Source organism: Chenopodium quinoa, unplaced genomic scaffold (genome assembly GCF_001683475.1).
Source record: "Chenopodium quinoa cultivar QQ74 unplaced genomic scaffold, ASM168347v1, whole genome shotgun sequence".
NCBI classification, from domain to species: domain Eukaryota; kingdom Viridiplantae; phylum Streptophyta; class Magnoliopsida; order Caryophyllales; family Amaranthaceae; genus Chenopodium; species Chenopodium quinoa.
In genome coordinates this window covers 3,615,671-3,737,566 of record NW_018742770.1, presented here as the reverse complement: position 1 = coordinate 3,737,566, position 121,896 = coordinate 3,615,671, and the positions used below count along the sequence as shown (strand labels likewise).

At 35.9% G+C, this 121,896-nt stretch overlaps 13 protein-coding genes and 2 long non-coding RNA genes across 19 annotated transcripts; 9 read left to right on the top strand and 6 right to left on the bottom strand.

Moving 5' to 3' along the window:
* Nucleotides 1–867: 867 nt before the first annotated feature.
* Nucleotides 868–7,505, bottom strand: LOC110724787 (bifunctional nuclease 1-like). The gene is made up of 11 exons (XM_021904252.1): nucleotides 7,123–7,505; nucleotides 6,055–6,365; nucleotides 5,274–5,444; nucleotides 5,131–5,180; nucleotides 4,967–5,023; nucleotides 4,793–4,858; nucleotides 4,610–4,684; nucleotides 3,633–3,751; nucleotides 2,033–2,124; nucleotides 1,426–1,481; nucleotides 868–1,293 (listed from the first exon to the last, which is right to left on the bottom strand). Exons 2-10 carry the CDS (start codon nucleotides 6,347–6,349, stop codon nucleotides 1,429–1,431), a joined length of 978 nt encoding a protein of 325 aa, XP_021759944.1. The 5' UTR covers nucleotides 6,350–6,365; nucleotides 7,123–7,505; the 3' UTR covers nucleotides 868–1,293; nucleotides 1,426–1,428.
* A 5,873-nt stretch (nucleotides 7,506–13,378) lies between these two features.
* On the bottom strand, nucleotides 13,379–29,403 carry LOC110724784 (transcription factor bHLH110-like). The gene is made up of 7 exons (XM_021904246.1): nucleotides 28,919–29,403; nucleotides 27,633–28,332; nucleotides 26,782–26,919; nucleotides 26,426–26,491; nucleotides 14,007–14,072; nucleotides 13,847–13,909; nucleotides 13,379–13,727 (listed from the first exon to the last, which is right to left on the bottom strand). Exons 1-7 carry the CDS (start codon nucleotides 29,095–29,097, stop codon nucleotides 13,554–13,556), a joined length of 1,386 nt encoding a protein of 461 aa, XP_021759938.1. The 5' UTR covers nucleotides 29,098–29,403; the 3' UTR covers nucleotides 13,379–13,553.
* Nucleotides 29,404–32,154: 2,751 nt separating this feature from the next.
* LOC110724783 (cyclin-T1-3-like) lies at nucleotides 32,155–38,895 on the bottom strand. Its single transcript, XM_021904245.1, has 7 exons — nucleotides 38,787–38,895; nucleotides 37,512–37,827; nucleotides 37,174–37,255; nucleotides 35,329–35,463; nucleotides 35,060–35,235; nucleotides 34,805–34,956; nucleotides 32,155–33,056 (listed from the first exon to the last, which is right to left on the bottom strand). The coding sequence occupies exons 2-7, from the start codon at nucleotides 37,721–37,723 to the stop codon at nucleotides 32,512–32,514; spliced, it is 1,302 nt and encodes a 433-aa protein (XP_021759937.1). The 5' UTR covers nucleotides 37,724–37,827; nucleotides 38,787–38,895; the 3' UTR covers nucleotides 32,155–32,511.
* A 616-nt stretch (nucleotides 38,896–39,511) lies between these two features.
* Nucleotides 39,512–43,651, top strand: LOC110724782. The gene is made up of 3 exons (XM_021904244.1): nucleotides 39,512–39,723; nucleotides 39,816–39,896; nucleotides 42,445–43,651. Exon 3 carries the CDS (start codon nucleotides 42,448–42,450, stop codon nucleotides 43,234–43,236), a length of 789 nt encoding a protein of 262 aa, XP_021759936.1. The 5' UTR covers nucleotides 39,512–39,723; nucleotides 39,816–39,896; nucleotides 42,445–42,447; the 3' UTR covers nucleotides 43,237–43,651.
* A 2,262-nt stretch (nucleotides 43,652–45,913) lies between these two features.
* LOC110724780 (fatty alcohol:caffeoyl-CoA acyltransferase-like) lies at nucleotides 45,914–51,621 on the bottom strand. Its single transcript, XM_021904243.1, has 2 exons — nucleotides 50,689–51,621; nucleotides 45,914–47,073 (listed from the first exon to the last, which is right to left on the bottom strand). Exons 1-2 carry the CDS (start codon nucleotides 51,157–51,159, stop codon nucleotides 46,135–46,137), a joined length of 1,410 nt encoding a protein of 469 aa, XP_021759935.1. The 5' UTR covers nucleotides 51,160–51,621; the 3' UTR covers nucleotides 45,914–46,134.
* Nucleotides 51,622–55,598: 3,977 nt separating this feature from the next.
* LOC110724779 lies at nucleotides 55,599–57,271 on the top strand. The gene is made up of 2 exons (XR_002512056.1): nucleotides 55,599–55,844; nucleotides 56,249–57,271. It is a non-coding gene; the product is annotated as an uncharacterized LOC110724779 (long non-coding RNA).
* Nucleotides 57,272–57,713: 442 nt separating this feature from the next.
* LOC110724778 lies at nucleotides 57,714–60,201 on the bottom strand. Its single transcript, XM_021904242.1, has 2 exons — nucleotides 59,090–60,201; nucleotides 57,714–59,011 (listed from the first exon to the last, which is right to left on the bottom strand). The coding sequence occupies exons 1-2, from the start codon at nucleotides 59,677–59,679 to the stop codon at nucleotides 58,978–58,980; spliced, it is 624 nt and encodes a 207-aa protein (XP_021759934.1). The 5' UTR covers nucleotides 59,680–60,201; the 3' UTR covers nucleotides 57,714–58,977.
* A 1,436-nt stretch (nucleotides 60,202–61,637) lies between these two features.
* Nucleotides 61,638–73,225, top strand: LOC110724777 (lectin-like). 5 transcript variants are annotated; one of them, XM_021904239.1, is made up of 4 exons: nucleotides 61,666–61,914; nucleotides 71,587–71,911; nucleotides 72,402–72,517; nucleotides 72,664–73,225. In XM_021904239.1, the coding sequence occupies exons 2-4, from the start codon at nucleotides 71,798–71,800 to the stop codon at nucleotides 73,028–73,030; spliced, it is 597 nt and encodes a 198-aa protein (XP_021759931.1). In that variant the 5' UTR covers nucleotides 61,666–61,914; nucleotides 71,587–71,797; the 3' UTR covers nucleotides 73,031–73,225. The 5 variants fall into 5 exon arrangements, with proteins under 5 accessions (XP_021759932.1, XP_021759931.1, XP_021759930.1 ...); XM_021904238.1 differs by lacking the exon at nucleotides 61,666–61,914 and adding an exon at nucleotides 68,947–71,140 and having other exon boundaries at nucleotides 71,235–71,911; XM_021904237.1 differs by lacking the exon at nucleotides 61,666–61,914 and adding an exon at nucleotides 68,947–71,342.
* A 1,082-nt stretch (nucleotides 73,226–74,307) lies between these two features.
* On the top strand, nucleotides 74,308–75,435 carry LOC110724514 (circumsporozoite protein-like). The gene is made up of 2 exons (XM_021903936.1): nucleotides 74,308–75,143; nucleotides 75,306–75,435. The coding sequence occupies exons 1-2, from the start codon at nucleotides 74,308–74,310 to the stop codon at nucleotides 75,433–75,435; spliced, it is 966 nt and encodes a 321-aa protein (XP_021759628.1).
* A 293-nt stretch (nucleotides 75,436–75,728) lies between these two features.
* LOC110724776 lies at nucleotides 75,729–77,115 on the top strand. Its single transcript, XM_021904234.1, has 3 exons — nucleotides 75,729–76,149; nucleotides 76,251–76,394; nucleotides 76,521–77,115. Exons 1-3 carry the CDS (start codon nucleotides 75,748–75,750, stop codon nucleotides 77,076–77,078), a joined length of 1,104 nt encoding a protein of 367 aa, XP_021759926.1. The 5' UTR covers nucleotides 75,729–75,747; the 3' UTR covers nucleotides 77,079–77,115.
* On the top strand, nucleotides 77,082–77,775 carry LOC110724513. Its single transcript, XM_021903935.1, has 2 exons — nucleotides 77,082–77,432; nucleotides 77,548–77,775. The coding sequence occupies exons 1-2, from the start codon at nucleotides 77,082–77,084 to the stop codon at nucleotides 77,773–77,775; spliced, it is 579 nt and encodes a 192-aa protein (XP_021759627.1).
* A 5,590-nt stretch (nucleotides 77,776–83,365) lies between these two features.
* On the bottom strand, nucleotides 83,366–84,426 carry LOC110724775. The gene is made up of 2 exons (XR_002512055.1): nucleotides 84,144–84,426; nucleotides 83,366–83,845 (listed from the first exon to the last, which is right to left on the bottom strand). It is a non-coding gene; the product is annotated as an uncharacterized LOC110724775 (long non-coding RNA).
* A 4,770-nt stretch (nucleotides 84,427–89,196) lies between these two features.
* On the top strand, nucleotides 89,197–90,381 carry LOC110724512. The gene has a single exon (XM_021903934.1). It carries the CDS (start codon nucleotides 89,197–89,199, stop codon nucleotides 90,379–90,381), a length of 1,185 nt encoding a protein of 394 aa, XP_021759626.1.
* A 1,128-nt stretch (nucleotides 90,382–91,509) lies between these two features.
* Nucleotides 91,510–95,883, top strand: LOC110724774 (mitogen-activated protein kinase homolog NTF3). Its single transcript, XM_021904233.1, has 3 exons — nucleotides 91,510–92,368; nucleotides 93,085–93,510; nucleotides 94,797–95,883. Exons 2-3 carry the CDS (start codon nucleotides 93,088–93,090, stop codon nucleotides 95,490–95,492), a joined length of 1,119 nt encoding a protein of 372 aa, XP_021759925.1. The 5' UTR covers nucleotides 91,510–92,368; nucleotides 93,085–93,087; the 3' UTR covers nucleotides 95,493–95,883.
* A 20,994-nt stretch (nucleotides 95,884–116,877) lies between these two features.
* LOC110724773 (bZIP transcription factor 11-like) lies at nucleotides 116,878–118,690 on the top strand. The gene has a single exon (XM_021904232.1). It carries the CDS (start codon nucleotides 117,596–117,598, stop codon nucleotides 118,172–118,174), a length of 579 nt encoding a protein of 192 aa, XP_021759924.1. The 5' UTR covers nucleotides 116,878–117,595; the 3' UTR covers nucleotides 118,175–118,690.
* Nucleotides 118,691–121,896: the final 3,206 nt, after the last annotated feature.

Sequence of the window (121,896 nt, the reverse complement as noted above, 5' to 3'; positions counted from 1 at the left end):
AATGACCATTAATCCATTTTGCCACTACAAATCCAACACCTACTATTTTTGATATTTTCATCAACATGACTTCAAAGGAGATTATTGAATTGATTTGGCACCATTAACTTTTAAAAAGAAACTAATTAATATCATTTCTTGTTAATTAGACATTTAATTATCATTTATACTCAAATTATTTGTCAAAAAAACAAAAGGGACAATGACTTTTCTTCTATTATTGAAGAAAGGGTCCATCAAAATATAAGAAAGAACAATGTGTGGATACTATAGAAAGATTCGAAGATTTAGCTATCTAAATGTACGGATTTATCTTGTTCTTTTTATGATGTCCTACTCAACTTCCTCCTGTCATGCATTGGCAAGAACTTGGTCAATCAACGAACTCCGCCGACAGTGTGACCATTCATAAAACTGCATTATTGTAGACCCTACAAAATAACACTTGGTCTAGTGGTAACTGATAAGGATTATATCTTACAACCTCAAAATTAATCTTCACTAGACACATTTGGAGTACGGATTCTCTTACCCCCGACCCTCCTAAGAGGCCTTGCACATTAAATCAGTAGTTGACGTATACAAGGTTCCAATCCGGTAACACGCCTTACATAAAATATACAACATCACGGATGCTTGTACAAGTAACTCTAGAAGAGAAGGATACGTGATGCTTGTTCAAGTAACTCTAGAAGAGAAGGATACGTAAAATAACTCTCTTATCTTGGACAAAATCCTCCCACCTAAAAGATCAGCAACAAGTTTTTCAAAGTTCCTTTCTTAAGATTATGGGCTTACTATTATTAAACATAACTAAAATTAGAAGCTTCCAAGTAGTACCAACTCCCAAGCAATACTACAAGTGTATGACAGCAATTTAAACAAATAGAAATATATAAGAGATCCAATTTTACATCATTTTAAGTTCTAGACAGCCTGAAAGCATATATTTCCAGTTTACCACCTGAGTGTCATATGGACTCATTTCCATAGCCGATGCAACATTCAACATTGCACATACATTGCTTCATGTTGTTCGTGTTTGAATTACAGCCTAAAGGTGAAGGATGTTACCAATACAACCTTGTAGCCTGAAGCATACTAAGAGTCACAGTAAGTTCCATTATCATGGGAGTAAAGGTTGTTCATCTTTAGCTACTATGCACAAATATGATTACAGCATTTATTAACACAGAGAACACTAAAAAGGGCATTTCGATCTGTTTGAGGAACCAGCATAATCTTCAGCTTCATATAATTATATACAATGTACAATGTTTGCTTTCTGCAACTCTGCATGAATTAGCACCAAACAAGTTATTGATGGAATTGACGCAAAAGAAGTTGCGGTTTTACATTTCTACCAAAGGAATTGACTTAGAAAAATAGTACCGATAAACTGTTGTAAAAGAGGTATTCATTTACCTGTCATGCCCAGTTTCTCTTAGCCCGAAGTTGGGTGAGTTTGTCCCTCCATTGAGCTGCCAGAACAGCACAATAACCATGAGAGAACCAAAAATAATAATTTCAGGTCTTCGAAGATGAATTGTATCAAGAAGGGTAAGCTTATTAATAACAAACAGAAGCCTATGCTAAATTTCCACAAGTATAACAGATAGTCTCAATCTCTCAGATGAGACTGAGACATGCTGTATGTCAACCCACAACATAATAAATCACTTTACAAGTACTTAGGAGTCAACTTAAGCGTTAGCTCATGAAAGTTGGTGAAAGCAAAGTCAATTTAAGAACTTAGGCATGTAAAAATTAGAGTTCTGAGATCTTGTAGCACCAACTCACCAAGGTATCAACAATAAACACATATGACATGTAAACACATTTAGCGTGTTATAAGGTTGTAAATTTTGTTAAAAAGCTGCCTGTACATTCTTATGTTACAAAACACAGGGTTAGCTACTTAGCTTCCACCTAAATTTACGTGCAGTTGAACATGTGGAGATAATTACAAACAAATGTACTAGCAGTGGAACTCTGATACACAAATAGATGGGAAAAAAGGTAATCATCATACCTGCTTCTTGATAACGCTCCTCACAAGCAGCATTAAGCATGTTGCGCAACAGGTTAAATTCTGTTGTCTCTATACATGGCTGACCATTAGGCCTGGATCAGGGCCCAGAAAAATTAATACACAGTTTGTGCTCCACAGAATAAATAGAAGTATAAAAAACCATATCCCACACTGATTAACACACCATTACATCAATATAAATTACGAAGTATACACCAAGAAAACCAAGATATTTAGTAGTGCTCTTCAACTAATGCCACTTCCTCGTGGTAGAGCAGATTTTGCAGAACAAACATGTGCTTGCTTAAGTGAACCTCAAAGCATAAAATAGATTTTTGATAAAAAAATTGTGCAATCTTATAAACTTGCTTGTAGAACCTGATATTCTCTATTCTTTCAATTTCATTTATTGGCACTTTTTTTTGATATCTTGCCCAAAATAAATTAAAAAATAAACACTAAACAGTAGAAGAAGTACATTTCACAAACACAAGTTTACTCTTTCATCTCATCTTAAGTAGGTATGAGGTACGATGATATTATGTCCTCCAATCCACCTCAAAAACATAATAATATGACTAATTTAAAGGGAATTTGGCTCTTTTTTATTAGTTTAAGGAACATGGTTCCCCCCAAATAAGGCTTTGTTCTTTTCACTCATTAATAAATAAATAAATAAAAGTTTTTTTTAAAAAAAAAAAAACAGTAGACATAAGGTGATGGTAGTGTATCAATTTTAATCAATACAAGTTTTTTCAGTTAAATCAGTTCGGGTACATTTCAGCAAGAATCATTAATTTCATACAAAGAAAACGATTTTAAAAATAAATAAACAGATTTAAACAGCAAAATTCAGTAGAAATAATTTAAGCTCGGTAAAATAAGGTGAAAGAGAAGTAGGGTCTAAGAGCCAATCAGGTGTTATTACTTTGATGGCTAATGTCTAAGCTGTTAAGCTCATTGCAACAGCTTCAAGAGCAGATGAACAAAAGTAAAATTTGCGCATGCAATGAAACTGGGACATGTAATTAACTGACTTAGGGGAGGGTATTATGGGTGATTTAGTATGTTAGTAGTCACAAGGGAAATTATGCAAGGAATCAAGACATGCCACATGGGCATAAAAGAAGACAAACCATCTAGAATCATCTTAGAAATTGTAAATAAATAGAGAGAGGGGATAAAGGAGAAGGTAGGCAGAAATTTGGTTTGAATCCTTGAGAGAGTTATGGCCTAAAGCCATTGTTAGAGAGTGATAGCCTCAAGCTATTTTGAGAGTGATAGCTTAAAGCTATTAACCCTATCATTTTGTAACCATTCCACCAATATCAATCAATAAATGCTTCCATCTTTATTAATTCTTCAAATATAATCAATTTACGAAAAATCAGATTGTATAGTTCACTCAAAGAATCAATCTTTTCCTTTCTATTTTCCTGTTATTTGTGTGAGTCAAGTTAGCAGATTATCTAGTTCATTACAGGACAATACAGTGTTTGTTTCCATAATATATCCAGTTCCTAAGCTCAATGAACTCCAGTCCATAGCCAAAGAGAAGGGCCCGGAACCTTGAGCCAGAATAATACAGAAAATAACCTACCGATCCAATTCCGTGAATGACATGACATCTGATGCAAGGCCCACATTTATCGTCTTTGGAGATTCAACTATCTTCATACCATCACTTTGAGCCAGGTTCCTGTTTACTTGTATAGGCACCTGTGTAGATACAGATAAGCTTCAGAGTAAAGCTTAAAAGCTATTTAGCTTATAAAGGCTTGACACACTATGTGATATTATCAGTTCATCGGATTTACTTGTACATAACACTACATATTCTTGTTTGAAGAGATCATTGTAGTGAAAAGTCAATAACTTTACATTAGTTGACTGACTTCTTTTAATATAAATTTCTTCCTTCTCAACTGAAAGCATGTTGTAGTAGATGATGTGTAAGGAGCAGTAGGTCAACTTCCTAGTGTTGATATATAGTAAGAGCTCAATACTAAAGAATAATACTCCATATTACTTGGCTCTTTTTATTAAACGTTCAAACCAACAGTTGGACCGTTGGGGAAGCATATACATCAACATCAACTTTGAGTAAATCCATTATAGTAGCATACGAGGAAACCAAATAAAAAACCAGGGTATCAGATCATAGGTGCATCAGACTGTTTTTTTGCCAGAAACAATGCAAATAATATTGTGCGTGTGTTGCTTAACTGAAACTATTTTACAGAAGGTCCAATAATGTGAAGACAAGTTGAGATAACAATACAATATATCATAGCATAAAAGATAGGCATAATACTGACATCAGTAAGCTAAAATCATGTAGATTCGAAATCTGAAGTTCTGAACTGATATACCAAGGATATCAGGCAACTAGCACTAAACCTAAGCAAAAGGTAACAAAAGAATACAGTAGTTGGCAAGATTCCAAAATCAGAATCTTCCAAATAGTGCTCAATAGTCAGTACAAAAGGGTAATGTTACTTTTTTATCCATGGCTAAACAAAAAGATAGCATCCCAAAGGCCCCAGAAGAGTGACTAAATTGGAAGAAAATGTATACCTTGCATCTTACAGCAATATTAATTGCATCTGAAGGTCGAAGGTCAAAACTGATACATTCATCTTCGTTATCAACCTATAGCAAATTAGCAATGACTTTCCACAATTAATTTATTGTTATTCACAAGAAAAGGTAAACACACTATAAATGTAAACATAATCATATACATAGTCATATACATGCCTTTGTGAGATATAACTGAGCAAAATATGCTTCATGGACTCTCTTAGTTACACGAACAAGTTTGACCTGCAAAAATGTATCTAAGCAAAATGCTTTGTGGGGTTTTAAAGATAGAATTTCACTTTCCACCAAATAACTCTAAACGGGGAGGGGATATTCATTTAACCCACTTACTACATATCCCATCTTCTCAATCATTTCCTTCATAATTTGATACATTGTTGGCCTAGCCTGCACATTTTCATCAGAGAATTTGTGATTAAACTTAAATAACCATACCTAGTGTAGCTGATTAACTTCACAACAAAACTGAGTTGCATTGAAGAATAGACACATACAATATGTACGTTACGGATAGCAGCCATGAGCAACACACTAGGCATCTCCACTGCAAGAACACATAATTTGGACAGTTATCAAATTGATTTAACAGAATTCAAAGAATGCAGAGATCTGTTAGCAAAGAGGTCTATGTACATACAAACAATTATTGGTAGAAGAAGATCCGTTCCATCTTCCATTTTAAGCACAATGGCCGGATGTGGTGCATAATCTGGAAGGTGGCCACCTTGAGGGCTGTTATGGACACATTTTAAGAACCTGCCATCTCTCATCTTAATTGTGAAACCATCTGAACCACTTTTCACCTCAACTACAATAAAGCAATACAAAAATACTGATTAATAGTATGCTCAAAATAATACGTGAAGAGATCTCAAACTAGAAACAGGCAGCACATTATTCACCAAAGCATCAATAAGGCAGGCATGCAGAATTGACTTTTTTATCTACTGTATTTACAGCTTCAAGTGCATCTGGAATACAACAAAGGTGAAAAATTAGATATGACAAAAGAATGCAAGTTAGCTCTCCATTTACATAGTTTACTAATATCCTAAGAAATTATGTTTATAACCCTTCTCCCACAATATTCCAACGGTCCAATGAATTGATAATGGTTACAAAAGAGACAGAAAGTAAGAGACTACTGGTTAATACTCAGTCATAAGAAAACAAGCTCGTGCATAGAGCTATGGCTGCACATTAAAAGACATTCAGCACAGTGATAGTCTCATACTATCCTTTGGCACTTTTCAAAGTTGAAAAGGCAAGATACATTGTAGTATCTATAAACCTAGGAAAACCAAACACAAATTAGCAAGCAAGAACACCAAATTATAAGATGAACTAATGAAGTTAATATAAAACCATTGCAATGCCAACATTCAATCTCATGAAATGGTAATGAAAGTACATCCTACCAGCTTCAATTACACTGGAGTTGACATAATCCTCATCATTTTCCTTTTCTGCTCTGTTACCACTTCCATTGGAAGACGAACTAAAAGTGCAATGAACTGTACCAAACCTCCGGATATTAATTGGGCGAGTAAGCATGCTCGCATTAGTAGATTGTTGGCGTACACTTTTATAGCCCCAAAATGCACTTCTGAACATGGCATCCTTCATCAAAGAGACACTAATTGGTGTTTGGTAAACACCGACCTGCTTAGCACGAATTGTAGGGCAAACGACTGGTCCGTGTAATGACCCCATCTCCTACTTCCAAATCCTAAGATCAACAACCGTCACAACAATTTTACTACATGAACAAGGTTATGATAACTTACAATTAACCAAAAAGTATTCATGACTAAACCAGTTAAACTATAATCAGAAATTTCACCAACACTTGACCATTTCCTACTCAACTTAAGCTAGCAAATAGCAGATAAAACATAGCTGAATCTTGATAACTACTTCATTGAACACAAAACAGATTTCCAACTTAGTACTATATCAAAGCTTTCCAGAAAAAAAATGTTCCTTCTTTTTACTATACTACTACAATTGAGTTTTCACACTTTTTATAGTGACATTCTTCTGGACCACAAATCTGATACACAATCTGTAACAAGGAAAAACAGCCAACAAAACAGAGAATTCTCATCACTTTTAACCCACAAAGGCAACAAGATACTTCATGCAATAAGCAATATTATTCAATCAATTACAACTTCCACGTAAATTAAAAGTCTCGGGGATGATACCCAAGACCTCGGATCAAATCCCGTCTACATCACTAACTTTTATAGCTCCCTACAATCCAAAGGTCCAAAGTAGAAACATAGTAACAAGAGAAGCTTAATCATCTATATCCCATCAAGCATAATTGATAATAGTGCAAATTTGGATATAAAAAACTTCAACTTTCTATTTATTTCCTAAATATTTTCTAATATTTACTTATTTTTAACTTGTTATTGCAAATCAGTCAATTAAATCAAATTACAAAATATGGATAAATCGTTCAGATTCCAGCATCAAACCTGTTAAAAAAGAGAAGCTTTGAAGGAATCTGGGAATTTTATGACGATCAAAGGGCGTGAGATTCTTCTATTAAAGACCTCAACGATCAATTTCCTGTAAAAAAAACAATAACCCAATTTCGAAAAATTCTAAAAAATGAAATGGGTGTTAGATCATAGTTTAGTAAGTGGTAAGAAATTGGGAAATTTTGATGGGACCATGAGAACAAAATTGAGGCTATAATTTGAAGAGAGAAATTAAAATCGAAAAAATAAATGGAATCAAAGTGGAGAAAGGTGGGGTTTTTAAAGAATGGACCGACGAAAATTAATCAAGCAAAGTAGATAAAATTGGATAAGAGATTCCTCGGCCCCCTTTTTTTTATTTTATTTTTTCTTGGGAAGATATTTTTTTATTTCCATATATAGTGGACATAAATGAAGAATTATCTGTGTTTTAAGTGTAATTTGCTCAATGACATTTGCATCCTCAATAATTGTTGACATTGGAATTGTAATTGTGTTGACTTGTAAATAACTCCAAAAAAAAATTCGTGAAAGTTGATGTCTGGTCGAGACTAATTATTTCTTAATAAAAAAATTAAATATGAGTTGTGTTGACTTAAGGTTTAGAGGATGTCTTTACAAAACTTGCTCTATTTATAATGAGAATGACTTGTTGTTACAATGTTATTGAAGAAATAAACTAAATTTTAAAAAAATGAATAATACTAATAACTGATCGAACGAATTACACTATCATCTTATGTTGTCTGTCTGGAAAGAAAAAACAAAGTTTTTTTTTCCTTGTCAAAAGTTTCATGCTTCTAAGAAATGAAACATACTTCTTGGTTGACAATAATAGTAAGGGCTTGTTCTCTTCAGCTTAATTTTAATTTAATTCAGCTCCAATCATTACATTCGCCTTTTCATATCTTTTCATTTTTTTAAGGGATCTTACCATTTTTTTTTTATTATTAATACTCGATCTTATTGTTTTTTCACATTTCAACATTATAATTGTGTATAAGATACTAGGACATACGTTAAGCTCAGCCCCTCTAAAAAAAAAAACTAGTTCTGCCCCCGACTAATATAGCTTTTTATGTATTAACAACGTGAGACAATAACAAGTCACATAATACCTTTTAGATATATGACCAACTCAATTTTGGAATGAAATAGCGCATAAACTACAAATAATGTTTTTTCCCTCAAAAAAAAACTACAAATAATGTTTTCTACATATTAAATACAAAATGTTTAAACCGATAAACAAAACTTTAGACCAAACCTTCGTTTCATTAATGAGTTGAGAACATTGGATTCAAAGTCATTAGTATGATAGTTTACGCAATCTTAAAAAAAATTATAAATTGTTATGAAATTTGTCAAAGTGATAATTTGCAAGGGTAAATAGGTCATTTATGAAATGCAAGTTGGTATAATAACTAATGAGTTTGGATAAACGTAAGCAGAGGAAGACAGAAATGGGGCCAGGTAAGAGGTAGAGAGGATAATCAGCATACAACATATTACGTCTTGCCACGTCTACTGTTCTTTCAGGCTACTTGGACTCCCTACTTTGGAGGATTTGGGCTCCTTTTTCGGTTGTGCTAATTTAATACTTGTTTTTTTAAGTGTTACAAACAACACATAATTTTAGGATATTTAATTGACTTAAATAAAATAAAAGGTAAGTGGGGTATTTAAAGTATTAAAAAATTGTAAAAGAAATATAGCGGGGTTAATAGTTTATTGAAAAATAATGAATGTGAAAGGAGAGGTAGTAATGAATTTGAATGGGGACCATGAAAGAATAGAGATACTTGTATAATATTTTAATGTAGTTTTTTGCCAAAAAAGAAAGTGTAACACTTAAAAAACATGGTCGGAAATGAAAAATGTAACACTTAAAAAAACACGGAGGGAGTAATTTAATCTAAACAACGTAAACTTCATCTGTTCTAGATAGAAGAATTAATAATTGGAAAAATTAAAAGAATAATCCTTATTTTCTCAAAACAGTCCCTTAAAATCTATATACCCGGTATATATTTTTTTAAAGATAATACCCGTTTTAAAAGGTGACTTACCACATGTCACCTTCTAATTGGTCCTATTTTTTTTTTTTAAAAAAAAAAAAAACAAATGGACCAACTCCCTCTCTTCCTATTCCCCTTGCATGGGCTACACCCTGATGAGGAACTAGAAATAGGGGAAAGTTAGGCATTTACAAATGCATAACAAGGGGTATTTATGTAATTATACATATGTATAAACGAATGCATATTCTGGTATCATTGGATGATCAAATGGTACCACTGAATATACAGTGATACTATATATGCACATAATGGTATTATATATGCATTTAGTTGTACAAAATTTATGCATAAATAGTACCACTGAGGATTCAATGGTACCATATAAACTTTCAATGGAACAATCAACAAGTGGTCCCTCATCACGTGATACAAATCCGACCAAAAAATAGGTGGGGTCCACCTACAGACCTCTCTCTTCCTATCTCTCTCCTCTTTTCTCGCTCTATCACGTGTTTTAATAATATTTTAATCAATGTTATGCATTTACAAATGCCTAACTTTCCCCCCTTTAAAATTCCTCACACCCTGATCCCCCACCTAAACCAGCCTGGTTCAGCATTGGCCGCCGCGCGCCACGTTATTACCACTCTCTCTAACAAAATTATTTTAGATCTGGTTGCTTGATGGTAAAGGCGTAAATGTACTGAGCTGATCAATAAAATACTCGGGTTCAAGCTTATTCATATTCGTTTATTTAATAAACGAATTAAGCTTGAACACGAACATAAATATGCCACAAATATGATCGTTCAACTAAGTTCATAAAACAACTTGTTTATTTATGTATACGAATTGCTCGTTTATTTATTTTCATGAATTTATTAATTTATTCACAATTGTTAATCTAATTTTTAAGTTTATAATTAAAATTTAGTTATTATGCTAATTTATTTTCAAATGTCAAAAATACAAATTCTCGTTTATTAGAAAAACTAATATAAATAAGGTAGTACTTGGCTCGGCTCGACTCATTTACACCCCTAATTGGTGGGTTTTTATATTATTGGAGTTGATTTTTGTGTGATAAGGGTTATTTAAGGAACTAAATAGGGTGGTTTGGGGATGAATAAAGTGATCTTTCGAGGTGGTGGGGTAGGGTTTTGGATAGGGTTCAGGTGGGTAGGGTGCGCGATCTTTTAGGTTGGTAGAAATGGTTTCGATTGGATGAGTCAGATGGTGAATTTCTGTTGAGTAGGGTGCACACTGATGAAGATGATTTTATTGGTGGGGGTTTAGGTTTTAGGGTGATTTCAAGGGTGGGGGTTTATGGTAGATTTGTATAACCACGTCATTGTTCTCTATAACATTGAGATAATATCGATCAACATTTTGTAAATCTAATTTGACGAGAATGTTGTAACACGTAAACATGTGATTATTGAATATCGTAATCCAAAACAACGCCTAACGTTGTCTACCATTCACACTAATTTGGTTAATGAATATTATAACGTATACGTCGGCAATATTTCAGAGTTATTCTCCATTATTGAACAGACCATAAAATTGACGAGCACTGTTGTAGCTTGCTCATATATATTGATAACTGTATAATACATTCAATAGTTGTGGTTTTTCGACTAAAACTCAATGCATTCAAATTGTTTCCCCTCATACAATATATTACACTTAATATGGGATTAATAAATCTTATTGAATATAAACAAAAGTTATTCCATTATGAATATGTCACCGAGACAATAAAGAAAATACAACTTTCACCTATTAATTAATCATTAATTTACTATATATCTTTCATAATTATTTTAGTGTATATTTCATTAACCAAAATTTGCTACTATTAGATTTGAGAACTTTGAAAAAAAATAAATTATTTTGTTTACTACAATAATACATTACCGATATTACTCTATTCTTCTTTTCATAATCTTGTTATTCAACGTATGTAGGAGTAAAATGTAGAATCATTTGTTGCAAACAAAAATTAGCAAAAAGGGGAAAATTGAATGTAGTTAGCTTCAAGCAAATGAACATCTTAAGAGCTTGCCAAAAGCTTTAAATTCTGTCACAATATTATAGACACATTGCTTGACCACTTCGTAATTATAATGCCTTTAGCCTCTTTAACATATGGCTACAACTAAGCCACCTTTTCTTTTATTTTTTCTTAAAGAAACTATGCCAAAATATCTTACTTTTTACTCTGTATTACAAGCACTCATGTAGTCATGTATACACAAGAACCTTCAGGTACTTTCTTTTTTCTTCTTCCAAATTACTTACTAGACAGTAGAGATTGATCGACGAGGCAGGATATGACTCATACGAGCCTTGACAATAGACCTGATCTTGGTACGGTTAATTAATTGGAAAAATGAAAAAGAAAAATCCAACCTTTACACTTTTTCCTTACAAAAATCCAAACTCCATTTTATTCGTGAAAAATCCAACCTCCATTTTATTCCTGAAATATCCAACCTTTATATCCCTCCTTCTCCAACAGGTCCATTTTACTTGTAACCTGAAACAGGTTAAAAAAGATTTTTTTTATTTTATTCTCTCATTTTCCTTTCTAACTCCTCTTCTTCCCCTCTCCTCTTAGTCTCTCACCTCAAACAGTGAAACCACCAACCCCACCTCCGCCACCACCACCACCACTCATCATCGTCATTTCACCTCTCCTCCCTTCTCTCACTCTCATTCTTCCTCTCTATCTCTCTCTCTCACCCTCGTCTCCATGGGGCTTGGCGAAGGGTTGGATGGGCAAGCTAGTGGTGGCCGTTCGGGAAAAGGGCTTTTTTTGGGCTGTGTTTCAGGTAGATCGGGAGGTTTTTAGGGGCTAGGTTTCAGGTGGGGAGGGTTTCGGGGTTAAAGGAATCGACGGGGGTTTGATTTGGGTGGCTGACGTGATGGAAAAGGGGAGGTGTAGTGAATGAAAAGGGTTTTTTTTTTTGAATTTTTTTGGCTGCTAGGTGGTTTGCGGGGTGTGCGTTTTTGTTGGTTGCTCGGTGGTGGAGTTGGTGACTGGGCGTGCGTGTTGGTTGATGGGTTGTGGAGTTGGTGGTTGTGCGTTTTTGTTGGTGGTTGGGTGTGTGTGTTGGTGGCAAGGGAAGGTGGTGGTGTGTGAGTTGGGTTTCGGTGGTTTTGCATTTTGGTGGTGTGTGCGTTGGTCCTGATGGGCGGTGGGCGCGAAGGGGAGGGAGGAGGAGAGGGAGTGGTGTGGCAGGGGAAGGTGGTGGTGGTGGAAAAGGGAATTTCTGATTTTTTTTTGTTTTTGTTTTTTTTTCTTTTAATTATTTTTGTTTTTTAATAATTAAAAAATAATTAACCTCTTAAATGCGGACACGTGGCATATAACTTAGAAAAAATGGTCATCAATCGGTAATGGACCTGTGGGAGAAAGAAGGGTATAAAGGTTGGATTTTTGAGGAATAAAATGAAGGTTGGATTTTTGTAAGGAAAAAGTGCAAAGGTTGGATTTTTGTTTTCCATTTTTCCTAATTTATTTGTAAAATTATACGAGTATTCAATAAGATCTAGCCTCCCTTAAATAATTGAACAATAATAATGTGTCTTGTGCTGGGATGGTGGGTATTAAACATCGGAACAACGTTGTTCGTGACACCCTTGTTGATATTTGTTTTCGGTCAGGGATTTCTGCTCGAAAGGAAGTTAGCGTTGGGTTGACTGGAGGGAATGACGGTGCTCTTCGACCATCAGATGTGATTCTTTACTCCTAGGATAGAGGCCTTGATGTATGTGTTGACTTGACGGGGTCTTCACCATTGACACAATCGGGGTTGTCTGACTTCGTTCCTTGTCGTGTTGTGTCTGCGGCGGCTCAGCGGAAGCGGGATAAATATGGGGTGCGTTGTAGGGCTATTGGCTATGATTTTCTTCCTTTCTCCTTTTCTTCGTTTGGGGAATTAGAGAAGGATGTTATTGCGTTGCTGAAGCGGGTTCAGGCATTCGCTAAGACTCGGGATATTGGTGTTTGTGCAGCTGCTCACATCTTCAATAGAATCGGGTTCGGTATAGCTAGAGGGGTGGGGGCCCAGATTGTATCTCGACTCCCCACCAATTTCTTGTAAACTGATTGACTTTGTAGTTTTTTTTTTACATTTTTATAATAATAATAATAATAATAATAATAATAATAATAAATATGTACTTTACATTGAGTTAAAGATTTGACACTAGTAACACATTAATTATATATTATGCCTTAGAAAAATAAAAAATGGATCAAACGTGGTCTATCTCGATATTATGAATTCATTCAAGATGACCAAGTTTGCTCCATTAATCATACAAATAACATATATATATAATTACTAAATACTCGTATATATTTTCTTTTTACACATTTTTTAAAAGTTATAATTAGAAGCCAGCAGGATTAAAATTAGGAGATGGCCAAATACCACCATTAATGGCAGCATCACTTGCTAAATTAATATAGGACATGCATGATTGAGGCACAAGACATAATCCTCGGCTTCTTAAGTCGTCTTTTAATATTGATTCATCACTCTCACAAAATTCATCTTCTTTAACCTGCAAGAATAACATTAATTCATCGTGAAATTTCAATTTATACGTATATTTTGTATATCCTATGAATTATATACGTAGTTACGTAGTCATGTATTAAATAAAACGTACATAGATCTTACCCTTTGAGTAGTATTGGAGCTTTTGTTGTGACATGATGACTTCATGTATGGAACACTTAGTGTCTGCATTAATAACAATGTTTTACCATATATTTAAGCCTTGTTTTCTTCACCTTAAAAATAATAAGTACACGTAGTATGTTTGTTACGTTGTTCGTACCTCAACTTGGTTTTGGAGGAATTTGATGTATCCAATCGCTTCCATCAACACTGAAGCTGTATCTGTCTGCCAACAACACACACGTACAAGTTTTCGTTAACACAATTTTGTCAATAAAATTTTACATTTCAAAGCTTCTTTGAACATTGTATTATTATATTATAAAGAAGTTTATTGCTAAATATCAACAAAATTTTAGCAGAAATTATTGCTAAATTTGAAAGATAAGTTTATTGACGGACATTATTATTATATAGCTACTCCGTACTAGTTAAAATTGAAAGATATAAATAAAGCTAGTTTTTTTTGTAAATTACATGTAACTTTCAATGAATGTACATATACATAAAGATGATACAGATTTTTGATAAGCTAGGTAGCTTTAATTTTGATAAGGTTGTTGAGTAACTTTAATTTTCTTTTTAACTAGCTTTAATAATTTTGAAAAGTTACTTTGTCAAACACAATATCAAATCAATAATTAAGGGTTCGTTTGGCATTGCTGTTGATTAGGGGATTTTTATCCACCAATCACCGTCTGACAAGTGGACCAACCAGGTTCCGCCACGTGTCCTTCACGAAGGCCAACAGGAGCTTGCCACGTGTCAGTCACAGATACGTCCTCCACGGACCACTTAAGACACGCCACGTGTCCACCCATGCCAAGTGGGACAACCGGCCATCAAGGCCCATTTCAGTCTAGAGGCCCGATCAGCCCTAGGTTTACCTTAAGCCTAGAGAGTTGCACGCTTCCCAAGGCTATAAATACTCGATTAATCCTCATTAATCAAAAAACAAAAAAACAACCGAATAATTAAGAGATCAAGCAGAGAAGAACAGACTTATTAACAACCGGCTAATCACGCTAACAACGCAGATTACCAACACTAAGCACTCTCACCTAGAGAGATCTCATTACTTTACTTTCTGTATTGATTACTCCTTAATCAGGTACTAACTTGACCGTTGGAGGCGGAGCTCTCAGGAGTCTCCGTTATTTTGCAGGTACAGACGTCCGGTTCCAGTCTCGGAATTGTAACTCTCCCGCAGGACATCAGAAAACCCCGAAACATTTGGCGCCGTCTGTGGGGAGAGTACTTCAGAGATGGCATCCAAGTCTGTACCGACTCCAGAAGAGAGGCGTCCCCTAGACGACCCTCAAGTTCAGTCGGACCATGATACCGAAAGTGAATTTGAAGTTGAAACTCATACAGCTCCAGACGGGACCCTAAGGGCCCGCCGTACCCGTCATACTGAAATAAGGGAACGGGAGTATCTTCAAACAGGAAGCGAGCCAGCAGGCGCACCGCTTGCTCGGCAACAGCCGACTGATGGGTCTGCTCCCATCACAAGGAACGAACTCATGACCTTCATGAGGGACTTCAAGGGAGAGATCCAAGAGTTGATCAACAAAAAACCGCCTGCTTCAGTCAAAGAGCAGTCGGCCAAGAAACCTTCCACTTCACTGAGGAGGAAGCCAGTTCAAGGGCGAGAGGCGACTCCCCATCCTAAATCCAAGAAGCGGGAACCGTCTGCTCTTGATTTCACAAAATTCCGTTACCCTACGGGAAATAGGAAACCGGTTCGTCATATTCAGGCGGACGGGTCAAAGCAAACGTTCACAGATGCTCGGCACCTGCTAGAGCAGAAGAAGAGTGACCGATTATCAGAGTCGGCTTCTACTTCAAATTTTCAGGACAGTTTGCGAAACGCCTCGATGAGGCCAACTCAGTCGTACCATGAGAGTCAGTCAGGCGGCACCTCCCGTCAGTCCGACTTTCATAGTGCCCAGGCGGTACCAAACTTACCATTTGTGCCGCAACAACAGTATTTTATGCAGCCACCTCCATTTGGTGGACCTGCAGCAAAAAACGTCCAACCTATGGACTGGCAGCTACGGCTGCTTAGACTTGGTGAACAGCCGTCGGCCTTCTCCAAGGAAATTACTGAAGCCGCTCAGCCGGCCAAAGTAAAAAATGTTTTAGTAGGCGCCTATGATGGCACTACTAACCCGGAAGACCATCTGATGGCATTCACCAACCTGATGTACCTTCAAGGGTTGGATGATCCCACTTGGTGCAAGTGTTTCCCAGCGACTCTCAAGGGAATTGCACAGCAATGGTTCGGCAACCTGCCGACTGGTTGTGTAAACAGCTTCAGGACGCTTGCTTACTTATTTGCCTCCAACTTCGCAATGAACATCCCTGCGAAGAAAACGACCCTTGATTTGGGAACAATTCAGCAGGGTGAAAAGGAGGGGCTTCGTTCCTACATCAGGCGGTTCAACCTGATGAGAATACAGATTCAAGGGTTACCGGATGAGGTAGCTTATACTGACTTTTTTAGAGGTCTCAAAGACGGGTCTACCTTCAAATTTGATTTAGTTCGAAAAAGGGTGGCGACTCTTCAAGAGGCCTTGATTGAAGCAGAAGCCTATATACAGGCGACTGATCTGTGTACGATGAAACAGTCGGACGGGAAGAGGTTCGACAATAGAGAGGGACGACAGAAACAGTCGTCCAACAAGGATGAAAAAAGAAAAGGGGTCTGGGCGGCTGATTCCTCTAAACAGCCGGCCCAGAAAAAGAAAAAAGAATTCAAACCATACTCCCCAAAATATGTGTTTAACAAGGATAACCAGTTTATCCTAAAAGAAATAAAGGGACGGCTCTCAATTGAGAAGCCGCTCCCCATGAAGGGTTCTGCGAGCAACCGGAACCAAGACAAAATCTGTGCTTATCATGATGACATTGGTCATCACACCAATGACTGCATCAGTCTCATGCGGTACCTAGACCGATTGGCTGATCAAGGTGATCTTGACACTTATGTCAAGAAATCTGCGGGAAACACTTCCTCAAAAAAGCAGTCGGCCAAAAAGAATCAGCAGGCCGACAGTTCTGATACAGATGATGCAGTCGTCTACACCATTGCAGGCGGCTTCTCAGGAGGCGGCCCCTCTATTAGGGGCAACAAAGATAATATAAGGCGGTTAGATGTAAATTCCGTTCACCAAGAACGACCGTCCAAATATACATTTCCTGAGATTGTCATCACTGAAGAGGATCTAGGAGGAATAAGGGGCCGCATGACGACCCTCTCGTTATTGAATGTAAAGTGGCCAACCAGAGAGTTGGTCGAATCCTCATAGATACCGGGAGCTCTTCAGATCTCATCAGCAGCAAATGTCTATCAAAACTGAAATATCAGACGGACTGCATACATCCGGCCTCCCACCCTTTAATAGGGTTTGGGGGAGGAGTCGTCCACCCACTGGGACGAGTAGATCTACCCATCCGCCTGGGCGAAAAAGGGGAAGGACGACACATGGTAGTCCGGTTCCTAGTGGTAGAGGAACTCTCTGCCTACAACATGATTCTGGGTCGACCAACCCTGAATAATTCCAAGGCTGTTATAATCCCGTCACTTATGCTGCTTAAGTTTGAAAGGGACAATGGAACAGTCGGCTCCCTTAGGGGAGATCAGAGGATGGCCCGAGAGTGCTATCTCTCGGATGTCAAGCCCACTGTTATGGCCACTGGGTCAAGTGGAGAAAAAACAGACCTTGACAATGTCAAGGAAAGTGCGCCTGTTCAAGAAACAGGCGACAAAAAGAGAAAGGCACTCCAGACTGAGTCCGCAAGAAAAGCAAGAAAATAGCAATCATTGGCAGAGGACCGGCCGGATGAGTTCCGCCCTCAGCCGGCTGGTGAGCATGCGGACCTGATATTAGACGACTCCCATCCTGACCGAACAGTCAAAGTAGGGACGGCTGCTCTAAGAAACCTTGGTGCCGACTTTCACAACTTGTTGAAAGAATACAAGGACATCTTTGCATTTGAAGTCCATGAAATGCCAGGCATTAGTCCTGATATGGCAGTACACAAACTCGCTGTGGATCCGAAAAAGAAGCCGGTACGGCAAAAGAAGCGGAACCATGGTGAAGAGAGAGGTCAGGCGGCAGCCGCCGAAGTCAAAAAATTACTTGATGCAGGGTTCATTCGGCAATGTTACTTCCCAGATTGGGTTGCAAATGTGGTACTTGTTAAAAAGCCGAATGGCACCTGGCGAATGTGTGTAGACTACACAGACTTGAACAAGGCGTGCCCCAAAGACAGTTACCCTCTGCCTAAAATTGATAACCTGGTCGACTCAACAGCCGGCCATGCCTTGATGAGTTTTATGGACGCCTATTCTGGTTTTCATCAAATTCCTTTGTGGAAGAAAGATCAGGAGAAGACGGCCTTCGTCACTGATCAGGGATTATACTGTTACACGGTCATGCCGTTTGGTCTTAAGAATGCTCCGGCTACCTTCCAACGAATGATAAACACAGTGTTCTTTGATCAGATTGGGAGAAACGTCGAGGCATACATTGATGATATGATTGTCAAGACTAAACTTCAGAAAGATCATCTGACGGACCTCCGAGAGACTTTCGCCACACTCAGGCGGCACCATGTCATGCTCAATCCCAAGAAATGTGTATTTGGAGTTGAGTCTGGGAAATTTCTCGGATTCCTTATCAACCAGAGAGGAATAGAGGCGAACCCCGAGAAGGTACAGGCGGTCATTGACATGCAGTCGCCTCGTACCGTTCGAGAGGTTCAGAAGTTAACAGGTTGTCTGGCGGCCTTGGGAAGATTACTAAGCCGATCAGGCGACAAATGCCTATACTTTTTCCAGGCAATTAAGAAGAAGGCAAGGTTTGAATGGGGGCCGGATGCTGAGGCCGCCTTCCAGAAATTAAAGGTTCACTTGCATTCCTTGCCGAGGCTGGTTAGCCCTTTGCCCAAAGAAAATCTCTACATGTACCTGGCCGTCTCTGATCATGCGTTAAGCGCGGTGCTCCTTGCTGAAAGGGACGGCTGTCAACTCCCGGTCTACTTTGTCAGTCACGTACTGAAAAATGCCGAGTTGAGGTATCCCCTAGTGGAGAAATTTGGTCTTGCACTCTTCATGGCTGTTAAAAAATTGAAGCCCTACTTTCTGGCACATGCAGTCGTCGTGTATACCGACCAACCGATCAAGCGGCCCCTTACCACCATGGAGTCCTCCGGACGAATGATCAAATGGGCCATAGAAATGCAGAGTCTCGAAGTTACTTTCGAGCCTAGAAAAGCAGTGAAGGGGCAAGCCTTTGCTGACTTTATCGTAGAGATGACTCGTCCTCCTGACTCTCAAGTTCCAGACCAAGTCTGGAAGGTATATGTGGACGGAAGCTCTACTTCAAACGGTTGTGGAGCAGGCGTCGTATGTCAATCTCCAGAGGGCGACAGGTTCGAGTATGCTCTACGCTTCAGTTTCCAGGCTTCAAACAATGAGGCAGAATATGAAGCTTTACTAGCCGGGATCCGCATGTGTAAGGCGGCAGGGGCAAGGAAAATAGACGCCTGTTCTGATTCACAACTGATAGTGAGTCAGTACAATGGCGAATACGAAGCAACACATCCGGCCATGATCAAGTATTTACAGGCGGTCCGACAAGCAGTCGGCTCCCTTGAGGATTTCCATCTGATCCAAGTGCCGAGATCAGAAAACAACCAGGCAGATGCACTTTCGAAATTAGCATCATCCGCCTCCTCCGATACTCCTCGGACTGTGTTTTGGGAAGTAATGGAGAAGAGAAGCATCGAGGAAAATCCTATTGGAATTCTAGACAGAAGCTCAACCTGGATGGATTCAATCAGGGCATATCTGACAAACGGTACACTGCCGGATGATCCTCAACAGGCGGCAGCACTGAAAAAACGAGCCTCCTGTTTTGAAATTATACAGGGAGAACTTCACAAGAGGGGGCACCTTCAACCCTTCTTAAAGTGTGTTACTCCTGAAAAGGGACGAGAGATACTAGATGATCTTCACTCTGGTTTCTGTGCTTCCCACATAGGTGGTAGGATGCTTGCTCAAAGGACAAGGCGGCGGGGTTACTTTTGGCCTACTTTGGAAGCAGATGAAAATGGAGATGGTGAAAAAATGTGACAAGTGCCAAAGGTTTGGCAAATTAATTCACCGTCCGGCTACTGACCTCACTACCATTCACAGCCCACTACCGTTTGCTAAGTGGGGCATGGACATTCTGGGGCCATATACGCCTGCTACAGGCGGCAGAAGGTACATACTTGTTGCCGTTGACTACTTCACTAAATGGGTAGAGGCGGAGGCTGTAAAGGGAATCAAGACGAAAGATGTAATTTCATTCATTTGGAAAAACGTCATCACTCGGTTCGGGGTTCCCATGTCTATGGTTTTTGATAATGGCCCCCAATTTGAGACGCCTGTTCTCAAAAGCTGGTTGGGAGACCAAGGAATTGCACATTACTTTGCATCTGTCGGCCGTCCACAAGCAAACGGCCAGGTAGAAGCCTTTAATAAAATCATCTCAGACGGTCTCAAGAAAAAGATTGAACGAGCAGGCGGCCTATGGGCAGATGAACTACCACATGTTCTTTGGGCCATTAGGACGACTGAAAAAGGGGCGACTGGAGAAACTCCCTTCCTCCTAACTTATGGTGCAGAAGCTGTTCTTCCAATAGAACACTACGAGCCGACTCTTCGAGTAATGCTATATGATGAAGAGGCAAACTGGGAAGCTATGCGCCTGGCATTAGACTCACTTCCTGAAAAAAGGGGCAATGCTGTTTTGCGCCATGAGATCTATCGCCTAAGAATGACTAGATCATACAACAAGAAAGTACACAGGCGTCCACTCAAAGTAGGGGACTTTGTACTTAGAAAAATGGAAGCAGTTGGTAGGGCCAATGAGTCTGGAAAACTAACTCCCAACTGGGAAGGACCCTACCGAATCTATGCGGAAGTCAGGGACGGTACCTACCGTCTGGAAACACCAGACGGACAACCGTTGCCTCGAACCTGGAATGTAGATAACCTTAAAAAATATTTCTTCTGAATGATGTAAAGTAAAGAGCTACTTAATAAAGTTTGCACTTACTATTCAATATTGTATTACGAGGGGCATGCCGTCTGTACCTTTACAGTCGGCTACTCTCCATTGAGTTTCACTATCTTTAGAGGGGCATGCCGTCTGTTCCTTTACAGTCGGCTACTCTCCATCGAGTATTTTACTCACAATACTTAGCTAAAAAGATAAGGGCCTGGCCGATCCTGTACCTAACAGGCGGCTACCCTTCTTTTACTTAGCACCTACGTTCACCAAGAACTTACCAAGGCCATCGGCCGAATGATCAGACCAGGCGCCAAGCCACCTGATCAAATCTACAAAACTAATACGACCTGTCCCAACATCATAGCAGGCGTCCGACGGCATCCCTCCGGATGAAATTCGTCGCAGAGAGCAGCTCCCTTTTGGGTGGAACATTGTTCTATAAACTAATTACACGGCACCTATACGACTGTCCCCAAGGGCAACCACGTAGCCGTTTTTGAGACAAGGATAACTCTATCACTAACCAAACCAGTGGTAGCAGTTGACATCTGAGTCAGATGACCGCCTGTATTACTTGGGATAAATGCAGGGGGTACCTATTGAGTTAATAGCCAACAAACATTGGCGAATCAAGGGGTCTAGCCGGCATACGCCGCCTGGTACCTCTACTTCTCAAACAAAAGTGACGGCGACTGAGTAACTCCAAAGTTAACTCATAGTCACTCCTTCAAATTTGGTATGGAACCTAAAAGGTTTGAGTCGTCCGCCCGTTTTAAACAAACAAGGGCACTCGAACCCCTATTCCTACTGGATAACCTATTGAGTTAATAGCCAGCAAACATTGGTGAATCAAGGGGTCTAGCCGGCCTACGCCGCCTGACACCTCTACTACTCAATCAAGATTGTGACAAAGACTAAGTAACTCCTATGTTAACTTAATAGTCACTCAAACTTAGTATGAAGCCTAAAAGGTATGAGTCGTCCACTTGTTTTTAATAAACAAAGGCTCTCAACCAATACTCTTGCTAGGTTAAAAAATAACGAGTTTAAAGCCAACATTGGCAATAAAGGGAAACAACCGGTACCCGCCGCTTGTTTTCCTACTTAAAATCCTTGGCTACTAGGTAATTCTATTTACTTGGTCAAATTGAATAAAGAGTTCGAATACCGATTGATTAAATGGCCGACTGATCATCTATCCTGGAAACAGACAACCAGTCGTCCAGGGGCATAGGCGGCATACTTACCTGTCTAAACGTTTGGCCATACACAACAGTCGGTCAAGTGAGCAAACTTCAAATACTTAGACAAATTTGAACAAAAACAAAATATTTGATTAAAATGAGCCGGCCATAAAAGACCAGCAGAATATTCAAAACCCCGGCCCCCTGGCCGGGTAATTACAAAGCAAACGGCACGCAGGCCGTGAAAAGAAAAAAATATACTTAAAGCTTAAGAAGGGGGCAGTTCAGTATCAGCAGCAGCCGCCTGGTCAGCACTCTTCTTGCTGGACTCGGCCTTAGCTGCATCATTTTTTGATGCCTTACCCCCAAGTGGCACAAGCGCCACAACCGGCTCTTCCTCCTCCAACGCAACGTCCATCGCCTCTTCTTCAGCAGCCGCCAGGATCTGTTGATTATATATTTCCGAACACTGGCGGTACGTTCTTTCCCATGAGGCAAAGTCGGCACTGGGGAACAGTCGTTCCCAGGTCATGCGTTGGATTTGGGCGGAGTCTTCCACCATCTCCCGGACGAGCTCTTGTTTCTCTTGCTCGGCCTTGTCCGAGAGCTCTTGGGTAAGACTCTTCTCCTGGTTCACCAGGCGTTCTTTTACGTTAGCCAAAGATTTCTCCATGGCTTCGTAAGAGTGCATTTTTTGGCGAAGGGGTTTCAGCTCGGTTTTAAGTTTGGTGACGGTCCCCTCCAGCTCGTCAACCTTCTTTTGGGCCGTCTCTAGCTGAGCCCGAACAGCGGCGGTCGCCTGCGCCTGATAATAAAGAAGATCAAGGGTCAGTACTTCATTTTGGGCAATTTGAAACATTGCCTTATCACAGCTGGAGGCGGCCATAGCCTTTGCGGCCTTTACCTCTTTGTTTTTCCGATCAATCGGCTTGCGAAGGCTGTTGACTCGGAGCAGGGCCTAAGTACAAAGAAAAACAGGCGTCAGTTTCCAATCAAAAGAGTTAACAGGCGTCCTGGAACTCAAAAGCTCAAAAAGGTGCTAAGTATACCTCAGCTAGGATCCCCGAAATTCCATCGAGGTCAAGGGTGCCGGCACCCTTGACCGCCTCCCTGTCAGATGGAGGAACTATTTTAACCATTGACTTGGCTACCTCAACCAAGTCAAGTCCCTGGGGGCCGGCTGCATTAAGCGAAAGGAAAAAACAAGTTAGACCTAATCAAGAAGGAAGCAAGGGTGAGTTTTTACAAGCAAGTGTCCATACATCTAGGCGGCCCCGCCTGGGTTTTTGAAGAAGTGGCCGGCTGCTTCTCAGCCGCCACTGTTTTCCTGGAAGACCCAGGAGAGCTTGCAACAGTCGTCCTCCGGGCCTTGGGGTCCGGCTGTTGCGAGGAAGAAGCCCTTGGAGTGCCAGACTGAAAACAAAAAGAGTTAGTATATGCATAATACAACTAAAAGGAGGAGTTTTCAAAGCTTACCAAGGGTGCCTCCTTGCTGGGGGAGTCGACATACGACTGCTTCATTAGTGAGACCCGCAGCATGGCCGCCGCAGTCTTAGATGCTGATATTTTACTCATGGCGTCGGCTGAAAGAAATAAACAGCAAAGTTAGTAAAAATTCCAAGTAAACAAGGCGTGAAAAAACAGAGTATTCGTCAGGCCGGCTACCTCTAGAGCACCGACTGCCGAGGCCACAGGCGGCCAAGAAGTACTCGTCATAGAGCCACTTGAAGCTCGGGACGCAATTTAGGGGTACTTGCTCTCGTACCCCTGAAGTAGAGTTCACCCTAGTCTCTACTTTGAAGAGTCCTTTGTCTAGGATCTCTTTTTTAGCCTTTGGGGGAACAGGCGGCATGCTGCGGCCGCCTGCGAGAAGAGGTGGATCCCTGTTCCACTTATTAAAACGTTTGTTCAGCTCCGTGTCTGAACTCTCGATAATAAGGAAGGTGTTCCGCCAATCCTTCCATTTGTTTGCCTTACCTCTCGTCATGAGGTAACCCCTATGGCTTGTCAATTGATACCAGCCGGTACCTCCCGACTTGGGGGTCCGGCTGAGATAGTTCATGTGGGCGAAAGCCTCAAAACTTGGCTCCACCCCGTTCAGTTCGCACCCGGCCACATAGCCGAGTACGTTTACCCAAGAGTTGGGGGCTAACTGCCATAACCCCAGATCATACCCATCTAAAATCCGCTGAACAGCCGGATGTAATGGGAAGCGCAGTCCAGCTTTGATGGCCGCCACATAGCAGCCAAAGCAGCCGTCACCATAGCTGGTACCAGCCGGCCAGACGACAGTATCTTCTGGATCCGGCACAAACAGTAAATACTCCGGGCCCATTTTGTGGTTAGCAATAAAGCTCGCCACGTTGTCTCGCATGGTTGCAATCCGGCCCCGGGGCACCCTGCAGTAGTAGGGGGCGTTTTCCTCTCTGTAAGAGGCGGACGGCTCTGCCCAATTATCCCCCTTCTCCACTGCATGAGAACTTCTCGCCTCTTGTAGGCGGCTATGTTTTTCTTCTGAGCCAGAAGAACTATGGTCAGAAGAGCTGGATTCGGACTCGTCCCCTGACGAGTCCGAAGAGGACGACTCCTCCCCTCTCCTAGAGGGGCCCGCCTCCTCTCCCTTAGAAGGATCAGAAGGAAAATTAGACATGTCCACGGTTAGATGAGAAGGGAACACCTTGGTCCCTCTCTCAGCACTGTCAGCTTGACAGTCGCCTCGTTCTACATCTGGCGCCTGGTCAGATGTTTCGCTAAGGAGCACCCTTTGGGAGGAGCCGTCTGAGTTTGATATCATAGCAGTCTTTTTTGTTCTGGCCATCACGTTCTGCATAGACACAGATTCAGTCGGACTTTGTATAAAGGGCAAAGATGGGTCCAGAAAAGGGCAGGCGGCACTCCTAGTCCTAGATTCAGCCGTCCCCGGTGACCGGCTGATCACTAACTTAGGGCGTGTCGTGTGCTTCCATGGTGCCATTTCAAAAAATAAAAAGAAAATTAAGAGTAAGAGAACTGAGTTACCTGAACGGGTGACGGTTGATGAAGTCCTGGAAGTTCGGGTCAGTCGGCTTGTCAGAACAGGCGGTAGGCAGAAAAAGTCCGAAAATGTCAGAGCAAGTTCAGGGGTCCGAATGTTCTCGCAAAAGTTCTCAAATGTGAAAATGACCGAAGTCAGCACTTCCTTTTATAGGCAAAATGAGAAGGCGAAGGGTCGCTTCCAAATTCAAATTTGGGCGGGAAAATCTCTCGGCCGTCTGCAAGGTGACACCTGTAACGGGCCGTCGCCTGTCACCGTGCGACACCTGTCACAGGCGACACGTGACCAGTCGCGTGCCGCCTGTGAGGGGCAAATGATTAGGGGATTTTTATCCACCAATCACCGTCTGACAAGTGGACCAACCAGGTTCCGCCACGTGTCCTTCACGAAGGCCAACAGGAGCTTGCCACGTGTCAGTCACAGATACGTCCTCCACGGACCACTTAAGACACGCCACGTGTCCACCCATGCCAAGTGGGACAACCGGCCATCAAGGCCCATTTCAGTCTAGAGGCCCGATCAGCCCTAGGTTTACCTTAAGCCTAGAGAGTTGCACGCTTCCCAAGGCTATAAATACTCGATTAATCCTCATTAATCAAAAAACAAAAAAACAACCGAATAATTAAGAGATCAAGCAGAGAAGAACAGACTTATTAACAACCGGCTAATCACGCTAACAACGCAGATTACCAACACTAAGCACTCTCACCTAGAGAGATCTCATTACTTTACTTTCTGTATTGATTACTCCTTAATCAGGTACTAACTTGACCGTTGGAGGCGGAGCTCTCAGGAGTCTCCGTTATTTTGCAGGTACAGACGTCCGGTTCCAGTCTCGGAATTGTAACTCTCCCGCAGGACATCAGAAAACCCCGAAACAGCTGTGGTTTTCTGTTTTTTGGTTTTTTGTTGTATAAAAGTATATGATATATGTCACATAATGAATGAAAAATTATTTAAACCTATTAGAATCATAACAAATATGAAAATTGACAATAGAAAAGTGGAAACACCTTTTTCTTGTTTCCTGTTTTTGGTTTTCAAAAAAACAGGAAACAGAAAACCAAAAATGATGCCAAACAAGTCCTAAGTTAATTACATTCTCATTTCGACTATAAATCAATCTTTCAAATAAGATAAAATGTCTTGCCAAATGTTACCTCCTCATCTAATTTATTCAAATATGTAGAAATACATTTTTGACTCGATAGAAATGATTTTGATTGATTTATTTTAATTGCAATAATAATGCAACACTATAATCGATTCATAATGTAAAGTACGGAGTATATACCTTGCCAAAGGGTGCCACTAGTTGTTGAAGTGCCGCGATTCTATCTCCTAACTTCTCTTTCCTTACCTGATTAATACACAAGCATGTATGTTACACGAGTACGTAGTTTAACATCGTACATAAGATACACCTTTATAAGAAAATGACCTAGTATAAATAATTCCGTGTATAAAATTCAGTCAAATACTAACATATGTAGTTATTCTTGGAATTTGTATAGTAAAGAGTTTAAAGATATCATAACAACAAAGTTCACGAATGCTTAACTGACTAAATTAAATTTAGAAAGCGACATATTATTTAGTAACCAAGAAAATACGAAGTGCTATGCTTAAGCTAACCTTGCTATAACCTACCTTAAAAGGAGGGCAAGAAGCGCGTGGTTCGAAGCGTGGTTTTTTAGATGACATTTGATGATGAGTTGATTGTTGCTCCATAATGTAGTTCTTTGAATTAGCTGGGATGACTCCATTATTATTGTTAAAAGATGAAAGCTTTAACCAAAAGAACTTAATCAATATCAATAGACTACCCACAAAAAGAAACAAGTAAACCACATAAACTTTGCAAGAAAGGAAAAAAAAGAAAAGAAATAGTCTTAAGGTTCTGAAAAGATAATTTTTTTAATATCATTTCAATGTATAAAGCTGAAGGTATCATTCATATTAAAAAAAAAAAAAAAGATAAAACAGCAGGACCATTCTTTTTCTCTTTCAATAATCTAAATTATTCAACTTTAATTTATAAAGAAGTGTAGCTTTTTCTATTTTATTACTCATACAAATTATTAGAGTAAATATTTATTGATTGATCCATCTCTTTAATTATATTCTTTTTTACATATTGTCCTAAATGTATAATTAATGTGTCATCATTATTAAAGTATACTTAGAACACTAATCCACGCTTGTCAAAGGTGAAGAATCATTAATTTTTAAAGTTAAACATACATGTGTTTTGTTTGACATTTTGACAATGCAAATATCATAACTTATAGTATCATATATATATATATATATATATATATATATATATATATATATATATTAGCTAAAAATAAAACAAAAATAACAAATAGAATTTTTTTTTTTTCGCGGTATTGAGGAGAAATTTGTTACTAAAAATAGAAAGACCGGAAAAACAAATAAAGACAGAAGAAGTATATGAATATAAACCAATTAGTTATACATAGGAAAAAGATACTCACATTATTATTAGGAAAGTTGCAAAGTTTGAGATCATTAGACTGTTGCATATCATGATCAACTTTGAACCGAGGACTACCTTCAAACAGCTCTAGGAGATTATTACTTGGAGAGGAATGATTGTTAAGAGTCTCTCCACTTAGAAATCGAGCAGTAGCGAATAGATCGAAACCATTTTGAGCATTATTAGCCATCTGAGGATCAATTGTGCTTGAACTTGAAGATATTGGTGAAGACATATTATTGTTGTTCATGTTCGAAATATTTACACTAGGAAAAATCTGGCTGAAAGTAGTACTAATGCTTTTATTAGTATTTTGATGAAATTGTTGTATATTTGGTTGAAATGTTGAAGGTTGATTATGAAGATTTCTATTATTAGAAAGCATATGGTTTTTGAAAGTAGGAGATAATGTGTTTTTGAGAAGAAGCATTTCACTTGGTGATGAAGTTGAGGAGCTTAACATGTCACTAAATTTCGCGAAAGTAGGATTATCATGGTGATCTGAGGAGGTTGATGGTGATTGTTCTTCCTTAATTTTGTCGGCGATAAGTTGATGATGATGTTCTTGGTGAGGAGTAGATTGATTAATGGCAATATGATCATTAGGCCAAGGAAAACCTACTTCTTGTATTAGGGAATTGTTAAGAGAAGTAGGAGCATCTTCACCACAAGTTGCATGGATATTGCCATTATTGTTCCTGCCAATTAAATTAACAAAAGTTTAAGCAAAATCACATAATTAATGAAAATGAATTTCTGTATAATTAAATTACAATTTATCCTTGAAATAAACTTGTGTTTTTGGTATGTATAGTTATGTGAAAATACAAAATAGTAACTATTCTTGAAATAAACTTTTGTTTTTGGTAAATTTTCTATGTATATAATTATGTGAAAATAAAAAAATAGTAACTATTCTAAATCTTTAAATTAGATCCATGCATAAAAAGATAATAGGAGATCCAAAAAGATCCAACAAAGAGGAAAGAGTGCCAAAAAATGATGAAAGACAATTATAAAACCCTAATTCTAGGAAAATGCATGTAAGATCTAAGCACAAACTAGCAAGAGAGGAACCCCATTGCACAAAGAGCTTATCTCATATGTTACAAATTTCAAATCAAAAGATTAAAAGTTCACATCCCACCTACTTTTGTATATTATTTCATAGAAATAAAATCAACAAAAAAAAAAAAAAAAAAAATCAATTTCTTTAGAAAAAAATGATATACATAAATTTATGCCAAAATAATTATAATATTTTTTTTAAAAAAATCAACTTACAAAAAGAAAGTGGGAGTTCTCCAAGCATGTTCATTTTCTGCAACACTAAAACATGGAGAAGGCAAAGAAGGTGGATTATTAGAAGAAGAATCTGCAATAAGTTGATGATCTTGAAGATGATGATGATGATGATTATGTTGTTGATGAAGATTTGAAGATTCCATGCTTATATCACACATTTAAGTAATAATATGTGCATAATATAATTAAGTAAAGATAAATATAATTATATATATAAAAAAATTGGGCTTTAAAATCCCAAGATTAAGAGTGTATTAATTTAATCTCCTCCCCATAATTCTGAACTCCCTCCAAACAACAAGAATAGTTTCAGGTGACAGCCACAAAAAACCCAAGTTTTTATGCATTATATTGCTTTTTTTTTAAAAAAACTTTTTTCTCATTTCTATAATATCCTCTTTTGTGTTTTCAACACCTCTTAAAGTACCCTTGAAAAGAAAGAAAGCTTAGGAGGAATAACTCTCTCCTAGAGGGGCCATTTAGGAATTTTGACAATATTTGATTAGTGTAAAGGATATGTACATTAACATTGATGTGGATGTTACCTTACTATGTTGGGAAAGTCTTTAGATTAAGGTTGTTAAGAAATCTATGTTCAAGACTAATATGTAAATGTATATATATGTCTTTAATTATCTAAGTACATATGAAAATTTTATTGGGCATTTGGTAGGTGGTGATCGAAAATTTATTTGGGATCATGCAAGCTCAAAATTCCATTTGAGCAAGGTTCAACTTGTTTATGAGGTTGTAGTTTTCATGAACAATTTGTAAATAGCTCGTTATTTATTAAATGAGTCGAGTTATGAACGAGTGAGATTTTCTTGTAACGAGTTGTGCATGCTAGTTACATAAGAGTCTAAGAATTTACTTGATGGATGAACAATTAAATTAACTTAATAACGGTGTATAGTCAATAACTTTATTAAACAAGCTTGTTCATGAGCATAAATAAACTAGTTGTTTATGAGCTTATATACATATTAATGTTCATGATCAACATTGTTTAGGAATTAAACGAGTTTTAAGAATTGTTCAAGCTTGGCTCATCTTTAAATTTAAAAAACTAACTAATGAAAGCATGCGCACTTGATCAATCTTAGGTATCCAAAGCAACAAAGAAAAAGTTTTTAAATTAAAGTAGAATGTCCCTTAATTAATTCCACACAACTTTTATCATTAGAATACAATTCATCTCTTTTGTTTTATGTTTTTCCAAAAATTTATTCAGGGTAGCTAGGTTGTCTAAACTCTAAAATACGAAGTAAAATGATAAAATATCCATTATTTTCGGCCAGAGAGAGTATCAAGTTTGCCGACCCATAGCTACTTGTTTGTTTCTATCAATCTCAAACTTTGTTTTATTCTTTGTTTAGGAGATCCATGGATCAATAATGTGTAAGAACTAAGAAGGGTAATTCTTTTTGGCAGACTGCAATAACAGGAAGATGATTACAAATTAGCTAGGTTATCATCATCATAATTGTCCTTCCCTTCAATCCCAAGGCTTTAATGCTAAGCTAATGATGGCTATTGGCAGCCTTGCCCTATTTAATATCCCTACTCTTTCACTCTTAACCCAGCATGTTTATAAGCTCTGATTACCTCTTAATTATGTATTATATCTAGCTACTTAAATTATTTATAAAATGTGCTTTTTGATGGATTAGATAATAATAATAATAATAACCATATCTTATGCTTGGTCGGTTATGAAAAAAATTATAGGAGTAATGAATATAGCTAGTAGCTCAATGGAGTTAACTATTAAATCCATCATGAGTATATAAGCTTAGGGTAATTATTGCTTGTCTAAGACTTGATTTGTTAGCAAGATTATTGTTACGTTATTTAAGACTATTTTAAAGCTAGGTGTGTAGTTACAACATGGATGACCATCATTTTTATGCATTATGTTTTTGTATGTTAGTAGGGTATTGAGTATTGACAATTTTATTCTCATTTTTTCTAAAGGTTATCAAATTGATCTGAAACCTTATTGCACATGTTAATCCGACTTAGATTAGTAGACTAGACACATTAAGAGGAACGGGTTAGTAGGGTAAAAAATTAATTACTCGTACCATTTACACCCTAAAAAACGTTCCTAGTGAGGATTGAAACTTTGCGTGACCAAAATCAAGGTTGGAAATTACAATCTTTTCACTAGACAGGTTAAAATTCTAAATTCACATACAAGTTAAATTTTTATCTAATTCTTTTGAATAGGAGGAAAAAGTACAGTTAATTAATGAGTTGATTAAGTAGTTAAGTAGTGAACTTAGTGAGATAAGACAGAAATAAAATCAGGGGACAAAAGTTGACATCAGAGTAGAAAATGGGAAAGAGAAACATGACAAGGGGGGTATGGGCAACTTTGGCTTTAAAATGCTCACCTTTTTGCTTTTACCCTTCATGGTTAGCCCCATTGTCCACCCATCCATCCAGTTGCAACTGTGCTGTATTTTACACATTTACATTTCAGTCTAGTAATTTATATGTGCAACCCAAAAAAATAAAAATAAAATAAAAGGTAATTTAAAAATGAGACTAACTAACATGTATGAGAATGACAACTATCGTATTTGATTAAAATCTTAAAAGGTGGTATTGTATTAAACACTTACAATCAAATTTTATCTATATTACGAGTACTTACATGTGTGTCTCTCTTTAAATGCAAGCATATTAATATTTTAAAAATAAAGACATAGAGACAGATATTCTGTTACAAGTACCTACATTAAGTCATCAATTGAGTCTCACAAACTCTCAAGATTCATTCCATGAAGTCTGCTTCCGACAGAAGTGTTTCAGGCGCATTTTCTTGTTTTTTGTTACTTTTTTTTTTTTTTTTTTTTGTTTTATTATTTTAATAATTTGATTGGGTTCTACTGTAACATTTGCCGTTAAAATATAAGAACTTGCGAAGTGTATTTCGTACTTGAGTTTCTGCTGGAATGGTGTATGCCCAGCCTACAGGAAAATATAAATAATGCGTATCAGTATTAGTCAATTTATCTAGGACTTAACTCACTTGGTAAGACTCTTGCCTTAAATTCTAGAGATACAAGGCTCGAATCTTACCAAATGATAATGGTGCTTGTAAGTGGGGAACTTGGGATCCCTTGGGCCCAAAAAACATTGCATGTTCACAAAGTCGGAACCAGAGAAATATTGGTGGAGAACAGAAGCCAAAAATCAAGACAGTTGTATGATGGAAAATGCTCTACCTCATATATATAGAAAGTTTTGCACTATTTATGATTACAAATGATCAAAATTTAATGCTAGCCTTGAAAGCAGGCATAAGTGCATAACCCATGGATAACTATTTACATCCATAATTGTTAGTATACATCAGTTCTACAAGCAAGGTTTCCCAGAATTCATGCAATACTCGTAACTGAGTAGATCGAGTTTACAAAGCTTGGCCAATTTGCTATTTCTGGATAAGGGTACTAAAACCACCCAAATGAAGCCTTAAAAATTTAATGAATTGATACCTGTAATATGAGAGGCTGAGAGCTGGACAGTTCGAATTCCCCCTCAGACAAAAATCAACTTCTACTTCACTCATGAAGCACCTTCTGTCTCTTGGAAGCGGCCACATACTCAAGTTCTACTCCTTTCTCCAGTTCACTCTCAATTAAGAGATCGCCATCCAGGTCGCTTTCTGTTACTGCCACAGCCTTATTTTTAGCACATTTCACACGCCGGGTTCGCTCAAATGCCCCTTTGAGGCGGTCCAAATCAATTTTTCCAAGAGCATCATCCCCACGAGCAGTTTTGGAACTTGTATCAACAGTCTCACAGTCAATGACACTACTAACTCCACTACAGTCACTTGACTGATGCTCTGATGCTATCTTCACCGGAAGATGGTTGCTTTCAACTATACCCTTCGAGCCATACTTGTATGTTTGAGGTTTCTGCTCTCGAGCCACAGGAGCAGCTTTCTCCTCAAGACCAGAGTCAACCGTTAATCTGCTCTGTGCACTCTGACTTGTGGAGTTTTCAGCTTTCAGAGTAGATGGCTTGATCACATCATTAGGCACTTGCGGTACTTTTTGTTTTTCATCGTGCTTAAAATACCGAAGCATTTGCTGTGTAACTTCTGAGAGAATGCAAAGCAACAAAACAGTACTCAAACTTCAATGAAGATGAATGAAACATAGAGAAGCTCCATTACTTTTGCATCTTATAGGGAGACAAGAACCTCCCATGACAACCTCTCCCCACAAAGCATTGCTTCCAATTTTTACTGCTAATCCAGAGTACCAAATTTATTTTGCATTGATACCATTTAGCAATTGTCATTACTACTTTGAAAGCATTTGTTTCTCAAACATAATAACTTCAGATTTATAATTAATTCTCATCAGATTCAAGCCAATAATAGTTTGAACATGGGCACTGAGACATCACCATTAGCTACAAAATAAATAAACACAAAACTTTTAGCATGTGCACGGAGACACCACCAAAGGATACAAATGAAATGAGAAAGTTAATACTGCTCTACAGGTTTGCCCGAGGAACTACTTCCTGCTCATTAGTTGTTTAATTGGAAGACCCTTTGGATAGAATGTACATACTTTAGTTGGTGAGGTAGCTATAGAAGAAAAAATGTACACACAGGGAAGACTTTTGGTTGACTTGGGAAGAATAGATTTGCAGTAGACAATGTTTCCAAATTCCAACCCAATTCCTTGTTTTGGTATGTTATTATAGAAAGCAGTGGGCCTTCACCCTAAAGACCATGTGGTGTTCATTGAAACCCAGGAGGGACAATATCGGTTCAATCAACAGAAAACCTCAGATCAACCAACGTTTCTAGTCTTCCTACTCCTAGCCACATACACCACCACCAATCCCAAAGAGAGGAGACTGCTAAGAAAAAACTACAGACCCAGGACAACCAAACCCACTACTGAGTCACTTAAACATCATCTCCAACCAAACTACCTCCAACAGCAAACACACCCCTTTTTCCCTACTCCGCCTGTTTCCTCTATCACTTAAAAACAAATTTGTTCTCTCTGTTTCACTATGCAACCTTATTTTTCCCCCTCTTGATAAAATAGTGGTCAGAAATTGAAGGGGGGCAGGATCTGAAGCGGTGGCTGCTACAAAAACGGAAATTTCCTAAGCATTTGGCAAGCCAGTCACAGTTCCGGTCAGCTCAATCACCTCCAAGCTCCCGGTAGATAGAAAAGGAGATCGCCCAATATTTTGCCTCAATTTGTTTCTTCGAGAAAGGATTAATCACCAAGGTCCATCAAAAGCCAAGCTTCAGGCCATCCATATACAAAGAAGGCAATATGTTGGCGGAAAGGGCTCCAAAGATGGTTGAGGGTCCAGAAGGGTTGGGTGAGGGAGGAGAAAAGATAGCAATAGGACTGTGGCAGGGAAGGGAACCACAGGAGAGAAAAAAGAGAATTTGGCTGGAAATTGTTGGAGGGGATAGAAAGATTAGGGAAGGGAAGAGCAAAGGGCCGCCGCTGTAAAATTAATTGGGACTTGGCCACTTGGCAGTGGCAAGAAAGAAAAGGGTAATATGGTTTTGACTAAGCAAATAAAAAGCTCAAGCGTTCATGTGATTTTTGCAATCTTCCTTTAATATCCTGCTCTCTCATTCTGTTACCAATTGCACATACCTTTCTCTCTCTAGCAATGAATTGACCATTAAAGAATCACAGAATAACACATATTTTCCCAATTTCTCAAGGTTCTCAGAAACAATTTTATCCGAAATTTTCAAAATTCAGGTGATGTATACCTTTCCCAAAGTTCCACTGGCTAATCACTGTTTCAACAGCAGGAAAAAAAAATAGAAATGATGACAAATAAATAATCACAAACCTTCTAGATGCTTAGGTGACACGTCAAACTGCAGCCACCAAGCCTTTCCATCAACCATTGGCAGTTTGAAATTAATAAGCTTGGCTGCAACTGACAAGGATCCAGCAGCAATGTAGTGTGGCTTATACTGCAAGCATAACGTTGTTCTAAGCCTACAAAGCACAGGAACAGATTATTTGAGCAACATTGAGATACAGATACAAACTTTAGCCCAATAGTAAACAAAGATGAGTAATCAAAAGGGGAAATCTTTACCATTCATTCACAAGATTCCAAGCTGCTTTTGCAACTTCATTGTTTGAGATCTTTAGCCTCTTTAAAGCACCAACAAGTGGGCTAAATGGGTGTTGAATTGCCATATCAAAGTCGATTGTCACTAGCAGAAGATTCTCAGCAACTAGAATTAGCTCCTTCTGCTTATAATAAACCTCCTACAAGATGAAAGCAAGACAGATTTCAAATTCAGCAACACCTAGAAAAATAACTATTGTAGTAAATTTATGGACACGAAAGGACCAACGTACCCGTCGTTTGATTCTCTCAGATGCAGAAGGATCCCATTTATAGACTAATTCATACGCCACCAAGACAACATCCCTCAACGGACGTAGGTTGTCCTCCACTTTGGAAGCAAGAAACATGCAAGCAGTTGCAACTGTCTGCATAATTTGTACCATCACATTTGTGAGGACAGATCACCCACTAGGAACAGTAGTGTGGCAAAAGTCATTTGAACACTACAATCTCCAACTGCATTTGACAGTCCCTACTCCCTATACAATTAAACTTTTCTATGCTTTGTGTTCAATTACCCTACTAGATATAACTTTCACATGATAAATGATCATTTTTGTAGAAATACAATTATTAGACCAAATTGAAAAGGAACAAAGTACATAGAGCAAACGATAAAGAAAGAAGCCCTATTTATGAGAAGAATTTAAAGAAAAAGAATATTTTTTCTTTGTATCATCTGCAGCTGCTTCAGCCTCAACTACTCAGCTACTTGTGATGTGTAGAAAGTTAATTTTCTTAATGAATGAAGATGGGTTCTTTAGGTCACTGATTGCTTTTTGCAACTTTGAACATCAAGTTATATGAACTACAGATATATTACACTTGTAGGTTGTAGATATATTTTCTATAACTGGAAAAAATTTTGGTTAGATTTTAAGGGATATTAAAATCTAAGAACAAGGTAATAAAAACGATGAATTTATGGGATGCGGGGTATTGATCCCCATACCTCTCGCATGATAAGCAAGCGCTCTACCAAATGAGCTACATCCCCTTATTTAAAAGAGAGGGGTTGGTAGAAACAATGAAAACAAATCCAGGAACTCTAAGTAAAAGAACCCTTTAGGCTTTTCCAAGATGAATATAGATACAACCTGACAATACACTTGAATAAAACTCATACTAAAAGTTTAAAAGCCAGTTCCAAAGAGATTCTAGATAATACTTTTTACAACATTTTTTTTAAATCACAAAAGGTTTCATATCTGCCACAATAACAGGTGCAAAGGGGGGGGGGGGCAAAAGCCAACAGTCGGGTTTAACTATCAAAATATCACAAGCGAGAACATTGACGTACCTTATTAGAAAACAATAAATTGTGGATATCATAAACGTGCCAACTTTTCCCTTACATAATCGATCGAATGAGACGCTACTAATATCTCTTTTAAATAAATTATAAACTATTGTTGTGCTCTTGTGGATTCATGATGTCTCAATATAAAAACAAATTAGACATATTTTTATCCAGCAGGGATGAAACACAAGCAGGAAGCAAAAATGCTGCTAGTAGCTTTTATAGATACTTCTAAAAGATACAAGTATATTGTTATCACGGTCTCCTTTTGAAATATATTTGAAGCATAGATCCTACAGAGACAACGCAATAAATAAGCACACAAGCTTGAAGGAAGAAGAGAGGAACACAGAGGATTCATGAGGTCTCTATATAAAAACAAATTAGACATATTTTTATCCAGCAAAGATGAAACACAAGCAGGAAGCAAAAATGCTGCTAGTAGCTTTTATAGATACTTCTAAAAGATACAAGTATATTGTAATCATGGTCTCCTTTTGAAATATTTGAAGCATAGATCCTATAGAGACAACGCAATAAATAAGCACACAAGCTTGAAAGAAGAAGAGAAGAACACAGAAGAGGGGGTATTAAAAAAGGCAGGGATGAGGTAGTATTTCTTGGTAAATTATCTTCCATCATTACTATCTACTATGCTAATGAATAAATACTTAGTATTACAATAAGACAAACAGGAACCCTTTGCAAATTTTAATATACAGCTGCATTTCCTGATATATATATACAGCAGGCCAAGTCAGGATTGCAACATTACCTGCCAATCATTCTTCGCATGAGATTGGCGCATAAAAAATCGATGGCAGAACATTGTTGCAGTTGCCGTAGTGACTGGGCTCCTGAAATGTATAATATCACACTTAATAAAAAAAAAAAGTACACATTATAGAACTAGCAGAATCTTCTAAAGCTTTCCCCTGATCTTAAATTTCTAATTGAAACCTGAATAAGAATATATACACCGAGTTTCAATTTGCCATTATCCCTGCCTTAATAAACATCATTGGTAGTTGAACATAACTATCCAAAAGATATCCCTTAATTAGGCAAGTAAACTTTATAAACTGTAATAATGTATGCAACAGATGCACTTACACTCGAAGCTTCATGCCAAGATCTTTAATAAATGAACAATATAATTTCCGCAGAGAAGATTCCCTAGCACGGTCAACCCTGTCCTTCCTAGACGGTGAACAGTTGTCTATTTCATCTTTGGTGAAGTACCAGCCACGTGTACCTGGATGAAGGTTACCAGTGAAATCTTTACAAGTGGCATTATTGCCATTCTGAGAAGCATTCGCTGGCATTTTCACAATTTCACTTAAAGAGGCTCTTCCCGCCACAAATCTATAGGAATGGCACCTCTAAAGTTACAGCTGAATTGATTAAGAGCTTTCCACTAACAAGATTGCTGCACAATTTTGAAAAAAATAAAATAAAAATTAATCAGAAGAAACTACATCAGCTACCACAGCTATAATATAACTTCAAGTATCAAGGGACCCTACAGACATATAATAACTTACTCAAACGGTTACTAAACCAACTGATCCCAGGATATCTATGCAAATCTAACTAAGTAACTACAGAGGTATGATTATGGAACCAGTAATTATAATTCGTCCGGCTTATCAGCATCTAGTTTATATGTAACAAAAACAACTGCAATAGAAATTAAACGGATTACAAACTACAGAGGTATAATGGAACCAGTATTCAAATTTTCTTCTTATTCTATATTAACTTTCCAAAATATCCCATCATTATCTAAAGAAATTCAACGGAAAGGCGGAAAGCTACATAAAACCAAACGAAACACAAAGATTTCCACAGATCTCTCAGACTTTACAATTTTATAGTTTCTTAGTATAACAGATTACAAACTATACTTTCCCACGCTTGATTTTCCTCATCAATTTACAGCAAACCAACTAAGACAAAACTTCCAAAGCAAACTTCACACCTTCGCATGATTTATATGTAACAAATAAAAAAGGATATTCAACCTCACAGCCAACATGAACCATTGAAACCCTAATTCGTCCTCCAGCCAGAAAAACGACAGAAATCAATTCGATGAAACCCTAATATACCCACTACCCAAAATTCGACAAAAATTCATCATGATTTATAATAATAACACAAAATTCAGCAACAATACATGATGAACACGAGAAAATTGAGCCAAAAATTAAAGAAACCTAGAAATCGACAACATAATCCAAAATATTGAAAAAAATTGCATCTTTAAATAAAAAAATTGGCACCACATATAATTCAAATGAATTACTTGACAATATAAATAAAATCAAACACATTAAAGTAAATTAAATAGACTAAACAAAAACAAATTGAGAGAGATAGAGAAACCTGAAGCAGCAGCAAGATGAAGGAGTTTGATTTAGGGGTTATTAACGGTATCTGTTAAACCAAACAAAAAGAAACATGTTGTGTTTTTGTGGGATTAAATAAAGATATTCCAGTTGACCAAGAAGACTTCACACGTTTTTCAGATTTGTTATTTTTTTTTAGGTCCATAACTTAGGTGATAATTATTTTACCTAGGTTTCCTTTTTCCGATTTTTCACTGTGTATCACAACAAAGTTTTATAAAATATACAAAATCGTCACGGTGTATCTTTATAAGGTATCCCATAAATGGAGGATGTTAGAATGATACACGAAATGTCATTATGTGATTAATATTATGAATCGGATTAGAATAGTGATGTATTCTTTGGAAGATCATAATCTTGATACTGATATGAGCTTTGATTTGATAAATCCATATTCTTTGGGATATTGGCATGTTTTCTCTCTGTTGGAAAGCAAATCAAGCAGCGGATTTGATGGTATATTATTTTAGAGATCTCAATTTTGATACTGATATCAATTTTGATTTAATAAATTCAGATTCTATTTTTATATTTTCTCACTGTTTTTTGGAAAGCAAATCAAGTCTCGGATTTAGATAAAAGGATCTCTCATGATCTCATCAACTCTGAACTATATCTACTGATCAACTCGTACAAAACTACAAACTACATCAATATTAGTATCCGTATCCGTATCCATATCCAAAACAATTGGCCTTGCCCGCCCGCCCGCCCGCCTGCCTCGCTGAAGAAAGATTAGAATTCTCAAATGTCTCAATCCATCATCCTTTTCCCACAAAACAACAATTGTCCTACTGGAGTCTAATTCTACCATTGTCTCATATTATCAATCTTGTCAAAATTTCCTCAATCTGAAAATCCCCAACAAACTTATTTGATCACAACAACAACCCAGAATTTTATAAATTCAGGTATAAATAATTAACACAATTTCTTATCACTTTACTTCTTAATCCCTAATTTTGAACCTTAAATTATCTATTCAATCGTCGTGTTAATTCAGGTAATGCTCAGTTATATGGTGTTTGTGGATCTGCTTCAAGCAATACAAATCATCTTCCGGGTGTGGAATTGACCATCTCAGGTACTAATTTCAAATCTTTCTTGAATACTTTAATTTAATTATTATTCAGAAACTGGAATTGGGGTATGATTTATTCTCGTTTTCATCGAATTTAATTACCAAGTTTTTGTGTTTAATTTACGCTTTCATGCACATTTTTTTTGTCAGTGTTTGACAATTGAAGAATTTTGTGAATTTGTCAAGAAAGAAAATTTGGTAATGCACTTTGTTTGTTGTATTGCATGGGTTGGTAATTATTTATGTGCAATTGCCAACACCACTGTTTTGGGAATTGAGTAGTTGATTGATGATTATAAATCCAAAAGGGGTTTAGGTTTATGCAATTTGGATTTGTACATTGCTTAAAGGAACTGTCTTTTTGTTCTTTGGGGAAAGGAGGGAGTAAGTCAAGTAAAGGTTGTATACAGCGTTGTCTGTAATCATAATGAACGAGAATTCGATTTTAATTAGATTGATAACGGAGGTATTGAGTGCAGGTGCGAGGCGAGTTGATGGATGCAGGGATAGAGGGGTAGAAAAGAGATTGATTGAAGATATTGCTTTGGGTTGGGGGGAAGTTAAGAGATGCAAGGTTGTAACTTGTAATATGTTTAATGGTAGGATTGGCGATGGACTCGTTTTCAGCTAGGTTTTGAGATCTTAACTTTTTGTGGAGTGTTAAAAACTGATGGAAAATTCAGACTATGGGCAGTGGCGGACCTAGGAATTTTCGTCCGGTGAGTCAAAATTGATAATAAAACATGTGATAAATTTTTTTTACCAAACAATCAAATAATAATACTAAAAATACAACCAAATATTCAAAAAGTATAAAATACAACCAAATGTTCAAATAAATTTATTTTTGGGTAGACTAGTGAGTGATATGACTCACCATGACATTAACTAGGTCCGCCAATGACTATGGGTATGTGTCTGTATATATTTTATGAACAAGTGAATCTTGGAAAGGTTTGAGTATTCGAGTTTGTTTATTGCTGTGTTTTGTACCCAAGTGACAGTATAGCCTTAATTACGGAGATGTTGGTAAGGTCATGGTTGTAATGCGTAGTTGGAAAAGATTTCTGATGTCCTTCACGTTCCCGAAGGCCTAAAGATCTCTGCAACATTATAATTGATTGTAGAACTTTGTAGTTTATGGGATGTGTATACACCTGTCAAACAGATTTGGGAACATGACATGTAGGCATGTAGCTAGTAAGGATGTGTTATCATGGTAATGCTATCCATGATTCGACAATGGATTATTTAGTAAAGACAAAGGATTTTACCATATAAGAAAGCTTGAACTCATTTCTGGTGTTATTTTTTGATTTATTTGGTGAAGAGTAAATGGACATGAATACAATTATAGCATACTTTCAGAAACCCATCTGAGTTTAGACACAGCTTTTCTGCAGAGGTTGGCCATTGTAGCGTGTGATTAAGTTTGTTGAAGTAAGCTATTTTAGTGCAGAACTAAATGCTTTGTTCTCACAGAGATCCAAACTACGGGGACTACCTTATCAATCACAAAATCTTTAAGTAATGGATACAGGAAGGGCTGGGCTGATATTTCTATCATCCAGTCTGTCTGCATACTCAAAAGACCATGCTTTAATTAGGCCTTCCCTTACCTTTTTATGGTTGACATACTTAAAAGACGTTGATTTATGGTTTACATTCTCTTCTTATGAGTTGCTGCTCTGACGTCCTTTGCTTTTTTGTGTTCAGTTCATTCTCGTTTCTAGATCATCTGTTGAAATCAAATCCAGAACTGGATAAAAATGCAATTTTGATGTGCAGCTCTCTTCTTTTTTTGATTAGTTAGGAATGAGGGTGCATACATCTTGACCTCACTGGAGATGACCTTTTGACCTTATAGCTGCATTGACATTCTAGACTGATGCTTTGGGAGAACATAAGAGACCTATATTGCCTCTAGAATTTTTGTAAATTGGAACTGGAACAGGTCTTCTCTTAGTTACTCCGGATTATTTTTTCTGCCTGCCTCATTGGTTATGATCCTTTTTTCTCATCCTCCAGACCTCCAATATTATTATGGACTTCTAATTTTCTAAAAGGCCAACTTGATTCTAATTGAATACTTAAATATGTGTTCGTTCAGCTGAAAATGCTATATCATTAGATTGGTATATATAAGGTTATAAATCTATACTATAGTATTAGATCCAAAGTTAGGAATGCCTTTTCTCAAGGTAGTGCTACTGATTTGTATTTAAGAAGAGAAGATTGTTTGTCTGTAGAAGGGTCAATCTCTTTGAGACCTTCAATTGATCAGTACCTGTCAGATAAGCTATGTGATATTTATGCCAGCTACTAATCGTAAGATTCGTAACTCATAGAAAGCCCAGGAGTCAGAAAAGATTTTGTACATTGCATAGGTTGTGAAACTTCTGACCTTTTATTCTCCGTATCTTTTCTACTAAATTTCTATCCATTGATTCTGGAAGTAAATATACATATACTATCAAACTTCACGTGTTCATTGTATTAGATTATCTTTGGAGGTGGCATATTGTTAACTTTCCAGTTTGTGTACTTGTAGTAAATGTGTGAACTCTCTCCTGCTGATGGCTTTGTTGAGATAAATGAGAACTTGGGAGATATGATTAAGTACGTGGCAAACGAACCTTCTGTAGGACTATACTACATCCAGCAGCATGCCCAGAAAGCAGTGCCTAACATAATCAGGCTCAAGAATAACATCTTGGAAAAGTCACATGAAGTGAGTTTACACACTGAAGATTTGGAGGATTCTGTAGCTATGACAAGGACGATGAAAAATTGTGGCTCCCCAGTTATTGATGCAATGATTCGAGATATTAAGACATCTCTGACCATAATGTCAACCAAACAGCCGGTTAGAGGTGTTATCCATCAACGCACTTCAAGTTATCAGGCTGGTGCAGCCAGTTCCTGGGGCTCAGCATGGGCCCGCTCTGCAATTAGTGACCAGAATGATGTTGTGAAGTCAGGAAGTTACTTTTCAAGCGTGTTCCAGTCTGCTAAGGAAAAGGCAGTTAACTTGAAGTGGGCACAAGGTACTCAACTCGATATAAAGGAGCCATTACCTTCTGGAAGCAATAGTTCCACTCAGGTGGAGGAAACTGATGATTTGCCTATATCTAGTCAGGTTAAAAATGAGGCAGTTGAAGGCGGCAATTTATCCGTAGATGGAAAATCTCAACTCGTATTGCCAGAAGCAATAGAATATGATGAGTTCAAGGCTGATAGGGAAGCTAGACTAGAAGAGTGGTTGGATGATTCAGGCAACATTCTTCAAAATGAGAGTGGTGAGGCTGACGGAAATGGGCCTCATCGGCTTGACAGTTTATGATGACGTCTCTGGTGACTTCATTACATCTTGATTATACTGACATATTGATCACAGTGATCTTTGAACTTGAAGGTAGATTTTTGTCTGCACCATCTGTTGTATCCATATGATACCTGTAACCTTCCTGACAATTGGCCTTATTTTTTCTTATTGTACAGTTTAGAATGTGCCGAGGCACAATTGTAACTATGTTGTAATAATAACTGAGGACGACATTTAGCTTAGCTGGTGCTCACCCCGACTTACATGGTTAAGTCACAGCCTCACTTCACCCTTCCCTTGGGTGGTCACTCACTTGGTTATCTAAACATAGGGTCATAGGATACCAAGTGTTAGCCGCTTCCCTGAAAAATAAAATGTATTTTGAGGTTGGAGTTTTCTTTCAATAAAAAAAATGGTTTGTTAGTTTATGAAACTGAACTATGAAGTTACAAAATTCGACGCATTGAAGCGTAGAAGTTATGGAAGAAAGCCAGTGAGATCCTTAGCACTTTCATTTTGCTCTGATGTTCATGTCAATGTCTTTATATGTCAATTAACAATCAAGTAGCTACTTTTATGTTTGACATTTTACCAAAAACCTTAACATGAATTAGAAAAACGTACTCATTGATTACAATCCTCGCTAGGCAGGTGATTAGAGGATTTGAATCCTCAACGCGCAAGGAAACCTCAGTCATTTAGACTCATAATCGAGAATCATTAGTATATCTATAAGGGTATATCGTGTATACAACCTACATGATGTCCAATCATGAAGTTGTGGATAATGAGAATCGACCCCAAATCTATCATCAATTCCACCGTGGCAGAGTAGTGAAGAATATGCTCCCTGAGTCATCCTTGGGCCAACTAAAGAATAATGTATATAGGTTCCTAGCCACTCCTTTAAATTTCTAGTGTCCGAACAACCAAGGTATATAAGGCACCAATCTTAGTCGTGAAGAGTGGAGCATATCTAGACTATCTCTATTTGCTTACTTTCCTAGCACAACGTGAGGTGGCTATCTCAATTAAAGATGGACATGGTCTATAACATGAACAATATCAGTCAAAAGTAGAGTAGAAAGTTATCATCTAGATGAAGGAATTCAAATTATGTTATTTCTTGTAGCTTCCAATGGCCATTAAAAAAATCATCTATTGATAAACTTATCTCTAGTTTGTTACTTCAATTCGTCCCTTGTCTCTTAACTTCCTTCCTATATAATCGCAACAATGTAACTAGCACACAAAGCAACACAAACTTTGACCACAGTGGTAAGAAAATGTGGTCAATTATAAGTTAGAAGAATGGTACCAGTATAAAAGTTAAACTGTTGTAAGTTTTCAAGAACGAGTAAAGTTGATGTCAGGCATGATAAACGTTACAAGGGCCCTACCGCCCTACACTGCTACACAACAAGGCCTCTGCAATGCGTCTTCAAAGCAAAGGCAAAGGAAAGGTACGGAAGAGTGCAATAATGAATTCCAATTTGGAGTTCCACCTTATATTGTATGCCCTACTCTTGAATAATTGCACGAATAATGTTTGATGTTTTCTTATAAAATCAGCTAAAAGGGGAAAATATACCAAAATAAATGGTACGTCACGACAGTGTCAATGATATTCTTGTTGAACACAAATCTTTTAAGATAAAAAGGAGGGAAAAAAGGATGGCATCTTAGTCACAAATTTATATTGCTGTGATCTTTGCTTAAATAATTAGGCTTTCTTATTATAACAATCTTGAATTTGAGATGATAAAATCCAAAGTTTAAGATTATGTGGGTCATATAAGGAAAACATGCATTTTGCTACATGGTAATGTCCTTAATTTAAAGGGAATGTTAATATGTTTTAAAAGGTGATAACTTTTGGACCTATGACATTCTTGCAAATATGCAATGATAATCTAAACTTGTGTTTTTTTTTGGTGCACATAATCTAAACTTGTTTGAATACGTTATATATAGTCGGGTTTATGATTGATAGTTTATTAACACAATACAATATGCTTACATTTGATTGTTTTGGCTAATTCTGTATATAATTGAAAAGATATTTATAGTGTTCAACTGTTTTAGATTGGTACAGTAGAATGGTAATTTTTATGTTAGTTTACATCTTTAAGAAGTGCAAAGAAGTTGCCTTGAACGTTAGGTCGAGAAAAGTCACTCTATACCTCCTAAGTTAGTGTATTAATTTGTAGCAAAATGTTATAAATGAGAGCGTGTTAAATCAGGCTTATAACCACAGTACATATACATGCTAATAGGTGTCAATTTAATTTTTTATATTTTACTAATATGAGCCTTATATAAGTTTTTTGTTATATTATATAAGGCTCATAGGTATAAACGACCCACTTGTTGGTAAGATCATACTGCACATTTACTCGATCTGTAATAGTAATAACTAGCTTATTGAAGTACTAGTCAAACATGTGTGACACCTATTAGCAACTTATATGTAGTATGTTACAAGACTTACAACATTGGGCAAAAAAGGACTGAAAATGACTAGATTTAAGTTCACCCTTTCTTCAGACCAAACAATATGGGGTGTCAAAGATGGAAAGTAAGAAAGACTAAAAGAGTACTTATTACCAAAGCTCCAAAGATTCGTCGGCAACACAATCCATCATAGGATTTCATATGAAAAAAAGTTATGGCAAATAGTTTGTGCAACTTAAACTTTTCAAATGGTTATATGATTTGTTGAAGAAAATGCTTTCAAGTACAAAACTCTACAACTAAATTGAGGATAACTTTACTAGCCATTCCACTCTTTAACTTATAAGGAGCAAAAGGGTAACCAAGGTGCTTCCACATACAATGCAACCTTAGCTTATATTACTCAGTTTATAAAAATAATTACATGTTAGGAGGAAAAGGTGGTGCAATACATGTACCATCTTAATATGTTAACATATCTCCATCGTTATTATGATAGCCATTCAACTCGATATTTCGGTCACATTCCAAAAATTGAGTCATGTAAAACTCAAACTTTTCAGCAGATTTTGGAGGCAACGATACGAGAACTCTCACAGATTCAGGATCTTTAGCTACGGGTAGAAATAAACAATAAATATCACTAGCTACTGGACCCATATGTAATGGTTTTCCTAACCCGAAATCCAAATCTTCTAAACCTAACTTAGACCATTGAGAAATTACCAATGTTGCTGATAGATCTGTTCTTACCTTTTTATCCTCCAACATATCTATCATAGATCTTATATAATCGTCATTTAAACACGACTTAGCTTGTTGGACCAACTTCACCCCATGGCATAAGTTGTTGGTGACCAAATCTTTTACCGTTGTCTCGGCACATCCAAGAACAAACCCATTCCCGTAATACCCTTGTGGTAACTCTGGTTTTACCCTTTTTCTAATGTTAACTGAGAAAAGAAGTTTAACATTAAGCAAATGTGACAAGTTTAATGATTTAACCCACGCTTGCCACGTGTGAGATGCAAGGGCTTCAAATGTGGTACATTTTTGTGATGGAGTAATTTTACTTTTTAATTTAAGAATTTGGGAGGGGTTGAATGTTATGGATGTAGCAACAAGGGGTTGAGACTGTAAATATTTGTTGAGGGCAAAATGGCCATTTTCTCCAATCTTAGGGGTAAAGTTAGTAAACACTGGATGAGTAAAGGTAACTTTTGATGGGGTCCTAGGTTTTAACACGTGTCGATAGTGGAATGGCTGGATTGGTGGATCAGAATTGGGATTGGAAGTGATGTGGGCCCAAGCATTGAGAAATTGTGATGTGCCAATGCCATCACATAGGCAATGATTGATTGCTGTGCACAGGATCATTCCACCACACCTGAGATTAGTTACCTGTATTAGAGAATAAGGTACGTGTGTATGTTAGCACAAAACTAGTTATTGACCGGAGCAAATTTTTATTCATTGCATATAATATGAGACACAAATATATAGCCGTATAAATAAATTAAAGTTAAACATTTTGAAAAGACTATTTAATTTGTTAAGTGGTAAAAATGAGATAACTACATGAGACAAGCTAAGATATCACTTCTTTATCGTGAATTTAAGACATACTATACTTCATAAAAGACTTAAATTTTTTTGTTAAATTATTAAGGTGAGTATCTTTTAGATATCAACTTTACTTTTACACTATTTATATATATACTTATATTAACTTATATAATTACTATAAATTTATAATATTGCCTAAATATTTGTAGATTAGTCTCAAGTATAATTTCAAATAATCATTTCTTATTATATTGAGGATGGAAAAAAAAAACACACAAATTCACCAACCAACAAGTAGTGAAAAGAACAATAGAGGAGCTAGTGACACTAAATCCAAATGAGTAAATTTTGCACATGAAATGTAGGGTCATCCATGGCTTTATTGTCATTTTCTTGAATAATTCCAAAGCAATAAAATTAACAAAATAAAATTGAAAGAGATATAGTGATATTCATACATTATTATTTTTTAGGATATGATATTTAAATCAAAAAGGATTTAGCAAAGGGTAAGAAAAGGGCAAAAGAAACAGAAAGCCATCCCATAAATTGCGAGCTCATCGGTCTTTCAAATGATTTTTTAGTTTTCCAATCAAAAAGTTAATCATTGTTCCCGTTCACATCACTTTGCTAATAATAAATTAAATGGATTATAGTACTTTTAACTACTTGTCAATGGAATAAATATATATTTTTTATTAAATTCTAATCATAAGATAATTCAAAAATTTTGTTCTTTGCCAATGAAGGATTTTACTTGTCTATAGTGATGATTGACATACATATGTGCTACGTCTTATGTCATAAATTAAAAAGGAAAAAAAAAAAAGAAAGAAAGAAAGAAAGAAAGAAAGAAAGAAAGAAAGAAAGATGAAGAATTCATATATTAGATTAATTAGATAGTGATCCATATAGATGTTGCTTTACATGTATGCTATGAATTATTTTGTAATAATATGCATGTATGCGTTTTAATTTGTTAATTTGCTAAAAATTGTTACCAATAAGTTCAGCTCAAGTAGTGGGGATAGTGTGGTAACGATTCACCTGTTTTATTTCAATTGCTTTTGTGTGTTTTCACTATTCTATTTAGATAACCTAATTGTCAATGTAATTCAATTTGCATTATTGACATACTATTATAAAAGTAGAAACTCTTAATCCATTCTTAAGTAGTTAGATTAGACTCGTTTTACAGTAAAACAATTAGTAGATAAATCCTCACAAAATGAACATCATATATATAAGTGAAGACAGAGATTAAGGATTCGACAAGGACATGTGACCTAGATTGATTTGTGGATAACTTAGGGCTTGTTTTCTTTAGCTTATTTACAGTTCAGTTCCTAATTTTATTCTCTCAAAAAATATTCAATTCAGTTCAATTCAATTAAGCTCAGCTCAGTTCAGTAAATGAGAACAGGCCCTTAGGGCAATTTTCCTTTCCAAACACCTATTACTAATCTTCTAATTAAGTAATTAAGATATCCGTGTCTAATTAAAAATAAATTATTTGTAGAATATAAGTTGCCAAAATAGAATTTCATAACATAATATTTTGTTTAATGTGAATATTATTATATGAGATTTTGAATGAAAACAACAATGTTTTGGAAAATCAATTCAAAAAATGGAATAATGCATGAGAAGAAAGCCCCAAACCATATTGAAATGTACTTTAGTATGTGACTTTATGATAAAGGTTTTGTGTACTTGTATGTTTTTGGCAAGAATATAAGCATGTGATGTTTTGGACATTTGAGAGTAACAAGGTGAGAAAATGGACATGCAACATATGAAGTTAACGAAATAGAGGAATAATCAATAATCATGTCAAAATAAAAGGTTGCTTTCAATAACGTATTATATGAAACTTAAGTCTAAGTATTATAAGCCTAGTTTCATTGGAGCATGTTTTTTTGTGTATGTTCTTTCACTCTTTGGTAAGTTTTTGGAGGAATGATACCTCCAAATTCATAAAAAAAAAAAAAAAACCTACCAATCTTTTTTGACGTTGTCATCATTCAAAATGAATTGAAAGCACATAAAAGCTCATTATTGTTTGGAATTTTGTTTATTGTGTAAAATATCTTAGATAAGAATAGTATGATTTGCTAGTTGTATAAGCGAAAACAAAATAAAAAAATAAAAAAATAAAAAAAAATTATATCCCATTATTCGTACTAATATATAGTAGAATCCGTACGTTTTTAAAAGAAAAAAAAAATATTTGTACTCAGCCAAACTATTAACCCTTGTTTGTAACTTAGAATTTGAAGTAAAAATGTTAAGGGCCTGTTCATATTTACTGAATTGAATTGATTGAAGCTGAATTGAGGTGAAATGAATATACTATGAGAGAATGAAATTGAGAGTTGAACTGAACTGAACTGAATTGAGCTAAAATTAAGCTGAAGTGAACATACTCAAAATTAATGATTGAGGGATTACGGAGTAGATTATGCAACGTACTACTAGTACTATAATTTTTGTTCAATTTAATTCAGGATATTGTAACAAATCTTTTAATTAACCAAATCTAGCTCAAATCCACTCCCATCGAAAAAAGAGAAAAGGAACTAATTCCCTAGCTAGAATAGTTGAATTTAGTAACCTTGGAATATATGTTAATTAGAATAGCTAATAACTTTACAGTTGAAAGCTTTTGCATCATTTATATTAGTGTGAAAGTTATCTGGAATCTTTATTTGTTACATATTATTCATAATGTACACTTTTACAATATCCGAAGTACTAATTTGTGTTATTTACTTATTTCTCAATAGAGTATGTAATACTGCGTTTATAGTTAAGATTAAACTTACATTATCATCATCCATATATTGATATATACTTGTATATTTTACTTAAAACATCGTCTAGTTTATCTAGTTAATGAGTTATAACTCCTTTCGCTTGTTAAATTATATTAGAAAATATTTTCACATTATTTCAAAAAATAGTTAACATTATAGAAATTATATTATTTTAGTTTAATTACCAGTTTTTTTTTGAAGGGAGTTTAATTACCAGTTAAAGGACAAATTAGTGGACTTATATCATTTTTTATCCGTTTTTTGTTTAGTAACGAGTATGCCCCCACTTCTACTTCCCTTTTTCTTACCTTTTATTTTTTGGCTTTTCAAAAATTGAAAATTAAAATTTTTAGCTTATAATTTTTTCCATTACTAATTTTACTATGTTGGAGATCAATTGTTGAATCACACCTATGGAGTTGTACGTACAGAAGATCAACACGACTACTATGTTCTTAAGTACTATTTATAGTATACAAACACGCTTATTTTGTTAACTTAGGTTATTTTATACTTGATCATTTAATTTGGATATATATATATATGTATATATATATCTGAGTATCTCAAGTATACCCGAAAATAACTAAGAATTTATAATATAAAAAATGGATAAACGAGTCGAGATGCAAACCTGAATAACAAGAGGAGGAACATCCAAGAAGCAAAGAGCATCAACTTTGTAAAGAAGTTTCCTCCAAGACTTATTAGGCTTACCACAAAACTCTAAAAACTCAATAACAGATAAATCTAAAAAAGCCTCAGCAAATAAAGCACCTTCACCATTACATTCAACTTCAAGTTTTTGATAATCACTACTTTCATGAGTAGTAGAACTAAGAGTAGTAGTAGCTCTCAACCTCCCGGCTAGAGGGTAATACTCGGTCAGAATCCTCGAAAGCGAAAGCTTCAAACTCTCAACACAAACACCCTTCTCGTACAAGTAAAGGTACTTAATGGAGAATCGAAGGAACTTTTGATCGTCGAGATTCGAGAGATAGAGAGAATGAGTTGGTGTAGAAAGATGTGGAGTGATTAATGAAGGACTGTTAGGGTGGTACTCACAATCTGGGATTTCTGAGGATTTTTTAGTGTCCGCTGTCATGTTTATTATTTTTTGAAGAGTTTTTTAGAGAGAGAAAGAGAGGGGATTGAAGGTTGGAGAAGAGATGGAAGGAAGGAGGGAATTTGTAGAGGAGGGAAAGAAAGAAAGAAATCTACGGTTAGATATGCATGTTATGTTATGTTATGTTCATATTATAGATAGTTAGTGACATTGTCATGTACGATGAGAGTCCACTACGTGACACTTGTAAGTAGGCGGGGATAGAGACTAGAGAGCACCTTGGGGGAGGGGTAGGGGATCGGATCCAACTTAATAATAATGCTCGGAAACTAGTGATTACTGAGGTAGCATTGATCTCGTGTATGGAGTGGATATGTACTTGAACTGATAGTACAAATCGGTTCAAATTATTTTTGAGTACTTGGACTTTTGTATCGAATATCTTATGTGATGTCCACTCTTGAAAAAGTAATAAACTACATCAATGTTATTAATATGATTATCACGTAATTTCAACTAAATTAACTACACAAACCTATTTTGGCTTAAACCTTAAACTACTATACTACTTTATAAATTGATTGCTTAATTAAATGCTGTGTGCAAATTAATTTATAAAATTTAACTTTAATTAACAAATTAAGATGGCAAGTTGGTATATTCACGTTGAGTAAATTTTTTGTGTGCAAAATGGAACAACTTAGGCACTCAAAATGAACATTTTCTTGAATTAAATCATGCTTTCTATTGCAGAAAAAAATAATGAAAGTTTTTTGTGTGTGTTTGGGGTACCTAATGATTTAACTTTGCTGTATATGTCTAGGGTGTACACTATTTAACTTTATCATACAATATATTAAGGCACCTAATTAACTAGTTTGGAGTGATTTTAAACCAGTTTTGTTTATCTTTGTGCAATAGAAATTAAATTTCAATGGGTAGCTTTTTAAAAAGCAATAATATAGCTATCTACTCTTAGGGTCGCCTGTTCTCTTCAGCTTAATTTTAGTTCAGTTTAGTTCGGTTCTTAATTTTCTTCTCTTATAAAATATTCAGTTCAGTTCAACTCCAATCGTTCACTTTAGCCTAATTCAGTAGATGAGAACAAACTCTTATATTGAGAGAAACTTCATTTTGTTATAAAATATAGATATGACTTTTATTTTATTAGGTACATCAAAGTGACTTTTAAACATTTTTTAAACTATACTGTAATTTTACACCCGCCTTATAATATTTATTACACGCTTAAGAGTTTATGAGTTTGTGAAGTTTATATAAAAACTACTTTTTTTTTTTTTTTTTTTTTTGAGGGAATATAAAAACTACTTAAACTAACATAGGAATGTGATGTGAAAGAGTAGTATGGTGGTCCAAATTGAAATGGGGTGGTCTTCTAATTCTTTATTTTGATGATGATAATCACTTTAATTACATGTTTTGATAATTACATATGCACTCTTGTAGATTATATTATCGTTAATTGTTGCTAATCCACGTGGGTTGATCATATTTTATAAATCCTCCAATACGTGGAAGCCTATAAATATAGTAAAAAAAAATAGGTTAATTTCTGACATGGACAGATCTTCTTAATAAACAACAAAATCTAATACCATATCATGCCAAAGTCACGCGATCGACCACTCTCATCTAATCATAAGCCACATTTGGTATTTAGAGTTTGTTGAATCATTATACTACTTGAGGGGGCTATAATTTTGCCCACCACATTCTAAGTTTTCTATTTGATCTTTCTTATCTTATCGGTTCGAATGGAACCACATTTGTAATGACTATTTTAAAAAAGAATACTTGTGGAAGTTCGCCAAGTGTTTAAACCTTTATTTCAGATGAGAGACTCAAGTTTGACTCTCACGCGCCTAACATGTCTTTTCTATATAGAGTATAATTTTTCTTTCAATAACCAAACATGTTACCTTGTAGACTCACGACTAGACATCGAAGGGATCTCATTGTATTATTTATTTAAACACAGTGGCGGATTTTAGGCCAAAAAGGTTAGGAGGGGTCAAGGTTTAATCCCTTAACCTTTGTTCAAAAATAACAATATAAAACCACTTTGCCACAACGTTTTACATGCAATAAATAGGCATCATATTACTTATACTGAACAACTCCAAAATGCTTAGGGGTGTTGGGCCCTAGCCAGCCCAAACAAAGGTCAGCCCCTACCCGTACACAAATTGAATGTATTGACTTTTAGGGAGCATGGTTGACAATTCCCGACTCGATCATAAGTTACTAGAGAAACTTGAATCCAACCTAAACCGAACTTGAATAACCCTTATAAATTTTACACTATTGTTGATGGTTTCTTAACACAATCTGAAATTGACTCAAGTCTAACTCTAATCTGACTCGTCCACTTGAATTGCCACCCCTACTATTAGAGAGGGATAAGACCACACTAAATATAGACAATAATTATATTTATAAAACCATCATTATTATTATTGATTAGCTTCATGGAACCATGATGATTTAGAAATGCATTCTTTCCTGAAATAGCAAAAACCGTGCTGGTAGCATAACAAATGCAGGAACAAATGAACAATAATATGATGTAACACCACTACGCGAATGTAATTCGGCTTCATTTTTTGTTTTTCTTTTTTCGGTTTTATTATGTTTTGTAATCAGTACAATTATGTGCACCGTACCATCTAACTGTGCAAATAACTCAGTACAGTGGTATGTTGACAACATTATCGTTGGGTCCTCTTGAATTTCAAGGCTTATAACTCAATCGTTGTCCAAATAAATCTATAATTTTCTCCATGTTAAATAAAATTATTCTAGTTAATTAAATACTCATGTATGTTACAAATATTTGTTTTTAATATCCTGTTCACATTTACAGAACTGAGCTAAATTGAATTGAAATGAACTGATTGAAGCTGAACTGAACTGAATAAAGCTGAAATAAATTTTTTATGAGAGAAGGAAATTAGGAGTTGAACTTAACTGAACTGATTGGAGCTGAATTGAACTGAAATTAAGTTAAAGTGAACAGGCCCTATTCAGAATATATTATGCGATTCCTCTCAATGCATAACACACATACAAGTATTACACTACAAAATTAAGTCAATATAGCATCAACTAAAATTTGTTGCTATTCATAAAAAATTCGTTGCCAACTCTATTTAGCAACGGGTTGGAAACAAAATTTTGTTGTTGCTAAAAGGCTTGTTGCCATGGGATTTTGGCTACCAGTTGCAAAGCAATTTTGTTGCAATATTGCATCCATTTTAATACGGTTTCCATGATGGTTGCTATTTTTGGTGCATTCGTTGCCAACTTTGGCAACAGATTACCATTGGTTGTTGCTAAAATTAGCAACAAATTATTAATATTAGTTCCTAAAATAACAACAAGTTATTAATGTTGGTTCCTAAAAATAACAACAAATTATTAAAGTTGGCTCATAAAAATAGCAACAAATCATAAATATTGGTTGGTAGGAATCGAACTTGTGACCTCAAAGTCACATGATGAATCTCTTACCAACTATACAAAGTACTATTTGCTTACTTCTATACATATAATTCATAATAAGTGAACGAAATATTAGAGACGAAATTGAAAAATTTGTCTCTAAATTAGGGACAAAATCAAAAATCCGTCTCTAAATTAGAGACGAAATTGAAATTCGTCATTATAGCAACAAATAATAAGAAGAGTGTCTTCAAATAATTTTATACATAATAGCAAAAACTGAACTACATACAACAAAATATAGCACAATTTGTTTCCAATGACAACAAATAAAAAAATACGTTATCATCTAGCAACCAAAGTTTAGACGACTTGTTTCTAATGTCAACAATTCAAAAATTCATTGCCTTTGTTTGTTTCTAAATCAATACAAATAAAAAAATTGTTGTCATAGTTTGTTACTACATGACAACAAGAGAAAAATATGATGCAATCTAGTAACAACTAGTAAGACAATTTATTTTAAATAGCAACAAATCAAAAATAATATGTAGCCATTAATTATTAAAAAACTAAAGCATAAAATGTCGCTTTTAATTAGGCAATGAAAAAAAATTATATTCGTTGCTATTTAGCAATTTTTAAAAATTGCCAAACTTAATTGCTAAAAAGCATTTATTTTTGTAGTGTTATGATATTCATATATACCGCAAACTAATTAATCTTATGAAAATCGCATAAAATCGATGTTATGCTATGCATATGGGATTCTAATAAGATGATAAATGAAACTTCACTATGCATTTTCTTTCCGCAAAGATATATCTCAATTTCAAATAAGAATATTAAAGGCATATTATTATGTCAAAGAAATATGATTATATTAAATTAAGAGGAGGCCCCATTAATCTCCACGATAAAGAATTTTTGTTAATCGAGTGGCAATGTTGTAAATAATAGCAAAAGTAAACCTCAATATTGTATAAAATACATCAACAGTATGCGCACATGGGGGGAAGTGGAAGATTATGTCAGAGAGCTGTGTTTAGAGACGTTATGCAACGACGTTTGTTCTTCTTTGACCATGGTTAGAAGGAGTGAGTTAGTTTGGTATTATTTTTTTTCTCTTCAATCCCTTAGCCTAAAACTGAATTCTCAGTTCTCAGTTCCTTTACCGATGTTCGTCGTTCTGTTGAAGCTTTAGCGATCCTGGTTGTCGCACATGTTGTAAAATCTCCATTAAGGATTCAATTTTTAGCAAGGTATGTCGATTAGTTTGTATTTCTTGCTTTGGATTTCGTTTTTATGTATTATTCTTTGAGTTTATCATCAATCACCGTGAAATGAGTAATTGTCTGTACTTTAGGGAATTGCAGATGCAATTGAGTACGGTGAATCTAGTTCTCTACGTTTTGTTTGAAGTATGATTGAATGTTGTGAATGTAGTTATCTTCATTTTCTTCTCCTTAATATTTCTTCTCTCTGAATTATAAAATGATTATATGGTTTTTCAGTCAAAAAATTAATGATGGAAATGGTCTTTGAATTGTGATTGATTGGTTATTATGTTATGTTATCCTTAGTTTTTAGGTGTGGTTATTCTCTATATTATGCTATTCTTAGTTTATAGGTGATGTTGTGCTGTAGTTTTATAATTAGCTCGTAGTGATTGAGGCAGGGGGATGGAAGATTTGGACAGGGGAAGTGGAGTTGAAGAATTGGAAGTCGTCATTGGTTCTAACTTCTAATCAATTAAGTGCTCATAATCAATTAATGCATGCTGAAATACTGAAAACTCCCGACAGAGTTAGGAATGTTGTTGTGGATGGTGTTGGAAGTTCTAATCATAGGACCCCATTACGCACTACAGAGATTGTTCATACCGTGTTTTGAGTGTTATTGAGCCTCCTGCGGTCGGGATGGTATTTAAGACTTGGAAGGATGTTGAAGCCTATTACAAGGAATATGCTGAACAAATGGGTTTTGGGGTTAGTAGGGTGCAAGGATCATTTTCAAATAAGAAAGACTGCATTGAAAGGGAGAGAAGGGGGACTACTTGGAGGTGTGAGTGTTGGGGTAGGCCGGACATGAGGGCTGTGAGAGAGGCTAAGAAGAGAGCAAAAGCAATGGGGGTGTGTGGTTCTGCGGGGGCTGTTGGTGGGATTTTGGCAGACCAACAATTGAAACAAGGCAAAAGGAAGTCTAAAAAGTGTGAGTGTGAAGCAAAGATCTATGCAAGTGTTAATGATGAAGGTGCGTGGGAATTGAAAACTGTGGTACTGGGAAACGGCCACCTTTTGCTTCTGTATTTATGTATTAATGATTGGATGTGTAATGGGTGACATTAGTTGCTGTGGTTTTTGAATGCCCCATTGGATTTAAGATGCATTATTAGCTTGTTAACAAGTTGTAATGGGTGACACTAGTTGTTGGTTTTTGAGTGCCCCATTGGATTTAAGATGCATTAGTACCTTGTTAACAACTTGTAATGGGTGACAGTAGTTGCTGGTTTTTAAGTGGCCCATTGGTTGGATTATGATGCATTAGCAGTATAGACACTTCCTAGATATTAGGGTAAGCGTATTCACCCCAGTAGTTGTGTTAGCGCTCTTTTGAATGAAATATTGTGGGCTTTGAAGTGAAGTTGTAGTTGCATTTTAACTTAATTTGGAAACTTAGTATTCTTCCCTGTTTATGAGTCTATATGGCAAATGTTATATTTAAATTCAATATTAAAAGAAGATAACGATAAAATAATGTTTTAACCGAAACATATGTGTAAATTCTAGCATTCTTAACAGAATATAATGACAAGCAGGGCAAAACCATTAACATACCGATTATGGTTACTGTATTTCAGTGTAAGATTAGCATTAACTAAGTAATATTAACATTATAAATCAATACTTCTAACATTACAAACAGAATATAACTTCAACAAAATATGGCATTGCATTAGCATTAACAAAACAGACGATTTTGTGAAAATGTAAACAGAAATCTTGTTATATTAAATTATTTCTGACTTGGGTGATCCAGGCTCAAGGATGTGCATGGGCGCCAAAAAAGGGTTTCATTTCCCGCCAAAGATGAATTTTAGGATACAAAGGGTTGCTATAAAGTGGACCTGATTCAGCAAGAACACATATCACACCATCTTTAACCCTATTCCCAAGAGCATTCAGTTATGGATGAATACGATCTACATATAAGGTCCTCTCTAATCAAACCATTGAAGAGGAAAACTAGCTACAACAACAACGATCAATACGACAAAAAATTAAAACCCACATTCATCGTACGACCATTACCAATAACGATAACACGAAAATTGCAGTTAAGCTACCGACCACCAAACCCGGTTGTCGGTAATTTTTCAGTTCACAAGGGGTTGTTGGGGTTATTGCGTAGTCCGTATTTGAGTTGGGATGACAAGGTTGCTGTGAAGATTGTAGAAGCTCGAGCTGTCGCAGGTTGGATATCTGAAGGACTGCACTGCAATAAAGATGTTGTTATCACAAAAGGAAACAAGGTTTGTCCTTCCTACATTCCAGATTTAGCACTTCTTCCATTGCCTTTGAAGATATTCGTGAGACATATGTTGAGGAAAGAAGGAGGGTTGGGAGGGATAAAAGTGCATCACATCGTCCCTAAATCAATCATGTCAATGATAGACCCTCCTTCAATACTCCCAGCTTGTCATGAAAGTTGTGTCCTTGATATAGGGGAAAACCGTATAACTATTAACAACTACTCACACGACTTGAAATTGTTTCAAACACACTGTGGCTATTCTTTGTTTGTTGTTACACATGAATCAGAATGGTGGTCGCGAATATCAAAATGTCATTCTATGTACGTACTGATTCAAGCACTGAAAAGGATTCAAGATACGTTGTGTGGAACTGCAGGAACATGGCACGTGATTCATTTCTGCCAATTATTTCCAAGCTCATTGAAATGAATATGTCGGACACTATATTCTTAACTGAAACGCGTGTCTCAGTTCACATGGCACGGGTTATATGCAGAGAACTAAATGCCTTTGGAATATACGGAGTACAGAGCATGGGGGTTGTGATCATTAATTTTTCAAATTCAATGAAGTTTTTGCATCAGAAGGATTCTCCGACACACGTACAGGGTTATTATTCAAAATCGTAATGCTCCATCCTGTCAACTTCGCGAAAAAACTCAATGATCGTTCGCCCAACAAATTCCGGATATTCATCAGCTGAAACAATGAAGAAGTCCATATTTAGTATTTACAAAACCAGGACAGGTCAAATAACACAATTTATACATGACGGGTGAATTTGTATCGTGCAGTGCAACGTGCTCTAAACAGATTTCTACATGACGGGTGAATTTGTATCGGTATCCAAAATCTCTCATTCATACCAGAAAAAACAGTAACCTCACAAACAGACTGCAACAAAACACAAAATTAGGATAGCTAAATCAATCATACTTGAACAACTACATGGAATACTAACTCAAAACTCACCAATCCATAACAGGTAAAGGGCAGTTGGAAGAACCAAGTTTAGGTGATATGAGTGCCTTTTCAGCTTTACGGTCATGGGGAGACTTATTACTTGTAGCACCCCTCCTCTTTTTCTTTAATTTGCAGTCATGAGGATTCTCAATAGCAAACCCAACCTCCGTTTGGTGTGTTGGTCCATTTGTGTCTCTAGCAGCCAGAGGATGTTGCTCACCATACACCACATCCAACATCTTTAATAAATATACATGGTTTTTGAAAGTATGTACCACTAAGAACATGGTGCATCCACCACAACCACTAGCAAACCCAGTACCGTAAAAACGACAAGCAAAATTCAGCACACTGTCCATGAGTTTGTTCAATAAAAGACCACACCAATCATATTTCGCACATTCACGAGCACACGTCAATGCAGGGACAAGATCAGCAGCTAGTCTTGGTGACTGAGTAGGACATAGGACCATTTGAAGAGCAACCATGAGGAAAAGCGTCTTAAATTCTTCTTCTTCATCAGCATCCCAATCACCCTCCAATCTATCCAACACAATAGAATTGATATGGATACCGCTGATGTCAATAAATAACCTCATAGACAGGGGTTTGGGAAATGGATGTTATTGAGGAAGACGAGTTAAATTAGTTAACCAGAGCCAGGGGGTGTAGACTGCAGTCAAAGGATGTTAACGTCTGGGATAACGATCCTTATCAATTATAACGTGCAATTACAAAAATGCCCTCTGACCCGACACCTTAAAATGACATATAGGCCCCCAGATAAACGATTCAAGTTTATCGAGGAGATAAACTTGAATTCCCTCTTAAATTAATACATCGTGACCAATAATAAGTCGAATGCTGTTCATCTCCAATAACGAATGTCAACGTCACTTTTACAGCCGCCTTTCCAATACAAGAGATGCATGGTTTAATTAAGATTATAATGTTCATGAAATATACAATGTCTTTAACATATACATAGGTATATAACACATCTTCCTGTCTAATTAGATTTCTTGATAACGAAGGTGGCATAAAATATACGTTTGTTTTACTCCCTTTGTATCTAGGGAAAATTTTCATTATTTCTTTCTATATGTATGTCCCTAGCAAAAGTTTCATTTCTCATTTGAGTGAATTAGAGCCTGTTCATATTTATTAAATTGAGCTGAACTGAACTGAACTAACTAAACTGAGCTGAAATAAATATTTTATGAGAGACAAAAATTAGGAGTTGAACTGGACTGTACAGAACTGATTGGAGCTGAACTGAACTGTATTGAACTGATTGGAGCTGAACTGAACTAAATTGAAATTAAGTTAATGTGAATGGACCATCAATCTATTTGAATTAATCTCTAAGTTTCTGTCACTACTTCTCCTTAGAAAAACAATAAATTCATTCCCAAGCTAGCCCTACTTTTATTTAGTTTCTATCAAATAGTTTCTAACCACAATACCTTTATAAAGAGAGAGTATTTATTTTCATACTTCAAATCAATAATTAATTAAGAGTTAGCTCAAATGCTTTGGGTGATGCAATTGGTATCATTCCCATATATATTTCTTATTTATGTTAAGTCAATATAGGAATAAGTTTGTTGGAATCCAATTCCTCAAGAAAAAATTTGAAAAGAAAATTTTATTGATGTGAAAGAAATTGATTTTTATATACTCGTATATTATTTTTAAAGCTAGAATAAGATAAGATCTATGCCTTTAATTTGATTATATAATAGAGTATATTTGTATGTTTAGTTGTTATGCAATCCAAAGTTGATGGAATATATTGGAAGTGGTATTAGCATGCTTATGTGCAAATATATTATTTAAGTTAGTTGAGTTGGTTAAGTGCAGTGCTATCACAATCAGATTTTGATTACCACATAATTGTGGAGATAAGCTGTTGAATACATAGTAGTCTTCACTTTTCAAGCATAACATAGCATAGCTCCATCTGCATACATCACAAAGTGTTAGTTTGAAACTTTGAATGCTCAGGGTGTACAAGGGTTTAGCGATTTAATTTCATATTTCTAATTTTGTTATCTTCGATTAATGGCTTTTAAGAGGTTTTTTGGTTAACTATTGGGTTTTATTTTTATTTTTTATGTGGTTTAAACTTTAAACAGTCATTAACATGTTTATTTATATTTTAATTGTTGAAAAGCTAGCTTTTAAGCCAAAATGAAAAAGCTAATGGGACAATATAGTTAAATGATTTTTTTTTTTAATTTTTTATTTTGAAACGATATTTAAGGGCATATTCTCATTGACTAAACTCAGCTGAACTGAACTAGACTGAATATTTTATAAGAAAAGGAAATTAAGAGATGAACTGAACTTAACTGAACTGAAATGAATTTCAACGTATGAGAACAGGTCTTAAGCCAAAATCATTTTTTTTCTTTTTGGCTTTTGGCTTGTACATTACTCCTTATTAATAACTCATAAAATAATTAATAACTAGATAAATCATTTTTTATAATTAATAATGATAGTTCACTATTCAAAATTAATAATCAAACCATTCAGAGTAGTTTATAATTAATCTCCTTAAATATCATTTTACCTTCTTACCGCCAATAACCAATATTTAATTTCACCAAACAAATTTCTAAACAGACAATGGTCCGACAGCTAGTACATTCAGCTAGTCGATATAACAATTAAGTTAAACAATCAGTTAAGGTCACAAGTTCGAGACCCACTATTTACATTTGCTTAGGACTTTAGGAGTAAGAGAATTCCATACTTCCTCCTCCGATGGTGGCGCACAATCAGCCTTTATGGAGGCTACATCATTAGCCACTCTCCAGATTTCTGAGGTTTGTTCTCTATCCATCTATTAATCTTTGTTATTACTTAGAAATTTGATGCTTCAACCTATTATCTCACAATATTTAATATCCAATGGAGGTAAAAGAAGTACCAACTTTTTACATGTATACCAACTGTTTGTGAAAATGCCACAGAGAAAATTTGACAAAGATTCATCCTTTAAGTTTAATTGCTCCATTACTGATGTATGTTCTATTTCTATCTATCTATTGGTGGAATGAAGATTCAAATCTTTTTACCCAGAAAATTATAGGTGAGATGAAGATTCAAATCTTAGAAACTAATTTAGATGAGAATATGAGATGAAGATTGAATAGTTATAGGTGAAAATGAGGTGATAAATTAGAGAGAAATATAGAATAGAATGGCTTTTTGTATTGCTTGATTCCAACTCCATCGACAAACATCGCTCATTAATCTCCTTTCAATTTCTTCCATTCCAACTCCATCGACAAGCATTGCTCCTTCTCTTTTAACTCCAATTCCTCGCTTTTCTCCTTCAATCGCTTCGATTCCAATTCCATCAACTAGCGTTGCTCCTTAACCTCCTTCTCTTTCAACTCTAACGCCTTGCTTTGTTCCCTCAATCTCTCCAATTCCGACTCCGTCGACAAGAATCGCTCCTTAACCTCCTCCTCTTTTAACTCCAACACCTCAATTTCCTCCCTCAATCGCTTCGATTCCTACTCCATCGACAAACATTGCTCCTTAAACTCCTTATCTTTCTCCTTAAACACTTCCCAACCCGCCTTGATTTCCTTCCGTTTCGACCCCAACACCCTCTTTGTCTCATTAATCTCCTTCTCCTTAACCAACAACACACTATACAACTCATCAATATCCTCCATCTCTTCCTTCTCCCTCACACTACACGCCTCTTCGCGTACGACCACCTCCCGCTCTCGTCTCTCGACAACAAGAGAGCCGATTTTTTTTTTATTTTTAAATATTGCGTCAAGCATAACGCTATTTAATGTCTTCATCTCCAAATATGTGTTATAGTGGAGGAAGTCCACTCACATACTCCCACAAAAAAAAAAAATTCTCCCAAAAAAAAAAATTCACATACACATATGATTAACGTGTACCAACCCAAAAAAAAAAAATAAATTTAAAGAGTATTAATATTGCATAGCGGAAGCAAAATTTTGAATCCCACCGGTGGGTTTAACTTTCTAACCCACCGGCAGGGGGGAAATTTTTGTGAGCGGTCCCAAGATTTAACCTGCTCTTGATACCATGATAAATTAGAGAGAAATATAGAATAGAATGGTTTTTTGTATTGCTTGATTCCAACTCCATCGACAAACTATCTTCGAGTTGCGAAGCTGTTAAATTACATCAAACAACGAACGATCTTCGAGTTGCGAAGTTGTTAATGCTGAAACTCGGCGAAACGTTTCAGGATTTCCATTTCCAATGCTTGCTCTTTCAGAACAATGGTGAACATTGCAGGCATCTTTCGTAAGGGTGAACAAATCGATCGAGGAGCGAGTCAAGGAGGTGGAGTCAAAGGAGAGAGAAAATCAGTTTATTCGAACATCGCTTCAGAATTTCAAAAAGGGGGTTGAAATTAGGGTTAAGAAATTGGAGTTCTATGAGATTTGGTTGAAAAGAAGAACCGAAGGAGTTGAATTGAGGGAGAAGCAGATTAAGGATTGGTATCAGTGCCAAGTTGGCTTGTGTTGTGATCTGGGCCAGTATTATGGACAACTCACATGTGAGGGGGAGTGTTGAGCCCATGAGAAACCCACATGTGAGTGAAATTGTTATCCCACATTGAAAGAATATAAAAGTGAAGAGAAATATTGGGATGTGTATCCCACATTGAAGAAAAGAGAAAGTCGTGTCCACTTTATAAGGCTAAGGGGCTACTCCCCTCATTGCCATATGGTTTTGAGGTGGAACCTCCTTGGTCGTATAAAGTGGACAGTTGTAACGGGTGTGGCCTAGTGTCACGGTCCGGGAGTTTGGACCCCGAAACGTGCGGCGCGCTCTAGCCTTTTGGCGGCAAGAACGCTAGCCTTGAGTGGAAGAGGGGCTTGTGAGCACAAAGCAACACAAGCGGGTAATAGAATCTCAAGAGCACTCACGTCTATCTGGGCGACGGAGTGCGGGTGGTCGGGGCTTGTGACGGCCGATACTTCAAAGCGGGCACAAGCGGGTCCGAACCACGAGTCCTTAGCGCATCAAGTTGGGTTGGAGGGGAGCTAATATGCAAGTAAGACACAATATCTATAAAGGTCTAACAACAAACAAGCATAAAAGCAAGGCAACACTTGGTAGAAGGCTTTAAGATTTCATTAATCATTCGCCCTCTAAAGAGCTTTAAATGACATACAAGAAGAATCCCTAGTGAACACTGACCTGACAGTAACACAATAATGGGACCTCAAGCTAAGAAAACATAACCTAAACTCTAGGAAAGCACTTAAATGGAATCTAATACATCAAAAGGAGTTGGATTCTAACATCCTCCCCCACTTAAGCTGTCGACGACCTCGTCGACTTACAAAAGTTACAATCAAAATTAGAAAACCCTAAACTATCTCAAGTTTCGGATGCGCCGTTGGTGCGGCTATCTTCTGGAATCTTATCTGACTCTTGAGCTGGATCTTCTTTGTTGACGAGGAGCTTGTCTCTGGAGTCGCTCGGCTCGAACATCTTGTTGAGAGCTTCATCTCTAAATTTCCTCCTGGGAGTGGAATCTGTTGAATTAAGGGGGACAGCTGCTTCCACCATCATCTGTTGGGGAGCTGTTTCCTTGAGACTGTGGTGGAGAGTTTCAAGTTGTGGCTGGTGCCTCTTGGGTGACCATTTTCTTTGTAATCCCTTGCACGCGCCCTGCGTTGTTTGCTCAACCACTGTTTTTCCTCCCTCTTGGGAGGTTCTTCTTTGGTGTCTCTGGGCTCGTCGCTCTTTGCTTCGAACCTTGTGACTGATTCTGGTTTTGGCGGGTGTGTATCTGGGATGTTGCCAACTCCACGGGCTTTATCTCCCGCTTCTCTGGGTTTCTGGTGCGAGCTTGTTTCTTCGATGTTGCCTTCTTCTCAGGCTCCATCACTCGCATTGCCGAAAGATATCGGACTTCTGGTTCTTCTTGAGGTGCTATCATTCTCATAGCACTCAGGCGTCGTATGGAACCCATCCTATATGTGGGCTCCTCATCGCTGCTAGTCTCTTTTGTGGCCTCCTGAACGGACATGGATGGCAATCTCTTTTGGATCTTGTCAAGTTCTTCTTTATGCTCGCAATCCCACCATTTGTGTGGACCTCGACAAAGTATGCAGTTTATTGCCCTTGTGTTTGCCGAGGATGCGCCGGCCCTCGAGTTTCCTGAGTTGTGGGAGGGGGTAGATGTTTGTCTCTGGGCATCACCTCCTCCACTTCTTCTATGATATGTATTAATGGTGTTGGACGATACTCGTGAGCCGTTCTCTGTACCCTTTGGAGAGCTTGGAGACGGACTGTTAGAGCGTGTTGACGTCCCACTTGAATCCTTCTCGGATTGACGACCCTTCCCGACTGAGTAGTCCATCAATCTCTCAGCAGCACACATAGCAGCAGCAAGGGTATCAATATTCTGCCTCAAAATCTCTCACTGCGCCCATTCCTTTAGCCCGTTGACAAAGTTGAACACACGATCTTTCTCATTCATGTCTGTGATGTCCAACATTATCGCCGAGTATTCCTTAACATAGTTGCGAAGAGAACCCTTCTGGCGGCACTCTTGCAACTTCATCCGTGCAACAAACGCTGTGTTGACGGGGTAGAATTGTTCTTTGAGTTCCTCTTTGAACTCCGCCCATGTATCAATCTTGATCCTTCCTGCTTCGATGTCTGCGTGCTTGGTGCGCCACCACAGCTTAGCATCTTCGGATAAGTACATGATGGCAGTATCCACCTTCTGATCGTCACTTAGTTGACATATTCGGAAGTACTGCTCCATGTCGAAGAGGAAGTTATCAACTTCTTTCGCATCTCTAGCGCCACTGTAGTCGCGAGGTTTGGGCGGCTTTATCTTCGCCGCACCAAGACCCACTGCGTCTCTGCCCACAGCGTGCGTTAAGGTAGCACATTTCTCAAGTGCTTCGTCGGCTTTTCCTTGAACAAATTGCAATTGTTCGCGGAGGGCATCTATGTCTGCCATCAATTTCACAATTTGCTCGGCTTGCTCGTGTACAATGACTTGGAGCTCGGTCCATTTGTCCGCCTTCTCCTCGAGCCAAGCGAGCCTTTCTTCTACGAATTTCATCTTCGTGTAGCCCTCCTTGGTGCCTACACGGGTTGCTTGCGACGAGGTTTGAGCCTCGGCTCTGATACCAACTGTCACGGTCCGGGAGTTTGGACCCCGAAACGTGCGGCGCGCTCTAGCCTTTTGGCGGCAAGAACGCTAGCCTTGAGCGGAAGAGGGGCTTGTGAGCACAAAGCAACACAAGCGGACAATAGAATCTCAGGAGCACTCACGTCTATCTGGGCGACGGAGTGCGGGTGGTCGGGGCTTGTGACGGCCGATACTTCAAAGCGGGCACAAGCGGGTCCGAACCACGAGTCCTTAGCGCATCAAGTTTGGTTGGAGGGGAGCTAATATGTAAGTAAGACACAATATCTATAAAGGTCTAACAACAAACAAGCATAAAAGCAAGGTAACACTTGGTAGAAGGCTTTAAGATTTCATTAATCATTCGCCCTCTAAAGAGCTTTAAATGACATACAAGAAGAATCCCTAGTGAACACTGATCTGACAGTAACACAATAATGAGACCTCAAGCTAAGAAAACATAACCTAAACTCTAGGAAAGCACTTAAATGGAATCTAATACATCAAAAGGAGTTGGATTCTAACACCTAGACCCGTTTATCATTCTGAACTTATTGAGGTCAAACTTGTTAAAAGTTAAGAGCTTGGAGATCTGAACCTCTCAAAATATTACAAGGTTTTTGCATTAGAAGTTTGCCTGCCATTGCAAGATTTTACACTGAGATGATCCAAATGGGGTTGAACTATATTGGCTAATTGGCTGTACTACATCGGTAAACTATTAGTTCAACTCTAACAAATGGAAATTAAGTAAAATCCCAATTCATTTCTCTTTTTCTAACAGTTCATATCAAAAAAAATCCCAATGGAGAAACCGTAATGAACTTGATATTAAGGTTGGGCTAATGCATGAAGCTCAAGACCGGTGACAATTTATCTGTGTAAATATTAAACCCTGAATGATGGATGAAGTAAGGGTTTTGTAGACCAATTGTTGAGATTTAGTAGTCCTATGTCATCGTAGGTCTCAAGTTTATGATAAATTTGATGAAACATTACACTTAATTGGCAGCCAAATTTTATATCTAGATAACATTTGTGTTCAATCAATGTGGAGCTACTCAGAGCGGCTACCCAAAGTGAGGGAACAGTCGTCTATGGTGATGAGTTTAGTGAAAATTGTTGGAACTTTATAAATTTTAATATGTTTTTATACAAATCTGCTCTTTTTCCTCTAAAAATGTAAGTTTTGGCTACTCAGACATTCTCTTCACATGTTGGAATCTTTCTAGTTGTAATTATGGCATGCTGTGAAGTAGTGTATCAAAGATCTAAGCAGACGAAGTTTGCTGTATTGATTTCTGCTATTGGAGCATTTGTTAAATAAAAAGAAGAAAAGTACAAGGGAGTATATTTTATCTACAATTAACAGTAATGGCAGTACAATACTTATTTTATGTCTTCTTATTTTATATCTAAATGAGCATAAATGAAACAAATTGACTGAATAGTTCTGCAGACAAAGTATGCAATGTGTCTCTTTAGAGCTCACCATTCCCTTGAGTTTCTATAATTAATTGGCACTTTGGCTTGTTTTATTTGCAGAAAATCTCTATTTGCCTGTAAAGCAAGTTAGACAACCTTTACTTGGACCAATAGATGGTTTTGGTTCATGATTCATAATAGAATCAAGTTCCAAATCTGCAACATGGCTGATCATTTGCCAATTCTTGTCACCTACTTCCTTGTTGCATTGTTGTGTGAGTAGAGAGCATCCTCGAATGCGTAAGTGCTGGAGGGAGATGGGAAGTCCGTCTTCTGGCAATGTTTCAAGTTTGGGGCAGTCCTCCAGGTATAGATCTTTAAGGGATGTGAGGCTTGCTAGATAGTTTCTTGTAGGAAAGGATTGCAGCTTGAAACAGTTTTCGATACTCAAGCATTCAAGTGATGTTGGAAGCCCTTCTTCTGAAAACACCACCAGCTTTTGACATCCTGAAACAGACAGAAACTCCAGGGAAGTGAGGTTTTGCAGTGAACTATCTTCACAAGACAGACAAACCAGATCCTGGCAGTTGTGGATGTACAAAGATTTCAGTTGAGGAAGATGTGGCAATTTTGGTAACGAGGCAAGGTTGGCTATATTAGAAATTATCAGCGAGTATAAGGAGCCTGTACTCTCTATTGCCTCTATTAAGCTTGAACCATTGCAGTTGTCTATTTCCAGACACTGAAGACGTTGGTTGAGCTGTGGGAGTGTCCTTAGTAAAGGGCACCCACTTATCTGCAGTTTCTGAGGAAAAAAGATTTGTGGCATGCCCTGCAGCCTTGGACAATTGACAATACTCAACTCGAGAAGTTTCATGAATGAAACTTGCTGTATATATTCATCTTGACCTCCATGATTCCTTATAAAGACAGGTACCTCTCTCCATTCTTCTAGCAAGGCATTGTTGCTGAGAAACAAAAACTCCACAGTTGGCATCACTGGTAGAGCCTTCAGAGCATCACAGTGCTTGATTTTCATGACCCTGAGGTTTGGGAAGATGCGTGGAAGCTCCCGCAACTGTGGACACTTACTAATCGTTACTCTCGTGAGAGAAGGATATAGTGTCTCTGGCCATTCAGCCAACTCTAGCATTCCTTTAATGAAAAGCTCCCCGAGGCGCGGCAATGGACCAAGAGAGAGAATTCTACAACTTGCACAATGATTTAAGGAGAGCTTGTATAAGTTCTCGAGCATTCCATTCCCCATCCAACTTGAAAGTCTGCTTCCTATGTACTGATGTATGTGGAGCTCTCGCAGACTTTGATAAGGTTCAAGATCTTCAAGGACAGTATCTTGCTCTGTTTGATCTTGTGAATTGGCAACCTCCTTGCTCCATTCAAGTATCAACTTAGTAATGCCTTCCTTTTGTTTGAGCTCTGCAGCCTTTGCATCTGTTGAATTTTCGAGTTTAGAAATGTGTAGTGTACCTTCTAGACTGTTCATGCTCTTTAACTCCTCAATTCCATATCCATTCTCACGACGAACATGGAAAGTATGCAAATTATGCAAATTAGCTATGCCTCCTATACCTGGGGGCAATGTGGAGCACTTATACCAAAACATCTCATCCAGCTCAAGATATCGGAGATTTCTAAGGTTCCCAAGGTCCTTTGGCAATTCCAGAAGCCAAAGACACCCTAGGAGCTTTAGTATTTGCAGATTGGAGAGATTGCAAATGGTGTTGGGTAGTAACCTGATCTCAGTTCTTGATAAGTCAAGATACCGCAGCAACTTCAGTTCCCCTATTGATTTTGGTAGATCAACTATGCTGCTTGAACTGAGATCTAAAACCCGCATGTACTTCAATGCATGGAACATCTTATCAAGGGTATGACCAAAATCTCTGGGGTAACTGATCGGTAGCAGTAAAGTGCGCAACTTCTTAGCTTTGAGAATCTCTTGTGCAGGCTTCTGAACATCTTTACAGTTAAGTGATACATGCCGCAGTGTCTGTTCTATAGAGCAAGGCTTGTTTTCTTCAACATGCTGACAGCAACTTGAGACAGATTTCGCTAAATCGTGAATTAGATCGTGCATCTTGAACTGTTCCTGACTGTCAATGTCTAAGATCTGAAAGAAGGATCTCGCTAGCAACTCGTTGAAATAATCACTTGCAGCTTCCTCCAGCTTGTTTTCTCCTCTCAGTTGGATGTAACCTTCAGCTATCCACAGTTTGACCAGATCATTTTTATCAAACATATGGCCTTTTGGGAATATGTAACAGTATGCAAAACACTGCTTGAGTTGAGAAGGGAGATGATCATAACTCAATTTCAGAGCTGGCAGAATGTTTGGAGCCCCATTTCCAAAGCTGTATTGCTCTGATTCCCAGATGCCATTTCGCAGGATTCTCTGCCATTGACTAACATCATTATTCCCACGCAAAAGGCCTGCCATTGCCTTCACTGCTAGAGGGAGAAAATTGCACCTGCGGATGATTTCTCTCCCTATCTCTTCCAAATCTGTTGAAAATGCCCCATTTGGTGGAAAGGCCCGTTTTACAAACAGGTCCCAGCAGCGTTCCTCTGGCAAATGTCCCAAGGTATGTAAATGAGTTGCGCCCATAATCCTTGCGACATTCCCATTTCTACTGGTAACCAAGACTTTACTTCCTTTTGGACATTGCTTGAGGAAATCATGAAGTGGTTCCCAGTCTAATTTCTCAACCCACACATCATCTAAAACAAGCAAGAAACGTTTTCCATCCAAGACTTCCAAGATATGAGACTTGATTGAGCTCTGAGGAACCATATCATGCCTCATCTCCGTGAGGATTTCAACCATCTCCCGAAGAATCCTATCCACACTTGAATCCACTGAGACATTAATCCACATAGCAACCTTGAAATGGCACGACTCATCTCGCTTTTTATAGACCCTCCCATCATTATAGGCTAGCTGAGCGAGGGTTGTTTTTCCTAGGCCTCCCATCCCAATGATGGGAAACACAGGGACACGCCCATTGTTGTCAGATTCTTCTTCTAAGAGCAACCATCTAACAACCTCATTTTTCTCCTCGTCCCTGCCAACTATGTCTGATGTGTCCCTTAGAAAATCCCTTTCGCGCAGGCCAATCCTAGTGGATTGATGTGTCCATTCTGTTCCACCATAGTCCTTGGGCCTGAAATGGAAGTTATTCTTTTCTTGGGAGATTGTGCCGATCCTTGCCGCAATCTTCTTGATCTTATTTGCAGCTTCTGATCGAGAAGAAATCCAGGCAAGTGGGGCAGGGTACCTCTGCTTTTCTCTCATAGCAACCTCAGCAGCATAAGTTTCCAGTATATCCTCTGCATCCAGAGCTGCATCTCTAAGCTTCGTCAGCCAATCAACTAGCTGCTCGGATTTTGAATCTGAACAGCAATGCTCTGCGTCCTTAAGCACCGCTGCAATGGAGCTTAAGTTGCTCGTTAGCTTTTCAATCTCGCCTTCAACTCCATAGAGTTTATCATACTTGTTCTTGCTGAAGGAAAATGCTAACTCTATGATTTTTGTGATTATAGGCTCTATTAGAGGTGAGACCAAGTCAGACATTGGACTGATGTTCTCTTTCTAATAGAGAATCAATTAAATATGGAACAAGAAAGTTTTGGAAACTGGAAATTATGGAGGTATAAATTCAGAGGAAGCATGAAATGATCTGATTTTGTTTGTGAGATGGTACTCGGATGTTAAACAACTACATATTTTATAGTGAAAAAGTTCGTAATTTAACAGAAGCTAGAAGTAACAAAGTGTAGTTTCAGAACAATTTCCATATGAGGTTATTAGTAAACGCGTCTTACTGTAATTGGTCAAAACAGAATGCTTAATCGCGTTGATCTGCTTACTTTTCTACAATGACTACCTCTGCAGCTTCTAATATACTACGTATGTAGTTCATGTTGGGATTAGGAGCGGAAGACTTTTGACAATTATACGATTCCAGAAGATGATTCAGAATTGGGTCGGAAATTCGAAAATCTATGAAAAGACATCTAAACTAATGGGGAAGAAATGCTTAATCGCGTTGATCAGCTGACTTTGCTACAATGACTAGTATGACTACCCCTGCAGCTTCTTATATATGTGGTTCAAAGACGGGGATGATCTCACAAGGCAAAAGCAAAAACTTTCATCAAAACTAATGGGGAAGAAATTATTGAAGACAGAGGAACTATTCCTCGAGCACAAGAGAAAGGTTAGGAAATCTCTAAAAGGAAAAGGATGAAATTCATAAAATGTTATGCTTCCTCTATTTCTCAATACATACTAGTCGACTATTAAGGAGTATATTAATAAAGTCAACTTGTATGTATAAATAAGCGGATGAAGTGTAATTTTTTTTTTTCAATATTCTTCTTTTTGTAGTATGTTTACTATGGTCCAACTGGTGATATATGTAATATATAGTCTAACCTCACTAAAATAATTAATAAATAGCTAATATTTGTCTTGCATATCATGTTCTTAGTGATAGGCTGATAGCCCACTTGATTTGTTGGAGCTTTACATGGTGAGGTGAGGGAGGTTTCAAATTTGTTTCCCCGCTTTGGTTTTTTTTTTTTTTTTTTTTTTTTTGTGTTAACTTTATCGTTTCTAGGCCCTCATAGATTTTTATTCCTGGCTTCGCCCCTTTATGTTACTGTGTCGTCTAACATACGGTTTCCTTTATGTTATGCTATATGCAGAAAAAATGGGTAGATACCAAGGATGGAAGCTATGGTTTTATGTTATATGCACGATTCCTGTTTATAACTTGGGGTCAAAGTTGGTATTGGTCTTGGAATAGCTTCAAAGACACTGAGTAAGTTCTCTATTATCTCATTTGCATACTTTCATGTTAAAGAGCTCAAATTACTACTGTATTATATTATTTGGAGAAGCTATTAATAATTCTAATTGGTTGCATCATAACTATTTACATTGGTAACTTTGTTGTCAATTCGACAGTGATGATAATATTGAAGTCGCGAAGCTGATCAGTGTGTGCTGGTTAGATGTGCGAGGTAAATTGGCTATGTCAGAGCTCTCACCAGGAGTAACTTATGAGGTTGTATACGTTGTTAAGCTGACAAAATCAGCATCTGGGTGGGAGCTTCCACTTATGCTGAGATTAAATGTACCAGGTAATGAAGTTAAGGTAAGGCAAGTCAGCTTGTTAATGAAACCAAAAGGAGAATGGTTTGAGCTGAATTTGGGCACTTTTCAAGCAAAAGCTGATGAATCTGAAGAGGTGTGTTTCGATATCTTTGAGCATGGCGGTCACTGGAAGTCCGGGCTCATCATCAAAGCTGCCATTATTCGACCCAAACACTAGCTTGTTTGCTTAATTGTGTGTTGTTCAGCTGTTTAGACAGTGATCAAATTGGAATTTTGTGTGAGTTAAGATTTGCAAAATATGTACATGGGTGTGTTAATTTATTTCAGAACATTCCAGTTTCCTAATTGATAACAACAGTAGGAAATATGAATTGAATTATAATAATGTAATGGTCTATTTAGTTTTAGTCTACCGACTGTCTTTGCTGATTAGGTAGTAATGTACTATAGTATTCAAGTACAACCTTTAATAACCATGCTAAAGCACATTACATTAGTACACAAAATGTCTTCTCCAATGAAATTATAAGTAAAGTTGTGAATTTTTGAAGGGTTTTTACATAAAGAATGATATTAACTACTTAAATACTACGGAGTACCAATAATTGTAAGCCATGTAAGAGGACAATGTAGCATATACAAGTAGGTAATTTTGATTTTATGTTGCACTTCCATTATTGTGTGATGGTCTCCACCAACAATCAAGAGGCCCAAAGTATGCAAATTACAAGCTTTTTTTATGGGGATTTTCATATTTACTACCAGCCAAAGCAGGGTATTTCATATTTGCTACCCCTTTAAAATTTTATTTTATGTTACTACCACTGAAACTGACTAACTGTCGAAATAACTGCCACTAAACGGATTATGGTAAAGAATCGTTAGTGGAGCCCACCCAATTAACTACCTCCATCTAACTCTTTCTCTCTCCCCGTAACTCTGTTCTCATTCTCTCTCTTCTTCCATTAATTTTTCTCAACCTCCATAATTGACCAAGGTGAAGTTTTTTTTCCCCCTTTTTTATTTTCGATTATTTCTTTCTCTCTCTTTCACTTGGTCAACTTGATTCTCTCTCTAACTTATCTTCAGATCTAGGGTTCTGTGTGCGTGGAAGAACTGGATTGAAGGAAGAGGTCCAACTGGAAGCAACGTCATCTTGTTTGCTGAAGTGGAAGCTTGAAGAATCTTCTGACATCAATTGACAGGTAAGAGCTCCTTTTCGTACTTGTAGTGGACCAACAAAGCATCAATGGTGGTGAATTAGCAATTAAATACTGTTATTGTGGGCAATTTAGACAACATTGTTGTTTTATTAAACCCTAAATTGTTGCGCTAACTTAAAATAATCAGTAATTGTGCAATTAATTAAACATGTTTGGGTATACAATCATTGTTTATGCTGTATTTGTTTTACATTGTCAGTTTGTGCTCTGTTATGGTTGAATTTAAAATTGATTTTTGTATGGTTTACTTGATTTAATTGTAGAGAAAAATATGGATGGTGAGAATGATACTATTGACTTTAAGCTTAGGCTATTTGGAGGGTTTGTGGAGAAGGAGCGTAGGGGGAAAAAGTATTTGGTTTATGAAGGTGGTTTTGTTCATTGGAAGTATGCTGTTCCAGTGTCATATGTAAGGAGTGTGATGTACTTAAGGTTTCTGTGTAATGAAGGGTTAATAGCTTTAGGGTTTAGTGAGGCTCCAAAGATTTATAGTTTGTGGTATAAGGAGAGGGGAAAGACTTGGGCAACTGGGAAGAGGAGGATTGACAATGATGATGATGTTAGGGGCTTCTTAGAGTCCAAACATAGTGAAGGACATGTGGAGCTGTTTCAAACTGTGGGGATAGAAGAGTGGGATAGGTATCACCCTCCTGAGGTTATTTTAGATAACCCACCCACATCCAACCCTTCTGCATCTGGATCACACCCACCCCATTCTAATCCAACTGGCCCAAGTTTAAATGCTACTGGATCTGGATCACAGCAACCCAATTCACACCCTTCTCAATCCATACCATCTGAAACAAATCAGCTTTCTAATTTAGAATCTAACCCTGTAGCAACAAAGACCCCAAAACCAAACAAAGCCCATGTGAGTAGGAGGAGCCCAAGGAATGCTAAACCTGTTGAGAGTAAGCCACCTACAACTGAAATTAATCCACCTACAACTGAGTCAAAGCCACCTACAGCTAAATTTAATCCACTTTCAGCTGACATAAAGCCACCTTCAGCTTCTCAACCTAGAAAAAAATTAAAGGCTAGGAAACCCATTCAGTCTGTGTGTAGGAGAAGCCCTAGGTTTAACAAAGATTCTGTAAAGGGGGGAGGGTGAGACTGCTACCAGGGAGAAGGAAGAGAGTGTGAGTGGTGTTAAAGAGAAGGGACAGGGTGTAGCTGTTGAGCAAAATGAATAGGGAGGGGTGAAAGACAGGAGCAAGTCTCTGAGAAAGTGTACAAAGAGACTATTCAAAGATGAAGATTCTGGATCAGAACTGGATCATCTTCTACAGATGTGAGTGACTTGGATCTTGACTGGAAGGCAGGTGAGGAAGATTTGGAAGTCACTGATGATGAAGAGGAACAGTGGCATATTCAGACAAAAAGGGGTCTAGTAGGGTAGTGGAGAAGAGTTTAGAGGTTGTGACAGCTGGTCAAAGTTCCAGCAAATTTGTTGAGTACACAGAACAAAAAGTAAAGCAACTAGGAAAGGACATTGGGTGTACAGATCTTCAGCTACAGGTTGAAGGAAGTGACTCGGATGAACTTAGGAGTCTTCATGGGTCAGATGAAGAAGAAGACACAAGCCCATGGTTCAGAGAAGACACTGACTTCAAGAAGCCAGTTGTGCTCTTAGATAGGCAGAAATTTAGCAATAGTGAGGTGCTAAGGAGAGCACTTAGAACTCATGCTATAGAGAGCCAGAGCAAAGTTCATGATCTATGGCTCTGCAGCAGAGCAATATGAAAGGGTTTGGGATTATGGCAAGGCTGGGTATAATCCTGAAAGTGGGGTGTATGTGGTGGTTGAGAGAGCAGACAGACCAGAACCTCCTCTATTCATGAGGATGTATATCTGTTTGGCAGCATTAAAGAAAGGTTTTAACAAAGGTTGTAGGCCTCTCATTGGCCTTGATGGCTGTCACTTGAAAGGGGCCTATCCTGGTCAAATACTTGTGGTTGTTGGCAAGGATGGGAATAATCAGATTTTCCCCTTTGCATGGGCAACAGTGGAGGTGGAGAATAAGGACACTTGGTGCTGGTTCATTCAGTGTTTGCAGAAGGATGTTGGTGATTGCAATGAAGGATTGGGGTTTACCTTGAGTGATAGACAAAAGGTATGAGTTTCTCTCACTCAACTTAATCTGTTTTACTTTGTATTTTTATCAATTTTGTATGTCTAACACTTGAGGTGTTTCTATTTTAATTTTATCTTTAGGGTCTGCTAGAAGCCTTAGATGAATTAGTCCCAAATGCTGAGAAGAGATTTTGTGTCAGGCATATTTGGGCTAATTTTAAGCTCCAATTTACTGGATCTACTTTCAAAGAGTTATTTTGGAATGCAGCAAGGGCAACCACTTTGGTAAGGCAATTTCTCTTACAATTATGCTATGTCATGTGTGCTCTGTCTTTGTGATAAAAAAGTTTGCATATGCTTTGTGTTGTTTTAGTAAGTGTCTTATCATAGTTTATTGGTTTTGTCATATAGTTTGACTTTGAGGTTGCAATGGAGTCTATTAAATTTTTATCAGAAGAAGCATTTGAGTATTTAGCAAATATCTCACCATCACACTGGTCAAGGCATGCCTTTTCTGATTGGTGTAAGTCCAACATGTTGCTAAACAATCTCTGTGAAACTTTTAATGTTGTTATAAAAGATGCAAGAGACAAGCCCATTCTCACTCAGATGGAGTGGTTGAGATGTTACATGATGAAGAGGAACTGTGAGAAGTGGGAGGCAGTTCAAAAAATGGAAGGAAAGAACATGCCTTATGTGAGTAAGGTTTTTGGAAGGATTGAAAAGGCTGCAAGATATTGCATTGTGCAGTTGTCTAGAGGGGATAGTTATGAAGTAGAATTGAATGGGGATAAGGTGGTTGTTGACTTAAAGATGAAGGCATGCTCCTGTTATCACTGGCAGTTGACTGGCATACCTTGTGTGCATGCTTATGCTTGCATACTTGACAAAAGGGTGGACCCAGATGAGTATGTGGATGCTTACTACAGTAGGGCAACCTACATTCTTGCATATCAAGATGCCATCTAGCCTATGCCAGGCCCCAAGCATTGGGAGAAGATTGATTTGAGACAACCACTTCCACCAGCAGTGAGAGTGATGCATGGGAGGCCTAAATCCAAGAAAAGAAAGCTAGAGAAGGGGGAAGGGACATCAGGAAGCAACAAGCCACAACAGAAGGGCCCTAAATTCCAAAAAAGGTGCAGAAACTGTGGAACACTTGGTCATTATGCCAAGAGTTGTAAATCTGCACCTAAAAGTGAAGCCCCAATAGTCACTGAGCCTGTCCTGTCCTCTAAGTCTGTCCTTTCTTCCAAGCCTATCCTCAACACACCTTGGCTGAATGAACAAAGGAGAAAGAAAGCTGAGAGGGCTGCTGCAAATGTAAGAAAAGTGTCAGCTTGTAATTGAATTTTAATTTTTTTTTTTTTTAAATACCAATGTTGCAGTTTATTTCTTGCAACGGACTCAGTTTGTTGTGTGATGTCACTTTTTACAGAGTGGAGCTATTGCGGGGCCAAACAGTATTGGAAACAAGACATCTCCACAAGAGCAACAGAAACAACAGCAGCTGCAGCAGATGCAGCAGAAGCAGAAAAGGCAGCAGAAGGAGGTCTTGCAGTCCCAGCAAGATCAAACCTCACAACCATTCAGTTGCAGCCAAAACACCCAAGCTTCAACCACCACAACAAGGTCAAAGGTTAAGGGAAAGAACTTAGCACTCTGAAATTACTGTTTATGTGGCTTCTGTAAACTGTAGGAATTTTTTTTTTTTTTTAAGTTCTTGAATTATGAACAATGTTTGTGACTTATGGTTCTGTAACAAATTTGAGCCTGTAATTTGCATCCTTTTGGAACTGTTATTTCAGCACATCACTTTGCAATGGTTAATAACTTGTTTATTCGAAAAATTAAATTTTTTTTTTCCATTGATAATGTCCACTACTTTACAAGTGGAGAGTTTACACAGTCATAATGTCCACTATTTTAGAGCAGACTAAACTACTACAATTACACTTGATAACTGGATCAAGATCATAACAACAAGGACACACTAAAGTTAAGCTTTCTTCACTACTACAATTACCCTACACTAACCTTCTTCACCACAACTAACAGCCCTAGCATCAAGAAAACAGTGCAAAATACAACACCTAAAGCTACAAATCCAGAGCAGTTCCTGTTCTGCTGCCCTTCTTCAGAGTACCTCTTCCTGTCACCCTTAAGAGCTCTACACTTCACCTTCAGGCTGTCAATCTCACTTAGGAGGCACCTCCTCTGTCCAGTAAGATCATCCACTTCTGTTTTCAGTGAGCTTATCTCACCCTTTATGAGATTTTTGTCAAGGATCAATTGGTTGATCACATCCCTTTGCCAATCAATCCCATCTTCTTCATCCAACCACAAAAAACTCTTGCAGCCCCTTGTTTCAGTATTGGGATCATAGAACTTGCAACTCAGAAACTTCCTGCCTGGATTCTCTCTAGTCCATGAGGTTAGCTTTGCCATGGGTACACCACAATCACACTTCTTGTATTTTAAGGGTGAACACCTAACCAAAGACAATTCACTGCAAAAACACATAATTAATGATTCATTACCACATTACATACTTTAATTGCCCACCAACAATTTCAATTTCATGGTTTTCAAACCAAACAAAAAAAACCCCAAATTACCTTACATTGAAGAACCCTAATTTCTTTTCCACAAAATTAGTTCAAATTATAGCCTCCTCAAATCAATTAAACCCAATAAAACATTACTATTTACTACTAACTCTACTAATTAACCAAATCATTGAAGAAAACTCGCCTAAATTGCTCGAATAAACCAAACAACTAATCTTTTCGTGCTTCGCAATTCTCAGCAACTCCACCCAGAAACACCAATTGCCCAAAGTCAATGAATTCGCTCTTGTGTGTTTGCTTGATTTTTTGTTTCAATTGCTGATTTAATTTCCTCCAATTGATGGAAGAAAGATTTGATGAAGTCAAAGGATGAACAATCGTATTTAAATGGGAGCAATTAAGAAGTATCCGTTGGAGTGGACCCCACTTGACAGAAACAGTAACGGCCTAACACAGGTGGTTGTATTTCCACAGTTAGTCAGTTTCAGTGGTAGTAACATAAAATAAAATTTTAAAGGGGTAGCAAATATGAAATACCCTGCTTTGGCTGGTAGTAAATATGAAAATTGCCTTTTTTATTGCTTTTTGTTCTGCTAGTTTGTAACAACTAATCAGCTAATTAACAAAGCCTAATTTTAATAATTACTACATGATCTATGTTTAATTCTAAAAGTTCTTTTCAGTTGAATTTTTGGCATTATTTATAAGGTGAGAAAATAATTTAATTACTCTCAATATGTAAAATATATCACAGTCATGTCGGCTCTTATCATTTGATTCATTTTAATGAGTAGACTACTAATATTTAATTGTTACAATTTTTACGAATATAAAAGTAAAGATATTTAGGGTCATTTTTCAAAAATCAAAAATAAAAAATTAAAAAAAAAAAAAAAGAGGCATGGAAACAAAATAATGCATTAATTAACTTATGGTCAAACATTTCAATGTGTGAATGTGTACTGAACAAAGTATATTGATACTAAGCATAGTTTTAACAAGGGCAACAAGCCAACAACTAGTACTTGGAGAGTTATGTTATCCGTGTTACCGTGTATAGGACTTTATTCTCTTCCCCTTGTATTTGCTGAACTGAAATTTTTTTGGTTATGAAAAATTATTTTTACTACTTTTCTTTTATATTTGATGTTTAAAAAATAATTATAACTTATTTAGATGGCTAGTGGTGTTGCTTGTCGTGACATTAGGCTTAGAATACATGGAGGATTTGTTAAAAAAAACCACAAGGGTAAAACAATTTGGGTTTATGAAGGTGGTTGGGTTTATTGGAAAAGGAATGCAAGACTATCGGACATTACAGTAGAGTATCTTAGACACTCATGTATTGAAGGGTTTGTATATGCCGACAACCCTGTGCCACATATGTTTAACATTTGGTATAAGGAAATAGGCAAGACTTGGACCTCTGGCAGAAGAGAGATAGTTAATGAGGAAGTAGTGAGAGGGTTTTTGGAGGCAGTCCATGATGATGGGCATCTTGAGTTATTCTGCACAGTGCGGTTGACTAATGAACCCATAACCCAAACACAAGAACAGATTACTATCCAAACTGCAAACCAACCACAAAAAAAAACCAAAAAACCAACCTTTACTCAGAAGGAGCCCAAGGTGTAATGAAGTGCAACCTGAACATGTGGATAGATCCGGTGGTAAACAAAAAGGGAAGGGTAAGAGAAAGGCTAGGAGAAAGCTTTTTAGTGATGTTGATTCAGAATCAGGGTCTTCCTCATCAGAATACACAGACTTGGAGATAGATTGGGAAATTGGAGAGGAAGAAGGGCATTTGAGTGATGAAGAAATATATGATACTGGTCCATTACTTGTAGATGAAGTGAACAGAAGCTTGGATGTGGAGTATTACCAGGGTAAGGGTGATGAAAGTGAAGAGGTTGCTGCTATTAAGGCTGTTAGACTGTCACAGTTGATCAAAGACGTTGGATGTGAAGAGCAGAAGATACAAGAAGAGGTTGATGGTGACTCAGATGACCTAAGAAGCTTGCATGGATCAGATGAAGAGGAGGATAGCAGACCATGGTTCAAAGAGGAAACTAATTTCAAACAGGAAATAGTGTTAGTGAACAAGCTTAAATTCACGAGCAGCAATGTCCTTAGGAGAGCTTTGAGAACTCGTGCCATAGAAAATAGGTATGAATACTATTATTTTCACAATGGTGCTGAGAGGATTACTAGTTTTTGTAAGAGAAGGTGTGCTTGTGAGTGGAATTCAAAGAGAAGTAACTTGCCACTTTGTACGTGTCTTGATAGTGTAAAGAGGTGTGATTATAAAGTGAATGCTAGAAGGTTGTTTAATAGTTCTACTTGGCAAATCAAAACATTGAGGCTTAAACATAGGTGTGTTAGATCAAGGATGAATTCAAAAGTCACAGCAGAGTACCTAGCACAAATGTATTTAGAGGAATGGAGAAGCAACCCTACTTGGAGAATTAAGAGCTTTAGATATAGGGTGTTGAATGACCTAGGGATAAGCATAGGTTATTCCAAAGCTTGGTTGGCCAGGGCTAGGGCTAAGTTCATGATCTATGGCTCAGCGGCTGAGCAATATGCTAGAGTTTGGGACTATGCCAAGGCTATTATTAAGTATAACCGGGGTAGTGGGTGTAGTGTTGTGGTTGATGGTGTAGAGCAACCAGAGCCCCCTCTTTTTATGAGACTATATGTTTGCCTTGCCCCTCTCAGAGATGGATTTGTGAAAGGTTGCAGACCCATCATTGGGGTTGATGGATGTCACTTGAAGGGGTCTTATTCTGGTCAGATTATGGTTGATGTAGGGAAAGATGGCAATAACAATATCTTTCCTTTTGCTTGGGCAACAGTTGAGGTGGAGAATAAGGACAGTTGGGTATGGTTCTTGGAATTGATTATGAAAGACTTGAATGGATTTGATGGAGCCGGATGGACTTTTATGTCAGATAGACAAAAGGTATATTCTCATTCTCGTTCTCTTAACTTTTTTTCATCTTTCACATGTAATTGGTATGTAATTGCATATAACAATAATGGAGTTTGTATGTTAGGGATTGTTGGAAGCATTTGAACTGGTGGTTCCCAAGGCAGAGAAGAGATTTTGTGTTAGGCACATATGGGCCAACTTCAAGCTGCAATTTAGTGGTTCTACATTCAAAGAATTGTTTTGGAATGCAGCTAGAGCCACAACTTTGGTAAGTATGCTTCAAAAAAATTTGAATGCTTGTTGCTTTTTTTTTTTTTAATCATGATTGTAAGAGGCTTTCAAGATTATCATGTATTGTTGTTGATTTTTATGTTGTTGTCAAATTGGTTAGTTTGACTTTGAAGTGGCTATGGAATCAATAAAATTCTTGTCTGAAGATGCATTTGAGTACTTGGATGATATTCCTACACAACATTGGTCAAGACACGCTTTCTCAACAAATTGCAAATCTAATATGCTTTTGAATAACATTTGTGAAACATTTAACGCTGTAATCAAGGATGCAAGGGACAAGCCCATCCTCACTCAAATGGAGTGGATGAGAAGGTATATGATGAAAAGAAACAATGACAAATGGGAAGCTGTTTTGAAAATGGATGGAAAATTTATGCCATATGTGAACAAGGTTTTTCAGGGCATAGAGAAAGCTGCAAGATACTGTATTGTTCAGGTTTCTAGGGGAGATACATATGAGGTGGAGCTTAATGGTGATCATGTTTTAGTTGATTTAGGGCAAAGGTCATGTACTTGCTATCACTGATAGTTGACTGAGATTCCTTGTGTGCATGCTTTTGCATGCATGATGGACAAGAGAGTAGACCCAGAAGATTTTGTGGATCATGCTTACAGCAGGGACACATACATGCTGGCTTATGAAGATGCAATTGAGCCTATGCCTGGTCCTAAGTACTAGGGTAAGGTTTAACTAAGGGAACCTCACCCACCAGCAATAAGGGTTATGCCTGGTAGGCCCAAATCAAAGAAAAGGAAGTTAGAAAAGGGGGAGGGTTCATCCGGACCAACTGGCAAGCTTCCTAAAATGCCAAAACAACAGAAGCCAAAAAAGCAAAAGCAATGCAAGAACTGTGGTCAATATGGCCATTATGCTAAGACATGTGGCAATGCAACTATCGTCATTGCACCACCACCGCCTCCAATTGCCCCTTCGGAACCCAATAAGGGTGGCAGGCCTCCATTGCAAACTGCTTGGGTGAATGATCAGAAGAGGAAGAAAGAAAAGAGAGCTATTAGAGTGGTAAGAACTTATCTAAGTGTTAAATTAGACTCTTTGCCTTTGATTGCTTTTTGACGTAATTGATGAACTTTTTTTTTTTTTTAGCAGCAAGCTGAGGGTGCAGGGCCATCAAGCATTGCAAATAGGAAGTTTCCTCAAGAGAAAAGCCAACAAGTTGTCCAAGGTCATAACTGCAGTCAAGCTTCATCAACTACAACATCAGTTTCTACTAAAAAGCAAACAAAACCAAAGAGCAAGAAAAAATAGGCAACATGTATTTGCATTGATAGTCTTTTGTGAACTTGTCTTTTGTGAACTTGTATTCTCTACACAAGTTAAAATAAGGGCATCTTTTGAAACATTGCAGCTAATAATGTGTAATAGGCCGTATAACATTTTGGTGATGATAATGAACATGTTTTTGCACACATATTGCTGATATATGTTGAAGACAACCAAATATTAATCATATGCTTGAAATTTCATTCATTCATTAATCAAAGTCTTACAATTGCAACTGAAAGATAACATCATCATAAAGCTAATGTTAACTACTAGCCTAAACTTTGTTATGGATTACAAAAATCCCTAAGAGCTTATTTCAAAAAAAAAAAAAAAAAAAAAAAAAAAAAAAAAAAAAAAAAAACCAAATCAAATATGATAACTATGAATTTCACTCCAACAGGATGAATTTGTTGACCTGCAGTCTTGTTTTTCTTCCTGTCAGAACTCAAGCTTTGCATTTGAGTTTCAGATTATCATTTTCATTCAAGAGACACCTTCTTTTGCCAATAAGGTCCTCCACTTCTCTCTGCAATGAGCTTATTTCACCCTTCATTAGTTTCTTGTCCAAAAGAAGTTGGTTTGTTAATATCCTTCTGCCATACACTCTCATCTTCTTCATCCACCCACTCGAAGGCCTAGTGAAAGCCATATTACGCTGCAATTCATAGCAATTAGCTTAGATGTTGACTCAATTATGTTGTAATTAGCATACACAAACCATGGTATGTTCAATTTAGTTTACGATAAAAAAAACCCCAATTCAATTTACTTATGAACCATAGATTTTTTTATCCAACAAGTTTACTGCTATTTCACTCAATTATAATGTTAATTAACCATTTAAAGTCGTAAAACAAGTCAATTGCCCTAATTAATGGATTGCAGAACCCTTACTCTAGCATTCACGCACAATTGGGAAAAAATATAAAATTGTTAAAATGCAGAAATCAAACCTGATTCGTGCTTCAATTACCTTCAAATTTCAGTACTTCGCCTTCCAATTACCTGCGTATGACGATTTTAAGGTTTGATTTAAAGGATTTCAATTTTCAGATTTTTTGATTTTCAATTGGGAATTAATTGGATGTAGTTCGTGATTTTGTAGAACAAGTAGTTGATTTTTTTTTTTTTTTTTTTAAAAGGAGAAGAGTTCCTCTACAGCAAGCAACTTGACAGATATAGGCTTTGTTCAGGGCCCCACAAACGTCTACAGTTACAGAATACTAAAGTTGGTAGCAAAATAAAAAGAAATTGAGTTTGAGTGGTAGTTAAATAAAAAAAAAAATTGTTCAGGTAGTTATTTTCAAAAGTAAGCATTTTAAAGGTAGTAAAATACAAAATTTCCTTATTTCTACTTGATATATTTGAATAATGTGAAAAGAACATGGCTTTTATTTGAAAAAAAAAATCCCAAACGTGCACAATACTTCCTTTGTTTAAAGATTATCTCCACACTTATCATATTCTTTTGTTCTAAATTAGGGTCTGTTCACATTTACTTAATTTCAGTTCAGTTCAGCTCAGTTCAGTTCAGTTCAGCTCCAATCAGTTCAGTTCAGTTCAGCTCCAATCAGTTCAGTTCAGTTCAGCTCTTAATTTTCCTCTCTCATAAAATATTCATTTCAGCTCATTTCATTTCAGTTCAGTTCAGTTCAGCTCCAATCAGTTCAGTTCAGTTCAGTTCAGCTCCAATCAGTTCAGTTCAGCTCAGTTCAGTAAATGTGAACAGACCCTTAATTGCAATCTTTCTCACTTTGCACCGCCAATGTGTAAAAAGATGTGTACAAGTTCTGCCCCCCCCCCCCCCCATATAGAAATATAATTAACCCGCTACGGTAATTGCACCAAGTTTTAAGTTGTAAATAAAGCTACAAAATGATATACCCCCGTAAATAAAGCTACGGTAATCCCCCCGTATTTACCTCCTGATATATTGTTCCATTTAGTTAATCCAACCACTGGCAATGAATGTGACTCAGTGCTTAGCTTACCTGATTTATTCGTTTATTCTCTGTTATTTAAGGGTATCACTCCGTTTTATTCAGTTAGTCCTACCTGGAACTATCACTCTCACTTACCTTTTATAGCCCAACCACCAACTACCTTTCCCTTCTCCCACATGTCGACTTTAAAAATGGAAAAAAAGGGTGAGTATAAAGTACTCCTCTGTCCCACAGATAGAGTTTATACTCTCAACCCATTATTGGATCCATTCAGACCAAAAAGCATTCTTGTTGACCCTATTATTAGGCAAATAGAATTCTTTTTCCCAAAGGAAATGATGAATGAACAAGAGCTAAAAACCTACCATGAGTACCGAGCTACTCACTCCTATGTTTCCCTCCAATCTCTGATGGCAAGCTCGCCAAAGAACCAAACCACTCCTTCTGTCAACCTCCCCCAGGGAAATCCACCTCATGGATGGCCAAAGTTAAAAGGCCCTGAGGGAAGTTCGGCCTTATACACTTGTGACAGTCCTGGTTCTCCTTCCACCTTGAAGGATACCCCGCCCAACTCCCCTGCATCCATAGAATCCTTCAATACTGCGCCCTCTTCAATTTCCTCAGATTCCATGAACCCCTTGCTCAACTTGAGTAAACTGGACATTCAGTCGAGTGAGGAGTCGTCAGAATTTGAGTTGGAGTTCTACTCTCATGATGAGAAAAATGTGTTATTTAAAAAGATAAAGGGGAGGAGATTTACAGAGGAAGGTCCAAGGAAAAAGGTCTGGAGCTCCAACGTGGAGAGTGATCTGAAGGTGGTGCTGAACTCGGAGGATGTGGGGGTGAATAGAGCTCTGAATTTGGAAGGACTGGAAAGAGCAAAAGGAAACAGCATTAGCCTGGACAAGGTCGAAAGGATGTGTGATAAGGTGAGATATGGGCTAAGCAAGGAAGATGATCTCTGGGAGAAGTTCATGGAGCTAGAGGAAGGACGAAATTCAGCCACGAGGATTCAAGTTCTGAGGTTATCAGTCAAAGAAGATACAGTCAGCTCGGATGAGGAGGTGACTAGCAAGGGTGAAGATCAGGGAAGAACAAGGAAGGTCTGTGATGATGGCGCGGCTGGCCAACAGCCTCAGGAGGGAAAATGAGCATCCTCAGCTGGAACTGCAGGGGAGCGAATGACAAAAACTCCCCAATTTTCCCAGTAGCTAAACTAGTTGCGGCAAGGTTTAATGTAGATCTTATTTTCTTGTGTGAAACTAAATGTAATTATGACTCTCTAACTCCAATTTTCAGTAGATGGGGTTTTAATGGTAGTACGGGCTGCGATGCAGATGCTAGCAAAGGAGGAATGTTCCTTTGTTGGTCAGATAGGGTGGTAGTGAGGGTGATAGAAACTCATCCCCACGTACTTTTGTGTAATATATTACTAGTAGGAGGCTTTAACTTTTACATTGCGTGTGTTTACGGTAGTCCGTATGTGGCTGATCGTACTAGTGTGTGGAACAAATTGCATGATCTCATGACAACCTATAATGGTAACATTGTGCTAATAGGGGACTTCAATCAAGTAGAGTTCCTAGAGCAAAAAATAGGGGGCAGTAGAATTATCCCGGGGCGGAGCGATTTCGTAAATTGGACTATAGAAAACAAGCTAATTAAAATCCCATGCACGGGACTAAAATTTACATGTTGCAATAATAGAGTGGATGATCCAATTTACGAACAATTAGACAGAGCCTATGCAAACGATGGTTGGAAATCCATGTTTCCTGACGCTTTGGTATGGAATTTACCAATTATGTTCTCTGATCATGCCCCAGTTGTCCTCCAGCTCCACAAGACAAGAGGATCAAAGTGCACGGCGTATAAAATGGAAGCTTGGTGCTTAAAGAAGGATGAAGTGAAGGAGATGGTGGAAAATATTTGGAAGGAGGACACCCATGGATCTCCATTGTATAAGATACAAAAGAAAGTCTCTAAATGTAGACAGGGCTTAAAACAGTGGTGTTTGGACGTCAAGCATAGACACAATAGTTGGAATTGGCAGGTTATTAAGGAGCAGTTTGAAACGCACCAAAATCATGAGGATCGTGACCTTCTCTCCTCACCATCAGAAATAACAACTAGGAAACACCTTGAGGAGGAGGCCACCAAAAAGTGGTGGTATTGGAGACAGAGAGCAAAATCGAAATGGGATGAATATGGGAATCAGTCTACAGCCTTTTTCTTCAAGAGTGTTAAGCAAAGGACAGTAAGAATGGAAATAAGAGTTGTGCAAAATTCCAGTGGGGCCTAGATTACTAGCACAGACGAAATTAAAGCACAGTTCAAAGCCCATTTCCAGGACCTATACAAAGGGCTCCCAATCTCGGCAGATCAAGCCCAACAGCGTGTGGGCTTAATTGAGGAATGGTTGAGAGATATCCCAGCACTAAATCAGGCTAGTAAGGCCTGAATTTCAAAGCCATTCACGGAAGGAGAGATCACAGAGGCTGTTTTCGCTCCAAAACCTCTTAAATCACCAGGTCCAGATGGGGCTCCACCAATGTTCTTTCAAGAAAATTGGAACATTATCAGGTCAGATATAGTCAAAGAAGTTCAGCATTTTTTCAGAACCGGAAATTTGTTAAAGGAATGCAACAAGACGTTCATCACTCTTATCCCGAAGATAAAGCAACCGTCGAAGATAGATGACTTTCGACCAATCAGCCTGTGCAACTCCATGCACAAGATCATTTCGAAATGTTTGGTGAACAGACTCAAATATATTCTCCCGGAAATAGTTGGGGAATTCCATAACGCGTTTGTACCGGGTAGGATTATGATGAAAAACTGCTATATGGCACATGAGTTACTAAGCAAGGTAAAAGCAAGAAGGAAAGGAGGATTCTTTGAGGCCATGCTTAAGATAGATTTAAGCAAGGCATATGATCGAGTCTACTGGGACCTGGTGGATCGCATATTAGAGAAAATGGAGTTTCCCGATGATTGGAGAAAGTGGATTGGAAGCTGCATCCAAACAGTTTCTTATGCGGTTCTGGTCAATGGAGAAGCATCATATTTTTTCAAGCCTGAAGCTGGCCTAAGACAGGGAGATCCCCTATCTCCTTATATATTCATTTTGGTTATGGAAGTACTATCGAGGAAACTGATACGACTCCAAAATGAAGGGGTTATTCGAGGAATCAAGGTAGCACAAAGAGCACCTGAAATAAATCATCTGTTTTTTGCAGATGACGCCCTTCTCTGTTTCAAGGCAACGCCTTCTTCATGCAGAGCAATTAAAAGAATACTGGATGAATTCTGCCTCATTTCAGGGGAAGTGGTGAATGCACTGAAGTCTTCTATCGTTTTTAGCCCAAACACCCCTGTGAGGTTTATCAGGATCCTAAGACAATCGCTAAAGGTTCAGAGTTATATAAAAACTAGGAAAATACCTGGGTTGTCCCATGGATGTGGATGGGAGATCAAGCACAAAGTTTAGTAATATTGTAGATAAAATCCAACAAAAGATCTCCTCGTGGAAGTTCTCAATGTTGAACCAAGAAGGTAAGCTAGTTCTGATTAATGGAATTTTGGTGGCAATGGCTCAACATATCTTGTCTCTGTACTGGTGCCCAAGGTTGTAGTTAAAAAAGCAAATAGCACCCTCATTTGATTCTGGTGGAGCACGAAGTACGAAAAAGGGCAATTTGCTGGAGGAGACAGGACGTTCTTCAACTGCATAAGAATGATGGAGGTCTTGGTCTAAAAAGCTTGGAGCACATCAATACTAGTATGCTCATGAGACAGGGATGGAGACTATACAAGAATCCAGGACTTCTAGCAAGCAGAGTTTTTAAAAGCTAAGTATGGGGGGGATCCAATAAAGTTGGGTTACAAGGGCAAGCGATGCAGAAAGGGATCCTAGGCAGGAAAGAGTCTAATAAGAGCTGCTATGACCATGAAAGAAGGGATTGGGAGAAGAATTGGGAATGGACAGGACACGAGTATAAGGCATGATATATGGGTAAGGAAGAATAAAATACAGGTAAGTAACCAGCTAGAAGGATCACAAATGGAGAAGGTAAGTGACCTTATGACTTCAGACAGGAGATGGAATGCCAACTTAATCTGGAGCACATTTGAGGAAAATATAGCTCGTGACATTCTTTCAGTGCACATCCCAATACAAGAATGCGAGGATGAGTTCACATGGATCCCAAAGAAAACAAGGGAATTCAGTTTTAAATCGGGGTATTGGATGGCAGCAAACCAAAAGAAAGAGACCATATGGAGACCAACATCCAAATCATTCTGGAAAATGTGGTGGAAAGTGTCCCTGCCACCAAAAGTCAAGATGTTTATCTGGAAGATCTCTCATAATATCATCCCTACAAGGGAGAATTTGGGGAAAAGAGGCATATGTTTAAGTAGTCTATGTAATCTTTGTAACAAAGCACCAGAAGATATGAACCACTTGTTTCGGTTTTGCGAAATTTCTCAAAGGGTGTGGGCGTCCTCACCTCTTGGGATTAACTCAGCTAAACCCCAGTTTTTGTCTTGCAGGGATTGGGTATTTAACTTCATTCAATATTGTATGACACAGCTAGAGAGCAACCCAAAGTTAATGCATAACTTCGTGGCGACCCTCTGGGCCATTTGGTTGCACAGAAATAATATCATCTTTAGAGGCGTGAGTGTTAATCCTAAAAATATCTTGGAGTTAGCACAGTTGCACGCGGCGAAATGGGAGGAGATACAGTCCTGGAAGAAAAAGAGTCAGGATTCAAACCAAAATCCAAAGATAACAGCACTTCCGGTTATATGGAAGTCAGGAAATGCTACAACTTACTCGTTTGAGTCAGTCTGTGTGGATGCAGCATGGAAAGAGCGGAAAGGGAAACAGGGGGAAAACTGGAGAGCAGCCATAGCATGGACAACAGAAAATGCGAATCTACAACACATTCAAGGGAGTAAGAGAATATTTGCTCTTACACCAACTCAGGCTGAGGGAATTGCAGTACTGGAAGCCTTAAAACTTGCGCACACAGATATAAAGAATCTGGTCATAAAAACGGATTCACTGCAACTGGTAAAGGCCTTGAAGAATCCAGTGAATGCAGAAGAGGAGCTGAAACATATTGTCAAAGATATATTCCTCGAAGCTAGGAAGAGAGATTATGTTGTTTGTATCAAAGTAGATAGAATTATGGTCAATAAAGCCCATATGCTAGCCTCTTACTGTAGGAAGCAGGGGTAAGGTGGAGGAGATCCCTCCTTTCCACACCTGTCTAAAAAAAAATAAAAAATTTGATATACCCCGTGTAAGCTAAAAATGGATAGTTTAAATAAAATAAAGCAAAATTATTTGATTTTATCATGCATTTCTAAATAAGTTCTTAATTGTTTAGGATGAATATTACATTATTATTGACCACAAAAATTACTTATAGTTAGATATTTGGCGAGTAAAGATAAAATAGTAGACCCAAAATGAAGGGGATATTCTAAAATTCTTGGTTAGGTCCCTCAAAAAGTGAGATATTAATTACGACAAAAGAACCTAACATCAACATCCCCTTGGCATAAATCACATGTATGATGTATCGGATTAAAAGCACAAAAGCCTTTCTTTCCCAAATAAATACTTAGTTATTATTGTACTGTAAAAAAAAAACTTTACTTTGTAAAAAAAAAAAAAAAAAAAACTTTACTTCCTTCCATTTTAAGGAATTTCTCATAAGATTTGCAATTTCAAAGTTTGACTTAATTGCGTTGAAGTTTAGACAATCAATCCCAATGCTATATTTGTCGTTCTTAGAGTGGAAGCTCAACAAACAATCCTAATCATGTTCTTTATATCTGATTTTATACGATTTTTTTATTCTTAATCCAATATCTAGATTATCTTTTTCAACTAGAAAATCAATCTTTATTTGCATTAGGTAATACACATATCAAAAATAGATTTCTTATTATTTCAATTGTAGTGCATTTTCGTAAATGAAATTTATACTTGATGTTTGATGTCATAAACTTTTACAATTAAATTGGCTGAAATCATAAGTCAAATGACAAGCATGTAAAAAGCTAAGTTACTAAAAATAATCTTTGATTTTGAGGTGCTAACTAAATCTATGTTTAAGGACTCATTCCGATTCTTTTACTTTTTCCATTGTGTTTTTGATGGGAAATAGAATGAAAAGTTAAGGGTGGGGTTATGGGTTTTATTTCACCTTAATAAAAAAAATACTCTAAAGCTAATTAGGTCTAATCGTAGTTAATTAAACTTAAATAAGTCCAAGTGTTACACTAATGAACCTAAAAGTGTGTCAATATTTTGAACAAATACATGCTAAGAGTGTGAGATCTAAATTGTTATTTAAGTTTGAAAGTTTAATTAGTTGTCTAAAGGTCTGTTCTCTTAAACTCTTTTAGCTTTAAACATCAAATTTCTCCTAAATTTTTAATTTTTTTTTACCATCTTTAAGGGTGCGTTCTCTTCAGTTTAATTTCATTTCAGTTCAGTTCAATTTAGTTATACTCTAATCAGTTCAACTCCTAATTTATTTTCTATGTACAGTTCAATCCAGTAAATTAGAACTAGGCTAAGTTTAGAAAATTAGGGAAGAAAGGTTACAATAAAAAAATCCTGATTTAAAAAAAAAAAAAAAAAAAAAGATATAATGGATCTATTTTGTCACCTATCCATTCTTTCTTTGTTCCTGCAACACCTCCCCTTCTTCTCCCATCATCTCTCTCTCCTCTGTTCAACTGATCGTGACGCAATAATATAATCTCTGTAATCGAGGATCTGATCCAATAATCCCTATCTTCTATCTTTTCTCTCTCCTCAATTTCATCATTACCAACTTTGTAATTTCCAATTTTCCCTCCAAATTATCAATTCCCCTGCTTCAGATCTGTTCATCAATTTTCTTTTTTCTCAATTGATGACATTTTTTGCTCTTTGTTCTTGCTAAATTTCCAAACTTTTGATCGATTTTTTAGCTGGGTTTAAAGAATAAAGTTTGATTTTTTTTGTGGGTTTAGTGAAATTTGGTGAATAAAGATAAAATAAAAGTCGAATTAAAAAGGTGGGATTTTGAAGATGTTTCTATTTGGAGTAAGTTCGAGGATGCAATTTTTCTGGGGATTGATGATAAAAGCTACGCTTTGATTCTAATTTCTATCTATATTTGCTGCCAATTTTACTGAATTTTCTTTCTGGGGTTTTTAATTCAAAGGTATGAATAATTTTCATTTTTTTTTTCTTTAAATTGTTTGCAATCATAAATAAAAACTATATAAACTACAACACCTAATGATGATTTTTTTTTTTTTTTTTTATCGTTTTATCTTTTCGCTACTATGTTAAGCTCAAATATTAGAAACTTTTTAATAGTATGAAGATTTAATTACAATTTTTGAAATTTAATTACAATTTTTTTGTTGTTCATAAAATTTGCTAATGTATTTTCATTGCTTCGATTTTTTTTTTTTTTTTGGAAATGGAAACGTTATTCACATGCTCTTTTTGTACTTGATGTGATTGATGTGTTTCAATGTTATGTGGGCCATGATTTTCTGTTTAGTTATCTAGTATTGATCCATGAAAACAGTTTGGATTGTAATGTTCATGTCTAGTTAACTTGTCTTAATCTATGAATTTAGATTAGATTATAATTATAATGCTTCAATTAACTAGTTGTTAATCTATGACAAAAAAAATGGAGTGTAATGTTTATGTTTAACTAACTTATGTTAATATGAAAATAATTTGGATTATGAAGTTTATGATTAATTAACTAGTGTTAATCTACGATAATAGTGTGGATTATGCTTAATAATGCCGTTTATCTACCATTCTATTATACTTAATTTGTTAATGAAGATAATTTTGCAAGAAAAGAAGGATGAATTTTTCTAATTTTACTTGATTTTATATGTTGGGACTTTGAAGGTAATGGCAACACAAGTCGAGCCTCCAAATGGTGTTAGATGCCCAGGGAAGCATTACTATTCAATGTGGCAAGCTTTGTTTGAGATTGATACAAAGTATGTGCCCATTAAACCCATTGGTCGGGGTGCATATGGAATTGTTTGCTCGTCCATAAACAAAGAGACGAATGAGAGAGTTGCTATAAAGAAGATCCATAACGCTTTTGAGAATCGTGTTGATGCACTGAGGACATTGCGCGAATTGAAACTTCTTCGGCACCTTAGGCATGATAATGTGATTGCTTTAAAGGATGTCATGTTGCCAGCCCATCCAAAGAATTTCAAGGATGTGTATTTGGTCTATGAACTTATGGACACAGATCTTCATCAGATTATTAAGTCCTCTCAGGCTCTCTCGAATGATCATTGTCAGTACTTCTTGTTTCAGGTATATTTTATGGTGTCACTTCTCGGTTATTGTAGCATTCAACAATTGTTCTATGTCTGTGTTTCTATGGGAAGATTTAATGAATTTTACTGTCTATAATTAGAACATGAGTCTGTTGGCATTATCATTTAGATTTTTGGCTGTGGTTGTCTTGTAGCATATTTGTCTGAACTCTTGAGTTCATTGGTGCTTTCTGTTTTATCAAGATGCTCGAGTTTAAAAGTTTCATTGCTTATTTTTACTTATAGATTTGGATTTGTTATATCCTGTTATGTATTATGTTTTGTTCTGTTTTCCAATTGATCCTCTTTATTAGCCTTCTTTTCCTTTTTATTAAAGAAAGGAATGATGATCATTACGAAATTGAGAAAGAAAATGCTGTCTATTGTGAAGTCTATATGGGAAAGCATTCTGAAGTTGAGAAGCAGTAATCTTCAAGAAATCTAGTTTAAATAAAATCTTTATAAATAATCTTTATGTTGGACCTTTGCTTATCTTTATGAAAGCCGCAAATTTCTTTTTCTTTCCTTCAATCTAAATGTACTAATCTATGTTTGAAGTCTTTGAACTTTAGTTTTTAATAAACCAAGCATGCTTTTACTTGTTTGTAGAGTTTCTTGTATTTTAATCACTGTATCCCTTTTTCCATGTTCACATTGAGCCATCCTTTCTTATGTTCATATGAAAATGTTCCCAAACATCAGTGCTTGACAATGAAATTTACTACTACCATAAATTTCTAAGTAGAAACTTCACTCCTTTTTTGGACAGCTTAATGATGATATGACTATATCTTCTTGCTCTCTTTGTTCTTGTTGAGTTCACATTCCCATGCTCAAAGCAATTCATTGCAATTTTTCCGGAAACTCTTATGATAGGCTTACAGTAGTTTGTCCATCTATGTATATTGCAATATTTTCTTGCAAGTACTTCATATATTGGTTCATATGGATTCTGTTCATCCTACTTTGTTTTTACCAACTTGATTGCTTGTGTGTAAAGTCTGCTAGCATGATTCCAGATTTCCAGATCTTGCTTTAATTTGCTGAGAAGTTTCTATCATGCTATTCCTTAGCAATATGCTCTCTTGGGTGATTTTACAGAAAGCTACAAAATTATATAAAATAAAGAAATTGCAATAAAAATAAAAATAAAATGGGACTTATAAATTTTGATTGAATCTGTTCCTAAATCAGTCGGTTTGTGTCATATCATTCAATGCTAAGATTGATGTAAGTACATGTGCTTGCTGTTTGACAAACTTTAGCATACATGTTTGAATGCAGTTGCTGAGAGGTCTGAAGTATCTCCACTCGGCTAACATCCTTCATCGTGATTTGAAGCCTGGAAACCTTCTTATAAATGCAAATTGTGATCTAAAAATTTGTGACTTTGGATTGGCTCGTACAAGTAGTGGCAAGGGTCAATTTATGACCGAGTATGTGGTGACACGTTGGTACAGAGCTCCCGAACTTCTGTTGTGCTGTGACAAGTATGGAACCTCTATTGATGTGTGGTCTGTTGGGTGCATTTTTGCTGAACTTCTTGGTCGTAAACCATTGTTCCCAGGTACCGAGTGTTTGAACCAACTAAAATTGATAGTTAACATCCTTGGTAGCCAAAGAGATGCTGATCTTGAGTTTATTGACAATCCTAAGGCCAAAAGGTTCATAAAATCGCTCCCCTATTCTCCTACTGCTTCTTTGTCTCGCCTTTACCCAACTGCCAATCCTTTAGCCATTGACTTGCTACAAAAGATGCTCGTCTTTGATCCAACAAAGAGAATTAGCGTGACTGAGGCTCTCCAACACCCGTACATGTCTCCTTTGTATGACCCTCGAGCTAACCCTCCTGCACAATTCCCTATTGATCTCGAAATTGATGAAGATTTAGACGAAGAAATGATCAGGGAATCAATGTGGCAGGAGATTATGCATTACCATCCAGAAGCTGTCAACCAAAATATGGAATTATGCGGATAAGCTCTTTATATTCTGTGGTATGGTGATCGAGACCTATGAAGAATATTTATTTTCGGTAGGAGTTTCATCCTTAACTAGGTTTCTTTCTTAAGATTTTACCTGCTTTTATAATCTTATTAAGGAAATATGCAAGAATAGTTTGTGCTATTGATGCATGTTCCGACTGTCTGAGGCTTATCTTCTGTGTCTAGAGTTTCTCATTTGTTGTGTTTTTGTTGACTGTTGTAATGTGAATTGTACATATTCGTGTTTACGAATTCCTGTTGTAACCTGTTTCTCCCCCTTCTCTTCAACCTCCACTGTAAATTAAGATGTAAGTCTAACCTTGTATTAATGTATGTTCTCTTTCTCTTCCTCTCGAAGTCGATGGAAGAAACATAATTACTCCTTACTGAGGCTTTTTTGTGGATGTCAGCACGCTGATGTTAAAGATCTGCTGCTGCTTTCTTTTTTCCCTAGAAGCCTTGTAAGAAAATTATGCTATCACCGAAGATTCCGCTTTTTTTTTTTCTTTTTTTTTTTTTTTGGGTAAAGAAGTAGGGCAATTACCCCATTACTACAGTATTTTAAAGCATGAAGGAGCATATCATAGCAATGTGATATGTAAGAAAAGAAAAGTACACAACTTTTATTATTGCCAGAAGAGTATCAATTCGGCTCTATGGTAAAGAAACTTTTGTTGCTGCTGCATGGGTTTGGGGGGGGGGGGGGGGTACTGTCATTGTAAGGTATACGGTGTAAGCCTGTAAGAGTCTGTTCTGTTCAGCTTAATTTCAGTTCAGTTCAGTTCCTAATTTTCTTATCTCATAAACAACTCATTTCAGCTCTATTCAGTGTAGTTCAGTTCAACCCCAATCAGTTCAGTTAAATTGTTTTCAGGAAATCGAAATAGGCCCTTAGCTTGAACAGTTGAACCCACTTAATTGCAAGTCTATGTATCAACTATCAAGGGTGGAAAATTTGTCACACCCATGCTCTAGGTCAAAAAATTTTGAGTAGATTGTCATAAAAGTTTATCATGCTCAAAATAACATAAATCTCAAGTCTAAGCATAACCCCTGGCTCCAATAGAACGAACCTAAAGAGGCAGGGTATGAATGTGTGATAAATATTTTAGCTTGTTTCTTGTCTTGTCGTGTTTAATTTTAAGAACTCACAAAACCTAAATTTTTGTTGTAAAATCCAAAATATATTGTTGTCACCTTCAATAAATCCTAGGTTGCGGTTATGGGCTGAGGGCTTCTAAATGTATGGGCTCACACAACCAATTATGGGCCAGTTGCATTAAATTAGTTTGGTTGCTTTAATGATTAAGTTTAATGAATTGTGATTGGTAATTTGGGATAGAGACTTTTGATGTGAGCCTTGAATTCACTTTCAGTTCCATGTACGAAGTTATTAATTGTGATAAGCTTTTGGAATTAGAATTTGAGTGATGAGTATGATTCTACCGCAGTAATCAAGGTTTTTGGTATATAAAATTTGAAATTATTGTTTAGTTAGTGATAATTTTTTTTAACTGAATGAATAAAATGTATGATTTGGTTAATATAATACTCCCTCTGTTTTTAAATACTTATCCTATTTCTCCATGCACTGAGTTTTAGGAGAAATAAGATAAAGTAATAGAATATGGAGGTAGTGGGATAGGTGAAAGAATAAAAAATTGTAAAAAGCAAAAGTAGTGGAGAGAATTAGAGGAGGGTAAATATTAAATTAATAAAATATAATTTATGTTGGGTCCACTATGTGAGAGAAATGAATTAAATATTGTAAAAGATTTTCAAATAAGGAAACAGAGTAAGTATTAAAAAACGGCCGAAAAAGAAAAGTGGAGTAAGTATTTAAAAACGGAGGGAGTAGTAACACAAGTGTTGTTTGGTTGACAATTGTGAAAAATAGTTTTATATATTACACGTATAATCTAAGGTTTTTTGTCATAGTTTTCAATCTCAAAATTGGTGATATGAATAGTGAGTATTGTACTTGTATTTAGAGCTGTCAATTCGGGTAAATGGGTCGGATAAGAGTGGGTCGGGTCAACTCGGGTTGGGTCAATTCAGATTAATTTCATAACTTATGCGGATCGGGTTTGGGTTGGGTCATGCTTTAGTCGGGTCACGTCGGATCATACTTTTTTTGGGGTTGGGTCGAATATAGGTCGGGTTAATAACAGGTCGGATTACATTCGGGTCGGGTGAACAATAGATCAGGTTTAATTCAGGTTTTCACGGGTTAAAACGGGTTAGGGTAATTCTCTGGTTTGAGTCTGGTTTGGTTGAAGTCAATAATTTACAGGTTAGAATCAGGTCGGGTCATTCTCGGGTTTGAGTCAGGTCCGGTTCAAGTCAATAATTTGCGGATTATAATCAGGTCGGGTCATTTTCAAGTCGGGTAATTCTCGGGTTCAAGTCGGGTTCGATTCAAGTAAATAATTTGCGGGTTATAATCAGGTTGGGTCATTTCCAAGTCGGGTCATTATCGGATTCAAGTCGGGTTATGTTCAAGTCAATTATTTGCAGGTTACAATCAGGTCGTGTCATTTTCAGGTCAGTTCATATTCGGCTTCAACAAACTATAAATAGATAATTATCATTTTCATCAAGCTAATTATTTCCTTTAAATATAATATATATGGCAATATACTAGGGAACTATAGTCTATAATTTAGGAAGATAATTATCTCCTTTAACCATACAACAAATATAAACTAAATTTAACTCTTAAATTTGAGGATGATAATCCTTTCTTTTGCTGGTCTCGACCGACTTGGTCTCCCAAGGCAAAATAATTTGATCAACAATAATAAGGTGGTCTAAATTGCATTTAAGGTGATTTGAAATCGGGTCAGGAACAATTTGGGTTGAATTTAGGTCGGGTCAATAACAAGTCGTGTTAATTCGGATTAGTAACAGATTGGGTTTAATTTTTGGGTTAGTAACAGATCGGGTCAATAATAGGTTTTCTTTAATTCGGTTCGGGTCAATAACAAGTCAGATTAAATTTGGGTCAGGTCAATAACAATTCAGGTTGATTTCGGGTCACGTTTGTAACAGTTGGGTTAAATTCGGGTCGGGTTAGGAACGGGTCGGTTTGAATTCAAGCTAGGTTAGTAATAAGTCGTGTTAAATTCGGGTTTAGACAGGTTAAAACGGATTTGGGTAAATTTTGGTTCAAGTCGAGTTCGGTGCAAGTTAATTAAATTGGTCGTTGTAAACCGATAAATCGGTGCAAGTTCTAAACTGTTAAATTGGCCGTTTAAAAGCAAATTGAATGGTTCCACACACCCAATTAGAATCCCGGAGGGTATTAGGGACCATGATAAACATTTCGGCAATTTTAATTTATGGGCAAAAATAAAGTCAAAAAAATTCCAAAATTAAAGGCTAATATCAACACTTTTTTGAGAATTTTTGGAGGTTTCGGGGCCCGGTGTCGAAAATTATTGAAATTCTATGGGATACATATCGGGGTCATAATAATTCCGTTTGGAACCATTTATGATCATTATTAGTTGTCATAAATGTTCGTGTTAGGCTTGAATTAATGAAATCGATGCAAGTTGTAAACCGGTAAATTGGTCATTCAAAGTCAAATTGGATGGTTCCACCCACCCAATTATATTCCCGGATGGTATTAGGGACCACGGTAAACATTTCGGCAATTTTTAATTCCGAGCGGAAAAAGTCAAAAAAAATCCAAAATTGAAGGCTAATATCCATGCTTTTTGAGAAATTTTAGAGGTTTCGGGGCCATGTGTCGAAAAGTTTTGAAATTCTAAGGAGTACATCTCGGGTCCATATAATGTCGTTTGGAACCATATATAATCATTATTTGTTGTCATAATGTTCGTTGTAGGCTTGAATTAATGAAATCGGTGTAAGTTGTAAACCGGTAAATTGGTCGTTTAAAGGCAAATTGGATGGTTCCACCCACCCAATTAGACTCCCTGAGAGTATTTTGGACCATGGTAAACATTTCTGCAATTTTTATATCCGGGCGAAAAAAAGTCAAAACATTCCAAAATTAAAGTCTAATATCTACGCTTTTTGAGATATTTCGAATTTTTAGGGGCTCGGTGTCGAAAAGCATTGAGATTGTAGGGATACATCTCGGGGTCATATAATGCTGTTTGGATCCATAAATGATCATTATATGTTGTCATAAATGTTCGTAATAAGCTTGAGTTAATGAAATCGATGCAAGTTGTAAACTGGTAAATTGGTCGTTTAAAGGCAAATTGGATGGTTCCACCCAGCTAATTGGACTCTCAGAGGGTACTAGGGACCATGGTAAACATTTCTGCAATTTTATTTTCCAGGTGAAAAAAAGTCAAAAAATTCCAAAATTGAAGGCTAATTATCCACGCTTTTTGAGAAATTTTAGAGGTTTCGGGGCTCTGTGTCGAAAAGTCTTGAAATTATAGGGAATACATCTCGGGGCCATATAATGTCGTTTGGAACCATATATAATCATTATTTGTTGTCATAAATGTTCGTTGTAGGCTTGAATTAATGAAATCGGTGTAAGTTCTAAACCGGTAAATTGGTCGTTTAAAGGCAAATTGGATGGTTCCACCCACCCAATTGGACCCCCGGAGGATATTAGGGACCATGGTAAACATTTTGGTAGTTTTTATTTTTGGGTGATAAAAGTCAAAAAAATTCCAAAATTGAAGGCTAATATCCACACTTTTTGAGAAATTTTGGAGGTTTCGGGTAGAGCTGTCAATTCGGGTAAACGGGTTGGGTTTGGGTCGATAAGAGTGGGTCGGGTCAACTCGGGTCAGGTCAATACGGATTAATTCCATAACCTATGCGGGTCGGGTTTAGGTTGGGTCATGCTTTAGTCGGGTCATACTTCTTATCGAGTTTGGGTCGGGTTTAGGTCGGGTTAATAACAGGTCGGGTTAAATTCGGGTCGGGTGAACAATATATAGGTTGGGTTTAATTCCGGTTTTCACGGGTTAAAACGGATTAGGGTAATTCTCGGGTTTGAGTCGGGTTCGGTTCAAGTCAATAATTTGCGGGTTAGAATCAGGTCGGGTCATTCTCGAGTTTGAGTCGGGTTTGGTTCAAGTCAATAATTTGCGGGTTATAATCAAGTCGGGTCATTCTCGGGTTCAATTCGGGTTCGGTTCAAGTCAATAATTTGCGGGTTATAATCAGGTCGGGTTATTTCCAAGTCGGGTCATTCTCGGATTCAAGTCGGGTTATGTTCAAGTCAATAATTTGTAGGTTACAAATTTACAATCAGGTCGGGTCATTTCCAATTCAGGTCATATTCGGGTTCAACTCACTGTAAATAGATAATTATCATTTTGTCAAGCTAATTATTTCCTGTGACTATAATGACAATATATTAGGGAACTAAAGTTTATAATTTAGGAATATAATTATCTTCTTTGACCATACAACAAATATATACTATATTTAACTCTTAAATTTGAGGATGATGTTCCTTTCTTTTGCTGGCCTGGACCAACTTGGTCTCCCTAGACAAAATGCTTTAATCAATAATGATAAGGTGGTCTTAATTGCATTTAAAGTGAATTGTTCGAAATCGGGTCAAGAACAATTTGGGTTGAATTTAGGTCGGGTCAATGACAAGTCGTGTTGATTCGAGTCGGGTTAGTAATAGGTCTAGTAAAATTCGAGTCGGGTCAATAACAAGTCGGGTTGATTTTGGGTCGGGTTTGTAATAGGTTGTGTTAAATTCGGGTCGGGTTAGGAACGGGTCGGGTTAAATTCAGGTAGGGGTAGTAACAAGTCGGGTTAAGTTCGGGTTTCGACTGGTTAAAACGGGTTGGGTCAATTTCGATTTAAGTCGGGTCTGGTTCAGGTCAATAATTTATGGGTTACATTCGGGTCGGGTCATCTCCAGGTCTGTTCATGTTCGGGGTCAGATCTCACATACTCGAGTCAACTAGGGTCTAGGGTTGGTTTCATGTCGGGTCAGGTCGGGTTTGGGTCACCATTTTTTCAGGATCAGATGGGTCAGTTAATAATCGGGTTTGAGTCGGTATTTCGAGTCGGGTCAACTTTTGACAGCTCTATCTGTATTATTGCAATTTATATGATTCATTATTTTCAACTCAATTCTAAAAGAAACTAATCTTGTTGAAAATATAAAAAGAATAGTAAAGGGCCAATTTAAGTTACCTTCAACTTCAATGAAAAAAGATCAACAACAAATACATTGGGGGGGGGGAGAAAAAAAAGAGAACGAAGAAGAAGAAGCCTAAAGCTGTTAGATTATGCTTTTAAAAAATAAATCACGTGGGTCCATTATTGTTATTAGGCCAATGCATAACCTAGATTGTCATGAAAGGATTCATGTTTTGGTCAAAAAAACTGAATACCAGGTTCGACCTGGGTTGCGATATTAACAGCTAGATTAAGAAGGCAAAGGTAACTAAAATGGGATTTTAGAGAATGAATGAAAGGGAATAGGGAAAAGACACGAAAGATGATGACGCAGAAAACCCCAAGAACAAGGGTAAAAACTACGTGTGGCTATGAGTCCACCAATCCACTAAGTACTTTTATACTGAACAGGTTTCAATGTAGGTTACAGATTGATGATTGAATGACTATAATGCAACTAGAATACTAGGATTATGCTTAGTAGTTAGGCTCTTATATTTGTGATGCCTTTTACAATGAACGCCCATGTATTTATAAGCAGAGAAAATATTCAAAAGACCTTCAACGGCTCTTCCCCTCAATCCCTAAGAATCTGGAGTTGAGGACCAGAGCTGTTCCTATTTTCTCTCCACGTCTCCAGGTCTGTTGCTTATAGTTTTGAATTAGTCTTCCTCAACGACTGAACTGCTGAAAGTGGTTCCTATTTCTTTGGGGAAGAATCTTAGACTCTTTCTCACTCGAGGATTCTCAGGAATATTACTTGGGAATATTCTCAATCCGCTTGGAACCTGGATGCTAGCTATGCAGCTATCATCTACCTATATTACGTTAACCTGTAACCCGTAACCTAGCTTCCTGTAGAACATAAGAATTTAGGGTGAAAATTCTGGTACAACAATTCACTGTTCTGTTTGTTTCAAGATGATTGACACATTCAAATCTAACATATATGTATGTCATGTATATATGCATGAGTTTGACCATTAATATATACTATGTATAATAAAATATTACTCGTAGTACAAATGAAGAGAAAGTTAACGAACTTGTGTATATATGTGATAATTAGGATATATAAAGAATCAAAGTTCTAGGAAATACTAATCTTAGAATGGCATACATTAATGGAACATAACTGAATAAGCAATAAGGAATAGAAAGTTAATTAAGGAAGAATTAATTTGGCCAATCTCCAAACTTTTATCCAGGATCCGGCTTAAGCACCATCCTTAACCAAACTTGGCCCAAATGTGTGTTTATGGATGGATCATGTGCCTAAAATTTTGGATAATTTGGGATAATTAGTTCTACTTTGATCACCAACTGTTTTTGAGACAAATTAAAGTGTCTTCAACTATGAAAATTCAGTTATTTTCAGGATGCAACTGCTACAACCAATTGATAAAAATATATTAATTACCTCCTTAAACTGTACAGGTAATTCATATTAAGAGGGTTGTAGCTCATTATTGAATTGAATTCTATAATCTGTCATGCTAGATTTTCCACTTGAAAGGAGAGGGCTAGATGAGATTTAATTTGAACCCATGACTTTTGTGACCCTAGCTATTGATAATTGATACCATGTTAAAGGTTCATCATAACAAAAAGTTTAAATGGTTGAATCCCAAAATTAGTTTATACATATTAGCATATACTCTATCAAGTATCAATCATCATTAATTACACCTAAAGTCTTGTTATCAATAATTATTGATTACATAAATTGACTAAATCATATTATTAAAATTTGAGTCTAGAATTTAGACATACACAGGCATGTTTTGATTTACTGAACTAAGATGAACTAAATTGAAATGAATTGTTATGAACTTATGATAGAAGGAGATTAGGAACTCAACTGAAAGTAAGCTGAAGAAAACAGGCCCTTTGAACGCGTCCCTTTGTAATGGTTAATCCGAACATATTTCGTTATAATAATAATACCAATGAGACAAAAATGATGTTTCATCTACTCGGTAACAATCCGGCCGCCAGTACCACTAAGTTTCCCTTTTTTACTGCCTCGACGTCGGCTTGATCAATTTGCTAAAGTGGTCACATTACAATTACATTGCATGCAATGCATTTCAAACTTGGCGCTTTAATTTACAAAGATACTTCTCTTGTTACAACTACTACGAGTACTATACTATGTCTTTTATTAAGGTCGGGATCAAGCTATCTATACTAGGTAGTACGTAAAGTTATATATATCCAGGAGTTCAAAGTTGATTTCATAATCTTTCTTTTGACATTTTTCAGCTTTGTCGCCTTTGCTTTCTTGCTTATGTGTGATTACCCTGGTTTCTTAGGCTCAAATAAGATCATATATTCATATGTCATGTAACTTGTGTGTATCAAGAAGTCGTTTGGATGCTCGTAAGACAAGCAATGCATATACATTATTGCTTGCACACGTTTACTCAGGGTTTCTTGCTCACTCTACTAGATTGAGTTGTTGTATATTATAAGCATCAATAATATGTTAGTGGACCAACTCAACCAAAAGCTTAAGCTGAAGGTTGAGGCCCAGGAATATGTTTTATACTCTATCATAATATTCTTATTGTCTAGGTAGACAAAAGTTTAGATTATTAGCGGCATATCAAAATAATGATCTGAGCATGTTATTAATTAGATATAATAAGGCAAACAAAATAGAAATTCAAAACATCTCGTGACTTTAAAAGTTTAAATATAACAAGATCATGTAAATTGGTGTGGTGTATATCCTTCCATGAAGTATAAATTGACCCATCTAAATAAAATACTATCACTCCTTAAATAATCAAGCAAGCAATAGTGCATGGACCAACCATGCACCTAACATTCTAAAATTCTAATGATTTCTAATAAGGCTAACGTGCATATATCCCAAAAAAAATATTTGGAGCTTAGTATCATATTGGACTTGACCTAACAACTCCAATAAATTGCAAATTACCGCAAAACCCGCGCATTTTTTTTTTTTGTTTCAAAAAGAGTACTTTTTACTTAATAATATTAATATTTATAACTAATTAACTAATTGACCTACATATATACTCTTCAAAATTAAGATATTTTCCATAGATCACAGAAGAGGGAAGTCAATATTTAAAAAAATAATAATAAATTTTAAAAAGTGCATGTTGAGTTTGTGGGAATCTAGCTAATGTCTGCTTCTAGACCCCTTTTTTTTAATCTAAAGTTTTACTTACTTTATAATTGTATAAGCACACATGCTTATTTTCTTAACTTTGATGATTGGATTAAGATATAGAAGAGCTGATAAATTTGGACCCTAGGTAGATATATTAACTTTATTTGAGATTTTTCAATTTTATAGGATTGTTACTGTGATACAATGCCCTCGTACTATTTATGGGGTCAAAATTAATACTTTATTATACTTGTTATATTCGTTTTAATAAATACAACTTAAAAATATTAATTTTTTAATAATTTTCATTAGTATATAATTAAACATATATTCGTATTAATTTGATAAAAGAAACATATCAGTTGAAGATTGTATAAAATGTAATTGTATATAATCCTTCAAAAAACAAATGTACTTGTATATAAGTGAGTAGAATATAAAACAACGCAGTGAATACAACTGCATAGTCAAATTTGTATTTTAGCTAGGCTGCTAGCTGTTGTTGATTGAGATGAAAAATATCAAAGGGGAATGTATCTTAGCTACTGTATTTTAAATCTTCCTCTTTTTCTTTCAATCTTCAACTTTCTACTAATTAAAGTCTTCCAGTAGTCAATCTGCTGCTTTAATCTTGGACCCCATGCATCTTAAGATTTAAGTGTATTAGTTTATGGTAAGACGCCAATTTAGAATGTTATTATCATGTAACTTATCCTTATTTGCAGATTAATTTAGTCTGAGTGAATGAGAATTTAATTTCCTTTATAGTAGTAATGTGGTACATTGGTAGATATAGTTTCTTGTTTAATCTTAGGGATGAAAGTAGCTTTAACTAGACCAAGATTGGTGGGCAAGAGACGGGACCATATAATCATGTAATTTAACGACAAATCATAATAGATTCATAACCCCATCAAATAACTTTGTGGTAAGAAGTATGAGTGTTAAGTCTGCTAATTAACTAAACTGTTTGACATTCATATCGTTAATTTTCTTAATAGCTTCAATAATAAGTTGCAATGCTAGGGCGAGGACCATAGAAGCCACTACTCTAATAAGATGTCACGAAATGTCCAAATGTCTCAACGCACCAAAAGAAAACCTACAAATTTCCTCTTTAAATTCAGAAAGGTGGTTAGTTCTCCTCTTATTCTCGGCACTAAGCATATTGAATTGATATTTGATTTATTGAATATTTGATTATTTTAAAACTATGCTAACGGTAATTGGTAAATACTAAAGTAGGTAGTATTATGTGGTAGTAGTTATATAAAGGTGAATTTTTACTAGGAACAAAGAAATATAGATTATAGAAAGATATATATTGCTCAATCTACCAACCATGCAAATATTATAAGATTAAGGTTAGTAATTATGTATGGTACGGTGGACCGACATGTACATGATGCATGCATGAGCCAAGCACGAGCTGCAAGACCCAACAGAATATTGTGCCTGGTTGGCGTGGTGGGTTAGACTCGGGCTTCTTTTTCTGGCGACCCGTTGCAATATATATGACAGGGACGGCACAAGCTTCGTTACAAATGCTTAGCACCGCCTAGCTAGGACCGGCCGACAACATGATTCTACATTTGGGAGGGGCGGACCTTTGTTACAAGCGTACGGCAGATCAGGGCGGGTCTGTCCCCTCTAAATTTTTCTGAGTTGTTGGTTATAAGTAATATAATGTCTAATAATTATATTAGTATTTAAAAAGTTTCTTGCATGATATAGTGGTTAAGTATAGTTATTTTTGAACAAAAGGTTGAAGGATCAATCTTGGTCCTCCAAATTTTTTGGCCTACGATCTGCCACTTGATAAATACCATTGACTAATTAACTTATTGGTGAGACATACACAATATGAAGACAATTTGATTTGTCTCACCAGATCGGAAACAAAGAGCCAAAAAAACATGTCACGTGGCAAAGTACCAACCTTAGAGGCTTATATATATGATATACGATTGGTTTTAAATTTAAGTTAGAAAAATGAATCATCCCTGAATCATGATCTTAATTATTTAACAATCATTCAAACACGAATATCTAAACTTATTAAATCTAATACAACATACAAATTAATTAAATATAATTAAAACTTATCAGTCGATATCTGAATTCAATTTATATATTTTAGCTGTAAACGGAACTCAATCGATCGTCCTAGTGACCCAAACATGAAGACACATAGCAATCCCCTTGGCTCCCTTTAGAAATGATTACGTATAGGCTGACATGGAACCTTAGGGATGAAGGCAATAATAAGGAAGAATAAGGAAGAAAGAATGTTAAGTTGCATAAAAACATGATCTCTTATTTCTGACAAAAAATGGACATACAAAAATATTAAGATGCCCACATAGATAGTCACTTCATAACACTACTACACGTTCTGTGCATGGAAAAGTGGTTAACAGGATATTCTCATTGATTTCCTTCTTTTTTTTCTTTTCATTCATAGAAGATTATTACTCGATCGTAGTAGTTACTACTAGCTACTCGTAGCATAAAAGTGTCTATTGACCCCTAATTATCAACAACCCCTTATTTGCCTACCCCATGTGATATGCTCTTTGTTTTTAAAAATATAAATTAAAAGTTTTTAAAATAGATGGGGGAAAGAAGAAAAAAAAAAAGTCGAGATGTTTCTAGTGTTTCTATAGGTTAAACTTCCACCCCACCACAACAATTTATCCAACCATGTTCATTGTAGGTGAAATCAAGCTCAATCAAATCCATGTTTTTTTTTTTCTTTACTTTTATGTGAAAATATTGTTCATCTTTATATAATTTTATTTGAATGTATGGATCCGATGAAGTTAATTTTAGAGGTACGGATCATGATCCGATCCACCATGTGTTTTAGGTCCGCAATAAATCAATTTATATGATAACGAATTTGTGATTTGCTAGATTATTGTGGGTTCATTATGTGTGAGTGTGTGACATGTGTCATTTGTTTTTATTCTTCCATTTTCTTCATTACTTATATGGAGTATTTACTAGCATTTATTAATCAAGTAGTTTTACTTTTGTCATCGAACAAACATCACATTTAGAGTATTTGGATGTCCAAAAGACCAGATCGGAAAGAACAAGTTAAAAAGTAGTGGACACAACACACAGGGAGTATAACCTAGCCTCACTACAGAGGCGGGTGCACAAGGTGAACTAAAAAATAATAATAATAAATTGAGACTCTTTCAAGTTACTTTAGTATATAGTATAGATAGATTGATATAGGAGGATAATCTTTTAAAAAGAAAAAGTTAATGTTCAATAATTGGAGAGGGTCAGATATTCATGCATACGTTGCAATAAAGAGATAAATGAGGAAGTATAGTCGTATAGGGGAGATCTAATTGAAAATGTCATTATATGAATGAACATAAACATGTAAATGATTTCATCAACTGTGGAGTTAAATGATATTCACATCTCCATCAGTTTATCACATTGATGATAACGTGAATGATTGAAAACTATCAATACTTACATATTAATTGAAATTGTATGATCTCCTTCATTAGAGAGATAATTTTCATCATATCCTAATAATGTTGATTTTCAAAGTATTATTCTCTCAATTTTTGGCTTCTTTTCTTTTGTGGGGATAGTGGAAGAGTGAATTGTTATTGCAATTTTGTTAACATTGATACATCAAATCACATTGAATTAAAGGACGTGATTTTAAATAATATCCTTTTGTATATATTAGATGGTGAATAAGGGAACGTGTGTTATTTTTTTTTCATCACAAACTACACTAATAAATAGATTTGCAATAAGAAAAATGCTGATAAGAAAGTGACATTTAGGGTGTTGTATAGCATGAGCTTTTGGAAGCATTCTAGCGCTTGAACTAAGCACATAAACCTAAACAATAATAATGCACATATCTTTTGTAAATTAAAAACTAAAGATTAAGAGTGAACGTAATTAAGATGATGATGAATAAACACATACGAGTACTTAATATATTGTATTTAGCACTTAATTATAGAGGTTCATTATAATCATGAATTCATGATTCACTAACACAAATACAAATTGCCAATGGCATGATAAAATTGAATTCAATTGTGACTTTTTGAACGTACACTTATTGTAATTAGGAATGTTAAACCAATATAATTATAATTTTGACATTTTTTGTATGGTTGATCAAAATCCATTACGAATTTGTTTATATTTATATCGTTTCACTCATTAACATAATAACATCAACAACACTGCTAATTAAGGCATTAACCCATTAAATAATCAATCATCAAAAAATTGCCAAAAAGTACCATACACATTCAATTAATTGTCTTGTAAAGTTGTTTTCCATTACTAATTTTTTTTATCTGATTTCTGCTAGAGAGTAGTTCTATATCAAAAGGGACCACAATATCAAGTGATTTCAATTTCAAGACTCAAATTGTTTACAAGAGTCAGAGGTAATCAGGCATTACCACTCTTTTCTCTTCTGCCTATCATCAATTATTAATGTGCGTTCTTTTAATTGGTTTTGGGTGGTCATTGGTCGGTCAATAATTTAATTTTGGTTTATACAAGTTAAAGACAAGATTTATACAAAATTTAATCTTATGTCTTTGGTGCCAAAACTGCCAATACAATTATATAATCTCTATTATTTAACCAACTAAAAGTTGCATCCAAAAATCCAACTAAAAGTTAGTTGAAATATACTATTGAGTTGCCTTAAGTATTATTATCTCATGCATATTATAGTAATTAGCATAATATGATGTCAAATACGAGTACGTGCAAAATAAATAATGTTCAGTATAAGGAGCTAAAAATTATGAAGAAAAAAAATATATTAATTATACTATTTGTGCGTGATTTTGTCATGAAATCCTAAATTGATTCCAAATGAGGAAAAATCTTAACTGTTTATTTAGAATTCAAAGGGCTACATATAGCCTTACCCTTACTTAAATAAGTTCAACAACATTAAATAAAATTTTGTAAAATAAAGAGTAAATAATTAAGCTCGTTTGATCAAAAGTGTGACAAAATTAAATAGAATGCTACTCCGTAATTCATGGCAGATCGATCTACAGTATTGTGCTTGATTTAGGCATCTCTTTACAGTGTTACATAGCCTTTCTCATATTCGTAAAGACTAAAGAGCTAATTTATGGCATCTCTAACAGTATTACAAGCTAAAGTGCTTAATTTAGGGCTAGGTTAGCCTATTTTACTGTTAATTTTAGCTGAAGCTTCCACACACCCCAAAAATAAAAAGTAATGGAGAAAAAGAAAATTAAAAAAAATAAAATCTAATTAGCTTAAAACCTTTTTTGCAATTTGGAAAAATAGTAACATAAAGTAGATCGTTTTTCTTAATCAAAGGTGCACGTTGAAATTCTTGCAGCAGATGTTCAAGACCAACATATATTTAATAGAAGAGGCTACCCTATAATTCTTGGTTGTGTGATTACTCCTTAGCTTAGAGGCCGCATATAGGAGAAAAATTATACCCACTTGAGTTATTCCTTATTCTCAATAATAAGTGGTACGTAATAGCAATGATAAATATACTCCATATGTAAAATTATATACTCCGTATTGTATATAAAGCTATGTGGAATGCAATACATTATACATCACTATACTATACATATAATGAGATAAAATTCGAATTAATAAATAAAATACAACATTAATAATCAGAGTGATTGACACACAATTTTGTCTTGTTTTACTAAATTTATATTAAATGTTTACTTTTAATCCTAAGTGGTACATATATGTAATTTTATAAGAAAATGAGTAGAAATTAACTTGAAATGTTGAGTACTTTCAAGTCTTTAACTAGCCCTAATTTTAGGGTAGACAACTCTTTAATTTATTTATTTTTTTAAAAAAAAGGGCGGGCAGCAAATACAATAATTAATCAGCACCTTACATAGGCCACGTGCAAGCAGCCTGCATCTAATGCACTTTCATGTGTACGATGCTTCCATTACTTTGAACGTAAATTCTTGCATACGGACTACGGAGTACGGAATAGTAGAGTATTTCATCTGCATGTAGGAGTATTTTTATTTTTTAGTTTTTACCATACTTTCTTTTTTTTTATTACTCGTATTTGTTTTTTGAAAATACGAGCCGGATATTATAAATTTACATTGCATACTTGTTTTAGTTAACTTATTTTACCTAATATGAACTCATTATATAATATATTACTTTAATTTTATTTTATTTATTGAATATATATATATATATATATATATATATATATATATATATATATATATATATATATATATATATATATATATATATATATATAGGGGAGGGATCCGGTGAGAATAGATCCATATGTGAGAATTCATACTTATACGAGAACTGATTTAAAATTTAGAACATGTGACTCAAATTAAAATTTTGAACATATGAGTAATAATTTAGAACATTAGTGTGAGTAATATGTTAGAACATCTGATTTAAGAATTAGAACAAGTGATTAAAAATTTATAAAATTTGCTTTATAAAATTTTAAACATATGAGTAACATTTGGAACACTTGATTTAAGATTATGAACATGTGAATAAAAATTTAGAACAAACTGATATTGAATATAGAAAGTGTGAGTAAAGAATTTAGAACATACGAGTAAAAAAAATCTGGAACATACGCTTTAAAATCTGGAACATATAATTAAAAATCTTAGAAAATCTGGAACATATAATTAAAAATCTTAGAACACACGTTTTAAAATTTAGAACATAAAAGTTAAAAGTTTGGAACAAGTTATTTAAAATTTATGATATCAAACTTAACTAATTTATGGTTTAGAACATGTGAGTAATAAATTAGAACATTTGATTTAATTTAGAACACCTAAAAAAAGTTTAGAACATCAGATTTAAAATTTAAAACATACGAGTAAAAATTTAGAACATAAAGAGTGTTCTCACATAAGAAAAATTCTCATATAAGAAAAATTCTCACGAGTCTTCCCCTATATATATATATATATATAATACGGAGTAGTATATTAATATGCATTTAGCTATGGAAATATGATACATACAAAATGAAGATAGAAAATTGCGTTGTCATGTTTGAATTTTCAAACAAATTAAAGAACTTATTAGTTTTTGATTGAATGAACATGGGTAATATCTAATTTATTGTACCACTTTTAAATGATATAACAAGAACATGGCTATGAGAGATTGAGAGTAGACTAATTAGTGTTGCCTTTTTGTTGGTTCCTAATTGTATTTTCCAACTGAATATCCCCCCACCCCACCCCCAACTTCAATATTTTTTTTTTAAAATAAAATTGATTCATAAATAAGTCATACGACATCTACAAAGAGATTTAGATCTAACAAATACATGATAATTGAATCAAATAAAAACATTATGTGATCAAAGCTACGATCGTTGTTGCAAATTGTACATTCTTCATACCCTCTTTCATATCGCTTTGATTTAAAGCCTTCTTTGGCGAGGGGGTCTATGGATCTGTTGTAGCCGTGCAGAAAATTTCCGTCTGATTCGTTCGTTGGTTGTCGAAATATTAATCTCTTTTTCAATACCGCACAAAATTTTACCCATGAAACAACTCTATAGCAATCCATGAAATAAAAAAGCAAATCCTCCCTCAAAAGAGCGAAGAAAAACCCGGTCTTTCGAAAGAGTCAAATCCTCCTAAAGAAGAAGAAAAACCCTATATTTCGAGGGAGAAATATTCCTCCTAGAAGAGGAAGAATTATTATAAACCTAAAGCTACAAAAGAAACAATGATTGGGGCTTTCCACCAGTAAATCCGATGGAAGCCCCTTCAAAATTCAATAATGGAGGCTAGGGTTTTAAAGAGAGAAGAGAGGCTAGGGTTTTTTTTCTTTTCAATAAGGGCCTGTTCCGATTGACTGAACTCAACTGAACTGAACTGAACTTATTAATTAGTGATTTTTAACTACGGATTAGTGATCTTTGATTATTTATTGATTATTTATTACTATACATATGTGTATATACAAATGTACATATTATTAATAATAATATTATTATTATTATTATTATTATTAATTATTGATGATTATTATTATTATTATTTATTGATTATTATTATTATTATTAGTATTATTATTATTATTGTTGTTGTTGTTGTTGTTGTTGTTGTTGTTGTTGTTGTTGTTGTTGTTGTTGTTATTATTATTATTATTATTATTTATTGATGATTATTATTATTATTTATTGATTATTATTATTAGTATTATTATTTCAATTGTTATTGTTATTATTATTATTATTATTATTATTATTATTTATTGATTATTATTATTATTATTATTATTATTATTATTTATTACTTATTGATTATTATTATTATTATTATTATTATTATTTATTACTTATTGATTATTATTATTATTATTATTATTATTATTATTGTTGTTGTTGTTGTTGTTGTTGTTGTTGTTGTTGTTGTCGTCATCGTCGTTGTATTAAGAGCTTAAAAGAATGAAATTTGGCTTTATATCATTAGCAATATCATTAGACGTAAATTAAGAGCTGAACTGAACTGAACTGAGCTGAACTGAACTGAGCTGAACTGAACTGAACTAAACTGAACTGAATTGAACTGAATTTCAACGGAAGAGATAGGCCCTAAATCTCAATACTTTATAAGAATTATGTTATGTTGATTATCATTTTGTAGCTTTCATTTTTTCATAATTTCATTTGATTTGGGGACTTTGAAGTTGGGAAATCTCGCCATAATATATTTCTATTAAAAAATAATAATAAAATGTAATGAATCACTAGGGATGTCAATGGGGCGGGTCGGGGCGGATGTTGGCCTTCCCATCCCCATCCCCACCTAAAATTTTCATCCCCATCCCCATCCCCATCCCCGCGGCGGGTCCAAAGTTCATCCCCATCCCCGCCCCGGCGGGTACAATTCCAAAACCATCCTCGCCCCACCCCCACTTGGATATTCATCCCCACCTAAGACCCGCCTAATCCCCACCTAAAACCCACCTCCCAATACACAATCCGACATATTTAATACAACGTATAAATTACAACAAATAAAATTATTATTAATATTACACACTTTTTTAGTTATAAAATTAGTGTATTACAAATTATTATATCTATTATTTTATTTTACATATTTTTTTTATATATATAAAATAGTATAAAAGTATATAATTTTGTTTTATAAAAATATATAGATGTTGGTGTGAGGTGGGGATAAGGCGGGTACGAAGTGGGGCGGGTACAATGTAAAATCCACCCCGCCCCATCACCCATGGCGGGTATGATTTTTATCCCCATCCCCGCCCCACCACCCACCCACCCACCAAATCAAGACCCATCCCTGCCCCATTGGGGCGGGGATGGGGCGGGTCTCCTAGTTGACCCGCCCCCACTGACATCCCTAATCACCAAATAATAAGGCAATTATTATTTTTCTGAGGGTGGAATGGTAAATCAGAAAAGTGAATCGAAGTTGGTAATTGCGGCCTTTGCGGAGCTTCAAAATGTGCATCAATTTTTGCCAATTTTGTATATAGCTTAGACAACCAACATGGCCAAAAGTAGGAATGAACATTTTGATACATGGATTATTGATTTTAGTAGATTGAGGGGCATGGGCAATGTTGGAAAGAAGCACATGAACTTGCTTTTTTTTAAAAAACTTATTTTGTTGGGGGGAATGAGCAAAATCTTGCTCAAATATTTTTGTGCAGATTTTATTTTATTTTTATTTTTTTGGTTTAAATGAGCTACAAAGGAAATATATTTACGTACTTAGCATTACATATGACCATATGGGGGTAGAAAAACTAGAAGTTGTGACTATTGCAAGGCGGCAAGCCTGCAACCTATCATACAAATTAAAGCCTCATTCTTAACGATCAAGTCAAAATCTTGTTGATTATTTTTTTGTATTATTGATATAAAGGCACTTTTTAAGGGCACTTTTTACGGTTCAATATACGACACATACAATATGGAACAATCAAACCTTTTTTTTTTTGGCATGCCCTATATGGAGTAACTTGTAAGTAAATCGGAAATACTTTATAATCATAGTTATACGACAACATTTCTCATTCGAGGAAGATATTATTAATGAGGAACCCCCCATTTTCACCACGCCATTTTCGTAATAAAAAAAAAAAATCCAATCAACATGTCATTTTTGTAATTATATCTCGTATTAATAATGAGAATTTATTCTTATTAATCATATTATTTTTATTCATTGAGATGATCAACTTGTATTTTCTCATTATTAATACGATTATAAATGTTGAAATGTATGAAAAAGTACATGACATTTGTTGAAATGGTTATTGGTTAGTTATTAATTTATGGAAAGTCAAAAATAGGCTTGTAAAGTTGGTGAAATAGGAGCTGAGCCCCTGAAAAAACATGGAGTTAGGCTCCACCAACCAGCGATCAAAAAGTGGCAAGTGTGTCAAAAGTGTTAGAACAAGTAGCGAGGCGGGTCCAACTGAATTGTAACGGTAAAATTAACCAAACAATTTTATTTGGGGCGGTGAAATTCAGGTGATTGACACTGAATCTTTCACACTGTTAAATATCACACTTTCATCACCACCGTTTTTTTTTTTTTTTTTTTTTTTTTTTTTTTTTTTGGTGTCAAAGGCGTGGCTAAACGCCAATACCAATAATTTTTTGAGGGTCAAGAAAATTATTTTTAGCCATTAAAGGCTACAAGTACCCAGTGCCAAAGGTTTATTATTCATTTCTTCTTGCGGAGTTTTTTTTAAGCAATTGCTTAATTAATTAGAGTTTATCTAAATTTATGTGGATGTATATTGTTTGAATGCATGTGTGATGTGACTAATATGGTGGAGTAGTGTCATCGCTTTATTATCATATATCATGTCTTTGAGATTTAAGAATCAAATTTATTGGACTCATTTGATGAATTTAACTTAGATTCACCCTCAAATGAGTCAATGAGTCTGATGCATTTAAAAATGATTTGATTGTACATGAGCTTAATATTTATTCATTTCACCTGATTTATTTACTAGACCTTTGATCATGTTTGTGGATTCAAGTATTTTATCGATCTAAATCGAGTTTAAAGCTACTTACTAAAGTAAAATTTATTTACTTCATAATAGGTATTAATTTAAATTGATTTTCATTAATTATATATGATTTTGATTGTTAACAAATTTTTTTTTTTTTAGTGTATAGATTGATTATCATATAACAACCTACATTTGAATTTTCCTTAGAGATTGATAGAGAAATATAAATATTTATTACCTTAGGATTCACCTATCATATTCTATATTTGTAAGTTAATCAAGCCACGCGTAATACTCTGTAGTAAATTTTTCTTCATTCAAAGGGAACTTTACAAGCAATAGATTTATGTATATGGCCATAGGCCATTGTCGTCGACATGAAGTTAATATAAACTCTTGCATTGCCAATTTTCTTGAATTCAAAATTACATATTGCATTTAAATATTCCATATTACATAAAACCTCTTATTTAATTAACTAATCAAATTTTATAACAATGAATACTTTGCAAAGATTTGAAACCACATGGGATGTCAGTTGATCTCAAATTATATATGTTAAACACCCCAATTACAAATATACGGATACTCATATTATAATGAGTTTGGTGAATCTACAATATAATTCAATGAAATAAATTTTCGTTATTCTTTAAATTAATTCATTACTTTTATAGAACAATATACTCTTAAAAATTCAATACTGGTAATTTTTTTTTAAACAAAAATAAATTTAAATATAAACAACATTATATTACTACTAGTACACATGTCTGACATAAGAATTTTAACTAAAAAGATCTGAAGTTGAAAAAGTTACCATTTTTATTTGCTGTTTTACTACAGTACTGTATTAAACATTTTCTGTTTCCTTTTGCAAACCAGCTGGATTTGGGAACGGTTGTGGAAATTTCCCTTAAAAAAATCACATGCCACTAATTATTTTTTATTTTTTTCTTCAAAAGCCCCAAATAAAAAAATCTAAACTTTATATTTTAGCTTTATTTTTCTTGTCATTTCTCTGAATTTCAAGCCTACCTCTGTTCTATATATTCTCCCCTCAATAATATCAAAAACCTCTTCCTCCTTTCTTCTTCCTCCTACTTCTAGATTTCTGGTTTTCTTTCTACATTTCTCTCTCTCTTCTTTCTCTCTCTAGATTCTTCCTAAAGCCCCTAGTTTCTGTTCCCCTGTTTCTGCTCTGTTTTTGGCTTAATTAAAGTCCAAAAATCCGAGCTTTTTTCTCTTGAAAGAGAAACCCCTTTATAAAAATCCAATCTTTTCTTGTTATTTGCATGAAGATCCAATCTTTATTGTTCTTGAGATCTGAAACTCTGTTTTATTTCCTCTAATTTGCAGTTTGTGCTAAAGAAAAATCTGGGTTTTTAATGTATGATATTAATGTCTCCAGTTCTTAGTGAAATTCTTCGTTCTGGGTTTATGATAAATTCCTCTTTAAGGCGCAGGACCCACTTAGTTCAATCTTTCTCTGTTGTATTTCTTTACTGGTTCTATGTTTTCTCATAAATTAGCCTCTCAATTAGCTTGATTTTAATCTTTTATATTTAGTTATAATTTCATAAAACCAAACAAAAAAAAAACCCTTTTATTATTATTATTATTATTATTATTATTATTTTTATTATTTTTTTCAAAATTTCTTCATCTGGGTCCTGCGTCCTGCTAAATTGTATAGATTCATAGATTACCAAAAAAAAAAAAATCCCATCTTTTAATTGTGATTAAAAAAAATGGCAAGTTCGAGCAACAATTCGGCGACGAGCAGTCAGATTCAGAACTCAGGATCTGAAGGAGATTTACAGCAAATGATGGATGAGAGGAAAAGGAAGAGAATGGCATCAAACAGAGAATCAGCAAGAAGATCAAGAATGAGAAAACAGAAGCATATTGAAGATCTGATGGTCCAAGTTGATCAATTAAAGAGAGGAAACAATCAGATTCTTCAAACTACAAATCTCACAACTCAACAATTTGTTAATGTTGAGGCTGAAAACTCTGTTTTAAAAGCTCAAATGAATGAGCTTAACCAAAGACTTCAATCCCTCAATGATATCCTCAATTACATGAATACCCTTACTACTGGGGTTAACGGTAACGGTCACGGTAACGGTAACGGAAACACCGCCTTTGAGGATGATTCTTTGGACATTTTTAGCCATGATGATTTGGGTGATTTTGGTGTTATCAATGGGTATTATGGTAATTTTACTCATAATACTAACAATGTTATTATTGGTGCTAATAATCCATGGAACTTGGGTTATCTCAACCAACCTATCATGGCTTCAGCCGATGTCCTCCAATACTAAAAAAAACTCTAAAAAAAAAACATAAATAAAAAAAGCTCTCTCATTATTTTTAGATTTTTTTTTTAGTATTTGTTGGAGATAAAAATTAGGCGCGGGTTATTATTGCAAATCAAGTTCCGCGAGGGTATGATATAATTAAGTGGAGGGCTAATTCCATTTTTTCTTTTAAATCTTTATAATTAGTATCATCAATATATCATCAAGTGACACTACAAGGGGTAGGTGGTCCATTTTATGATGGAAGAATTTGTTGTTTAAAAGGATATTCACGTGCAAATGACGGCTCTATGGTGTTCTAGAATGATGTATTTAAGTTGTTGAATGTAAATTTTACCTTGGAAGCCTTTTTTGACGAGGTTTACATGAGTAAAACTTTGTGATGTAAGAATTGATTTCCATTATAGCTTTAGGCTAGGGCAATCAATGGGGATGATGATATTGATGATGTAATTTGGAATCTTAAGATTTTTATATTATTGATCATATTAGCGACCTTAATCATGTTGCTTTGTTTAAGCTTTTGTTGTTGCTTACCTAATTATTTGATGTTTAGCTTTACCTCAAAAGTCGCATATCCTTTGTCTTTACTCTCAATTATTCCAGGTGTATTTGTTATACCGGTGTTTTATTGTGTATTATGTTAGGTAATTAATAGTGGATGAAATGATTTTAATTACCGTTAACTAATAAACCATAGTTAGACATGAATTTAGGGCAATATTGGTTTATAGTACTCGTAGTTGCCTATTCATTAGACAATGAGACAGATTCATTTCTTATAGGCAAAGAAAGGGTTTAGCGCAAATATTCAAAAACATTGTTTTCAAATTAAAATTAAAGCGTGTGGTAATTGATTCTAGTCTAGTTATAAAAGGTACGGAGTATTTCCAAATATTAACGCTAGTTAAAGTGAGGAGTGAATTTGATACCACCAAAGTATGTGATTTTCATGTGTTTTGATATCCAAATATTTAATTTTCATTTATATTTTTGCATTGGCATTTTATTTTAGGGAGATAATGACACCGGCTTTGCCTCAATCAGTCCAAACAAATTAACCGTACCTTCTTCTTTTGGCTTTAAGTGTGTGTGTGTAAGGAGTAACTTGTACAAGGACACGGTCAATTACTCTAGGGGCCAATCGACCAGATTGGTAAATAAAAAAGATCCTTAGTGACAAATTGGTAAAAAAAAACTTATTCCGGCGATAATTTGGTAAAAAAAAGCTAACTATATGCGACAATTTGGTAAAAACAATTAACTCCGGCGACATTTAGCCCAAAAAATGTTATTTTGTCGACACTCTTTAAAAATCTTAATTTAATTTTTTTTTGTGTTTTAAAATTTATTTATCCCATTTAAGATTTTGAATTACTATGCCATCCCCTTTTTATTTTGCTAAATCCCAATACCAAATTTATTTTCAACCCCTTTTTAAAAGAATTTCGTTAATAAGGGGTATGAAATTTAAGTGAAATTGATATTTCAACAATTTTTTTTCTTGAAATTGTTATTTCCATTAAAAGGGTTGATAAAAAAACCGCGAAAAACGAACTTAATTAAGCATTCGGGAGTACTTGTCAGAAATTTTTGTATTTTTTGGGTTAATTGTCGCCTGTGATTATTTTATTTACCAATTTGTCGCTTAGAGTTAATTTTTTTACCAAATTGTCGTCGGAATTATTTTTTTTTACCAAATTGTCGCTAAGGGCCTTTTTTATTTACCAATCTGGTCAATTGGCCTTACTCTAGGCTCTAGCTATACAATCTAACATAAGTACATAACCATTGGTTCGTTATGAAAAAGAAAAAAAACAGGAAACAATTTTAACATTTTTTTTTTGAACGGGAAGAATAATATCATTAAATAAAAGCCATATGGCATCTACAATAATAATGATCTGTAAACCACAGATTTAGAGAAAATATCATAACTTTTACAATCAAAATCATAACTAATTTGCATATTTGGCATAGCTCATACTCCACCGCTTCAAGCTTGACGCGAGCAATGATTTTCGATGTCTTTGCATCTTTCCAAGTTGAGACTTCCGCAATCTGCGCTGATGTTTTGATCGATTGGTTGATGACAAATCCCAGACCCATAGGAATCCAAATCACCTTCCCAATTATTATAAGAACCCTAAAAATAAAAAATTCTCATCCATAGATGAGAATCAAAATCTCAGAAAATTGGGAAAAACCCAGAAAATTGGGACAGACTCTCACAGATGGAGAGAACAAAACAAAACAAATAAACCAAAACATAAAAAAAACAAAAAACTAAATTGAATTAAAGAAAAAGGGTCGGAAATAGAAGCTAAAATCCAGGCCATGAAGCATTAGTACATTGAAAAAAATGCTGCAATTATTCATTTACTCCAGCTGAAATCAACGAAGATGGCAAGTAATTGATAGAATTGTGCTTTCAAATGCAAATGTCCTTTTTTTGTGGAATTTGGATCTAAGGGTCTATTCTGATTGACTGAACTGAGCTGAACGAAATTAAACTGAATTTATTGGAGTTGAACTGAAAATAATCCAAAGAGAACAGGCCCTAATAAATCATTATACAAGGATCTTTGCATAGATCGTAGTTAACTACACTACTCCTATGTAAATCAAGAGGGGGTAATAACAATAAATTTTGGGAGAAGTCCTTTCAATCGTTCATAACTTTTTTTAACCCCATTATTTATATAAGAATTGTGATCCATGTCAAACTTGATAATAATACAATTCTAACTGTAGTTAACAAGAGATCATCCAAATTAAACCCGACATTGAACAAATCTAAATTAAACTTTACCTAATCGATGAACTCATTGTATGTTATCATTATTAAAATTTAGGTAGTTTTGAATACGACATACATTGTTTAACACAACCAATGAACTCTATTTTACAAATCATACCCGAAGAAGAAGATAGGTATCAAACTATAACCTAGTAAAAGAGTGCTTATACTAACACGATACACCCTTTTGAAGATGGTGCGTGGAGTTTATTCAATATAATTCATAACCTTTTTAACCAAACTTTATGTATAACGAAATGATCCATGCATGCAAATCACTTAAATAGCTCTATTTTATCAATGAAAAATGGAAAGTATTAAGCACTATACAGTATATACTCGTCCCAATTATATCTTATATGACTGATATGAGCTACAAAACTTTTATCTTAATAGGTTAAGATAAAATAATACAGTATTAGGTTAGATAAATATTTAATTAAAAATAAAAAGCGTCAATAAAGCGCAAATGCACAATCACACTGAGTGACTTGATCGAGTGTACGTACTTTTTTGGGTTAATGCACTTGATTTGTACTCCGTAATTTTTTTATAATTTGTGTGGTTTGCATTTTTTTAGAAGAATTTATTTGGCTTGTTCTTCTTCTTTATTTAATAAAAGTATTGTTTATTTTTTTAATTTTTTTTTAAAATTTAAAAGAAATAAATAAAACCATTAGAAAATATTTTTTTACAGGATATTCTTGTCGTCCACTAGTGTAAGTTTGACTTGTTAAGTTCAATGTACCATGATATAGAGTATCAATCAGGCCAATATTTTCCAAAAAAATTGTCTCCTCTTAATTTATAAATATTGATAAATGAATACTGATCGATCAACTGCAGCACCGCCCATAATTTTTGACAGGTTTGTATTTATTACATACAACATAATTATTAAATGCTAATCAATCATCAAAATTAC

Coding starts and splice junctions, on each gene's coding strand:
- LOC110724782 (XM_021904244.1), top strand. CDS start 42,448: ATGTGTGAACTCTCTCCTGCTGATGGCTTTGTTGAGATAAATGAGAAC.
- LOC110724774 (XM_021904233.1), top strand. CDS start 93,088: ATGGCAACACAAGTCGAGCCTCCAAATGGTGTTAGATGCCCAGGGAAG. Junction 93,511..94,796: donor GTCAGTACTTCTTGTTTCAG/GTATATTTTATG, acceptor GTTTGAATGCAG/TTGCTGAGAGGTCTGAAGTA.
- LOC110724778 (XM_021904242.1), bottom strand. CDS start 59,679: ATGAGGTTATTTATTGACATCAGCGGTATCCATATCAATTCTATTGTG. Junction 59,012..59,089: donor CCTTTACCTGTTATGGATTG/GTGAGTTTTGAG, acceptor GTTTTGTTGCAG/TCTGTTTGTGAGGTTACTGT.
- LOC110724776 (XM_021904234.1), top strand. CDS start 75,748: ATGATCTATGGCTCTGCAGCAGAGCAATATGAAAGGGTTTGGGATTAT. Junction 76,150..76,250: donor CCTTGAGTGATAGACAAAAG/GTATGAGTTTCT, acceptor TTTTATCTTTAG/GGTCTGCTAGAAGCCTTAGA. Junction 76,395..76,520: donor CAGCAAGGGCAACCACTTTG/GTAAGGCAATTT, acceptor TTTGTCATATAG/TTTGACTTTGAGGTTGCAAT.
- LOC110724784 (XM_021904246.1), bottom strand. CDS start 29,097: ATGTGTGATATAAGCATGGAATCTTCAAATCTTCATCAACAACATAAT. Junction 13,910..14,006: donor TCCTCCAAAACCAAGTTGAG/GTACGAACAACG, acceptor TTATTAATGCAG/ACACTAAGTGTTCCATACAT. Junction 13,728..13,846: donor GCTCCAATACTACTCAAAGG/GTAAGATCTATG, acceptor TTATTCTTGCAG/GTTAAAGAAGATGAATTTTG.
- LOC110724783 (XM_021904245.1), bottom strand. CDS start 37,723: ATGCCAGCGAATGCTTCTCAGAATGGCAATAATGCCACTTGTAAAGAT. Junction 37,256..37,511: donor CTTGGCATGAAGCTTCGAGT/GTAAGTGCATCT, acceptor TATACATTTCAG/GAGCCCAGTCACTACGGCAA. Junction 35,236..35,328: donor CTGAGAGAATCAAACGACGG/GTACGTTGGTCC, acceptor TTCATCTTGTAG/GAGGTTTATTATAAGCAGAA.
- LOC110724787 (XM_021904252.1), bottom strand. CDS start 6,349: ATGGGGTCATTACACGGACCAGTCGTTTGCCCTACAATTCGTGCTAAG. Junction 3,752..4,609: donor ATATTGCTGTAAGATGCAAG/GTATACATTTTC, acceptor GTATCTACACAG/GTGCCTATACAAGTAAACAG. Junction 1,482..2,032: donor GGAGCGTTATCAAGAAGCAG/GTATGATGATTA, acceptor CTGTTCTGGCAG/CTCAATGGAGGGACAAACTC.
- LOC110724512 (XM_021903934.1), top strand. CDS start 89,197: ATGGAGAAGGTAAGTGACCTTATGACTTCAGACAGGAGATGGAATGCC.
- LOC110724780 (XM_021904243.1), bottom strand. CDS start 51,159: ATGACAGCGGACACTAAAAAATCCTCAGAAATCCCAGATTGTGAGTAC. Junction 47,074..50,688: donor TTCCTCCTCTTGTTATTCAG/GTTTGCATCTCG, acceptor TCTCTAATACAG/GTAACTAATCTCAGGTGTGG.
- LOC110724513 (XM_021903935.1), top strand. CDS start 77,082: ATGCCAGGCCCCAAGCATTGGGAGAAGATTGATTTGAGACAACCACTT. Junction 77,433..77,547: donor CTGAGAGGGCTGCTGCAAAT/GTAAGAAAAGTG, acceptor CACTTTTTACAG/AGTGGAGCTATTGCGGGGCC.
- LOC110724777 (XM_021904239.1), top strand. CDS start 71,798: ATGTGGTTCAAAGACGGGGATGATCTCACAAGGCAAAAGCAAAAACTT. Junction 71,912..72,401: donor TCCTCGAGCACAAGAGAAAG/GTTAGGAAATCT, acceptor TGCTATATGCAG/AAAAAATGGGTAGATACCAA. Junction 72,518..72,663: donor AATAGCTTCAAAGACACTGA/GTAAGTTCTCTA, acceptor TCAATTCGACAG/TGATGATAATATTGAAGTCG.
- LOC110724514 (XM_021903936.1), top strand. CDS start 74,308: ATGGATGGTGAGAATGATACTATTGACTTTAAGCTTAGGCTATTTGGA. Junction 75,144..75,305: donor GATTCTGTAAAGGGGGGAGG/GTGAGACTGCTA, acceptor ATTCTGGATCAG/AACTGGATCATCTTCTACAG.
- LOC110724773 (XM_021904232.1), top strand. CDS start 117,596: ATGGCAAGTTCGAGCAACAATTCGGCGACGAGCAGTCAGATTCAGAAC.